The 144179-nt window shown below is 34.2% G+C and overlaps 1 protein-coding gene, 1 long non-coding RNA gene and 1 other non-coding gene across 6 annotated transcripts; 2 read left to right on the forward strand and 1 right to left on the reverse strand.

Moving 5' to 3' along the window:
* Positions 1-2997: 2997 nt before the first annotated feature.
* CNOT2 (CCR4-NOT transcription complex subunit 2) lies at positions 2998-108910 on the reverse strand. 4 transcript variants are annotated; one of them, XM_054696233.1, is made up of 17 exons: positions 108749-108787; positions 104562-104688; positions 71467-71539; positions 43860-43982; positions 34433-34499; positions 24680-24827; positions 23793-23975; positions 21472-21551; positions 18864-18989; positions 16904-17028; positions 15825-15945; positions 15578-15734; positions 13182-13243; positions 13044-13093; positions 10852-10952; positions 9050-9194; positions 2998-3087 (listed from the first exon to the last, which is right to left on the reverse strand). In XM_054696233.1, the coding sequence occupies exons 3-17, from the start codon at positions 71512-71514 to the stop codon at positions 3001-3003; spliced, it is 1623 nt and encodes a 540-aa protein (XP_054552208.1). In that variant the 5' UTR covers positions 71515-71539; positions 104562-104688; positions 108749-108787; the 3' UTR covers positions 2998-3000. The 4 variants fall into 4 exon arrangements, with proteins under 4 accessions (XP_054552208.1, XP_037369894.1, XP_037369893.1 ...); XM_037513997.2 differs by lacking the exon at positions 104562-104688 and having other exon boundaries at positions 71467-71609; positions 108749-108788; XM_037513996.2 differs by lacking the exon at positions 104562-104688 and having other exon boundaries at positions 108749-108782.
* LOC129145960 (uncharacterized) lies at positions 7493-14900 on the forward strand. The gene is made up of 3 exons (XR_008552207.1): positions 7493-7505; positions 8307-8381; positions 14767-14900. It is a non-coding gene; the product is annotated as an uncharacterized LOC129145960 (long non-coding RNA).
* On the forward strand, positions 81231-81338 carry LOC119248558 (U6 spliceosomal RNA). The gene has a single exon (XR_005125975.1). It is a non-coding gene; the product is annotated as a U6 spliceosomal RNA (small nuclear RNA).
* Positions 108911-144179: the final 35269 nt, after the last annotated feature.

Genomic DNA, 144179 nt, shown 5'->3' on the forward strand with positions numbered 1-144179 from the left:
ACATCTTATTTTTAAATTGAATTATCAATTTTTATAAAAACATTAATGTCAGACATTTATCAAAAACCTACATTGAACCATGTTCAGTGGCCAAAAAAAATTGACCAGTTAAGTGGTTTGGATTTTTATATACTGGTAAAAATTCAAATAAACTTTGTTTTTACACTTGTTAGATATACCTAAAGTGAACAACAGTGCATTAAAATATCCCTGAGGAAGGGATATATATGACTTAAGAACACCTGGATACATATATGACCTATATCATATACAGTATCACCACAAAAAAACACATAATAGTTAAAAACAAATAGCTAAAAGGACTCCATTTTGCAATGCAGTGGCTTGTTTCAATTATAGTGTAATCACAAAATTTTTTTGACACAGTACACATGCATGTATGTTAACTACATAGGGAAAAATTAACAATTAAACTTAAGAAAATGTGCAGTATTAGTTCTTCACAACATCTGTGTAACCATAAGATATAAAATCAGATGTGTTATATCAAAGGTTAATGTAGTAAAGATTTCAAACAAAATTTTGAAACTTGAAGAGCATGGTGATTTCTGACATTAACAAAAAGTTGACTTACATGCAGTTTTCTCATGTGATTCACAATAAAAAGAACTGGAACTTTATATGTGGCAGTTAAAACAAAATCCCCCAAAACTAGAGCCTAGACAACAGATCACTTGACATGAGCTATCTTCTTTTTCTGAGTCATTTATGTAGTAACAATCAGGATCATGCTTCAGTTGACATTTTATATAGTCTTGTTTGTACTCACAAGAAAAAGATCCGCTTCCATTTTTTCTTTCTCATGGTTGTGTAGGAAAAATTACACTTTGCACAATAAATTGCAAAAGAATTTTGCAAATTAATCATGAAAATGTCATTTTTAAAAAGGAAATTGACTCTTTTGTGTAAAATATGGTGCGTGTTCTGTGAAGGGATTTTGCACAAGAGTTTCAATTATAATTATGTGCCATCTTCCCCACAGAGGAGCAGCTCTGGTTTAAATCTGAAAGATTAAAAATCCTAATGTTTTCAATTTTTCCTATCTCAAAATACATAGAAAAAAGTAAAACTCGGGCCTCCCCTGGTGGCGCAGCGGTTGAGCGCTGGGTTGCAAAGCTGCCTGCAGCCTCTGCAGCACCAGTTCGATACCTGGCTGCCAGGTGAGCATCCCACATGGCACGCAGACCTCTCCTGCTGCCCGCTGCTCCCCTCAGCAGTGTACTTCGTCAGTCTGCTCCCTGCTCTGGCTCTGGTGAATTCTCTCACCCTCCCGTGCTTCTGACTGTACCCAGTGCTTGTATGAATAAATAAATCAATCTTGATAAACAGTAAAGTCATGATTTGTTTTCAAACACAATTTAGTAAATGTCAACAAACTTTCCTCTTCACAGAATAGCTAAAAATGAAAATGTAAAGCATCAAAATTCACCTTTTAAAACCTAACTCGTGCTGCTTTTGTAGCTTCAGTTTTCAGACATTTTGAAATAGTGTTTTGTGTTTAGATGGGTAAGAACCCATCAACTTCTAAATATGAAATAGCTAGGTCAGCAATTTGAATGTAACATCTATCCCACCACCACTTTTGGCTTGTTTATAACCTCCTTAGATTAAAATCTTAGAGATCAAGAAATTTTCTCACAAAAAGTATTTCCATTGGGTCCCAAGAGTGTCCAGAAAGTTTGATATCTAATGTTGCCATAATCCATTTAAATAACAGTTTTGTTTTGAAATTGGATTAAGAATGTTACATTTTAAACCTACAAGTGAAGTGGTATAAGATTCCCTTAAATTACTTGTCAAAGGCCAAAAAAGGAGACATTTTATGTTTAGTTACAGCATTCAACTGGTATTTGTAAAAGTTTGGGTTTCTTTCTCTATTTTTCATATTGAAGAAATAATTTCACAAACTCAAATCAAAGTCAACACTGCAGTGAGGAGAGCTTTTCTACTTTATTACAAAGAGAAGAAGCCTTTATGTGGTCAGAAAATACAAGATTGATCTTTATTTTTCTTCCTATGAAACGCTGCTGTTCAAACAGCCAGAGTGAATTGTCTCAGTTCACTTCTTTAAGTCCCATCACATTCACTTGGGTATGGATGTCCTTGGCTGCTGAAAATCTGGCCCTTTAGTGCACAGGGCGACAAAGTCCCCTGACCAGCAGTTCCAGAATGTCCCATTTTCATATATTGCATCCATGCACACCTCCTAAAAATGAGGTACAGCAGGGCAAACATTTTCCAAAATAGATGTCATATATATAATATATACACATTCGTACATACATACCTTTATTCATGTGATGTCCAAAAATTTAAAAAAAATGTACACATTTATTACAAAATCGTAACAAAGACTGGACAGTGTTTTGCTCATTCTGGAAAGATGAAGCTCAGTAATAACACAACCCTGGAAACCATCCAGAGATTGTGGCAATATCTTTCTTCTAAACAGTCAGATATTCTTGCGTTAAGCTTGGCGAAACTGCCTTTCAAAAACAGAAGGGGAAGTAAAATGAAGGAAGCAGACCTTGGTCATCTTTCCAAATGAAATACGAGAAGGATCTTCACATAAAAATGCACAAACATCTGTTATTTTATTACCAATAGTGCTACAATGAACAATGCAATTTTTGTGGTCTAATTTTGTTGAGTCTTTTGTGGGTTTTCTTTACATTTTAGAAACTAAATCGTAAACTTCTGTCAGTGTACTTGCTTGTCTTTACAGACCCAAGTCTGTCTGCTGGCAAAAAAAGAAAACGAAAAATCCAGACCCTGCTTGAACTAGAGTAAAACAAATTACAAATTTAGTTGTTGGGCAGCACATAATTAGTAAGGCAGGACCTCAAATGGTGACCCTTTGCGTAAGCCAATTGCCAGATCCTCAAGGAATTAAAACCAGGGTGCCTGAGCCACATCAGTTCTGCAGTTATGTTGAGTATTGTGCTGAGACAGCCATACCCCAAGAAAAGGGAAGTCTTTTTAGAAGGCTTGCTGAGCAGGGTTGTAGTTGAAGGTGGATGGCAGGTGAGGTCGTTCTTCTAATTTGTCATATTCCAGATGGAACTCCTATAAAATCAAATTTAAGAATTTAGATGATTTCCTCTCCCTCTGATCTTGTATTTTTGTCAAAATCTATTTTATTAGTTGAACAAATAAAATACCTACATGTGTGAGAATGAGCACAGATATATCAATTTTTTCTCTCTCTAGGTTAAATATAGCTTGAAGAAAGTGTCCTGGAGTTTCTGATTAAGAACAAAATACAGACTTTCTGCATAAAGTCAGATATTATTCATTGAGATCTATTTTACAGAACTGAAATTCTGTGTATTCTTTTTGCATAAAAATGTTTGAAGGAACCAATCACTGTATCACTAATAAAAAGCACTGCATATTATAGGATATTTAAAGTTAAGCCTCCTTCAGTGAATATAAAACCTAAAAATTAATCTTTCCTATGAAGAGTTTGGAAGAACTTTCCAATTTGCTGTATCATGCATTTTTTAAAAATCAAACATAAAAAGTTATTATAGCACCCTTGGAATTTACATGTTAAAATGCCATGCTACTTCAATTTTAAAAGTTATTCTAACCTCATAGAAATTTGAGGGAGACAATGAACTTACACCTGCACATCTCCAGAATTTTCAAAAACCCAATACTTTGACTTAAAGATGATGTAACTGTTACAAAAACAGGACAGTGATTTTGATTGTAGGCACATTTAAAGACTATTTATACAAATCACTTGATCAAACTTTCAAAATAACTGAGTTTTAAAATTTGAGAATGGTGAAGCAATTTTTTTCTGAATACTTCCCCAGGACCAAGGAAAGATACAGAATGTTATATTGAAAAAAAGTACATTTATAAATCCAAAGAGGTTCTAAAATTACTAATTCCAGGACCTGAATTCAATCAGCACAAACTATTTTAATAAATCTCATTGTAAGAATTATGAACCTCACTCGGTATTACGTATTTTAAAAAAAGCCAAAAGCAATGTTAGCACCAAGGGTTAACATTTTACGTTATCTGTTTTATTTCAAATCTATCCTATCATTGATGTTTCCATTATTATGTGAAAATTTTATAATGAAAACCTAGGCCACAATGATTAAATTTGGAGGTAGAAAAGCCAAGTATTTAAAAATTAAAGATATTATATTAACTGCAAGTATAATTTATCAGTTTAATATGTATCAAAACTAGAGACAGAAATTATTTTATTCTAGTATTTATACTGTAAATGTCGTATTTTCATTTTGCACTGAGAAAAAATAAGGCTCCAAGTAACTTGCCCAAGTCTTATACTAAATAGAAGATCTAGGGTTAGGACTTGGTGTGTGGAACTAAAGCCCATGTCTTTTCTTGCAGGACACATTAAATATTTTTAGCCTAAGTCTCCAAAATAGAAATACTTCATTACACCCCTATCCAGAAATGCTGAAAAAATTCAGTGTACTGACAAGTGTTTATAAAGTACACTGTGAGGACTATAGGCTAAAATGGTTCACTTTACATGACCTATAGGGTAAATAAGGCACAGTGGCGCTCAGCAGCAGAATCCAGTGAACACCAGGATCACCACAGCAGTCACAATGAATTATGTAGACATCATTCTCTTTCCCACACCCCAATGGAGACATTAAAATAATATTACTGCCTTATTGAAGATGAATATCTGTATTAGTTGGGGGAGGGGAAGAGCATCTTGTTATACCATTCTTTAGAAATTGAAATTGGCATTTTGGTTCCAAAATATGTGTATAGGCTCAAAATCTTATTTGTGAGTGTGATAAATCATACACCCTGCTATCTAAGCTATATAAAAATAAAAATTTTGTTCAATTATCCTGTCATCATTGTAAACACTGGTGAACAAACTTTTAATATTAGAATTTAAAGTAGAGTAACTTCATTGTCAATACATCTAACCTTTTCCCTACCTAGTAAAAAAAAAATCAGTTTAAAGCTAGGTATAAAAATCTCCAAGACCTTATATATCAGATTTTAGAATTTATATAGGCAAATTTTGTCTTCCATTTTTTTAAAATATTTTTTTGGTCTTCCATGTATTTTTAGTTTCCTTAAAACTGACAATATACTGCTATCTCCTTGTTTGCTTTATTAATAACATCTCTTTTAAATGTTCATGTTTACACACACTTTTGTATAATCTGTAGGGGCAAAAAGTGTGTCTTTTTTGTATACCACTAACTACTAACTGGACTAGTGCCAGGCCTAGTGCAGGTGTGTAACTAATGGCTGATTAATAAACACTAGTTGTTGTCGTTTTAGGAAAACAATTTTTAAAAGTATGCAAAAAGGTATTAGGAGGTCTATGTATAAATTTGCTATTAATGGAAGAGGGGGATTTTTTTTACATCAGTTCTATGGCTTAAAAGGCTGAAAATATTTCTAGATCTTTTATTTAAACATCTTTTTGATGTCTTAGCTTTTCTATTAATAAAACTAGGCTATATATTCTCCAAAGATTACTGGGAAGTGGAAAAATACACACTGGATTCAAACGATCAAATCATTACAAAAGCATGAACATCATCACTGATGTAATTACAGAAACACCCACCAAAGGAATGGTTCCTCAAGTACTCAAAAATGTCAGCTTTCTCTTAACAAAAATACTCAAGTTAAATTTTAGGAAAGAAATAGCAAACTACCTTAAATATAATTATTAGAAATTTTTATTATTTTGGTGAAAAGCACATATTACTTATTAAAGTATAAAGGTGTACTCCAGTAAAATCAGTGGAAAAGAAAAATCACATTTCTATCAGGTTATGATGAAATTAAAAATATCCTAAGTATTAAAAATTCTATACAGCGTTGGATCCACAGGTGAAATTGAGTTTCAAAGAACTGTTAAATTTTTGTCTTTAGTTTAAGAAAAACTATTGGTAACAGATAGATACCCATTTCATCCCCCCTCCCACCATAAAAAATGTCTATGGATGAAAATAAAAACATTAAGATTACATACACACAAAATGATCACATATACTGTCTGAATTACCTAATTTAAATTAGTAGGATATGAGTAATTCCAGCTAAATTACATTGGACAGAAAATACAGCCTTACTAACCAGATCATTTAAATAGGGAGAATGAACAAAGTGTCAAAATTTTAATGCACATAGATTATTGACACATAGGAAATATTTAAGTATGGGGTGGATCTTAGAACTCAGTCACAGAATTTTTAGGGGAAAAGAAATACTTCTGATTTAAGTCATCTAACCCTTTAATTTACAATTCTTTATGTCTCTGAATATATCAGGTGATTTGCAGGAGAATGAAAGAACTTCATATAAGATACTGTGAATGGAGACCTGATAATGGTCTAGATCAGGTTAATACTTTTCAATGATATCATATTATCATCAAACTATAATACCAATTCATACTGCTTTTCATAATAAGTTTAAGCTGTTGAATGTATATTCTTTACCTCTGACTAGTAAACCACAGCCAACTTTACAGATGTGAGGCCAATGAAGTTAATTTGGAATAGGCATTTTAATGGATTTTGTGTACACTGGAGAAATCTGTTAATAAATATACTATGAATGGAACTAAAGTTTTTATTTCCAAATCCAATTTCTGGGAAACCACTGAAAACATTCTCAAAAACAAAAACAAACAAACAAAAAAAAAACCCAAGTCATTCTGAAAAAGTTATTCTGAATTTAAAAGTTCATGCATTTGTATTTTGACATAACCAAATGAACTATATTAATAGTTGACAGAAATCAGTAATTTTGCTTGTTTTCATCAACATGAAAATAATTTTTTTTGAAAAGTGTCTGTGCACATGGCCAGCAATTTATCTCAAGAGATTTCTTAAAGAATAGTTTAGTGATGTACTTCAAATTTACAACAGAAGCTCAGGGAATTATCAGCTGAAATTATTATTTTTATATATAAACAATTTTCTTTAAAATGACATTTACCTATATAGGGAATTGGCTTTTATGGGAAAATAAAGGGGCCCTATTAATATTAACTTGTGTTTTAAGTTTATGGGGAGAACTTATTTCTGAAAAAACTGCTTTCACATAAGGTGACTTCTTCAAATACATCGAATTAAAATCTAAGTACAATTATACATCTATCTACTATAAACATTCTTTTGTGCTTATGTTTAGAATAACTTACAAAAATCTTCAAATTGGAGCAGAATAGCAGTTAATTATTAATATAGATTTCCCCTCCTGTCAAAACATTTTTTCTTTAGAATCAACTGAGAGGCTCTCAATGAATGACTCCAGACAAAGGCCAGCATCATCAATGACATCCCTTGGGAACTTGTTAACTTGTAGATATACTAATTTCCAGGTACTGTCCACAGATTTACTGAACCAGATACAATGGAGGCATGGCCCAGCAATTTGTGTTTTAACAAGGCCTTCAATAATTCTGATGCAAGCTGAAGTTTGAGAACCAATGACTTAACCTAACAGTGAGTTACAATTTTTTCATCTTTGGAAGACTATTATTAATAAGCTGTAACAACAAAGATCATAAAAACAACAGTTAACAAACTACCACCACCACTCTGTATCTCAAATAGGCAACACATGGCAAACACTACACATTCTGTGTGTATAGTGTGTATGTGTGTATCTTGATTAATCTTATATGATAATCTAGAGGCAGATATTTCAATTTCAAAGGAGGCATGGAAAAGAAACATGCACAAGGTCAAAGAATAAATAGAAATAGGAGTTAAATTCAAATCCATGATACAGACTCTGGCTTTCTATTATATACTACTACTTAAAGAATAGTTAACATATCCAATGTCTCATGTACTATGTGTAATCAACTAAAAATTAGGTCACATATATTCCTTTGGAAATCAATATGAGCATTAATTACAATTGTTAAAATAACTCAAATATAGTGTGAAGTATATGGACTTGGTCTGAGAAAAAAACTTTTATCATTGAGAAGCACTCCAAAATAATAATTAAAAAATTTAAGCTCTTGATATGTCTAGCTGTGGTGTTTGTTGTTTTCCTATGTTGTTTTATGTGATATCTTCATTTGCTATAAACTGTTTTATGATAAATATCTAGTATTTATTCTGCCCTGTCTTAAAGTAGTTTACCATTTAATCCAGTTTATTAAAGCTGATCCAACAGAATGAAAAAGCTCAAACCAACAACTAAAAAATTATGCAATGAACTGTCAAGTATTTCTCTCATTTTTAAATTTATTTAAAACAAACAAAAAAAATTTTTTACTTTTTAATCCTAAGAATCATTAATGGAAGAGGCATTCAGAAAAACCTGAAGTAAGAAAATTAGATAATGTGGGTTATAGTCTCTACTGGGTAAGTACAACATACATTAAAGTACTGAATACAGATGTTAACTATGTATTGACACTAATGAAAATTTTACACATGGGACAGTTAGAAAGATGTTTTTGTCAGGAAAATTTACAAGCTAAAACAAACCAAAACAATCAACTGTTTTCACATTTCTCTTACTTAGCATACTAATCATAGAAACGATTATAGTTAACACTTGCAATTTTTTTCCGTTTATCAATTATATATAAAAACTGAGGTATCTTTCCTGTGGTGAATGCCAATGTTTGAAGGAGTCAGTATCTACTTAAATGATGGTTTTAGGAAAAATCTCATTAATTTGCTTAATTTAAAGTAACAATAATATAAGAATACATGATTGGAATTGCAAGAGGGTGTATCTTTATTTTACAACTGAGAAGACACAAAAACATTTCAAATATGACCAAGGCTTGTGAAAAATTACAAAATCTCTTACCAAGTTCAACCATTTTCTTAATTATTGGTGAAATGAACGGTTTGTGGATATTGTCCTAGAGTTTAAATCAAGACAAGGAGGTAGAGACAAAAGACTTAGCAAAATATCTGGCACATCACTGGAATGGATGTATTGGGTACATATAAACAAAAAAGAGGACATGTCTTTTCAAAGTCTAGATTTATACATTTACACATGGAAAAAAATATACCTTAGCTACTTTCCTCCAGTTAAGACAGTCAAAGAAGTAATATGTTCCCCTCTCATATGTATTGGTTTTCATTGTTGGCTCCATGCCTGGTGCCCTGGTAATCCATACTCGTTCTTCTTTGTGGTATCTCCAATCACGGTTAAAACTTCAATTTTTAAGAGAAAAAGACAATTAATTTTTCCTGTGGCTCACATAAAACATTTTCTACATTTTGTAAAACTTTTCTCAGAAGATAATTACCCATAAAATACACAAATCTGAATGCTTCTTTATCCTGAATTTTATTGTTATGAAATACAACCCCAGTGAAATAAATATAGGAAGATAGTTTCTTAATTTGCCCACAACCACACTTTAATACACACATCTTTAATGGAAGAAACTTTTTATGCAAGCAAAATGAGATCTTAAAAGCTCTATGAGCAATGTGATAAAAAATTAAGACAAAATAAAAATACACTGTGTTTCAGAAACTTCAGTCCTTTCTTGTTCTTCTTAACATTCAATAAAAATTGAGGTATCTATTAAACAAACAAAACCCCCAACTATTTGTATTATTTTGTAAGTACTAAATATGTATTCTATTTGAATTAACTATTTCAAGTCATATAATTTTATAACTGTTGAAAACATTCATTTTGAAAATTCTTCATCGAAAGTTTTATTTTTATTCATATCTCAATGATCCTAAATTCTTCAAAGCTAAAAAGATAGCCATTAGAATTCATGCAAGAATCATTGAGGATTTATAACACTTGTAAACTGGGAAAGTAACATCCAAAGGAGGTAACGTGCCACCAAAAAAAAAAAATCTGTTAGACTGAACCTCCAGGAAACACATTCCTTCCTATTGAATACAGTGAGGTAAATTTTAGACATAAATAATATATGAAACAGAACTGCCAGTGATGGATGGATGAATGACTGAATGAATTTATTTACTTGTAATTATAAAAAGAACAGATAACAATTGCTATCTTATAAAAATGAAGAGAAAACATGGGAAAAAAACAAATTCTCAACTGAGAAATAAAAAACAATTTATTATCGTTACAGTAAGCTTTACATTTTAAAGTACCTGATTCAAGGTCATTTATAGAAATGTTATTAGGATTATGAAAATAAATAGGTAAAAAGGTCTTCCAATCATAATGTCATAAATTTTCAGTAACAATTCATTCTACAGTAAACAAGATTAATAAAATAGCCTATTGGTAACAAAATATGTTACTGACTGGACATTTGAGAAATGACATAAAACTTTTATTCTTAGAGCATCACATAAAAACAGAAATGCTCAGAAAAGAAACATCCAGTGGACCAACTTCTTATATTAATTTAAATTGGCTGATAGGCTTCTGATAATGAAAGCAGACTTTATTTTATCAACACACAACAAAAATGCACAGTGTCTTGCCCATATAATACTCAACAGATGTTTATTAAATGATGAAATTCACTGTCATTAACATATGTGGTTCCACAGGAATAAGATGAGCCACAGTTATGAAACATATCTTGTACTTCCATGTATTAGATTCACCAAACCCATAAGTAGATTTTTTACCTTACAAATTTAGGGTTAAGTTTCAAGTTCTTTTTATATATACAGTGATTATGAAGCCATGGATTCAACCTAAACTGAAAATATTTCACTAAATATAAAACAACTTAAACTTCTTGAACTATTTCCAGTTTAAAAACAAAAGCCAAAAACTACATTCATCATTTAAATAAAGACGTTTTCAGAATAAACAAGAGCCACTATCATACAAAAGTGTTTGAAAATACTTTGAACATACAGCTCTACTGCAGCTAAAAGTTGTAATACGTCTCCTCCATTCATGTAATAGAGATAGAAGAGAAGGTCTTCTCCGTATCGGCCAAGTTTTATTGCAGCCAGCTGAAAAAGAGAAATACATTATTCTGAAATGTAAAACAAGTTTTAAAGTCCTAACATATAACTGCTACCACTGAAGTAGCACACACTGCTATCAACATGATTACACAGGTACTTCTAAAGTAAATTCATCAATTAAACTACTAAAACCACTTAATAATTACTTCTGGTACACTTATATACTAACAGAGAAAAAAGCTAAAAACTTCTAAGACGATCAAATGCTAACTGTCTAACTTTAGGGATGTATTAATACCCAATGTGGCAATAATAGGGAATCCTCTGCTCAAAGGTGAAGAATTTATATTCTATAAGCCTTAGGTGCATTATTTATTAAAGTGGCCATGACCATGTTATTTAATGTCTCTGAATTTTAATTATAAAATGTGCACAGTGAAATTTATGAGGGTTAGTAAGAACATACATAAAATTAAGTCAATGTTTTTGAAGGTACCTTAGTATAGAGTGACTGAGACATAGATTTATAAGAAATGTTAATAGAATCTATATCTGACAGTGAATCATGAATTAGTTCATTAAGCCTTTTTAATAAATCACAGATGCTAAGTACAAATATCATAATGGGACAGCTCTTCATTTTGTTCAAATGAATGACTAAAAGATGACTATTCACACTTTCTTCCACAAAACATAAACATAAATACCCACCAGACTACAAAACTAGAGTTCAACAGTCTTAGATTCTCATGCTAAGATAAACTTTTATTAAAAGCTCAACAAAATAAAAAAACACTTTCATCTTTTTACCTAATCCTGTATTCTCAATGTTTATTTGACTGTTACACATTCTTTGTAATTTTTCCCTTCATTCATATTATCCCCGTCAGGCAACAGTTCCAATTTCAACAAATTCTCTTAAATTGGAATAGCTTAAATTGCCGTAAAAAATAGGTTCTAGAATACTAGGTAATTACAACAAAAGAGTTCTGTAGTGGAGGTGGCAAAAAGTCACACAATTATAAACAGAAAAAACTAGCCTGCTCTATATCTCATACTTGTTGTCTTCCGTCTACTCAAGTATTAAAAGGTTTATTGAGAAGGGTATCTTTTTATTTGCGTGTTTACAACCTCAACATCCATTTGACTACACAACTGTATGGTACAGACACAGAACATGATCATTTATATATATTTATATCATATACATTTATAAATATATGTATAATATAAACATGTATGTTGTACTAATTTTTATCCTGTCACAAGACCAAAATTTCTTACTTCTTTCCCCTAAACCTAAAAAGCATTTACCCTTTTATTTCTTAGATTAAAAAGAAAATAAGGCCCTCCCTGGTGGCGCTAAGGGTTAGGGGTCAGCACTATGAAGCAATCTGCAACTACTGCAATGGAAGTTATATCCCCGGCCACAGAGGTGATCCAAATGGCACAGCAGACCTCTCCTGTCTCGCCTGCTGTTCCCCTCAGCAGTATATTTCAGTCAATCCACCTGTTCTGTTCCCTACTTTGTCTCTGGTGAATCCTCTCACCCCCTGCACCTCTGGCCTGCACCCCAGTTCTTGTATGCATGAATAAATAAATCTTTAAAAAAAATGAAAAAGAAAATAGATAAAAGCAGCAATGTGCTAACAGTTACTTTATAACTAGAAATTCAGGTAATTCAAAAATGGAAAAAAAAAATGAAAAAAAGCTGAAGGTCTTAGTTTTTAAATACCTATATATTTATTTCCATTAAAAACACTAATGTTTGCAAAGGAAAATCTTTCTAATTGATAAGGGCATAAAAATGAGAATATCAATAGGAAATATATCAAATTATCCAAGTTAGTTTATTCCCATCAACTGTAGTTATAGTTGTACCCTTTTATCATTATCTGTCTGCCAGTCCTAACATTTTTTGTTCTGAAAATTTTAAAAATATAACCCAGGATATCATCAAAATGTTATAATTACTAACAAAAATAGAAATAAAATTGTTACATCTAGCTGAATGGACATATGAAAACATACCCAAGACCACTGATTATTATTTCAAAAATATTAACTGTCTAACTGAAACACAATACCTGAAAAATAAAGTCATGCTGACTTAATAGAATAATAAACTACACTCACCTTATCCCTAATGTGAATGTTCGTTAAGTATTCAGATGGAACATGGAAGTCTGGATAATAAAATGAAAAAAGCCTTATTAACTGATTCTCAGTTACAAATATCTTTAAAAGGGTATAAACACAAATAGATTATCCTACCTATATCTTGAGGTCGACAAGGTGAAGATGCCCAGGGCGATGCGAATTTGGGGTAGAGATTTCTAAATAATGGGGAAAAAAATACTCTGAAGTCCAAAGTAGAAAAGAGATTTCCAATTTTATTTTAAGAAATCAGAAAAAAAAAAAAAAAACAACAACCCAGCTAATTTCAAATATAAATGAAGCTTATTTACTTCTAATTTCCTTTCTTGTATCTACTATGACTTATATAGCAGGAAACTAAAACAAGGTTAAATAATATACTATTTCAACTCAGAATGCTTTATATTCATGCCCCCACACAAATTTACATTCCCAATTATATGGCCAGGAAAAAACTAGCAATTAAAAATAAAGGTTCAAATTCACCAACTATTTACTAGTGCCTATTTCATGTGTGTCACAGTTCTAGGTGATGGGGTACCTTGGGAAACAAAGGAAAGATCATCAGCAACATGAAACTTACTTTCTGGCTGAGGAAAAGTAGATTGGAGGGAGGCAGATAAAAACAATTAGCATAAAACATACAAACACATATACACACATATACATAAAAAACAAAAAATCCATGTTAGTGAAAGGGTGGGGAGGTGAAGCTGGCTGCACAATTAAATAATGGGTAGAAAATTACATCTCATTGAAGAAATGAGATGTGAATGGTGTGAAGGATATAATGATATCAATTATTTGCCAAGAGATTATTTTAGGTTGAAGGACCTACTGCAGAAACTAAGGCAGAAATAGAAGGAACATGTTTGAGGTATAGCAAGAAGGCTTGTAAAGTTGGAACAGAATTTACTATTGAGGAGAGGATAAGCGTAGACACACAGATCATGCAAGACCTTGCAGGTCTGTAAAGATTTGGGGGGGCTTTAATTATATCAAGCCTTTCATCCTTACTGGGTGTTGAGCTGAGAATTAGTTTATTCAAAAAAGATGGTCCAGGCTGCTACACACAATGAGTTTTTAAGGGACACAGGGAGAACCAGGGATATCTGGTGAATGATTAATGAAATAATTCAGGAGAGAGGATGATTCAAATGAGGGTGATCACAGATTAAAGTATTAAGAAGCAAAAAAACAATGATTCACTTATGTAAAAAGCTCCTCACTGGTCAAGGACTATGTATTTCTAGAAGTGAATAGTGACTTTAATAACAAAGAGGTCATTCAGCGATCTTGATGAGAAGTTTTACTGGAGGGGATGGGGATGTGGCAATTTCCTAACCAAAATGAGTTCAACGAAGAATGGGAAAAGACAAACTGGATACCAAGATGGCTCTTTTTTGAAGAATTTTACTTCAAAGAGAATAAAGAAATGGGAAGGGGAGTCATGATAGCAGTAACTCATAGAAGTTAGATCAAGGGAAGGTATTTTGCTAACATGGAAGAAGTCATGGCTTATTTGTATGCTAATGGAAATGATCCAACAAAGAGTAAACATATCATCAAGAGGGGGTGTTAAGTACAAAGTATTTGATTAACTATGGTAACAGGGTTTAAGTTAAGAATATGGTGGGTGCAGATGGTAGTAGGTAGCTACATTTGATGGCAGGACTACAAAGACATTCTCTTTTTGATTTAGGTCCATCTTTCTTAGCAAAGTACAAATATTTAGTAACATCATCATCTGAGAATAAGGACGGGAAAAAAGGAGTAGGCGAGGTTTGAAGAGGCAAGAGTAAAACAGTTGCACAGGATGGCAAAAGAGAGAATGGAGCAGGTATGGTAACTTGGCAGAATTAAGGGAACATATCTGAGGTTCCTATATCATGAGATCAGGCACTGAAACTGCTTTTCTCTAGCCAGGCTCAGGAGCATAGGTAAAGAATGGAACAGGCAGATATAACCAGGGTTGTGGTTTTTATTAAACAGGAATGACAAAGCAAAAGAGGGACAAAATAGTCAAAGAGACGTAAATGAGCAATTATAATTTAATAATTTAACTGTATAAGAAAGAAGTGAGTTCATCACAGGAAGAGAGGCAGGCTGAGGAACAGTGAAAAGGTACAAGAATCAATGGACTAAAAGTCTCAGTGCAGTCAAATAATTACAAGAGTTACTGGGAGAAAAATGGAAAATAGGAAGTGACATGAGTAACAGATTCAAAATTACAGAGAACTGCAGTTACTAGTAAAGGTAAGGTCAAAGGGATGACTAAAGAAGAGAGTAGCTGAGTTATGATAGAAGATGCCAAGGATCAGACATGTGTATATTAATACTACCAAATTATAAGAGGAAAAATATTAAGTGACACTGCTTCAAGAGCTAACACGAGAAATAATTCAAAGAATCAGTAGGTAACAGTAACAATGAATGGTGACACAAATTGAAAACATGAAATTAAAAACTGGTAGGTATTATACACAAATTTGGAAGGAAAGAAAAATACTTACTCAGGAGAATTCAGATTGAGGCCTAATGTTGTTAAATCACTTCCTAATGCAAGATGTACCATTCCTGGGTCTGTCTCTGCTGCTCTGATAAATGTTAATAGGCCAATCATCCCAAATTGGTCCGTCACCATCCCTTGAGGAATGTTAGTAACCCGACCTGGATAAAGGACAAAGTCATTTTTATCTTTGCGGAAAAAGTAAAGAAAATACATTTTACAACATGTTTTACATAGTCATAAAGTCCCACCATCAGGTAACACCTGGATCCCTTTCTTCTGCTGGTTATTATTTTGTGTTGTTGAACTTTTATCTCCGGGGAATTTGGGTCCATCTGTACTTGAAGTTGTCTTGCCAGATGTATTCAAATTCTAACATGAAAAAGATTAAATGTGACATTAATACTTGTTAAGTGTAAAAAATTCAAGTTCACATATTAGTACCTTTTAATTATTTTATTTGAATTGATAGTAAAGTATTACCTGTTTAAGTTCTACATGAAATTTTTGATTCCACAACTCTCCCATAGCATACAAATAAATCCTGTATTACTCACATTCGAATATTTAAAGGACAAGAAATGTATGGTATATGCTTTTATCTAGCTCAGTCTTCAGTAACAGGAAAAAAAAAAATTTGTCTGTGGGTCTCTTTCTTTCCCAGGACTTTATGCTTTGAGATACACTGAAAGTTTGACCACTTCTCAATACTTTTATTTGGAAGAGAAACTAAATACAGTACATTACCTAAAATAGCTTCATAAAAACCTCCAAGGTGAGTTAGAATATGTGAACTTTTAAAATTCAAATTTAATTCTTACCCAATAATCTTCTTCATCAATTATTTTAACAATATACAAAATCTCATCACACACACAAAAAGTTATTTTCAGTGAAATGTGGAAGAAATAAATACATTCGTTAAGGCAGAAAGAGGAAGCTGAGTTGGCTGAATCAACACAGGAATAAAAATGTGTATAAAGATTCTTCAAGGAGAAAACTTACTCAAGAAAAACACAGCTCCTTAGAAGGCTATAATATCAAACTTCATGGGATCCAGCTGACAGGGACTACAATAAAAGTCTAAATTATCTCTGAGAAGTTCAACAGAAATTTGCAAACCTATATGAAATAGGAAAAAAATAGGCTATCTTCTACGTTATAAAGGTTTTCCACATTCTTCAGAAGTTAGATTATTACAAGATATTCAAGATAAACAATTTTCTAATAGAATTTAGTAAATCCTTAATACGTCTATAAAACTGTTAATATAAGAGAAATCTGAAGGGAAAAACTACATCACTCACATACGTAATTTTCAGTTACTTACAGATTTACTGTCATCATTACTTGATGTTGGATCTTTGTAACTGGAACCAGGTAATGCTGGAAAATCTTCGTTGTGTATTGAGAAGTCCTGGGATTGCTCATTTGCTGGTTTTGTTACCATTCCAACTACGTAATGAAAATAATCCAGAGAATTGTAATTGATATTTATGATGTTTTGCTACAAACTATAGTTAACTTTTCTTACAAGACACCAAAAGGTTTTTCTTATTATGCTATGAAAGCACACTTCAAAAATTAGTATTCAGGATGACTATGAAGAACTAAATTTTACATGCTGATTAATAACTCAATATGCAAAATAATACAAGGGAAATAAGTGGTAATCCTACAATGCTAATCTAATGTCATACATAGATGCTTTAAAATATAATTTGACATTGGTAAAAATTAACATTTTTGGTTTAAAACTTGATTTAATATTTGACCAGCTAATATAAATAAATACTAGTTAATTGTCAAATACAAATGAACAAAATAAATTTTAAAAGAACATGTCAGTATTCTACTTGAAAGTGACTTACAGAGTGAGCAAATTGCAATCAATTATAAAACAACTCCATATTATTTCTGATTTTCTTGGACTCCATGTAATAGATGTAAGACATGCAAGAACTGGGAAGTAATTCTCCCACTATACTTGGCATTAGTCAGGCCCTTATTGGAGAACAATATCCAGTTTGGGGCTCCACAATTCAAGTACGATATGGAGAAACTAGAGATGGTCCAAGGAGAGCAACGGGAATGATTAAAGGGATGAAAAAATGGACCTATGAGGAAAGGTTAACAACATTAGAGTCTGAACTGAGAATCAAGTAGCTAGGTACTCAACTTCCAGGGCAGATCATTTTTTATTATTTTTGGAAGACTGATTTGGAAATTTTAGTACATGAGTAATAAATTTTTCCCTTTTCATATATTATTATTAGTATTCACATTCTGAAAGCCATGGAAAGTCCTTCTTGGTTGAAAATGGGAAAAAGTTATTTTAGATAAAGGGTGAGATGATTCTTCTATGCGCATTGTTTCTACTATTGGTCTCGACTAATTCTCCTAACAGGAAACAACTAAGTGCAAAGGATAAAAAAATTAAAATATAGCTAGGCTACATTGCTGTTACATAATTTTCATTTCTAAATTGTTACTGCATGCATTTCATGCTGCCCCTATCTTTTCACTTAGGCTCTATTAGCCAAATCTCTTAGTTATTAAAGATAGTGAACAAAAGTATTAATGGTAACCAAAAGTCTACATGAACTATGCACCACCCACAAGCAGTGGTTCTCAGCACAAGGTAATTTTTTTTCCTCTGATGGAAAAAAAGGCCAATGTTCAGAATCATTTGTGGTTGTCACAAGGGGAGCGGGGGAGTAGGATAGGGAGTACTACTGACCTCTAGCAGGCAGAGGCTGTTAAACATCGGATGTTGCTCAACATTCTATAATGCTCAGACAACACCTCCCCATACCCCCACAACCCCCGCAATTCACAAGGAATTATCTAACTCAAATGTCAGTATGGAAGTTTACTTAAAAAAAAAACAAAAAAACCCTTCACTGTATAGTCAGTCATTATTAACCCCTAGGAATGTGTTCTTTTATCAAAATGTGTGATAAATTGAGAAGAAATGGCAGAACAAAAAATACCCACTTAAGGTGTATTAAAGCAGAGATAGCCCCCCCCCCAAAAAAAAAACCAAAAAACAAAAACTTCTGCATACCACGGAAGACCTCCTTTTGAGGTTTCTGTGCAAAGTAAAATTTCTCACTTAATTTTGTTATCATGGTATTCTGGGAGAAAAAAAAAATCACTTTGCATATTATTAACTGACAAAATTATACCTATCTGATTAGAAAACACACACACATGAATGCACACACATGCATTATGTTATATCTGGAAATGGAAAGTTTCTGATGGTCATCATTATATAGCTTAATTACCATAAGGAGCTCTTCCAGCCAAGGGGTTTATTAATGGAGTTGGGTTACCACTTCCTTCCCTTCTGTTTCGGTCTGCTAATGCTGGAAAATCTGAAAGGTCCAATCCTGTCACATTTTCACTTCCATCTAAATAATAAGAAAGCATACGAGTTATTGATTCTACAAATATTTTAAAGAGATCATATAGACCAACCATGATGTAAGTTGAAATGACAGTTCATAATGCAAAGCACAGTAGTAGGTATATGTGTAAGTACTTGATAAATTCTTGTGGATTTACTTCATGTGAAAGAATTTTATGAACAGTTCAGCAAAGCAATATGTAACCAATATAATAAAAATCCAAAATTCTAAACACTACAGACTTAGGAGTAAGATGGTTTATTACATCCCCTGTGAAAGATGGTAATTTAAAGTTATAACTAATAGTTAACAAGAGGGAGATTGTTGTAAGGTAGCTGTTCTTTTCCCTGTATCAAAACACAAGATCTATATGGAATGCTTGGAGCTTCTGTTGTGTAGCTGAGGAACAGGAAAAAGAGCCCTAAAACCTGCTATCCTATGGTTTATTAGCCCCACATACAAATATGTACATGTGCATGCATGCATTTTATATTTCTTTCCGTGTTTTGTAATTGAGGGGGGTAAGTAGGACAGAATAGGTAGGGTATACATGTGGTTCCCATGTCTGGCAAATTGTTAAGTATGGGAATGTGATACAAAGCCCAAAAGTCTATATTACCTATTACATAGTAGGCGCTCAATAAGTATTTATTAAACACAATTTATTTTTGTTTATTTTAAATTTAAAAGGTAAGCTTGCTTCCTTTTAAAAGTTAAAAATAATCCTGTTTTCAACTTTGCCTATTTTAATCATTCTATTGATTTCTTCTCAACTTTTATTATTCTATTATTCTCACAACTTGTATTCTTAAATTTCGAAGAACTTCATTTTCTACCTTACTTTTAGCCTATACTAATTTTTTTAATCTTTGTTTCATCTAGTGTTTTACAACTTTTCAATTTATTTTACTTTTTTTTTACAGTTAGTTTTTCCTCTGTTTGAAGTTTCACAATGGGAAGAATCTCAAAAAGAAACTTATTAACATGTTGATAGAAAAACAATACACTCTATTAACATTCCAAGTCAGGTGACAACTGAAGTGTAAAAGATAAAATTACTAATATTCATTGTTTAAAAACATTGGTTTATGAATTTTGAATTAAACTATTATGATATAAACAAGACAGTAAAATAGAAATTAACAATTCAGTGGTTTAATTTACAAAGTAATTCAAATTATTTGATTATAATTATAAACTGAATATATGTATTAAAACACATGTTCAGAGTCCTCTATGATGGAATTTTAAATTGTCATATAATATTTGAGAATATATTTTTCCCTAAAAGTTGACAAAATCTCCACATTTATATTTTTATGAAGAGACCTAGGAACAAATTTTCCTAGTATAAAATATACTTAGTTAAAAATGAATGAAAAATAATTCTGAGTTTATGGATATGTATAAACTAAATGAAAATATAAGCTGGCATTGTCAAACTCACTGTTATTTTATGTCCCATTTAGGAAAACAACTTGCCAATTAAGATATGCAGCCTAATTTCAGAAATAAAACATGGAAAATGTGTTTTGTAGAAACAATGGAATATAGTATTCAGTTTATTTTAACTTCTTGATCACAAAACTGTAATTTTCAAATGCTGAAATTTAGAATTTCAGAATCTCATCACTCTACACTACTAAATACATATTAACATTTAAAAATTAAAAGCCCAGAGCCACAAATAACACTTTATTATTAAATCTTCTCTTCTGCTTCTACATATGCTTCATATTGCTGTTCGTTCTTTCACTTTCCACTCCCTCTACGTATATTTCTCTCTCAACAATCTTACTCATTTTTGTTCCTATGATCAAAAATCCTTTATTTCATTTTTCAAAAAGGGCCTGGAGAGAAGCAGAATAGCAACAAAGCTTCCTGTTCTCTTCTGTCTGAAGCAGTTGAAAAAAGAAATAAACCAACAGATGGCAAGGACTCTATTGTCAGTATCAAAATTGGTAGTCCGTGTTAAAACTTGAATTTTACACATAAAATCTGGATGAAAAATTCATACAGGTTAACGCCAAAATCAATTTCAAACTAGTAAGAAAAAATGGGAAATATTCCATATAAATTTAAAGATTTCTTCAATCTGGGTCTTTATAGTCAGAATGTTATACCAACTAACCTCCTTTAGAATGTAGTTCTCACAGTGAGAGGACTGAGATAGGAAAAGCTCTTGAAGCAAAAAGATTGAGGCATAAATACAGATTAAGGTAATATTTAGCCTCTCTGTACTTGTTAAAGGAAATGATCTTGATGTTTTAACACCATGCCATTACCTTGCCAAATGCAAAAAATATTTAAATATCTTTCAACTATTCACCAAATTAGTCCTACTCCTCTCAAATTTTCACTAAATCAAATTCTACCATTTAACATAAAAAAAATTTCTATATTTTAAGACCAGTAGGTTGAATTGCTTTATATTTTAAAGCTCTACTGTATTTTTAATAGGGTGCTAGCTCCAGAATAAGCTTACCTGTTCCATTAAAAATGTTACTTGATAAGGAGTTATTCATTCCAAATGCCTGATTCCTGTTCATTCCAAATCCAGACATACTGGGTACATAGAAAATAATTTTAGATATACAGTAAGAACACTAACTTACAGATGAAGAAAAACAAAAGTGTATACTTTTGATCTTCTCATACAAAACAGCAATGTTTAAAAACAAGTACTAATTTTAATTTTAATCTTTATTTTCATAAAAAAAAAAACTCCCTTAAAAGTCCTTCCATGAGCAACTGAGAACCAAAACATCTTAAACAGATTAATTAAAAAAACAAAATCAAAGAATGTATATATAAGATTAAGGGTACCTCTTCTGTACTTGGAGAGCCAACTTACTACTGAATATACTGGAAGAAGTAACTAACTTCAAAACACACAGTTTAGTGAAAGACTAGTCTTCTTGAATATTTGTTTTGCCTTGACTAATGGTGCAGTGTGCTATTATTCTTTTCACAAATAATTTTTTATGCAGAATGTGACTATCCCTACTAGAATATAAACTCTTCATGGATGAAGTCCATGTCATACTCATCTTTGCATCTTCTACCTTTAAAATCAGGAGGATACAATAGACCCTCAATATTTAGTTAACCTGAATTAAATGGTTCTTTTCTTTAAATGATGCTAAATTAAATGAATTAAGTGTTCCAAAGCATATTCCTATCTAAACACAATCTTTCAGCTAGTTAAAAGAAAAAAAAAATCTCTGTTCAGTGCCCTCGATTAAATTAATGCACAATTAGTACTGAATTCCCCACCCCCCTTTTTGTGCACAAGCCTAAACAGGGGTGGGGGCGGGTACTAGGACTGAACTTTAAAAAGACCAGGAGTAATTAAGAAAATCAAAAAGAACTGTTAATTTCAACTCTACAATTAAAGTGTACATCTTTAACATCAAATAATTTGATAAAAGTGTTATCAGTTTTATGAGTAGGATAAAACTGAAAATAGGGATTTATACCTATATCTGTTAACTAACTATGGTCAAACAATATTTTCATAAAATATGTAGCCAGTGAAACAACAATACTCTAAAGAAGAATAGGAAAGCCAAGGGAAACTTTTGCTTATTAATAGCATGTTGGAATTGCTGGTGATATAGGTGTACCCTCAAACATTAAAGAAATGCTAAGATATGAAAACATTTTATAATACAACTTGTCAACAATAATAAGCAGGAATTTAGAAACCTGTGTTTCATTGACAATTTATAAGCAAAGTATTTTTCAAAAACAATTAAAATTTGAAAAACATGGAAAGGCAAAATTTTTAATATACATTCAATGAACAATACTAGAAGAATGCAGAAAAACTGTGATAAAGCCCAAGAAGTATTATATGATTAAGAAGTTATCAAGGAGATGAGAATTTTGATGACCCTTTACAAACAACATTTAAAAAAATTTAAAAAGCGGTAGAATTATAAAAGATATGCTCATAAATCTAAACAAAAGAATAGGAGTTAATGAGATGAAGAAATGTGCTAACAGCCCATTTTAATCAGATATTACAAGTACTACATAGAAGAAAGTAATTTAAACAGGTTTGATAGTAACTAGATCAAGGTCCCTTTTCTCCCAAAGTTCCCCATTAGAAAAAAAAAAATTGGCAAAAAAGCTTAAGATTTTAATAAGAAAGTCTTTATTGTAGATAAATCTCATAAAATACCTAAACTGCTTAAAAATTCTAAAGAAGTAGATATGTATCTTCATATTGCTATTATTTGCATAGCAGTGTATGCAATGGAGTACAAAAGGAGTGAAAAAGCACAACAGTTAATTTTGTTTTAAATCCTAGGATATATCACTCTTCAAACACTGTAGATGTATTTGGATTTTAGTCGTTAAATCTCCAAAGCACAAAACTCAATTTTGGCTGAAAAGGTACCTAACCATAAGAGAAGTAACGGCAGTAATAATCAAACGTCTCCAGTCCTACTAAGTCTGGAAATCTTACCACACAGGTGACCAACCTCACTTAATATAAGAGGCAAGACATACTAACAAAATTCTGCCTGATGGCATCATAACAACAATCCTTTTCTAAGAACAATGAAAAGCTTTGATATGCTTTTAAAAATCGAAATGGTTTTCCAAAAAACGAATCTTTAGTTTAGGGATGTTCAAGTTGTGATGTGAAACAGAAAATCTTTGGTTGTAATTATATGATGAAACACGCTTATGAAACAGAAGAAGCTAAGACTCAAGAAACAGAGTGCTGAATATGAAAAAGTAAATTTTACAATACCCAAAAAAGACAATTATACACAGTATCAATAAGCATCTTACCTGTTCACAGTAAAAGGCTGTCGAGAAGGCTGCTGCTTTGGCATACATATTATGCTTGGCGAGCTTCTGTTGGGGCTACCTAACCCTGAACTGCTCATGCTATTTGTCCTGCTAGGAATTCCAATGCCCTGACCAACCTGGGAGTGGTTCATCATATTCCTAGGATTCATAGGCAAAATACCCCTGAAAGAGAAGTCCATTATACTAAATAAGCTCTCTATAATCACTCATTAAAATTCTCTATAAATAATCAATTGGTCTAATCTTAGAAATTGCTCAAGTATATTTTCAAATTGCATGGTTATTTATGTACTTCTTTTGCTTAGTCATTCTAGTTCTTTGAAAAGAAAAATTAAATCAACAAGAAAGGGCAAATTACAGTGAGACTAATATAAAGGTGATATCTAAGATGAAAGAAATAATGTGACTGGATGAAAAATACAAATTTCATACATGTATTTATATTCTCATTCCAAATGTATGTCATTGTATCTTCCTATTAATATGCATCATTTATATAATCTGTTTTCTTTTACTCTGCTAAAGCAATGGATGTGTGGGTAAGAGAGCAATGATCACAAATACCTGAGGAGTAATTTTACATTGCACACCCTCCCTTGAAGAAGGAGCTGGCTTTCAAAGAGATCCCCATGTGGTGATTAACCCTTCATACCCACCCAGCTGACAACCAGTACTAGCTGCAGGATAAACATGTCTTGCACTATACTTATCAGTTTGCAATGAAATAAGCATAGGGCGTAACTTTCTTTTCCTCAGTGAAAGGCACTGAACCAGAAAAATCAAATAATTACCTTATTGAAAAACTAAAAAGTCTGCTTATTCTACAACGATACATTCTGAAAATATTCTGGTCCATCAATAAATACCTGCTTGGAGATGGAGGCGTGTGAAGTGACATTGTTGGTACCCCTGTTGTTGGCGTGACGTGGCTCGGTAACTGAGTGCCTTGTGATAAGCTGCGATTTAACTGAGGGGTATTGTTGCTCATCCCCCTCATTGGAAGGCCTAGTGCACCTATTAAAAAAATTTAGAAGAAGGAAATTCATTGCCATCAGGAATGAAATTGTTATCCATCTTCTGGAACTGGCAATTTAAAACAGTTTTAAATGACCTGATTTTTAATATAAAAATTTTAGAGATATATTCAATTCACTTCAAAGGGAATACTGATTTTAACAAAAACATACATTAGTCTGAAATTTAATATTATGAGTATCACCTTCCTATTTCTATCTTCATATTTGTTTTACACTGTCAATGACTATAAAAAGTTAGATGAATTATTTCAATAAAATCATTGTATAAATATTATCTAAATTTATAATCTTGTATTTTTATGTTTTAAATCTTAACTGAGGTACACAGACATTTAACCCTGTTTTACTGAAATAGCTCTAATTTTTATATGATCCTTTTTTAAAATAGTTAAGAGAAAAATCTCTTTATTACTATTTATACATTCATAAACCTCAACATTAATATTTATAAATCTAACATAAAATGTCAGCAAGTACTAAAAACTCAACCTGATGTAGATCTAAAAGACAAACATTTCAAATATTTAAAAGGATTTCAAAGTACAATGACCCTCTATTTGTCTCGTACTCCTGGGGTCACATAAAGGGATAGATGTGTTTCAATAGATGCATTTTTTTAGACTACTGAGATATACCATTCTGACACAAAGCAATTAAAAAAAAATTAACCACAGGGATTAACTTACTTCAAAAATTTGACATACTTTTTGCTTTTAATTACTAACAAATATAGCATAAAACAATAAACTACTATATTTTAGATGATCCAGAATAATTGTCGTAGATAGCTAGTGTTCTAGATATTTCTTTTCCCCCCCTTTTATCCTCAAAGTAAGGATGTTCAGTTGTCACTTATATTATCATTCTATCTGCCTATGAATGTCTCTATGCCTTCAGTTTTCTTTTTTTTTTTATTTTATTTTATTTTTTTTTAATAGAAGCATGTTTTATTTATTTATTTATTTGTTTGTTTTTGGTTTATACATGCACTGGGTACAGTCAGAAGCGCGGGAGGGTGAGAGGATTCACCAGAGCCAGAGCGGGGAGCAGAGCATATGCCTTCAGTTTTCTAACCCGCAACTTCTAGCACTTTATCATCTGCTGTAGAATGGCACATCAGTCAACCAAATTTATTCTGAATTAGAGATTAAATAAAAGTGAGAACATGGAGAGCTAATGAAAAAGTAGATGACTTGAGCTAGGAATTTATGGTGACATTTCCCCTGCTTTTGGGTCTAATTTTGGATCCAAGAATTTCAAACACCTGAAAACTTTGAAACTGTAACTTTCAAAACATTGTAGTACTGTAAGTGCTATGTATGTTTTCCTTTACATATCTTTGCAAAATTTACCTTTTGGCATGTCATTGTAATACCTTCAAACCTAGGGATACCAGTGAATCACAAAGAGTACACTGATATGTAACTACTACAATCTAGCATACTCACTACTCAGTCTAGATTTCCTTCTCAATTGAATAAAGCCAAGGAACCCAGTTGAAATTTAGATAGCTACTATATTCCAAGTGTACTCTTCATTTTTCATAAAGATCTGAGCTTGGTTCCGCTTTTCTTTAAGTCACTCAAAGGGAACTGGCATAGACTATATGTTGTCATGTTTTGACACAACATTAATGTATATTCTAGTTATTACAAGTATTGTGACCATGAGCTTGCCCCTTAGCTGTGGCCACTTTCATTGAATGTGGGACAAAATAAGGAAGAACAAGAGATTATGTATCAGCTCATTTTTAAGATTTCTTCAGAAGAAATCTGTTTTTTCCTTCTCTCTTTTTCTACAGGCCATCTAGGTGCTCCCCTAATAAACGACCAAAGTGACACTTTTAACAACACTCATTCAACAATCATTTACTGAGTGCCTACTATGTGTTAAAGCACTGTGCTAGCTGCTGGGAACACAGTAGTGAAAAACAGACAAAAATGGATCTAACCCAAGGGAGCTTACATCCGTCCTTCTCCCAAAACACGCTGTCCTAAAGTAAGCTATAACTGCAAATTTCTCCACAGAAATGTGTTTCTTATCATTACTGACCACCAAGAAATACTACACAATTTGAGTTGAAAAGGATCTTAAAGATCACCTAATTCAATGTTTGCATTTTACAGATGAGGAATCTGTGTCTCAGATAAGTTAACTGATTTTTCCAAGGTGATATATAAAGAAACAAGACTAGACTTTAGATCTCTTAACTTCTAGTGTCTTAACAGTAGCACAATGGGACTCCAACATAACAATTAGTACCCATGTGAGTGCCTACTGAATTATAACAATTCTTTATTCTATTTTCTTTCTCGCTATTTCTCTTTCGAAGATGTTTACTTTTCTTCACTTTTCTTAAACCTCCACCTCTTGTTCTCTTCCATTTTCTTTCTCTTTCTCTATATTGTCAAGTTTTTATTCTTCTAGATCTATTTTCCCTTTCCTCTGCACTCTTTCTACATCTTCACCATTATAGACAAACATTTCCAAAAATCTTGTATCTTTGGCTCCTTTCTAATAATCTATAAATACTACAAAAGACTCATTGCAAGACATTTACTTCATAAACATATATATATATATAACACATAATACTGTGCTATCTTACAAAAAAATTGTAATTTCAGAAATACTTTAGAAATTGGAGATTCTCTGAATATTGGCACAAAAATTTTTGGAGAAGAAAACAAGAACAAGGAAGGCTATTTATTTGGTCAATTACGGATTGGCATATTTGAACTAATTACAGTCCAGAGAGTAGAGGAAGACAGCATGAAGAACAAAGGTTTTGTATTTATTTTCCTTCAACATTATTTACTTCATAAAAACAGCTAATAAATTCAGAAGATTTGAGTTGCACTTTGTTAAAATAGTAGGTATTGAAAGACAAGATTGGAGAGTAGTACATGAATTTCGAAGTGGATGACTGGCCTCGGAATACTTAATAATAATCATCAAGTTATTTTAAATGTAATTTACAAACTAATTCTTTTAGAACATAAAGATTATTACTGAATAGGAAAATATGCAGATTTATTCTTCAGAAAACAAAATACACTGGAGTCATTAAATGTGTTATTTTAATCAAACTAGTACAATTGCATAGGATCAGAAGGAGAAATTTATTCTTTTTATTTTTTTTTAAAGAATCATTTATTTATTTATACAAGCACTGGGTACAGTCAGAAGCACAGGAAGGTGCGAGAATTCACCAGAGCCAGAGCGGGGAGCAGAGCAGGCAGAAGGACCGAAGTACACTGCTGAGGGGAGCAGTGGGCGGCAGGAGAGGTCTGCGCACCATGCGGGATCCTCCGCCAGTGGCCGGGGAGCAGCCGGGGATCCTCCAGTGGCCGGGGAGCAGCCGGGGATTGAACCGGCGCTGCAGAGGCTGCGGGCAGCTTCGCAACCCAGCGCTCAACCGCTGCGCCACCAGGGAGGCCCGAGAACTTTATTCTTCACTAGTATAATTAGAAACAATCATAGGAAAAGATTTCCAATATATTGGAAAATGCAAAGAAATGCTTTAATGAATTATTTCCACCACACAACTGATTTAATAGCACATTCTTTAAACACCTGTGGCAAAATATGCCCTTCAATCTTTCAGTAAATATAAGTATTAATAAGAAAATTTTAAGAAAAAATTTAATCACAGCAACCAAATCCCTGAATACTCATACTTAAATCTCCTAAAATCTTTTCTAAGAAAGAAAATCTTTAACTGATGCAACAGTGTTTAAAGTGTCCCCCTTTTCATTCCCAAAGCAACTAGTTTCCCCTAGGAATTCACTATCCTGCCCACACCAACAAAGAATAAATCATCTTACCTCCAATCTGTCCTGTACTTGCTGGTTAATCTTCCCTGTAACATTATTTCACTATGCAATTTCCTTCACTACAATCAAAGGATTTTGGAAATACAAAAATCTCCAGAGATCATCCAACTAAGTTACCAATGGAAGGTCATACAATTAAATTACAGAGGAAGACTTAACATCAGGCATTAAATAACAATTACTGAAAAATAAAAATAATGATCCAATTTCTTGACTTCTATTTCTATTTTTTTTCCCCAACCAATCACTTTCTACTTCTTACTAGTTGCTAACTTTTGTGTCATTTGGGGAACTGTAATATTTGGGCCCCATATGCAGAATTATGACTTCCTTTGTATCTGAGTAATTCATGGGCAGTGAGATTTTTAAAAACTCTCCAGGTATTCCCAGAGCTGAAGTTTTCCAGAGTCAGGAATGAAAGCCACTATCCTACAGCATTAAAATCCAACTCCAATTTAGTCCATAATGTTTTCTGTCAGGACCCCAAAGTGTCTGATAATCTTTATTTTATTTTTCCCCATCTTTATTAAGACATAATTGGTATCTGAATCTTCTAATCTTAATATTTCACCCACCCCAACACACTGTTTTTACATATTACATATTTTACTTAAAATCTTCCTTTTTTCTCCCTCCCCCAATCTGCCTCTGCACCTTTACTCATAACCTTCAGTCCACCTAGAATACTTTTTTCTACAAAAGATATATATGTGTGTATATATGTATACACACACTCTCTCTCTCTCTCCCCCTCTACACACACACACACCCACCCACACTCACACCCACACCCTATATATATATTGAACTCAGACATGAAAGTAGATGGCCTTGGGGCCAGAAAAGGTTTCCTGGAGGAGAAAGAACATGAAATAAACAATGAAAGATATTTAGCCAGGTATTCAATAGTGGTGATGAGCTTGGTGGGCAAAAAAAATTTCTGACCAGTTTAGTCAGGAAAAAAACCCCAGCAAAAAAAACCCCTCATTTCATAAATTTCATGAAATGAGGTCACTGGAGGAGCAGACTTGCTTCTGGGTATGAGGTAAGAAGCATGGATAGCGCTAACTATCTTCAAAATTATGAATTGTAAGAAGCTGCTACGCTAAAACCAGCTGAATGTCCCATATAGTATTTCACTGACCTCTGCAAGAATTGCAAATCTAGCTGTGGAGCAGCTGTGTCAATCACCTACATAAACTTTGTACATCTTCAACCTAAATTTCCTCCATTATAAGGGGAGGGTTATAAATAACCAAATAAATAAAATAAATTTCCTCCATTATAGATTAGTGTACCCATTCACAAGGAAATGCAGGCCTCAAACCTTAAAAAAAAAAAAACACAAAATCCTTGCTCCCTCTCTTTCTTTCATGTCCTGCACATCACCAAAAATATTAGCTCTATTTCCAAACTATCCCAAATGTCTTAGATCTTGGAATAATACGTTACTCATGGGTAGGTACTTGAAACTGCTTTTCTCAATTCAAAATTCACAGATTTATTGTATGCTTGCTATAGCTATGTTCCTGAACTTGGAAAAATATCTAAGATTATGAGATACATTATTCTTCAGAATTCTGCAGAATTCTTGGCTGAAACCAGCAATATCCTAGTAGGTTTCCTTCGCCCTGATGAGCTGAACCACTCCCAAAACCTATTCCATGCTGTGAATGTTGTTCCCCCTACTAAAACAAACTTACCATAGTCTCTTGAAGGCCAATGTCAAAAATAACCTCATGTAAATCCTCCAAGACATGTAACATAGCCTTGCCTTTGAAATACCCAGACAATTCTGTACTACTTCACCTATGCCTTGTGTATCTTATCCTACTACACTACATGTATTTTACTTATCATATAGTCAATAAACATTTACTGAGTGCCTATCATGAACAGAGTACTGAGGTTACAAAGGCAATGAAAGACATGCAATAAAAGCAAGAGCAGTAACATAACAGTAGAATTTACACTGTACCAAGGTGGCATGAGAGTGAGTGATGTCTTCTAGAACATATCTACAATATCTACCTTGTTATACTATGTATAGAAGGCACTCAGTAGCTGTTAAATTCCACTTCTACTTCTTTTTTGAAGCTTTATTTTACCATAATAGCTTACCATGTGTTTCTCTCTAGAGTATAAAAGTTTGCCTGTACTATTCAACATTCAACCTTTTGATCTATGCACTAGCAATGTAGAGTGTTATTTAATATTTTATATATAAAAATGTCTTGATCTCCCTAACTACAATGTGTGCTTCTTGAGAGCAACATCTCCCAGAGTATTCAATATTAATTCATGCATTTGTAAGATGGTCCTACAATTTCCTGACACTGCCAAATTGAGCCATATGGATAACTACACCATCACTAGTATCACTTCTGAACTACCCACCTTTGCTCAGGTATACCACCAAACAAATAGTCTTCACAAAGTTGTTCTTAAAACAGGACACTAAGGGATGCTGCTGAAAGGATGAGACTCTGACACTGCTCTCACCAAGGAGTTTGGATCCCAGAAAGGTAAGTATATTTCCTTTCCCAGGCAGAGACTTAACTCCTCTGAGAATTTCTGATACAAATATGAACGGATTAATCCAGACAACTATTTAGCTTATGTGACTATAAAATACTAAGCACATAGAAAGCACCCAATAATTATATTTTCCTTTTCCTCCTCCAAGACACTATATTTGTTGGTAAGTAAGAAAAAGTAATTACAACTACACACCCACTTAATTTCAATGCACTGACTATTCAACAGAAATTAATTCCTGGTTCCCTGTTCATTCCAACTTATAGACAGCTTCTGGATCCCAGGGGTCTATATACCTGTAAAGTATACCTTTACAGTTATGCACATATTCAAGCCATACAAGTAAAGAATATCAGGTAACTTGAATACAAAATTCCATTCACTGGTTTTTATAGTTTTCACCTGGTGCATCTTATACAGATGAACCCTTGAGTGAAAAGTTACTTATGTATTTGGATACAATCATACTATACTAGAATCTGTGATCTTACAAAACAGCACCAGTCCAGTATTTTCTGGGTACCCTTATGAAAACCCCATCACTTCTATTCAAACCTGGCAAAATGTAGGTTTAAGCAGCTCTGTATCCAGTCCAAGAGGAATTCCCTCCCTTGTTTAATCTCAGTTGAGTCTCAGTTTTGGAGAAGGCACTCTTTCCTTCTCCACCTCTCACCTCTCTAAGTCATCAAGAACACAACAGATAGTACACATCCATTCTAATGGTACAAATTCTTATTGAACTTTCAAACACAATGCACAATTAAAAACAGCTGCCATAAGAATATTATCACTAATCTACTCCCATCTTATTTTATCTCCCCATTCTTTATTAAAGTGAGCTCTTCAAGTTTTATCAATATAACTTATTCCACACAGCAGCTGGTGTTCTCTCTGACAGGGTGAGTGTTCAGACTACTTATAGCTAAATAAACTACCTGGCCCTCTCAGATCTATTCTAACACAGAAAAACTGGGAATCCAATCTCTTTTTTCACTAACTGTAGGCTTCTAGTTTGTATCCTGGAAAGGAAATATTGTACCCAGTCTTGAGATATTTCAGTTCCAGTTGCTCTAAGGTTCAGTTTTTCTGTAGTCTAATACTACAATGTCAATTGAAAGAGTGAGCCATACATAAAAGGACTGGTTCACCAATGCTGCAGGAATATAGCCATTTTATATGCTGAACTCAAAAGGAAATATTTATCATGGTTTTTTTTTAAACTAATAAGTACTTTAAAATACTTTTTCTAATGAAAATAACTTTGCTCATTTTTTTTTATCATCACTTTTTTTTTTTATAGAGGCATGCTTTTATTTATTTGTTTGTTTTGTTTATACATGCACTGGGTACAGTCAGAAGCGCGGGAGGGTGAGAGAATTCACCAGAGCCAGAGCAGGGAGCAGAGCAGGCAGAAGGACCGAAGTACACTGCTGAGGGGAGCAGCGGGCGGCAGGAGAGGTCTACGCGCCATGTGGGACCCTCCTCCGGTGGCAGGGAGCAGCCGGCCGGTGGCAGGGAGCAGCCGGGGATCGAACCGGCGCCGCGGAGGCCGTGGGCAGCTTCGCAACCCAGCGCTCAACCACTGCGCCACCGGGGAGGCCCACTTTGCTCATTTATTTTTGTATTTATCTTTGTATGATCTTAATCAGCACACTCACTTATAAAATTAAAAGGTCAAAAAATGTCTATCATATTAATAAAATAACTATTTCAAACCCATTCCATTTCTTATCTTAGACCAATACAATTTCACATTTGGGACTAAAAAAAATTAGGTCAGATTTTAAAAATCCATACAGCTAATTATGTTGTAAGATAACTGTCATTCTTTTTCATCAAATAACCTTACCTTCTCAAGTACAATTTCCCTTCATTCTATATCTACTTTCCTCTGTGATAAATTGTGTGTTTTAAAAGATAAACTCTTTGCAGTTATGCTATAGAAGTAAAAGGTAGCTTTAAAATAATTAATATTTCCATGGGAAGGGCTTATCAGAAAGGTAAAAGCTAGCTAATAAAATTTACTCAACAAGTAGTATGAACATTGTGGATAAAATATAACACCTTTATGTAATAAAAATGGTTTTAAAAGGTTTTTGACTTAACTAGAGGAAAACTGCTAATATCCATAGGCATTTAATAATTTACTAATTACATATTAACAAAATTGTGTTCCATATCAAAAGAGGAAGGCCACATACAAAAGATGGAGAGAAAAAAGTAGATGGAAATTATGTCTTTCTAACAAATTAAGTTTCTTCCCTCTACGAAATTTCAAAATTATTTTGAAGAGTAAAATGGTATGACAAACTAGTCTGATACCTGCCAAAACTTTGCCTTTTATTATACTGGTAAAGCATTTCAAATCAAATAAGTGATTTTCATTTGAAGCTGGTTAAGACAATCATTAAAGTTGTCATCTCCAGTTTACCCAATTATTCTGTAATCTTTAATGGGAATTTACATCCCTTTTAACACTCCCCTTCCCATTAATAGAGATGAGAGATCAGCAGTCTCTGACATTAACAGAGATGATAAAATCTTATATAATTGGGAAAATTAATTTGACAAAAATAGCAAGATTTTATAATTTAGTTTTATAAAAATTTTATGATAGTGGGTAACATTTATTGAGCGCTTACTATGCGCCAGGCACTGTGCTAAGCGCTATAAAAGTATTTCAATACTTTAAAAGAAATGAATCTTTCATATAGAAAAAGCTTTGATCTGTGAGTCAAAACAAATTTTGTGCCAGGATTGAGCTAAGGGAAAGGAAGAAATATTTGCTAAACAAAGAATGTTTCACAAACTGCTAAGTAATGAGCTTTACAATAAAAAAGGCCAAGAAACAAAAATAGACAACTTAATCAATCGGTTCCCCCCCAACAAAAAAACCTGTAACTTCCTCTTGCAAGGATGTCTATTTTTAATTTGTTTAGCAAATTCTTCTTCAAGAATACTGCAAATGAACATAAGATGCAGAAACAAATTTCAATCGATCCTATATCCAAATAACAACAAATGATAAATTAGAAAGGACTGAAATAATGAGGTTTTGTTATGGCAAGTGAAATAAAGAAAACTGAAAATTTAATTATCTTTCCTTTTAAATCCTAGGATATACCCACAAGGGCGGCACTATTTTTTCTTTATTTGGTAGTTTTTTTTCTTTAAATAAAGTATTCCAGAATAAATACAAAATTCTTACTTTGTTGCCCGTATAAACTTGCCCCAAACTGAGACAGCTGACCTGATGTAGATGGTGATGCCAGCATCTAGAAACAAATTAATTATATTAGAGCATAAAAGAAAGTACATAGAACATTGCATTTACACTTTACAAATCTGTACATACCATGTGAGTCAAACCTACACTTCTCATTGTTCAGAAAAACATAAAACAAACATATAATAAAGTCGCTATTTCCTAATACCAAGATTGAATGAAAGTATCTGTGTGGATTGGAATGAACTTTTAATTACTACAGAAGTTTTTTCATATTACTATAAATGAAACTACAGGAACACTATTACTTCTGTGAAAAAATAAAATGAGGCTAACAAAAACAAGAAGACAGTATCTTAAAAAGCCAGTCTATATAAATACATAAGTGACTTGTTTCTAAGATAATACATTAAAATTCTAGTCATTTTATTAAACTAAAAATAAAATCACCTAGATAGAAAGTTCTGTATTTTATAAGAACAGATGTGTATCAAATGGGTAGATATATCTCTTAATCATATTCATAACCATGCAATAAATGGAAAGAAAATACAATACCAAAGAAAAAGTCAAAAATACTGACAAAAATATACATTACTATTTATACTATTTATCAGATAATTTTACAGCAATTGCTTTTAAACTTAATGCATCAATATCATTTTTTCCTACTAGAACATAAATTGTTTGAAGGCATGTAACATTCCTGGAATAAGCTATATTCATATTTCCTCATAGAGACTAGCATGGAATGTGGTAGTATATGCACATAGTAGATATTTAAGGTGAGTAAATGGAACTCTGTGAATACTGGTACGTGTTTGTATATTCTGTGTCTTATAATAATCATCGAAACACCTTAAATACAGCATGGACCATGTATGTCATAAAGAGAGTTATAATGTAAGTGGAAGGCTATTGTGGAATAACAGAATGAGTTATGTACCTAATTCATTCTAAGATGCAATACAGTACATGCTCTATAGAAAACAGAAAACATCACGGGATGAAGACAATTCTAAATAAGGGAGAGGTAACAGAAGTACTCTGTAGGGCAGTAATATCTGATGTAGGTACAGATAACGAGTATTTCAGGCTGAAAAAACACAGTTCAAGTGTGATTTAAGTTAGTGATATAATCAGAACACAAATAAAATAAGATATATGAGTGACTAGGTAATAGGATAATTGGGGAAAAGAGATAAGGCTCACTTCACTGCAGACTGGGGCATAGAAGAATGGAAAATAAAGAGAGTATACTGAGGTTGGATGGTAAAGGGTCTTTTTAAATGCCATACAAAGATGGCTACCAACTATGATAATGAAGAGGAAAAAAAAGTTAAGCAAGAAAATGACATTATCAAACTGCTTTGAAAAGGCAATTTCAAAAGCAGAAAAGATGGAAATGGTTAGATACTAATCTAGAACAGTACAAGTGAAATTACTGAGGAAAGGCACTCTGGTGGTAGAGCAACAGTATTTGTTGTCCTGCTGAAATGGAAAAGAACAGGGAAAAAGGAGGTGGGTGGAGAAGTACCAGGCAGGGAACTATCTATCAGAGGCTAATCTGCAGTTTCCAGAGAAGAACTATGCTAACAACGACCACATCAAACCATGAGGAAAAATATTTAAACATTAGAGATTTCATACAACACTAATTTTAGCTGTTTTGAAGTCAAAATTTTGAGTGGTTTTAATTATTCTAAAATTCACCAAAAAATTGTATAAAACAGTAGTTAGAAACTAATGATATACTTCAGACTCTTCTAAGATAGGGCTCAGTTACACCCTACCTAAAAACAGCAGCATTTAAATATAGTAACAAATTCTAATTTTTAAAAAAAAGCATCAAAATTCAAAAATACTCCTTTTCAAATGCAGAGGGTGTGCAATCTAAAATTAACCTGAATATGCATTTTATACCTGATCAAATTCTTTTGCTAGGTGTAGTCATCCTTACCGTTACCACATAACTGGAAATATTTAAAACACATTAAAGGTTCATTTCCAAATTGCAAGATCAAAGGAAATGTGTAATATATAATGAACTTTAACTGGTGATAGCAGGTAAAAGGTTTACGTAAAATTCTTAAGAATCACGATTACCTATTGTTAGTACAAACTACAAATGAAAGCAAATGATTATAGCTGTTTCTAAGGCCAGCAATGATTTAGAATGATCCATAATGTGATCATTTTAGAATGGACCACTTAAACTTAGTTTTCACAGAAATTTATGTTTATTTAATACATAACTCCAAAGAACAGAACCTTTAGTCTATTTTTTCACAAAGGTTACACAGTCATTAATGAATTATAGGTGTGTCAAGATACCAGCCCTTTCAATACTGGAAGGCACAGCATGACCACAGAGGGGCTTGAGGCCTAGGGCCAAGTACTTGAGACCAAAAGCACTGGGGTCATCCATTTACCATTATGACATACTAAATATTATCATTTTCTCTAGATGTGGGTACATGAAGATTAGTAAACACCGAATTAAAGGAATATGAAAGTAGTTTATAATATTAAGTTTAATAGACTATAACTTTCAAAACATCTATGTAAACAAAGCATTGGTCAGTTATACAAACATGCTAAAATGACTGCTTAAAATGTGTCCAAAATGCAAATATATAATTTCTTATCAAATCAATCCCTAACACTGTGTAATTTTAAACTCCAAAAGCATGCCTCATGAACTACATCAGTGTTAAAAATGGATTTAACACACAATAAAGTGAGGGAAATGTTATTTATGAAGGCAAAGAAATACCCAAGAAATGCATGCTGGTACAACTACAATTAATAGACAATAAAAATATTTTTTTTTAAATGCTGAAATGTAATAACCAAAAGGTAAATTTCTTAGAAAAACAGAGAACTTTAGATCAACAGATACATTAAGGAAGGGAATGCAGCTTAATAAGAAATAACCCAGCTTGAGAGTAAGGAAAAAAATGTGGGTTTGAATCCTGATTCTGCCACATAAATATAGGACAGTCTAGCCTCTGTTTCCTTCCTATTAGATGGAAATATCACTACCTACCTCAGAGCTAAAGTGAAGATTAAATGAAGTAAAATATGACACCCAGTAAGCTTAAGTGTTTAACAAATGGTAGCAGCAGTTGCTAATAAGCCAATCTTCCTCCCAATGCAGATCTGGCTCTTATTAACAGCAGTCATAGAGGGTTATTCAACTTTTGGGGAATTTATTGACGAGTACCCTAAAATTAAATAAATTTTTGCATAAGGAGTTAAAGAAAGTTCATCATCACAAATTGAGGTAAAATAAAGAGAATTTATGTTCTTGGGGGGTACTGGTAGGAAAACACTAAGTATTACATAATCAGGAGAATGTTAAAACCTATTTATCATGACTTCAGTCTAAAAAATCATAACTATACTTTTCCTCATTTCTCAGCCTATAACATGCACTTCAGTAAAACAATAAAAACCAAGAAATAATTAAAAGAAATAGTAAGGTGAATCAAGTTATTTCCTTGAAGCAACAAAGAACCCTTTTATTTTTTGTTTAATGTATATATAAGATATCAAAGAAATCAAATTAGAAACTGTTTTTAAAATTACTTCTATTTTTACTAGATTCAAGTCTGAAATCCAGGATTATAAAAAGCTAAGATCTTTGTTTAGAATTTGTCTATTTTAAAAGCTTATAAAAGGCAAATCTGGCTCCTGTTAGCAAGCCATAACACAAGTTTTAAATATTCAATACTGCTCCTGCTAATAGTGATACCTTTCTTAATTACTCCCTCCCATAAATACACCTGCAATGACAAAACCTTTTTTAAGAAACATTAAAATCAACTACATTTTCTACATAAAGATAAATGATTTCAAAATGCAACAGAGTTTTATTAAGTAAAGATTCAAAAGTCACAAAAGTCATTTAAAAATGAAACAAAGGGCCTCCCCGGTGGCGCAGAGGGTTGAGCACAGCACTGTGAAGCTGTCCACAGGCTCTGCAGTGCGGGTTTGATTCCCAGCCAGCCACAGAGATTCCCACATGACGCAGCAGACTTCTCCTGTCTCGCCCGCTGCTCCTCTCAGGAGTACTTTTGGTCTGTTTGCCTGTTCTGCTCCCCACTCCCCACTTTTGCCTGTTCTGTCTCTAGTGAATCCTCTCACCCTCCCATGCCTCTGGCCTGTTCCCCAGCTTTGTATAAATAAAAAATAAATCTTAAAAAAATAAAATAAAAATGAAATAAATTTTCAAATGTTCTTTAAAATTTCATTGTATAATATACTTAAATGTATGGCTATGATATAATTGCTAGCATTCTATTATTATTCCAGAACAAGTATGATTGACTATACCATATCTACAAATTTGAAAAAGAGACAAAGGGAGAGAAAATGCTAAATTTGGATAGAATCTGAAGAACATCTTAAAATTAAAAACAGTAAAAAATAAAGTCACTGAATTCAGCAAACAGGCACAAAAGAAAAGACTATGAGAAGATTAATATATTTAAATGTCCAAAAGAAGAGACAAGTAGCAGAAAAACAGTGACTAAGTCACAGAACCTATAAATCAGATAGCAAATTATAAGTTTACAAGATATTTCAAGTAATTTTGATTAAAACATTGTTTTCAAGATCATTTTCAAAAAGTGTAGTATAAGCTGAAATAGTTAATAATGATGTCCTAGTAAACATTTAACATTCAAATTCCTTTTTTTTTTTTTAAGATTTATTTATTTATTTATACAAGCACTGGATACAGTCAGAAGCGCGGGAGGGCGAGAGAATTCACCAGAGCCAGAGCAGGGAGCAGAACAGGCAGAAGGACCGAAGTACACTGCTGAGGGGAGCAGCGGGCTGCAGGAGAGGTCTGCGCGCCATGTGGGACCCTCGCCCGGCGGCCAGGGACCGAAGAAAAGTATAGTAATGAGCACTGTATTACAGTGTCTGAATTTTAGATCAAAGAACAAATTTATAGAAAGGCTTATGCCTAAACAATAAATATGTACTTTCACATAGAGGTAGGTGTTAGGATTGCTAAAATGCAAGAAAGAATTTAGAATGATAGTGGGACTAGTACTGACAGTATATATACAAGGATACTTAGGAAAAGTGATATTAGAGAGAAGCCTACTTAGGTAAGATATTGTAGTAGATTTAGTGAGAGAGAACCATTTATAGATCTGAAAACAGAAAGTGCCAATGTCCTGTGACAGAACAAATTCAATGAGCTGCAGTCAGTCAGCATAACTGCAGTATACTAGTCATGAGTATGACAATGACAGTAGTAATCAAAAATATCCTTATTTTATACTAGATTTTAATACAGTATTTTACTAATTGGTCTGAGAGAAATCCTAGTTGCCATAACTGCTGCAGGTTGACATAAGCATGAAAGCTAGGTATAAGTTCAAAATGGTTGCTGTTTTATCAAAATAAGGAAATAGTCTGTGTTCACTACTTTTAAGACTTTTCTAGAAAGTATAGTGTCACACTTCCATGTCTTTACAGCCTGTATTAAAACAAGGGAAAAGAAGCTCCCATAAGGCTGCTTCTAAAATGATAATGCTTAAGAACCATGAAGTATACAAAGACTCATAAAACTAGAAATAGAAAATGTTAGCAATTAAAATACCATTTAAAAAAACTAAAACTGTCTATGATTTATTCAATCACATGAATACATTTAAGTAACAGATAATACTTACAAATTACTTTTATACTTCAAAATAGAAATGTCAGCAAAATTAGTGAATTCCAAAGAAGACATATACATGTCAATTTAACTAGTAAACGTCTCAAATAAACCAGTTTCCCAAATATTTATACAGCCATGCATAAGATAAAGAAACTACATTTTATGTTCTATGAACAGGAGAAATCGGGAAACTGATTTTTTTGGTTTATTTTTTTAACAGGGGGCTTCAAGATTCAATCAACTACTGGTCAGTTGTGCTTTACCATAAATTACAATTTAAGATTATTTTCTAATTTTGCAGACAGACAAAAATATAAAATTACCCCAAATATATTTAAATTTTTTCTCTTCAAAAATATTATAAAGGACAAAAAGATAATTATTTGCATGTGATATATATAAAAAAGTTGAAGAAAATCAATGGAATAATAATGTTGCACTTTATTTTCACATTAATAACAACATTTATTTATATTTGCTTTCTGAGCTTCTGAAAGTTTTGCAGTTATTCCTTCAATCCATCCAATAACCCATGAGTCATATACTATTATTTATTTTTGTCACATGGAAGTGTGATGCTATACTTTTTAAAAAAGTCTTAAAAGTAGTGAACACAGACTACTTCCTTATTTTGATAAAACAGCAACCATTTTGAATTTATACCTAGCTTTCATGCTTGTGTTAACCTGCAGCAGTTATTTATGGCAACTAGGATTGTTCTCAGATGAGAACACTGAGACACATACTAAAAATCTTGCCCAGGACAACAGAGCTAGTAAATCATGTAGCTAAGATATAAGTTCATAAAGTAGGATTCCTAGAGCCCACATTCCAAATTTAAAAAACTAATAAAAATTCAGTAAGGAAGTTGGTTATAAAATACACAAACACACACACATTCTACATATCCATACAAAACCAATCAGAAAAATATAACAAAAATGACAGCTATAAAACCCTACATATTAAAAGGCATTACCTGATCCTTTACAGAAAAGTTTTCTGACTTGTGATCTTAAGAACTGGATAACCTCATGGAAAGAAGGAAGGGCATAATAAATTCATTCCTTAAACCAAAATACATTTCTAATGGACACAAGTTATATATCAAGAATGAAGTACAAAAGTGCTAGAAGAAAGTAGTTGGGAAAAGTTCAAGTATGATCTCAAAAACAGATACCATTAAAAAAAAAGACTGATAATTCAAATTCAATACAAAGATAAAAAGGTAATACATGAAGGAAGAAATAACAAATGTCCAATAACTACATGGATAAGACCTACCACTTCTGTATGTTTACGTGTGGCTTATAAATTTAGCAAAAATTTCTTCTGTCTATTTACAAAGACAAAGACATTAATTGGTATTCTTGAGAGCACGGAGAGAGCTGATAAGAGTAAAAATTAGTACTTTCTAGGAGAAAATCTTATTATGCCCCAGAGATTTATTTATTTTTAAAGATTTATTTTTTTATTTATACAAGCACTGGGTATAGTCAGAGGCGCGGGAGGGTGAAAGAATTCACCAGAGCCAGAGTGGAGAGTAGAAAAGGCAGAGCAACGAAGTACACTGCTGAGCACAGCAGCGGGCAACAGGAGAGGTCTGCACTGTGTGGGATCCTCGCCTGGCAGCCGGGGATAGAAACGGCACTACAGAAGCTGCGGGCAGCTTTGCAACCCAGCGCTCAACTGCTGCGACACCGGGGAGGCCCACCCCAGAGTTTTTTTAAAATAAAATAAAATAAAATATTTTTTAAAATAAAATATTTAAAAAAAAATAAAATATTTAAGACTAAAACCAATATCTTAGAAACAGTGTAAATAATAATTATTATTTTTGGTTGACAACACTAGGGCTATTTTACTCTTTTCACACATATTTTCTAAAATTGTATAATATCCCTGTGCTATTTTGCAATAAAAAAGTATAGCAACAGCATAAATTTGTAAGTTACTACTATATAATTCTAATCCATAGATGAGAAAATTAAGTCTTCTTGCTATCTGAAGTTCTAACTATCTGAAGTGCTAACATGCAAAGTCAAGACCCAAAAACGTAACTATACTCATTTAGAGTCCCATTTCTTAATATCTAGGCCTCATTACCTTCTTCATTTTTAAAAAAGGTTTTGTGAAGCAAACTATTCTGAATTATTTGTGTAACAAACAACAAAACTGGAATGATAACATGTATGTGTGTGAGCATTTGTAATAATGCTGACTAAAAGTCACTAATACGTAGTATTCCTGCTCTCTAGAAGACAGTATCTGACTAAAATCTCTGTACATAGTTTACTCCAGATTTCAGTGTGAAAGCTTCGTATTTCCTGAATAAGAATGCTTTTTCATCAGTAAGCAACATTCCACCACCATTTCTTCTTCAAACTTAATTAACACTACAGAATCACAGTAATACATAGATTAGTTTGATAGTTGATGTACCATTACTAGTTTCTGCAGTGAGGTACTGGAAAGACACCCTAAATTCTTTAACTATAAGATCAATATCTAAGCATTTATATTATGTAAGGAATAATTCACTTATGATTTATATCAAATAGCAAACAGTTAGAAGAGCAGTAAAACAACAGAAAATTATACAATATTCAATGAACTATTCAACTGCATTTTAATTGTAAAAAAAAAAGCCATCATACACGTAATTTAAAGAGTCCAAATGATGCAACTGACATAATCTTCAAGTAAAAATAAATGATACTGACACTAATATAGAAAATAATAGGAATAGGAAGGGAAAGCCTAGCCCACCAAAATCCTAACTTAAACCTTGTTAAGTCAATTTGCTATGAAAATAATAATAAAATTCTAAAAGGACACAGAAAGTGATTTACTAATAATCAACTTTGATGGAAAAAAATGAGGGTGTTTGTTATATATCTTAGGATTGGATAAGTATTTTAAACATCAGCAAAAATCTCATTACGTTAATAACTAGAATATATTGCCATATAGATAGAGAAATTACAAACAGTGTATCTGTAAAGGCTGGAGAGAGGAAAAAGGCTGGGCAAGTATAAAGTGCAAGAATGCAACTGGTTTAACTATAATATATAGTGCATTATTTGAAAGTAGCTTACCACGTTTAAAATAACTGAAGTTATTTAAAAATATTTTATCAACTTATTATGACTTGACTAGATCCTAAATACCTTTCATTCTAATAGGATTATAGAACTAGCCTTCCAAAGCACTGATTCATGCTTCTATAATATATCACTTTCCATTATTTTGTATATAGTTGTTGAATAATTTGTCTATTGTAGCATCCCTATGGTTGAAGAGAAAAATGTTCTTTCTACCTGAGGTCTAGGATTACAGTTAGGTTACAAAACAAAATTAAAAGTTCATTTATATGTGCCATTGTATCTTTACATCTGTATAAGTCTGTTTTCTATACTATGTGTACATTTTGTTTTAAATTAAAAACAACAAATTACTAAACAAATTAAAAAACAATGAATGCTTTAAAAGTAATACCATGTTTACTTCATGTCTTTGAGGACTTCCTACCCTACAGGATTTCCATATCCCAACTTGTGAATCATGGGGTTTTTGTGTCCAATTAGAATATAAGCTCATCATCTTTGTTTACACAGTCATTAAACTAAAGATGGGACACTCAGCAGTTCACATACTGCATTTCAGAAAACCCAAAGGAAATAAACATAAACTGCTGAGTAAATACAATGCAACTGATTAACTTACATCTTTTTCTGACCGATGTGGAAACATAGAAGACTGGCTGTAGTACATGTTTTCATCATGGTAGTCACCGTCGACCCCCTCTACAAACTTCTTTCTTGAAGCACCAAACATGCTGTTTGTCACCTAAACAAAAACATTACATTTATCAAACGTAACATTTTGGGAAACGTGAGACTTTACCTTACTTCTGTGTGAAATAGAGAAAATAAAGGCAGTATTTCTGTGATAAAGAATCAACTAAGGGCTGATGGGGCACATGAGAAAGCTGTAATTCTCACTTTTACAGAACTGTATTATATGTTTTTTCCAGGTTCTAAAAGAGGAGAAAGTTAAAGCCTGTCTCATGCAATAATTCCACTTACTTTAAAAAAAAACCGAAAGTCGCTTTTAAAAAACAGCAAATATAATTTCAAATATAATTTCAAATATAACTTCTCCAAGCAAAGATTTTTTTCCTCAGATTAATTATGCAAAATGCATAATTAATTCACATGCATCTTCAACATTAGTGCTTTTGTTATCACTATATCTACTTTTTAAATTATCTCTTTTTCTAAGTTTACTGAGATAAAGCACTATTAGAGTTGCTGCAAAATGCCATACTGGAAATTTTCACATGTTCCCACTCATGAAACAAAAGGATAAAGGTGTAAATTTATGACCTCCCTTGTGTATATAACCTGCTTACACTTGTTTATTAAGTTTTTTTCATATGTAACACTAGTAATTTTGAGCAATCACCAAGATAAATACTAAATCTGTGCTAATTTTTATTTTTATTTTTTTAAGGTGACCTCTACAGTTTCCAAAACTATGTACCGACTGAAGTTGTTGAAGATCATTGTGTTTTCCCCCTAAAAGATTTGTAAAGACTTGAATACACACACAATTTTGGGAGGAAACTCACATCAAGTTTAACATCAATCTGGTACACTCATAAATGACGAAAGGTATTTTCTTTGATTATAAATACAATATTTGTTTTACTTCTCATTTTAAAATGAAACACTGTAGTGACCACTGTTTATCAGCAGATTTGATGAACTGATTTTGAAAGCTTTAAAGGCCAAATTTTATGTGCAAGTCTGTTTTAGGCTATTTTAATTACTCTATCTTAAGGCCTCTGTTAAATTTATAGGAAATGCAAACTATGCTTCCTATTGAGGTCTGAGAAGAAGCCATTCAGTTAAATCGGAACAATGGTCTGAGGACATCTTAACCACAACTTTGCTAAGTTTTGAAGATATTAGTTTCTTTAGGTATGAAATATTTTTTTGAAGGGTCTATTAATTGGTAAGAACACAATTTTCTTTGGGCAGTGGCCTCCCTAGAGAATCTCATGAAGTTATTCTATAATTCTGAATGCAATCACAGGATTAGCATTCCACATCCCTATCCATCAAGGCCCCTAAAAAGTTCCTACTAGGGAAGAAAGTATTTTTAGTGAGTTTTATTTCACAAAAGGGTGCGAAAAAGCACTTTCTGGCCTGCAAGTTAAGACTCTATATCTGAGATTTTTAAAGTTTGTTTTGCAAAAGTTAAGGATTCATTTAAATTGTCTTTGACTACTGAGTTCTAATTCTAAACTAGACAGACATGAGAAAACTAGCATGAAACTTAAAGAATGTAATAAAATTTCAAGAGAATACCAGGGTATTTCTCATTAAATTTTGTACACATAAATTAACTCAAATGGATACAAAGTACACTTCTCTTTTGACAGTTCTTGTATAACATTTATCATCAAAACCAATTAATAACTCATAGAATTCCAAAACTGAAACTGCATAGAATAAAAAAGTTCTTGCTAATACTGTACAAAGAAGATTTTACTGTTTTGAAAGCAAAACTAAACATAAGAAATGCCTGAAAGGAAAACAGAAATGTTACTCTTCCATCAATACCAGATTTTCCCAGATTCACTGTTTTGTGTCAGAGAGAATACAAATATGCAGAATTTTGTTTTTGTTTTGTGTGCTTCAACACAGAAATTAGACATCAGTGAAAATGCTAATTCTTATGTGACTTCAGAAGAGAAAAAACCCCACAACACCCCAAAGAACTAAATATGCTGCTATCCAAATGAAAGAGCATCAAGGGATGGATACTGGAATGAAACAGAATTCTCTGACACATGGCAGAATCTGAAAGAAAAACAGATAACATAATCAGTTTTTTACAAAAGCTAGTTTTAAATGGGCTGTCCTTCATTCCATATAGATTGATGGAACAGGACAGGAAAATATTTTAGAATAGTCAGAAGGGGTGAAAGTAGGAAGTAACAATCAAGCAAAGAAGAAAGAGGACCAACCATGCAAAGGCCTGTGTAGGAAGAAAATTCAGTAGAGAGAGAACAGCAAGATCCTGGGTAGTATGGTTAAAGCAACATGAACTTAGTAGAGAATGGTAGGAACTGAAGTCAGAGATAGTGGTGGGGCCCAAGTCCTATGGTGCCTTGAGTGGCCTTGAGTGGTGCCTTGAGTGGCTTTGGACTTTATTCTATGTGAAATGGAAAATAGAGGGTTTGAGGCAGTTTAAAAGTGACAGTTTGGCATACACACACACACACACACACACATGCATATTTTAATGACTATAGTTACTCTGTGAGGAATGGACAAAACAGGTAAGAGAGGAAAAGGTTGATGAGAGATGACCATGGATCAGACTACCCTGTGGTAATGACAGGAGTAAAAGATGTATTTGAAGGACAGCTGACACAAATGAATGCTTGATATGAAAGGGCAAGGTATTCAAATTGCCTCCTGGATAAGAGAAAGAATCAAAGAAACGGAGAAATCAATTTTTATCATTTCAAAGAGGGTATGTAAACACTATATCAAAATTTACTGATATGTTGTATATATTAAAGTCAATTTGGTAAATGGAAATTTAAAAAATGAATTTAAAAATAAAAGTATTTCACAATTACAAACAAAACTCACTGAATTCTTTGGTATGTACAATTTGTCAGGTATACATATCAAATGTATAGATCAACTTTGTTAACTATTTTATCTCTAAACAATTATACCAGATGATTGCACTGAGATTGTAATGATTGTAATGATTATAATGAGAAATAAAAACTGAGATTATACCACAAAGGAATATGAACAGGCATGTACCAAAAGCAATGTTTCTTAAGCCTTTTTTGAGTAAGATCTAAATAATTTAATCAACGCCCTTCATCTTTCCATTGATTCCACAAAACAAAGCAGAAAATATACATATATAGGTTAGCTTACACTAATAATCTTTTCAATCAATCTGACCCTAAAAAGAGTTGGCCTCAAAATAAAGTAGTATACGCTGACAAGCAAAATGGAGGGACTAATTTTGCTGAATTTTCTCAGCATAATTCTTCATTGTTTAATTTGAACAGGCTAGGAATTCCTAAGGCATGATACTCTCAATATTTATAGTATTTCCAAGTTAAATGCAGTAAATAATAATTATCAGAGACAAAGCATTTGCAGAATTTCAACTTGAGATCATCATAGCAAACAACTTCAGAGAAGTCCAGGTGGTATTGAAAACAGAAGGGATAAGGAAGGCTTGGTGCTTTATAAATGGTCTGGGAAAGAAAATGACAACAGTTTATAACTGGTGCTTGAAAATATGTATGTATACCTGAAAAGATAAATAGGGAAAGGTTAAAAATAAACTAAGATCATATTCAAACTATTTAATTTTTCACAAATTTCCTTCAGCAAGGCCATATATTGTCTATAATGTTAGTAAATGCTAGGCCAGGCATGAAGTCCTATTTCCCAGGGAAAAAAAACACATCCCAGGGCAGAGTGATAGTTTTCCTGTTTGTAAACAAATGTAGGTTAATTTAAAAATCTATCTCCAATCTTAAGTCAAGGTTCTAAATGATCCATGGTCATCTCTCATCAACCTTTTCCTCTCTTACCTGTTTTGTCCATTCCTCACAGAGTAACTATAGTCATTAAAATATGTGTGTGTGTGTGCGTGTATGCCAAACTGTCACTTTTAAACCGCCTCAAACCCTCTATTTTCCATTTACACAGAATAAAGTCCAAAGCCACTCAAGGCACCACTCAAGGTTCTAATATTTCTACTTGAGAGGCACAAATGAATAAACTAATCCGTAATATTTAAAAATTATTTCCTGAGTTACTTCTCTTTCTTTGTTCTATCCCTCACAGTGGCTTTCACAACTGCTTTTTCAATACCTTCTATCATCTAAGTTCTAGCCTAGATTTTTTTTGTCTACTAACTAGTCTCTCTTCATATTTTAATGAACATAGTAAGAGTATAATCTATGAATTATGCCAAAAGTTGTACTAATAAAGACAAAGGCTGAAGAAGTATTAGTCTCAAGTTTAAAAAAAAAAACAAAAAACAACTCAGTATACCTTAGGAAAAACCTGTAAAAAAAACAATGACAATACAAAAGTCTATACAGATGCTCTGGGAATACAAATAAGGGAATACCTAACTTAGAGGGGGGAAGACTGAAAGATTTTATTATAAAAGAAATGTTTGAAAAAAGCCTTGATAAAAAAGAAAGTGTGTGGGATGGGAAGAGGAAGCAAATTTTGACTTAAGAGACAGCATGTACAAGGGCTTAGAAGTGAGGAAGTACAGTAAACAATATAACTTTTAATATAGCTAATATGGAGAATGTCCAATAGGTGGTAGTGATAAGACAAAGGAGGCTAAGCTAGCAATGTCAGATTATGAGAGCAAGAGTAGGGAGTGAAAGCAGTACAAAATCTAGGTGAAGAACTAACTAGACTTCAACTAACACTTTTATTGCGGTGTCATATTAACCACCACTATATTGACTTTGTCAATCTCTTATTTTCAGATCTTTTGTTAATTTGCTCTACCTAGAGGATATAGACCAAGACACCAGAGATTGTGACTTTACATAACCTTGAAGCAATAATTATCTCAAAATCTAACACAAACCTTATGCCTCCGCTTAGTTTGTGTTGTTCATATTGCCTTATGCCTCAGCTTAGTTTGTGTTGTTCATATTGCTCATAATCATGATAATCTCTGAAAAATACCACTCATAACCCCTGTGATCTTAAGCAATTAAAACTCAGACTGATCAAACTAACGCTAAATATTTATTAAAATCATATTTTCCCATCTGTCATTATTCAGCAAAAGAATTTCCAGTATCCTTGAAACAGGAATCAATCTACTCTTATTCCTCTTAAATCTACTCTCCCACATCAGCCAGAGTAAATTTATAAAACAAAAATTTCATCATGGCACTAGTGACTGAAATGCTTGCAAACAGGGTACAATTACAAGGCCTTAAGTATTTCTCTGACCATGACTCTCTCCACAAGTACCCAGACATTGTAATGCTCATAATTTACTTAATAATAATTACATAATTTACTGAATGTAATACTCATTTTCAGATGAGAAAACTGACAACCAAAGATACTAGGTTGCTTGCCCAAGTTCATATACCTATTGATAATTTGCCCAAGATTATGTATCTGTAAGTGACAGAGATGGGCTCTGAATGCAGATAACCTACTAGAGTTTCCCCTTTTACCCCCTGTATTATCTTATCACACATATATACTAATAGTTTAATGTCTATGTTCTCCCCAAACGGTAAGCTTCATAAAGGAGCAGTAGTAAGGGGTAAAAAGAGCTCTTCAGCAGAATTATGGGAAGGGGTTGAGCAGAGGTGTAAGAAACGAAAGTCAGTCTTTAGCAGATGGACAGTAGTTGTTTTAGATAAAATTATGTTAAATAGAACAGTTATGCCACTTAAAAAGTAGTTATCAAGGGAATACTTTAGAGAAGTAGAAATAAATATTTAAAAATTATATACATCTTATTTTTAAGTTCTTTTTAAATTTAGTGAACATAATGTAGTCATTCAAAGAATTTGGATGATTGTAACAAAACTCTGACTTTCTTTATAAGCTACTGAAGCAGACACTGCAGTATTAAATATGTAGATAAATCTAGAGACTGGGTTAAAATTCTTATGGATTTTCTCTCTAAAGTAGCAAGGAGTTTTACTGCTAACATGCTTGAAACATGTTTTCTCATTATAAAATCAACAATTCCACATCAACAACCTAGAAATATTTATAACCCAAGGAATTTCTGTTTTAGCTGCCTTTTTTGGTAACAGGAATCTGAGCTCCAAACCTGCATCACAACTGTTACAAACAATCCTAATTTTATTTCACTCCTGGAAAACACATAAATAAGGAGGCTTAAATAAAGGAGAAAACTGCACATGTAATGAACACAACAACAAAACCAAAACCAAACCTAGTTTCTCAAAACAAACAAAAAACCTTAATACCTGGAAACCCTTAGGAGAACAAATAATCTTCATTTTCTCAAATAAGAAACATGTAACTTGGCGCAAGGGGTTAAGTCTCAGCACTATGAAGCTAACTGATGCCCGGCCAGGGAGGTAATCTTACATGGCACAGCAGACTTCTCCTCTCTCTCCTGCTACTCCCCTCAGCAGTGTATTTCAGTCAATCTGCCTGTTCTATTCCCCACTGTCTCTGCAACCCCCCACACCTCTGGCCTACACCCCAGTTCTTGTATGCATAAATAAATCTTTGAAAAAAAAAAGACCTCTCTGGTGGCGCAGGTGGTTGAGCGCTGCGCTGTGAAGCTGTCTGCAGCCTCTGCAGCACCGGTTCAATCCCGGCCAGCTGGGAGAGTCCCACATGGTGAGGCAGACCTCTCCTGTCTCGTCCGCTACTCCCCTCAGCAGTGAATTTCGTCAGTCTGCCTGTTCTGTTCCCCACTCTGTCTCTGGTGAATCCTCTCACCCTCCCGTGCATCTGGCCTGTACCCTGGTTCTTGTATAAATAAATCTTAAAAAAAAAAACAAAAAAAAAAACATAACTCCTGAAGTCCTATAGTTCTAGAAGAGACAGTGGCTTAATTTTTTTTTTTTAAGATTTTATTTTTGCATAGAACTGGGGTGTGCAGGACAGAGGGGTGTGTGTGTGGGTGCTAGAGAGAGAGACGGGGGTGGGGGGAAGGATTCACCAGAGAAAGAGTGGAGAGCAGTGGGTGAGACAGGACAGGTCTCCTGTGCCATGTGGGGTAGCTCCCTGGCCAGGGATTGAACTCAGGCCTTCTCTGTGGTAGCGCTGAGACTTAACCTTTAGGCAACCAGGGAGGCCTACTGGCTTGATATTTTTAATATGATAAATGTATATTGAATAGTTCATGAATCTACTTAGGAGGATTCTAAGAAATAGAGGGTTTAGATAAATTTTGAAGGTAGAATTTCTAATTCATCCACTTGAATTGATAGCATGAAACTAAAAAGTAATTGATTTCATATTTTTAGCCAGTGTATAATGTCTGATAAACAAGTAATAAAATCCTTCGTGAATACTGAAAACAGTTAACAGGTAAACAAAAGCTCAGAAAACATGTGTTCCTGTGAAATGTGATTCAGGAGAAAACTATTAATAGAAGCCTATATGAACATATCCACAGGCAGTGTTTTGCAGAGCAGATAAATGTTCTGGCCAAGTCTTTTCAGTGGCTACAGGAATATTTTTAAAACAGTATTATTAAACAAACAAACAAACAAATAGGATAACCTACAGCTCAGAAAATGAAGAAGAACACAGAGAAGACCAAATCACTCAGCCTAATCCAAAAACCTTTCACTAAAATCTGGTTCCTGCAGCTGCTTTACTCAGATGATATCCCCAAAACCATCCCTTTATATGAGACCCAAGAAAACCTATGAGTTCTCTGAGTGTTACCATAGCCTCTAAATGCCCCTATCACTTTACTCTGATCTAGTGAGAGTACGTCAGGTATGCTGCAGCCTGAAGAAACAGACTTTGTGGTTTTCCAAAATCTAAAAATCACCTTATCAATATGCTTTATATATTAAAATCTAAACCACCAACATATAAACTTTAAAAAGTGTAGTGTCATATAATTAAAACTCATAATCATTCAGAATGTGCTAATCCATTTTAGAAAAAAGCACACATACAATCATATACCCAACTAAAGAACCAACCAGAGTTGGTATGCCTTATGAGCAATAATCTAAAGTTAAGAATTCATCCAATAGGGTCTAAAATTAAAATAAGCAGCATTTTATCTTCAAATATTAAGATGCAAATTTATAAAACACAAGTGAAAGGACATTTAATAGTAAAAAGCTTTAAGTTTAGATAAAATACAAAACAAATCCTCCAGTCACAAAGGAAATTTAAAAATAAGGGTGAAATAAAACCAATCCTTAAAGGTGGGGGAGGATAAAAAGTTAACCCATCTAATAAAGAGGGAGGAAGGAACTACAGAATAAACTGGATTACGGCTGGGGGCTATCTATAGAGTTATCAGTAAATTAAAAACAAAAACAAAACAAAATTTGAGAGAGGAAAGATAAATTGCTGAGGATTCTATATTTTAAGAACCTATTTTAAGACCCCAAATAACAGGGACTTGGTGTTCCAATCGCTCTAAGCCTAACACACATTCTCTGATGAAATGATAGCATCATATGTCATATTAGTTTATTTTTCCTGGGTATAATTCTGAGTATCATTTATGTGCAAAAGAATCTAGAAATCATGAATAAGAACTATGCAAGATAGATTAGGGAGAGCTAAATTTTTAAAGCTGAGAAATGACAGTGTAAGAGGATAATATTAATAAGCAAAGTAGCGCAGACCCAGGGCTATTCTGCTAACAATTATTTTTAAAAATAATGAATTAAGGAAAAAAAACATAATGTTTGATCATATTTAGGCAGTAAGAAGACAGGCAGAAAATGCCAGAAATGTTGAAATTTTACACACAAACACACACACACACTCTCTCTCTCTCTCTCTCTCTCTCTCTCTCTCACTCAACTCTCCCCTGTTACTCATATACACATAAGAATTTGGTGAACTTATTAATTCAACAAATATTTGATGAACTTCGTATAAGATACTGTGCCTTCTACACTTTATTTAAAAAAAAACTTTCATTTATTTATTAAGATTTATTTATTTTTGCAAACAAGAGCTGGGGTACAGGCCAGAGATGTGGGGGGTGAGAGGATTCACCAGAGACAGAGTGGGGAACAGAACAGGCAGACTGACAGAAATACACTACACTGCTGAGGGGAGCAGAAGGCGAGATAGGAGAGGTCTGCTGCACCATGTGGGCTGATCCCTGGCCAGCTGGGGATCGAATTCATGGTGCAGAGGCTGCGGATTGCTTCATAGTGCGGTGCTTAACCCCTTGTGCCACCAGGGAGGCCCTTCTACACTGCTTCTATACTTACTTCTGTTAACTTCAAATCTAGATATTGGTAGAAATGTTCCAGTCTTTCTTGTTATACTTCACAGAAAGAGATGTTTGAAATTTTTATTCCTGCAGAAATTAAAAACATAGGTACTTCCCTAAAATGTTGGGAAAGAGAAAAATGGCAGATCTAAAGCTAGTGAGGGAAACTAAAACATGTCTCCTTCTAAGAGAAGTCACACAAGTCAAAATTTTAGTCTATGATATAATGTTTCTTTTTCTAAGCTTCTTCTGAAAATGAATTTTCTGATCCTACTAAATACTGTAGTAGTACCACACGAAGTTAAAAATAAAACTTAACAACGTTCTTCCGCATTAAAATATTAATGGTTTATTTAGTTTAAGGTATTCCCTGTTTCATATCTTACGAGAAGCAAAATCATTTCTTAGAGCACGGACTCCTTTACTTAATAACGAGATAGCTTAGGAGAAAAAGAATTTATAAGAAATTTATTTTTTAACAAACAAAATCACTCGCTGGTAAATGGCCCAACATCTGCCTCTGAAATACTAATGACAGTAGCATTTGTTCCTCAGCCTTTCCCACCAAACTTACCTGTACAACTTTCAACATTTGCTACTCTGGGGGTTAGAAAAATCAGAGCTGGAGGCTGAAGTTAAGAAGGAAAGGTTGGAGGTTGAGCCATGGTACCAGCCCCACACTAGGAGTTCCCCTGAGATACTACAGCAGGGTTGATAACCATAGCTCTGAAGTTCAAACTCCAGCAAACAATAAGAAAGGAGTCCAACCAGAACACGAAAAACAACGGGATTCTTCTGCTCTTTGAAAAATGAGGAAATCATGCTATAAAGATACGAATGTCCATTTTCAACATTACGACTCCCTGCTTACATCCCGATTATTTCTCAGCCCCACAATCTTCTCTCTCAGACTGATTCAAAATACTAATCAAGAAAGTAGTTGGGGAGGGACAGAGCTTTTTATAAACTTACATACTTTTCTAGAAAATGTACAAATAGGGCTAACCTGGCCACACAAAAATATCTAAGACAATGTTAAAATTCTTTGCCTGGCCACTTCTGTTTTCTTTGTTCTCCTAAGAATTCAACATTTCATGTAAGGTTCTTGTACATATTGATAACATCAAATAGCAGAATGACTACTGGACTACATGGATATTTAAATTTCTAAAAGTGGAACGGTGAGTCTGTAAAAAATCAGGGATACCTTTTGGCATAGGTGTATTTCACCGGGAGGAAATTAATTTTTTAAAAGCATTTTACTCTGATAAAAACAAAGAGTCCTCAATTAAAATAATTTTAACCATACTAGATAACAGTATTTTAAACAAATCAATCCAGTTATAGGACTTAAATAATGTGAGTTCTTGTTTTATAATATATAAAGTTACTGATTCAGAAAAACTAGATTATGACTATAAGGAATACTAAAGCAAATAAAAATAGATGCTTAAGTTATTTTATGATAATGTCTATCCAATAACATAAATATTATTGAAGGTGGCAAATGTTTTATAGAGGACTGTTAGAATTCTGAACTAAGTTATATGAAGCAGTTAAAAATGAAAAATATTCCTCAGTAAGGAAACACAGGACCTTCAAATACTAATAAACACCTTGCCATATAATTTAATTCAATAAAAACATTCAGTGACCATCTTCTATGTAATGTGCTAGATACTGCATTTCAAACACTTACATTCTTTATATACTTTGTCCATTTGATGCTCAAAATAAAGGAACATCACAAATCATAGTAGGCAGAATCACATTTACATAGCGGCTCCCCATACCATTATTATGGTCTTCAAGGCCTAAGAGAACTTACCCTTACCTCTAATCTCCTAGCATTTGCCTCTTCCCTGTGTTCCTGTCACACTAACCCCTTGCTCCTCAAACTTATAAGGAATACAATACACTCCTGCCTTCAGACCTTTGTACTTACTCCTGCTTACAGGATATCTATACAGCTTCCTACCTCACCTTACCTCAGGCAATGAGGTATGTTAGTGAGGATTTCCCTGTCTATTCTATTTAAAATAACACATTTTCCCCCTATCCATTAGGTGCTCCCTGCTTTTTATTTTCTCCACACAGCACTTATCAATATATAATGCATAATTCATTTTATTTTGTTTAATGTCTTCCTATGTTCTAAAATGTTAATTCCATGAGAATATAATTTTTGTTTGTCTTTTTGTTTACTTCTTTCTCCATAGGACCTGGAACTGTGCCTGGCACAGTTCAGACCCACAGCATGAATGTGTTTTCCTCTTACTCCATGCATGCTGTTAACTGAGTGTTATCTGACACTAACTGACCAATACAACACAAGTAGCATATGCAAAAAAAAAAGAAAAAATGAGCATAACAATTATTTTAAAAAGTAATGGAATTATGTAAAAAAATGTTAAAATTTTGTATTTCCGAAACATGAGTAATACTGTTTTATGTCTTTTCCCACTGAAGTTAAAAACCACTTCCAAAATATCAAAAAGAATACCAGAAACCTTTAGTGGTTAGCACGCTATACTATGAAAGTACCAGATAAAAACAAAAAGATTTAGAGATTAAAATTGTTTTTATTTCCCAATTTTTTCTCAAGTTAGATTATAACTAAAATAAAAAATCTTGTTTCCAGAGTATTTCAAATGTACAATTTTGTAAGAAAAGATAATACACGTCTCTTTTCTGTAACAAAATCCCACTAGAAGTATACTACTCAAAGCCACTGGGTTGCAGTGTAGTCTACAGGAATATGTACTCCTTAGTTAAATTCTTTGTTTAGGCAGTACACTGTTCAATAGTGGACAAGCCAGTTTTCAGTACAAATAAGCATTAATATATATTGGGTGCTTACCTCATAAGTACTGCTCAAAGAACTCTGTATACACCTCACTTAATCATAACAAAATTTAAGGTTGTTACTATGAAAGTGAGGTCCTCCCCATGAAATAGCTACCTCAACTATATATTATCAAGTTCTGTCCATAAACACTGTTACCATTTTTTTAAAAAGCAAACAAATTTGTTATTTGGAAATAATTTTAGACTTAGAAAAGAGTTGCAAAAATAGTATTGCTCCCATAATTCCACTTTTCCCTAAAGGTAACACAGCAATGATCAATCTAAGAAATTAAGATAATAACTAAACAACTTTATATAGATTTTACCAGTTTTTCCATTAATGTCTTTTTGCTATTCCAATATCCATATTACATTTAGTTTTATCTTTCCTTAATCTTTTCCAACATCTAACTTTACCTCAGCTCTCCTTTGCCATTCCCAACAACAATGTCATGCTAACTACACTGAAGATTGTCCTGCAATTTGCATATGCCTGATGCTATTTTCATGACAAGATTAAGGGTAGGCATTTTTAAAGCTAAACACCAGAAGTGCATAGTACATGACAGAAACATTCCAATACGTGATTGCAGATGTTAATGTCTTATTATACAGGTGATATTAACCTTTATTGGGTTAAGGAAGTTTACTTGACAGTTTTCTCCACTTTAAATTATTATTTTTCTTTTTAAATTATAAATATTTTGAAAAAAGTACTTTGAGGGCATGCAATACCTATGTGTCCTTAAATTCTTGCTCACCAATTATAGCACTTATCCATATATAGTACCTGCAGCAACTATTATTGTGAGGTTCTAATGGTGATTTTCTATTATTATTTCTTTCATACCCGTTAAGTGAATTACTCCTCTAAGTAAACCAATCATCTTTTAATTTTAGAGCTAACTCAAATATGAATACCTAACTGGCCCAAAGTGATATAAAGCAGAGAATAATGTTTCAAAAATCAGGGTTCTGCGCTCTACCACATTCTGTCGGCTTTATTACACTGTCTTTATCCTACTGGAAAAGAAGAGGTTTAAATTTTCATACCCACTAAGAAATATGTTACTACTTTCATTAAAACATGTACTATAATGTCTTTAAATTTACTGATCCAGATTAAACAAGAGATAATATACTATTCTCTGCTACTGAATAGATTTTTTTAACTAAGGAATATTAATTAATAAAATTATTACCTTAACTGAGAAGATAAATGGCTACACTGTTTGTGGGTCCATTAGATTCTAGGGAATCTTAAGTTAGTGAATTCAAGGGAGTTCAAGGGAAAAAGTCCAATGTTTTGGTTCCCATAAAATAGATTCTAGGCTATGATGATTTTATATATGATATATATGAATTCATTTGCTGATTTGTACTATTTTATATTTCTTTCCAAAAGATATTAAGTGCTGAGATCAGGTCTTAATATTTCTGTATAATAAACATAACAGAAAATACTTAAGCCTTGGCTAAATACTGGCACAAAGTCTTTTCTCTTTGACAGGAATGATTTTTCATCCATTGTCTCAACCAAAATGTAAGTTAAAAGAAATAAATTTTAAGAAATCTACTTCCAGTCAAGATGCAGGGAATCAGGCCTCTCCCTGCACCAGTCTTGCTTAAAACTTAAAAATGGATAAAATATAGTAAACAATCATTTTTAGACATCAGCAGTACAAGACCACTATGCCTGAGAGAGCCCGACAACTGTCTTTACTTATACTGAAGGAGCTTCCAAGCTGCAAGGCAGGGATAGGGCGCTTTAGTGGAGTCCAGCAAACTTTGTGATAGTGGAAGTGGAGCTGAGAGTCTAGGTAGGACAAAGCAGTTAAAGTGAACAGGAGAGTGTACCAGACAAAAGAGATGAGGGGGGAAAAGCACTCTAGAGACCTAGAAAGACTCTTGAGACTTAGCTAAGTATTGACCAGGGTATGCATTTAAGGAAATTACCAGATGCTTGGAAAAGAGACAGTAAAAACAATCTCTGACTCACAAAGGGCTATTCCAAGAAACCAGAGTAAAAAAATACTATAAATTAGGGGGTACTGGGAAGAGTACTAAGAAGAATACAGTCTCAATAGTTGGGAAAAATTTGCCCTAGACTAAAGCCTACTGTGGTTCTATGTAACAAAGTTTTAAATTAAAAAGAAAAGTTTTCCCCAAAATCTCAAAACAGATTTTAAATAACAATACTCCAAGAAAGCTCAAAAGTATTAACAGAAATATAAAAAAATATATAGCACTGAATAAGCAAAATTTCCAAGTACTAGCACCCAAGCAAAACTACCAGGCAGGCAATGAAGCAGTAAAATAAAACACATAATGGGTAAGAAATCAAAAACCAAACAATCAGTAGGAAAAAAGATCCAGAAATGACACAGATTATAGATGAGACAATATTACAAATTATAACTACATTTGTATGTAACTATATACATAATTGTATGTAAGAAAAAATAGTGAACTTGAAAATAATGCAATAAAAAGTATTCAAAATAGAGAAAAAATAGTAAAAAAAAAAAAATGCAGCAACAGCAAACCATGGGACTTCAGGTTACCTAATATAAGTGTAACGACAGATCCCAAAGGAAAACTGGGCCAAAATAAATGAAGAAATAATGGATGAAATTTTCTAAATTTGATTCAAGCTATAAACATAAATTCAAAATGCTCCATAAATCTCAAGTATAAAAGTCATAAAGAAAATTACACAAAAAGGTCTTAAAAGTAGCCATAGATTATATATTATGTAAAGAGGACCAAAGATAAAATGACATAAAACGAAGACTTTTCCAGGCATATAAACCTTAAAAGAACTCATCACCTTCAGAAATACATTATAAAACTATTTTGTAGTTGAGATCTATACTGATGGGTCTTTTTCGGTAGGACCCATATCATTGGAAAAGATTTATACTCTTCTAAAGTGTGAAAGGTTAAATAGTGAAAATTATTTTAACTTATTCATGTTTAGAAGATGTCTGAATTTGAATAGAATATCCATCTACTCTGACCCAAAAGCAGCTGTAAAGAAAAATGCTTGAAAGAAATTGGATCCCAATGTTATAAGTGCAGATATTTTGAAACAGTGATTAGTATGTCCATATTCAAGTAATGATCAAAGAAGACCAACTGAAAGAATTATGGACTGAATGACATGATAAATGTGAAAAGGTAGAAGTTCTTTTTAAAAGGGCTATCTTAAAAATATGACTAAAACTTTGGAGGAACTATGGTGAAAAGCAGTGAAAGGAATTAGAACATGTGAAATTCCTTAAGTAAAAATTTACTGACTTTTAATAATTTTGTGTATGGTTACATATACACTTTTAAAATCCTTTCAAAATTTTTTTCTAAAAGTCCTTCAGGTAGAAGAATAATATATACTATAAACAATAAATGATACTATAAAGAAACAAGGGGAAGAAATGTGAGAGGAGGAAGCAAGCAAGAGAGAAAAAAAGGGAAGAACTGGGATGGAAAGAGAAAATAAAAGAACGGGAAGGAAAAGAATCATTTAATTATAGGTGTAATAACTGCATTCAGTAAAAAAAAACAGAAATAACACTACCCACCATTACCGCCACCACTCAGTCAAATTACAATAACCAATGAGAATATATAGCATATATCTAAGTTGGAAATGCTTCCCTTACGTGAAATTTCATCCACTCCTACTCAACACAGTATTGGAAGTCCTAGCTAGAGCAATTAGACAAGAGGAAGACATAAAAGGACTCAATTAGAAAAGAAGTAAAATTATCACATGACATACTACATATAGAGAGCTCTCAAGATTTCACATAAAAATTAAATGAAACCATCAGTTTAGCAAAGTGACAGGGTATAAAATCAATACACAAAAATCAGTTGCCTTCCTATATACAAACAATAAGATAGAAGAGAAGGAAATTAAGAAAGTGATCCCATTTACAATCACACCAAAAAAAAAAATTAAAAAAAGTAAGTACCTTGGAATAAATCTAACAAAAGAGTTAAAAGATCTATACAAATAAAACCACAAGACACTGTTAAAAGAAAACAGAAGATACAAAATAGAAATATATTCTCTGCTCATGGTTTGGAAGAACCAACATTGTCAAAATCAACATTGTCTTATCCAAAGCAACATACAGACTCAAATGCAATCCAAATAAATTTATATCAATGGCATTTTTGAAAGAATTGGAACAAACACTATTAAAATTCATATGGAATCATGAAAGACTCTGAACAGGAGATGCAATACTGACAAAATGAAAGGGAATGGCAGTATCATGACTGCAGACTTCAAACTATATTATAAAGCCATAAAGTCTGGTACTGGAACAAAAACAGACATACAGGCCAATGGAATAGAACTGACAACCCAAAAATAAACCCCAGCTATATGGACAGTTAATCTATGACAAAGCAACAAGAACACACACTTAAACAAGGATAGCCTCTTCAAAAAATGATACTAGGAAAACTGGACAGCCACATGTAATGGTGAAACCTGACCACTATCTCATACTACACACAAAAATAAATTCAAAATGGACAGAAGACTTGGATGTGAGTTCTGCAACCATAAAATACATGAAAGAAAACATGGGTAAAACACTTTACAACCTAAGCGCCAGTGATGTCTTTAGGGATTCATCCTAACAACAAGGAAAACAACAGAGAACATAAACTGGGGCTACACCAAACTAAAAAGTTTTGGCACAGTGAAAGAAACTGTAACTTGGAAAGATATCTTACCGAGGGGAAGAAAATATTTGCACACCATATATCAGACAAGGGACTGATGTCGAAGATTTATAAAGAACCCACACAACTCAAGAAAAAAACAACCAATGATCCAATCCAAAAAATGGGCAGGAGAACAAAACAGTTATTTCCCAAAAGACATACACACTGCAAAAAAGCACATGAAAAAAATGTTCATTATCATTTATCAGGGAAATGCAAATCAAGACCACAAGAAGATACCATCTCACACCAGTGAGAAAGGCCCTTATCAAAAAGACCAGACACAAGTGTTGGAAGAATGTGGAGTTAAAGCGAAGTCTCCTGCTCTGCTGCTGAGAATACAGACTGGCCTGGCCTTTATGGAAAGCAGGATGGCGTTGTTTCAAAATATTAAAAATGGATCTACCATATAACCCAGTAATTCTACTCCTAGGCATCTACAGGAAAAACTCAAAAACTAATTCAAAGGGGAACTTGCATTCCTATGTTCACTGCAGTTCTATTTCCAATATTCAGATGATGGAAACCACCTAAATGCCCAAAAATAGATGAGTGGATGAAAATGTGGTATACATGCACAATGGAATATTACTCAGTGATCAAAAAAGATGAAATGCATGTTTTTTGGTGGCAGCATATTGAAGCTGGAAGGGATAATGCTAAGTGAAGTAAGTCAGAAACATAAATACCAGATGATGTCACAATATATGGAATATATAGAAACTGAACTAAGGGTCAGATAAATACAAGCTTAAAAAGCAACCCTTGAAAGCTGACTATATTAACTGAAGCATCCAGAAAGGGGAAGGGGATGGGAGTGGCATTAAGAACAAAGAGGAAAAGAAGCAAAATGGACTATGGCGGGAAATGAGTGATTTTGGTGGTATGTGCACTACGGTGGCAATTCCTGATGGGGGAATCCTAATATCACCTCATTTAAAAAAAAGACAAGGGCCTCCCTGATGGCACAAGGGGTTAAGCACACACTATGAAGCAATCCAGCAACCCACATGGCACAGCAGACCTCTCCTGTCTTGCTTTCTGCTCCCCTCAGCAGCCTATTTCAGTCAGTCTGCCTGTTCTGTTCCCTGCTCTGTCTCTGTTGAATCCTCTCACCCCGCCACATCTCTGACCTGTACCCCAGCTCTTGTATGCATATATAAATAAATCTATAAAAAAAAGAAAGGAAGAGGATGGGAGGGAAGGAAACATGAAACAACATACACACAAGGAAGCAAGGTACCACACAAAAGAACTAGCAGAAACAAAAAAAACAATAGGATGATCTACAGCAATATGCAATTGTTGGATCTATCACACATTAAATGTCAGAATGCATACATGATTAAAGAAATAAGTAAGAATATATTGAAACCCAGATCTAAACGAAGTAATCAATAATGGTAATATGTAAATAGAGGTAAACATGCAGGTATAGGAAGATAGAAACACGATCAACAAACTTGATCTAGTGAACAGAAACAAAGCAACATACCCAATGTGCATTTTGTTCAAATACATAAACAAATCATTGGTATATACAGACCATATTCTCTAGCTACAGTAAAATTACATCAGCAACAAAAAGATAACTAGAAAAATCTCATTAAGTTTAAAGAAATTAAACACTTAGGATTAAATAGCAAAACAAACCCCAAAAGTAAAAAGGGAGAAGGATATGTAAGTTGAAGAATATAAAACAAAATACATTTTACTAATTTTTAATAGAATTTTTTCATGATACAGCCGTAAGTTTATTAAATTGAGAGAACACTACTTTACAAGTTGTTTGTGTTTTTTGAGGTGTAGGATCTCTCAAAACAGGAGATCTACCACAATATAAACTAAAAAACAAAAACATAAAAAACCCACACTACATGAAGCTGAAAGCTGATTCCTTGTAAATTGTATAAAACTGGCCGTCTCTTAACAAGACTGATAAATAGGGGAAAGACACAGTAAACAAACCTTAAAAATCAAAATAATGCTTCAATAACAAAAAAAGTAACATGACAAACCTTAACAATCAAAATAATGCTTCAATAAAAAAAAATACATGAATAATTTTTTATTCTGATGTAGTACATCTACAAAAAAGATCCCACACCAAACATTTAATGGTGACAACTTAAAACTTATAAACAAGTAAGGAGAAATACTCTACTACTAACACTTTTTCTTGACATTGTATCAGAGGTGTAAGTGAGTTCAGAAAAGAAATGCAAGTTACAAAAATTACAGAAAAGTATCAAATCTATGATGGTAAGCTTATTTACATGAAACCCTCGAAGAATCTACAAATTTTAAATATTAAAAAGTTTAGCAACATCAATGGATACAAACTCAATTTAAAAAGTCAACTGTATTTCCATATAACACTAACAGCTATAAAATATAATCTTAAAAATACCATTTACCAAGAAAAGAACAAAGTACTTATGCATAAACTTAACAAAAGATTTTTAAGTTCATTATAAAAAAACACAAAACTTTATTGAGAAAAAAAGAGAAAAACTCCATATATGAATTCAAAGAGGAAGAATATCATGAACTTATTATGCATTAAATGAAAATAAAATCAAAGCAATTCCTGTATAAAATCAATACTTTTTCAATATTCTAAATTTATCACTGAATAAAAAGCCAAGAAAGTCAGGATTCATAAAGAATAAGGTGCACAGACAGGCATGAAGATTTAATGAAAAGCTACAGTAGTTAAGAAATAAGTATGCCTACTACAAACACATCACAGTAACACAATGGAAACAGATACAACAATATAAGGAAACTTGATTTACAACAAAACTAGCACTGCTGATTAGTTGAGGAAGGCAAAACAAATCAATACAAGATGCTAATATAATTATTTTTAGAAAAAAAGAAATTGGGATGCTGAACTCATACTAATCTCAGTGGCACAGGGGTTAAAGTCTCAGCACTACCAAGCTAACACCAGTTACTGTGGCAGGAGTTCAATTACCTGCTAGAGAGCGATTACCTGCTAGAGAGCTAACCCACATGGCTCAGCAGACCTCTCCTGTCTCACCAGCTGCTCCCCTCAGCAGTGTATTTCAGTAGATCTGCCTGTTCTACTCCTCACTCTGTCTCTGGTGAATCATGTCACCCCCAACAACTCTGGCCTACAACCCAGTTCTTGTATGCATAAATAAATAAAAATATATATTAAAAAAATCAATTTCAGATAAGCTTAACTATGAAAAAAATTAAAAACTTTTAAAAGGTAAAGAATACATTCATTTGCATAATTTCAATAAGGAAATAAGCCTCTCAATAAATTTGAAAATAATTAAATTTATTGCAATCTCAATAAATTTGAAAATAATTAAAAATTTGGCATCATCAAATGTCAGCAATATGAACTTGTTGAGGGAAGTAGAAATTGGTACAATCATTCCTAAAAATATATTTCTCAAAGACCTTTGATGAACTTAATTTTCCCTAAATTTTTAAAATAAGACTTGGTTCAGAATGCTTTCTTAACTTCACAAAGCTCCCTTTTGTGTTGCTTTCATGTAATGTTTAAAAATATTCCTCTCATGTTTATCTGGACCATCTCTTTTCTCTTTAACTGCATCCTGCTCAATTTTTATTTCACTAGCAGAAACTTCTTGGCAGGATCCTTGAAGGGGGAACCTGATCAGTTTTGAGAGTTCAACAGAACAAGGCTGCTCAAGTCAATTTGGGTCTCAAGTCTCTTACATTGATCAAATAAAGTGGGAAAACCTCTCCCAACTTCAAATTGGCTATTCACCACTTTGGGAAGCTTCCATTCTCAGGTCCAGACACCTCAATGCTTCTCTCTACTTCCTTATGCAGAAGCCTAATAAATGTGGGGTTTTTGTTAGTTCTATCTGCTCATATTTTGGAATCCACAAGATAATCATCATCAAACTTTGGTAAAAATGTTTTCATGGGTGTGGTTTTGCTTCTACCTGTCCTATTTTCATGTAGGAATTCAGAAAGACCAAAAATATCTATATATAGTGATCCATCAGTGCAATCATCTCAGAATCTAAGCAAGACCTAAGATTTTATTTTAAAAGGTAACTTTACTTTTATATTTTCCTTGATTCAAAGAAATATCTGCACTAATGTTTTAAACTCATATTTAGTGTTGAATAAGTTCCATATTCATGAATAAGACAAATTACATAAATGTGAAATATTTTTATGAAACAGAACACATTTCACATGGAAAACCCTAGGGTCTAAGTCCTCAAAAGAAGAACCATAGTGAACACACAGGAATGCAAACAATTATTTATTTTTGTGTATGATGGTCTATTTTTAATGTATTTTCAAACAAGGAAATTTATTATTTTTCTTTTTTTTCTTTATTGAGGTAACACTGGCTTGCCACACTATATAATTTAAGGGAACAGGTTCATACCTTCTCAGATATATGTTACTCCCACCATCAAAGCACCCACAGTCCTTTAGCCTGGACCAGTGAGCCCCTCCCCACTTTGTTCCAGTCCTTTCCCTCCTCCCTCTCCCACTCTAGCAGCCTCAATTCCCAAAAGATATTTTATTGTTTTATTTGTTAAGGATTTATTTATTTATGCATAGAAGAACTGGGAGAGAGTGGGGAGCAGTGCATGAGGCAGGAGAGGTCTGCTGTGCCATGTGGGTTGCTCCTGGCTGGCCAGGGATCAAACTTGTGCTGCAGTGGCTGGCAATAGCTTGAGAGAGCTGTCTTTAACCCCTGCGCCACCAGGCAGGCTCACCAACAGATGTTTTAAAGCTTGGGGAAACAGCAGTATCAGTCAAATATCATGTCAAACAGTATTACAGGTAGCTCAGGCCTAATTATATAACAGAGTTGTTAGCATTACTTTAGGCCTAGGGGCATGTGAAAAGAAAAATTGCCAAGGTACTAACAAGAGATTAACCAAGTATCTTAGTAAAACGTCCTTTCTGGAAACCAAATGTTACCTCATTTGATGATTTTAGATAGGGAAATAAAGTATCAGAACATATAATGCATCCAAAGCATTATATAAAGACTAACATTGTTAGCATCATGAAATAGAGTCAACCAATGAAGGACCTGGGAGTTGATTTAACATGATGCTCTTGGTTGTCCAGACAAAAGAGAAGTCATAAATGATAAATTAATGACCAAATTTGCTAAAAAAAAAAAAAAAAAAAAAAAAAAAAAAAAAGGTCAGAGTCAAAATTACTTCTGGTGCTAATAATGTGTTCATGACATAAGCCAAAGAAGAATCACATTCAAAAGTGTAATTATAAGAGAAATCTCATTTTAGCAGGAGCTGTATTAAACTACAGAAGGAAACTTAAGTCATCTACTTTGAGTTTTTTCTATTCCTTTGCTTCATCTCTGGCTACAGACAATAAGTCATAGCCATTTATTTCTAAGAATTTCAAGAACAAAGAAAAGTAAACAGTGAACACTGGATTCAGGCATTTATTCTTTCAAGTAATTTCTTCTTCCACTCACATTTGTTTCACCTCAACCTGACACCAAACAGCAACAGTGACTAAAATCCTCTTTCTTTCTTATCTAGGGACCAGATCTACTCTTACAACTCTAGAACTGCTAATAATGATTATAAAAAAGTCTTTGCTCATTTTATTGTTTCCTCATTATAGTTTAACACACATGAACAGATTAATACATTTTAAGATTCTTTGATACCTGTATTTTTTTTAATACTAGAAGGTTTCAACAGGTTACAAGCTATATTACAACTAAGATTAAGATAATTCTTTTTAAGACGAATCCTAATAGTAAAAAGACAAAAATTCTCAGTAATGTATAACTTACAAGATGGGAACATTCCATTGCTCATTTATGTTTAATTTTATTGAAGCATAAAAGAAAAATGTAATTTGCATACAGAACTGTGTGACATCCATGTATACTAAATGGAAACATATTGACCGATGTATTTATTAAATAATTAGGTAACTCGTGCTTTTTAAATACTTTCTTTTATGCAGAAATCTTTGGTAAATTGTCAAGTAGGTGTTGAGTACATTACCAATAACTGGCAAATTGTTTATAGTTTTGGATAGAATGGAAATTATTTTTTCTACTATATTAAATAACTAAGTAACTGAATGGGTACCACTTTACCAAAAGTTAACCACACATAAAGAAAGATATCTCTGTATATATTGAAATTCACATAGGTAAAAAAAAAAAAATATTAAAAAAAATGAAACAAAAGTAAGCTAGGGATCGCTTCTCAGGAAGAAAAAAAGTGAAAGGATAGGACTTGGAAACATCTCCATTAATTATAATACACAAGCTGCAGAAAAATGCATGTTTACTAAAAACAAAAGCATATCACATTTTCACCTACATAATCACATGAAAAGATGATATACACTAAACTGTTGTGAAGTGTTTCCTATTCTTTATTTTTCTTAAATTTTGCAATGCCTATCTATAACTTCTGTGATTTAAAAAAAATAAATAAAAATGAAATAAAAATCTTAATGACAGGGCCTCCCCAGTGGCACAGCAGGTTGAGCGTAGTGCTGTGAGGCTGTCCGCAGCCTCCACATCGCCAGTTTGATTCCAGGCCTGCCAAGGAGATTCCCACATTGCTTGGCAGACTTCTGTTGCGCCCGCTGCTCCCCTCAGCAGTGTATTTCAGTCCTTCTGCCTGTTCTGCTCCCTGCTCTGTCTCTGGTGGATTCTCTCACCCTCCTGAGCCTCTGGCTTGTACCCCAGTGCTTGTATAAATAAATAAACCTTTAAAAAAAAAATCTTAATGATAAAGACAGGAAGGAGGAAATGGCAATACAATCACTGCTACAGTTCTCTGACATTCATTGTTCCACAAAGTTAAAGGCATTTGAGATTGTGAGGTATGCTTTAGGATCCCAGAATGGGGTACATTAGAACCAGTTCTTAGATATTGAACTAGCAGCACATGATGTGATCAATGACCTCATAAATGAGTTTCATTCAGAGTAACATCTAAAAATCTTGGGAAATATCAGTAACCTATAAGCCAGCACAGTGTAATTTCTTCTTTTCACGTCTTTCATCTTATTTAGCTTACTGAAAAAACATGCAATGAATACCTACTATGTACCTGACCATTCTAGATACTGGCAGTACCAAAATAAACAAACATGGCTCCACTTTTCACAAATCTTGTAACATACAGTACCAATGACCAATTTTCTGAGATGATAGAAACATTCTATATGTGCACTGCTCGCAACAGTAGCATTAACAGCATTTAGCTGTGTTAACATTTGAAATGTTGCTAACATGGCTGAGTAAAATTTTTGTGCAATTTAAATGAACTCAAATTTAAATAGCAACTATGGTAGTGCCCACAGTACTGGACAACTAAGGTCTATAGGAAGATAAGGACAAATAGACTACAATGTATTACAGTAAACACTGAACTAGAAGAAGCACTAATCCCATTGGAGAATGGCTTCTGAAAAAAACTGATACCAAATTTTTGAAGCATGTGAAGATGAGGCATTACATGAAGGTAAAACAAGTAAAGGTTTGACAGTGTAAATGAAAGTGCAAGGTAGAGATGAAAGACAATTTTTGTATTCATTCAATTTTTGAATGAAAGAAATGAGCAGAGTGAGTCACAGGAGAGACTGGAAAGGTAAAAGTCACAATATGGGTAACACTATGTTTAGGAGCTTGGCTTTATTATGTAAGAGAGGGGAAATCAGTTAAATTGGTAATTAACACATATAAACATTAAGTTAGAGGAAGATAGGAAAAGTCTAGCAAAATATTAGAGTTATTACATTCTTTGGAAAAAGTCTGACAATCTTTCCATACAAGAATGAACTAAATAAATTATCTTACCTGAACATAAATGTATCAGTCTCTCTATGCAAATAACTTTCAACTACTCTATTCAAACTCCAAAATTTTAATCGGGCTTAAATTTATAGTTAAGAAATAATACAAAGTAGATATGAGTAAACAATCAATACTTTTCCCTAAATACCCATTTGAAGGCCCTTAGTTTTTAGCACAAAATTGAGGGAAAGTACCATGCTAAACTAAATTCCTAAGGCTTTGGCGGGCAAACGGAAATAAGAATAGGAGAAACTTTATCATTCTTAATAAACTCTGGAATTTATTAGTCTGCCTATTAAGATATTTAAATATCACTGGAAGACATCAAGTACCTTCCATAAAAGTCTTCACAAAGAAAAATGAAAATGAGTATGAACATGGGTACAAAGAAATCCCACTTTACCCATGCAAAACAATAAATAAAATTTCTCCAACATGGAATCTTTAAAAATCCAAACATCTTCATCTCAGCATAGAACCTCTTATCTCTACCGAAATAATTATGACTTATTTACTATTACTCTGAATTTCCCCTATGCTCATAATATAGTCTTCATAATACCACACAGGAAATTAAATTTTTAAATGTGTATTTTTCAGAAGAGGCTTCAAAAATAAAATGTCACAACGGAGATTTAAACAACTGTTTCCAAGAATATTTCACTAATAACAAAATGGGAAACAGAAAATATTTTCAGGCAGAAAAACCTTAGCCAAGAGCGCATTTTCCAGGTAGGCTCAAAAATCCAGAGTGTAAATAATGTGGCTAAAACAAGCAATATTTTTAGAGTACAATGAGCAAAAATTGGATATCTCTTCATGTGTAAGATATAATCTTACTTTATTCCTTTCTCAAGGGCAAATCTTGGAATTCTCTATTATGATTCCATGAAATTAGCTTTACTGCATAATCAAAGTTCCATATGTAATACTTTGCAAACTGGATTCCCAGCACTGAAAAGTCACATCACTAGAATCACAATGTTCTTAAAATAATTTAGCAGAAACTATTAAAAGATGCAACAGTGTAAATAGTGTGATTAATTAAAATTTTATGAGTCAAGGTAGCTGGAAGTGGTTGTAAAGCAGGAAGAGCTATCGAGCAACTATAAATAATTAGCAAAGGCCATATTGGTCACACCTATGAGAACAACTCATAACAGAAAGAGTAAAGGTAGAATTAGTTTAGCACAGCCATTCTGTCAATTTAAAATCATAAAGATCTGGCAAAAAACTTCACACACCCAGTTAGGTGAAATCTAGAAAGGTTAAATATGACACTGTATTTATTAGGGACAGTGCCCAAAGTAGAACCTAAGTCTTATAATCAAAGGCTCTTTGCTATTATCACCATGAGGACCTACTGATAATTTTCTCTACTGTTCACTTTTTCAAGTTGAGGGGAACAAATTAACTGGGCTAAAAAAAAACGACCAGTAAATAAACTGTTGTTATCACACTAGATGTCTGCACATTCTAGAGGAAATGAAATTGGTGGGTGGAAGGGGTAGAGGGAGGTTGGGGAAATATCTGTGTAAGAAATGTACAACTCATTCTTTTTTTTTTTAAAGATTTATTTTTTTATTTATGCATACAAGAACTGGGGTACAGGCCAGAGGTGTGGGGGGTGAGAGGATTCACCAGAGACAGAGTGGGGAACAGAACAGGTAGATTGACTGAAGTACACTGCTGAGGGGAGCAGCGGGCAAGTCAGGAGAGGTCTGCTGCGCCATGTGGGTTGCTCCCTGGCTAGCCAGGCATCAAACTTGTGCTGCAGTGGCTGCAGATTGCTTCATAGGTTGCTTCTTAACCCTTGCGCCTCCAGGGAGACCCTACAACTTATTCTTATTTGAGCTTTGAACTATTCTGTATAATGAAACACTATAAAATTTGACAATGGATAGTATCAAAAGAATAAAGCTGATTTTATTTTGAAAAAAATAAACTAACAGGTTATATTTTAAAAATCAGATTTTAAAAATCACTGTTTAACAGATTTTAAAAATCACTGTTTTATGATACTATCTTTAAAATTCACTTATTTTAAAAGCTTAGAAAGAATAGTATACTTCAACCACCCTTTCGGTATCCCTGCACACTACAAAGAGGGTGGAATATTATTAACCAACTTAATAAATGAAAAAACAATCTAGCATTATAAGGTCAGCAAACAAATTCAAAAGAATTGGGATGTCTGGGATTTTCATTTCTTTCTTTTTTTTTTAAAGATTTATTTATTTATACAAGCACTGGGTACAGTCAGAAGTGCAAGAGGGTGAGAGAATTCACCAGAGCCAGAGCGGGGAACAGAACAGGCAGACTGACGAAATAACACTGCTGAGGGGAGCAGCGGGCATAGCAGGAGAAGTCTGTCGTGCCATGCAGGACCCTCGCCAGCAGCCAGGGATCGAACCGGTGCTGCAGAGGCTGCGGGCAGCTTTGCAGCCCAACGCTCAACCACTGCGCCACCAGGGGAGACCCTGGGATTTTTATTTCTATTTCTTCTATACTCTATCCAATTTTGCCTACATTTCTATGATGTTCTATTACCCTGAATATAGTCTGAAAAACTTAGGGTTAATATTCCAGGACTCATATGTATTAAAGTAACCAAAACTTTGTTGTACAGACTCCTAGCTCTGAATCCAACCATGAAGTCATAAATTTATGTTTTGACACTAAAAGAGTATGTGTTATAAACATTTCAAATTTCGAAAAATATTCCCCATTTTTCAAATGTTCAACCCAATACATGAATTAAAATTATACTCAAAATTTTCAAACTGAGCTGTATCCAATCTGCTAATTCCAGTTAAACCCAACTTATCAAATGGCTGAATGTAGTTGTATGACTAATAGAGGAAAAAAGGGGAAAAAAATGAATCTTACCTGGTAGTTTCTTTTCTCAGATAATGTATGTCCATCAGTCCTCACCATAGAGTCGTGTCCTTTCCTCACAGTACTGGAGGCAATCAAATAGAACTGTCACTCAAGGGTCGTGTCACAGGAAGGACCGCCCACCAGTTCTCCCTCTAGATGGAATTATCCAAAAGCCATCAAAATTACTAACATGTAAATAAATGAACAACAGCAAAAATATCCAATATGATACATATAGAAAATAAAAATAACTTATATTGCTAAGTGATCTCCCTCTTAACCATCTAGGAAGAGCTAGGCCAGCAGACACACTTCATGTGAGATATAGAAATTATTAAATATTAAAAACTCTTTCTTCCCACACTTCTATTCTTTCCAATTAAGAACGTCACCCAGACCTCATACACAAGGAAGAGATGTAAACTGAATAAAAATTGAGCGGGCAAAAAAGTTCAACCCTCAATGGACGTATTTTTTTAAAACAATATTCTTCTGTTACTCTCAAGAATAACGGTATTAGTTCAGATTCAATCACGCGCTTCCAAATGCTTGTTTTTTCACCCTGTTTATGAGGTTTATTCCTATACCATAAGATGAAACAGCACATATTTTAGCAAATCTAATTCAATATGCTATTAAAATTTACTCCAGTAAAGAGCAACAAAGGTCAATATTCCAGATGCCTTGTCTATCTTCTAATTTCATGTATGCTCTAATGGAATTTTCCATTTTCCATTAGGGCAAAAATAGAAGTTCAAAAAGTGACTAGGCACCATGCACAAAAACATCATTGAAGCAGAGGTGATAGTCACCAAACAAGTTGACTCAAAAATTAAAGTAAAAAACTACAGTTCGGGCCTCCCCGGTGGCGCAGCGGTTGAGCGCTGGGTTGCGAAGCTGTCCGCAGCCTCGGCGGCGCCGGTTTGATCCCCGGCTGCTCCCCGGCCACCGAAGGAGGGTCCCACATGGCGCGCAGACCTCTCCTGCCGCCCGCTGCTCCCCTCAGCAGTGTACTTCGGTCCTTCTGCCTGCTCTGCTCCCCGCTCTGGCTCTGGTGAATTCTCTCACCCTCCCGCGCTTCTGACTGTGCCCAGTGCTTGTATAAATAAATAAATAAATAAATCTTTTAAAAAAAAAAAAAAAAAAAAAAAACTACAGTTCAAAAATTCAAAATTGCTATCTACAAAGAATTTGTAAGTACACATTTTCAAGAATAAGGTCTCTCATCTAAGTTTAAGCAAAAATATTTACCCAAGGGAAGTAGTAAGATACACATTAATAGTTGCTAACCACTAAAAATTACATTCAACTACAACAATTATTCAACATATGAAATCTGCTTTGGAAGAATAAAAACATCTAGTTCAAATCATAAAACATATAAATCAATTTTATTAAAACTAACAAGCACAGACTTACACATACTATATGGATTATCGCTAAAAAAGCAACCTAATAAAGGCAGAAAACATTTTCAGGGACACAAATAATTAAAAATTAATTATTATTAGATTTAAGTTTTAAAAACCTACATGATGAAAACCAATATTCTGGTTCTTGTTTTATGTTTGATCACAAAATAAGTGGGTGCTATTTAACTGATTAAAATTTGACCATCTTACATTGTATATATTTAGCTGACATATTTCAAAATGTCTGGCTCTACATCAAAAATGTAAGTACTCTTTACCATATGTAAGTGCACCATTGGAAATAAATTCTCTCTTGAAAATAACAAAGGAAAAGGGTCTTTAATTATACATATATTTACTGCTATAAATATAATCATTACCATCTACCAAGGAATTAGGTTATTGATAAGGAAAAATTACCAAGCAAATGAGAAGTCCAAGAATAGTTAAGTGACACACATTCAGCTCCAACTTAAATTTTCATTGCCACAAAATGAGAGCAAAACTATTTTATTATGCATCCCCCAAATACTATCCCTGTTCCTGTATGATATTTGATAATATTAACAGGTTTTAAAAGAACACTGTGCTTATTGTGAATGTATTATGGTAGTTTGAATTCAAAGGATAATAGTACAAAATTTCAGTTTCTTTTTATAAAGTAAATGTTTTCCTTTTTAAATAAGGTATGTTTGAATTAAAGTCCACGCAGTACCTTCAAATTATACTAGTTTTGTTAAAAGATATAATAGAAACCTAAAACAGGTAAGGCAATTTTCAATAGCATACTCTAATTATACAAGTAATTAGGACTTTATATCCTAACTACTTTAATTAAAGATAAAAATTAACAATTCAATCTGCAAATTTACCAAATAGAAGAAAAATATTAACTTTTGGAGCACTATGGAGAAACTAACATTTGTTGGGTTGTTTTGTTTCTCTCTTGAGATAACTTCACATATTTCATGGCTTGGGGTTTAAATTAATAGCCACTATCCACATTAATAATATAGGAACCAATATTCTTTTTTTTTTTTTAAAGATTTTGTTTATTTATGCATACAAGAGCTGGGGTACAGGCCAGAGGTGTGGGTGGTGAGAAAATTCACCAGAAACAGAGTGGGGAACAGAACAGGCAGATTGACCAAAGTGCACTGTTGAGGGGAGCAGCGGGCGAGACAGGAGAGTTCTGCTGTGCCATGTGGGTTGCTCCCTAGCCGGCTGGGGGATCAAATTCGTGCTGCAGAGGCTGTGGACAGCTTCATAGGTTGTGTCTTAACCCCTTGCGCCACCAGGGAGGTGCCTAGGAACCAATATTCTATTCTGAACAATTACTGAGACTCATTATCTCCTTAGTAAACAAAAGTTTAAAAAGACTGCTAGCACTATTTTCTCCTGAGTATACAGGAAAATCTAGTATTTGTCACCACTATTGAGTATTTTTCAAAAGCTCAGTAATAAATTGTGCTGATTATTTGTTATATCAATTAAACAATGCACAACAGATGAAAATAAGTTTGAGTGTATATGTGAGACAGAGTATGTGAAAAGGAGCAAGTATGAAAGAGAACACCTACTTGAGTTCCCTAAATTCACCATTGGTTAGAAACTGGTTTTCTCATAAAAATCCTACAAATTTCAAAATGTGAAAAGGAACATGCAAAACTACAATGAAATTTTCTATACGGTAGGGAGGTTTTATGTTTTCCACAATGGAAAAAGAGACTAAGTTTACTCTCCTACTTTATTTAAATAACCAGAAAAACAGATAAATTTCGTGAAACAATGATTTTCAGACACTGGATGTCATCTCAGAATAAAGAAAAAGAGAACAATGAAGTAAGTCCAGTTGCCTGCCTGGTAATGAAGGTAAAACATCAGGGTTGGAGGGCACACAGGAAAAGTTCAAAGTTAGGGGCTAGTTCAAGGCTGCTAGAAATTGAAAGGCAAATGGAAAGAAGGAAGCTACCACAGACAGAGTGATCTGAAGCAAGATACAGTGATCTGAAGCAAGATTCCCCTCAGAGTTTTCGCTGAATAATGATCCATGCATGCATGTGAAAAAACTAATAGTCTGGAGGAAAAGTCTGTGAAAAGTAGAACAGTCTCTACAGCTCATGTTCCCATCAACTAAAGGAGGACTTCTGAATACATGGGGCACTGATTAGAGTTCAGAAGGTAACGAATGCCTTGATAACAAAATCAAATAAGCTTTAGAATAAAGGATGTTCTAGACCAGCACTATAACAAAGCTTAAAATCAAATGTCAAAAGAATCAAGTTGATTTGAAAACAACTGTATCCTAAAAAAAGCCCCGCAATGTTTAAAATAATACAACAAATTCCAGCATTAAAAATGTAAAATTAAAAATCAATATCCAATTAAAAAATAACAGCCATGCTATGGAGAAAATACAACCAATAATAAGGTAAAATGTAATAAATAAAAACAGACCCTGCCATGATAAAGAGATGACAGAATTAGTAGACTTAGATGACAGAATTAGTAGAATTAGCAGGGATTAAAACAGGTATTGCAAATAAATACATATTCAAGAACATAAAGAAAAATATGAGCATGATAACAAATGCAAAGCATTGAAAAGAATGCTACAATGGCAGCACAAAGAAATTTCTTTATGGTGACAGAAAAATTTTTTCTTGTGTGTGGTGGTAGTTATGTGACTCTATCTTATACACGATAAACTATCACAGAATGATAAAGATACAAAAAGGTGAATGTATGCAAAAATTATGAAATATGAATTCAATTTGTAGTGTAACTAGTTACAGTATGGCAATTTGTCATGTTGATAATGCAGCAAAGTTAAAGATGAGATCATTAGAAGATGACAGGTCATAGGCACTTGGGACCTCCCTGGATTACTTCAGCATCTTCCTACGAGTTTCTAATCTTAAAAGTGGAAAGTTTTTTTTAAAGGCTCAAATTCATCTTCTAGATATAAAAATTCAATACACGTAACTAAACAGGCATTGGAGAGGATGAGCAGCAAATTAAATGCTTCAAAAGTTTAGTGAGCTTGAAGACATAAGGAAAAAAAAAATCCAGAATTAAAAAGTGAGAAACAGGATTAGCCAAAAAATAAGTGTTGTGGGGGAACTGTGAGGCATTATCAAGCAGCCTTACAGAAAGAGTGGAAGAGAGTGGAGAACAGAAAACAATAGTCAATTTGTCCCTAAATCTGATCAGAACTATAAATTCACAGATCCAAGAACTACAACAACCTGTAAGGAGAACAAAAAATACACCACATGGTAGCATTTTCTGAAAAACACTGATAGAAAAACCTTAAAGCACTTGGGAGTGGGGGTGGGGAGATATAGAGAAACACAGGACTGACAGACGACTTCTCATTCGAAACAATGCAAATAAGAGGACAGTGGATCAACATTTTTAAACTAAAGGAAGAAAAAAATAGCAAAAAATTCAGCAAAAAATTCTAAGCCCAGCAAATTTATCTTTAAAAATGGAAAGCAAATACAGCTACTATGGAAGGGTTTGGCAGTTTCTTATAAAGTTAAACAGAGATTTAACATACAATCCAGTAACTGTGACCCTACGTATTTATCAAAATGAACTAAAAACGTACGCTTATACCAATACCAAAACTTGAATGTTTACACCAATGAAGATGTCCTGTAATAGGTGAATAGATAAAAACAGCGGTACATCTATTCAACAATAAATAAAGAGTATAAGCTACTATTTCATACAACATGGATGAATCTTAAGTGCACTTTGCTAAGGGAGTATATCCAGACCAAAAAGGCTATATTCATTGAATGATTCCATTCAGATGACATTCTGCAAAGGCAAAACTACAGGGATATAAAGTAGAGACTGGAGAGGGGGTAGAGAAAGTACTTGACTATAAAGGGAGCACACAGGGAAACTTTTAAAGCAATAGAATTATTCCATATGATACTGGAGTGGTGGAAACATGACACTATCCATATGTTAAGATCCACAGAACTAGGTAATATAAGTAAATCTGATCGCATGCATCTTTGGAAAAATAAACCAGGTTAGAAATGCAGACCTGATAAAAGAATGTAGCCACACTGAAGGAGGTTGGGGAAATGGTGCTGACCTAAGTAACTTTGGAAAATGGTACTTTCACAGGAAACTGTTAAGAGAAAAAACTACACAAATACTGCATTCTAGCTGGTAAAGTGATTCCTCATAGGGCTATGGCTGAAAAGTTGTGAAACTGGAGAGAAATAATGAAGTAAAACAGACAGCTGTTAGTAGGAAGCAGGTTTTCACTTTCAGAGAGGAAGTTCCAAATAAGCAAAGCAGGCAGGCTAGACTGAATTATAAAGTACTAGATTAGAGTAACAGACATCACTATTGGTATTTACTCAATTATAAAACACTTTAAATACAGTAATCATGCAGGTTGTTAAAGAATAAGTCATTTGACTGATGAGTTATATGTCGCCTGAAAATAAATTAAGTCAATAAAATACTAAGTGATTAACAAGTACATCAAAATTCTATTTTAAGAGATGTAGGCAAAATTAATCTTGAAGTCTCCAGATTTTAATGAATATTTGCAAATAATTAAATATGCTTATTTTTAATCTTTTAAACTGATACAGAATTAAATTTCAAGAATGCAAAGTAACTCATATATTATTAGGATCTACTCATGTGCAGTAATTTCTCAAACTTAACATACTTTTGGAATAAATTACTGCATACACTGTACAAATGATAAAGAATACACATTTCACACCTTTTTTTATGGGTTAAAAAACCCTTAAATTTATCAGGTTTTCAGTTTAAAAGACAATAGGACGTCAGTAAGAGGAAAATACAAACCAAATCTTCATATAAGAAAAAAGCTAGTAAGATTATCCACCTTAGGTGTTTCCCTGAGTCAAAACCTAAGAAAAATTAGTGCATAATATTACCTAGAACAAATGCTAACTCAACCCCAACTTTACTCCTTTCACAAAGTATTTCATTGGGTAGGGGAAATAACTTCTCTCTCCAAATTCTAATAAATTTTGAATGTCACATTGTCACACACAAAAAAAGTACCTTGAATGGAATAAGAATAGAATATCTGAATTCTAGTATTGGCTTGATCAATTTCTCCCCCCTGTTTCCTAATCTGTACAATAAAGTGACTAATTTAGATGAATTTTTTAAAAATTTGTGCAGCTCCAAAATTTTGTATCTTCAATATTCTATGTCAAGACACGCCACTCCTTCTAGGAAAGCAAACAATTACAGTTGTTTTTTCCATCTTTTCTTTTTTCTTCCACTTTATTATTTAATAGTACTTTAACAATGCCCCAATATTTTGGAGTTCAGGAATGGTATCTAAAGTATCTATAATATGTTAATCACTACCACACTGAACTAAAATGTGAATTTGGTCAAGTTAAGGCAGTTAAGGCAATTGAGCCTGGGCCTCCCTGGTGGCGCAAGGGGTTAAGCACCGCACTATGAAGCAATTGCAGCCTCTGCAGCAGGAGTTCAATCCCCAGCCAGGGAGCAACCCACATGGCGCAGCAGACCTCTCCTGACTCGCCCGCTGCTCCCCTCAGAAGTGTGTGTTTCAGTCTATCTGCCTGTTCTGTTCCCCACTCTGTCTCTGGTGAATCCTCTCACCCCCCACATCTGTGGCCTGTACCCCAGCTCTTGTATGCATAAATAAGTAAATCTTTAAAAAAAGAAGACGACGACGACAGTTAAGCCAGTTGGAAAAGTTTTATTTTTCAGTACAGAGGACATTATAATCCAGGATGATTAATAAGAACAGATTATCAGATGTGACCAATAAAAGCTGAATTGCACTTAGCCATTATCTTTAAAATTTTGTGTTTCTTACCTAGAACTACGTCAAGCAAGTTTTCTTATTAAAAGGAAGACTATTTCCAAAAATGTCTTTAAGAACTTATCTCTTGAACTTTTAATTTGATCACATAGAAAAATGTTTTCAAATTTCTGAGTTGATGACATGATACATATTAAGAAATGAAGGCAAATGAAGCAAACAAGTAAAACTCAAGAATTTCAATGTCATAGCACACTCAAACTGGGAAAACAAAAAACAGTTTTTGGGAATATATTTAAAATATAGGTTTCATGGCTCCATAATTAACATGGCAAAATTGAAAGTTGCCTAGATTTACAAAGAAAATTTTAAAAAATCAACTCTATCCTCTTGAAATCAATTTGCTCTCATTATGATTTAATGTTTTGTTAACCATGTTAAGTTTTCTATACTGGCAGTCCTATTGATGCACTGATTCTAACATAGTTACAAGTGTAGTTCTTTCACATAAATTTCAAGGCTTCTAAGCATTTGATACATAGAACTTATAATAAGTAGAAAATCAGTAAAACTATCAGTCTAAAAGACCAACAACAGGACAGGAATTTTCTACTGCTGAAGCTTAAAAGTGCCAAATAAAATGAAATGTTAAAAGTCCTATTAAACCTAAATGACAGGGCTTCCCTGGTGTCAGAAGGGGTTAAAACTCAGCACTATGAAGATATCCACAGCCACAGCATCCCCGGCCAGGGAGGTGACCCACATGATTTAGCAGACCTCTCCTGTCTTGTCTGCTGCTCCCCTCAGCAGTGTATTTCAGTGTATCTGCCTGTTCTGCACCCCATTCTGTCTTTGGTGAATCCCTCACTCCCTTCCCCCGTACCTCTGGATTGCACCCCAGCTCTTGTATGCATAAATAAATAAATCTTAAAAAAAAACCTAAATGACAAAATTCAGTAATTTCTGAAGCAGAGGCTTGAAAAATCAAAAGTTCCTCCATTGTTTGAGGCTTCAATGAAACAGGTCCAAAATTAAGACAACTGGGGTGCTTTCTAATCTTCCTGTTGCATGAAAATGACACTCATAAGGTGCTTAACCTCTTTGTGACAGTTTCCTCATATGAAGAAAATAACATCTACACAGTCTAGTTAATAGCTATGATGGAACGTTATGAATTAGATTCATAATACATAAATTCTTACTTAAATAAAAAGCTGAGGGCCTCCTTGTGGCGCAAGGGGATAAGCACAGCACTGTGAAGCTACCTGCAGCCCCTGCCGCACAAGTTCAATCCCCGGCCGGCCAGGGGGCTACCCACATGGTGGCCAGAGAGCTACTCACATGGTACAGCAGATCTCTCCTGTCTCTTCCGCTGCTCCCCTCAGCAGTCTGCCTGTTCTGTTCCCCACTGTCTCTGATGAATCCTTTCACCCCCTGCACCATTGGCCTGTACCCCAGTTCTTGTATGCATAAATAAATAAATCTTCAAAAAAATAAATTAAGTTGACTTGGTATTAATTACAACAGACCGTAAGATGTGAATGCAGAAATATAAAACGAAGTATTTACTAATTTTCTGCAAGTTTACTGTTAAAGTATTAGAATAATGAAATGCTCTAGGACCTTTCATAACAATTCACTAAAAATCTACAAGGGTTTGGAAATATCTAAGCAGTTACTGCTAAAATAAGAGCTAGTACTATTATCTCGCAATTTACTGTGGAAAGGACACACTGGCTCCATTAAATCAACAAGGGAATTTAAGTTATAATCTATGTGTAAAACTCCTTAAAATATGTAATAGTTCTCTTCTTTGTCTCATGCAGTGGATGTAAGGTTATTATTATATATTACATTTTATATGAGCAACTGACATACTGCATGCAAAGAAAAATATGAAAATTGTAGTTTTAACACTAACAATTTCATAAGTAATATATTTTTTCCTAATACTAATTATATAAGTTGCTGACTCTACTGACAGGTGATAGCAAAAACTGATTAGTTTATATCATCTGCTTAGACTTAACAAATGCATAACAACTAATTAGGATAACCAAATTATCTCAGAAAAAAAGATAATGGGGAAAATTATGTGACTTATTATAATTAAAAAATGTACTTTAAACACAAATCTAATATATCAATTATATATTAAAGTGTATTTTTAAACCTGAAAACGGTTTTCCTAGTTTTCATAACAAAAAATATTAAAGCTTAAAAAGCACAAAAGCATACTTATAGCTATCCATAAAAATGAGGTAACATACCAGTTGATAAATACAAAGTAGACATTATCCCAACCCCTAAAATGTATATAAAACAAAAGGAGTAAACAGTACTCTTTCTTGTGCAATGAACAAGGGAATATAGCCAGAGATACTTTGCAAAACACTTCACATGACAGCCTATGGCAGGATGATAGAGAAGAGGAAGAAGGCAAATTTACAGAGAACAGGAACTGGCTAAAGGATTTACCTTAGTATTATCACAAGCTGCACATCAGAATCACCTAGGGGTTTTTTGTTTGCTTTTTAAATAAACCAGTGGTGCTCACTTCAGAAACACATATACTAAAGTTAAACTGAGTCAAAGAAGATTAGCATGGCCCCTTGTGTAAGGATGACAAGCAACTTCATGAATTTTCCATAATTTTCAGGAAGAACTAGAAAACCTGAACAAACCAGTAACAGGAAATTAAAACCATAACCAAGTCTCCCAAAAAACAAAAGCCCAGGCCTAGATGGTTTCACTATTGAGTTCTACCAAACTTCCAAAGAAGAATACCTATCCTTCTCAAACTCTTCCAAAGGGGTGTATCCAAACAAATTCTTTGAGGCCAAGATAACGCTTATATTAAAACATGACAAAGAATTAACAAAGGAAAAAAAATTGCAGACCAAGATCCCTGGTAAACATTGGATGCAAAAATCAACAAAATCTTAGCAAACTTTATTCAACAATACATCAAAAGGGCCATACATCATAACCAAGAGAGATTTAGTCAAGGGACACAGGGATGGTTCAACCTCCAAAAAAAATCAGTGTAATTCACCACACATCATAAAAGATAAAAATCATATGATCATATCAATAGACATAGAGAAAGCTTTTGACAGATTTCAGCATCCATTTATTATAATGCTCAAAAAACAGGGGATTTGGGGTTGGATGCAATATACCCCAATATAATAAAGGCCATCCATAACAAACCCACAGGCAAAATGTCTCAATGGTGAAAGATAGAAAAAGTGTTTGCTCTAAGATTAGTCCAAGATAAGGATGACCATTTTCACCACTACTGTTCAATATAGCATTGAAGTCTTTGCTAAAGCAGTCAGGTAAGAGAAAAGTATAAAAAGGAACCCAAATTGGATAAGAAGTAAAACTATCACTATTTGCAGTAAAACTATCACGATCTGTACATGGCATATTATATATTGAAAACCCTAAAGAATCCACTAAAAACAAATTGAAATAATATATCACTACACTAATGTGGCAGAATACAAAACCAATTTACAAAATCGAACATATGCAAACAATGAGCTACAAGATCAAAAAATCAAGGAAAGAACCTCACTCGTAACTGCAACAAAAAGAATACTTACTAGTATAACTTTAAAAAAATAAAAAACCTAAAATATTGTAGAAAAAAAATATAAGACACAAAAAAATACAAAGATATTCTCCACTTAGGAATTTTGAGAATTAACATTACTAAAATAGCCATCTTATACAAAGACTAGATGCAATCCCTATCAAAGCACCAATGGCATTCTTCAGAGAAGTAAAACATACATTACTGAAATTCACATAGAAGCACAAAAGATCCCCAAAAACAAAAAAAAAAATTTTAATTTCTTACATCATTGTTCATTTTTGTATGATATTTGATTTCTCCCTTCAGCTGTAATCCCCATAAATCTCGCACTACCACCTCACCATCATGATAGTCCCTTGTACCCTTCCCTTCCCTGTCCAAAATAATCTTAACAAAAAAAGAATAAATATGGTGACATCACATGCCTAGACTTCAAACTATACTACAAAGCTATATTAATCAAAACAGTATAGCACCAAAACTAGACACACAAACCAAAAGAATTAAGTAGCCTAGAAATAAACCTGCATCTCTGTGAACAGTTAACCTATGCTAAAGAGTGAAGAGCATGCATTGGAGAAAGGAGTGTCTTCAAGAAATGGTGTTGGCAAAACTGGATGGCAACAGGCAAGAAAATGAAATTAGATCACTATCTCAAAACCTACACAAAAATTAACTCAATATGGATTAAAAATGTGAACCAAAGACCCCACATCACAAAATACATTAAAGAAAACCAGCAAAACACTCCATGACATTGGCTTCAGGGATCTTTGTGGACTCGTCTCCAACAGGAAGAGAAACAAAAGTAAATATAAACAAATGGGACTAAATCAAACTAAAGTTTCTGTAGGGCTAAATAAACTCAGCAAAACAAAGACAATCTACTGAATGGGAGAAAATATTGACACATCATACATCTAACAAAAAGCTGATAGTCAAGATATATTAAAAAAATTCATGCAACTAACAATAAGAATAATAACCAATCAAAACACAGACAGAAGAGTTAAACACTCCTCCCATGGTCAACAAGCACATGAAAAAAATACTCATCACCGCGTATCATCAGAGAAATGTAAATCAAAACCACAAGGAAATACCATCACATACTGGTGAGAATGGCACTTATCAAAAAGTCTGGGGAAAAACAGGTACTGGAGAGGATGTGGAGAAAAAGAACCCTCATACATTGTTGGTGATAATGTAGACAGATAATGCCCCTAATGCAAGACACGAAGATTTCTCAAAATATTAAAAATAGATCTATCTTATGATTCAGCAATTCCACTCCTACTTATCTACCCAAAGAATGCAAAAGCACTAATTTGAAGGGGTATATGTACTCCCATGTTCACTGTAGCACTATTTACAGTAGCCAAGTTATGGAGACAACCTAAGTGCCCAAGGACAGAGGAGTGATTACAGAAATGTGTAGCAACAGAATAATACTCAGCTATAAAAAAAGATGAACTCTTGCCATCTGCAACTACATGGATGGAGCCAGAGTGGATATTAAGTAAAATAAGTTCGATGAGAAAGACAAATACTGGATGGTGTCATTTATATATGGAATGTGAAAAATAAAAGATCAGACAAAGCCAAATCAATAACAAACCCTAGAAATCTGACTGTGGAATTGAGGCTATAACATGGAAAGGATGAGCTGGGAAAACAAAGTGTGGAGGATTCATAGTGGACTTTGGTGTAGGGCTGAACGTGCCATTATGGTAGAAGCAGCGACATGTTATTCTTCCAGGTATGTGAGAGAATTTTCCTTATTGTTTACTCAGTTGAACCTAAAGTTCTAAAACCTTCAGGCTTACTCAAAAAACATAACCATTAAATGGGAATCTCTGTAGCACTTTGTGTGAAGATTTTCCAAATAATTCACCAGGCTTTTCATTTCAACCTTGCAATTCTTTCTATATACACTCATATTTCATTAGTTTAGGTCATAATTAAACTAAAAGTTACATTAGCAATGGCATAAAAACAAGATGCTCTTATTAGGCATTTTAACTAAACCAGTGGGGTAGAGGGGTGGAGATACAAGAGTAAATTAAAGAGTAGTTCACTAGCTTTAAGGATTCAGAATACTCCAGACTACAGCAATTGAAGGCAATTTTAAAAGAGCATGCCAGTTAACTGGAGGTTCGTCAAGAACATGTCACAAACACATTTCAGAATATCATAGACTCTGTATATAACAAAGAGACATATACCTATTACCAGAATCAAAGATGTAAGGGTATTAGTCTATTTAGTCTCAACTCCAGTCAACTCCAATCACAATGGTAAGAGACTATGGAAATTATAAAGAACCCCTACTTAACTGTCATTTTTTACACTAATAAATTGAGAATACTGACAAAGCTTTGAATTCAATTTTTCAGGTAATACAGACAAAATGTATTATTGAGTTCCAGTTTATTGTATACTATAATAACTGTAGCAGTTGTATTCCCTTTTAAGAAGCAGGCAAATTATTTCAAACACAAATTTATCAGAAACTTTGAAACAATTATTCAATATTAAAACAAAGATCCTTGATAGAATTCATCATACACATCTAATTTTCTTCCAAAAATACTTAATGACCTCTACTATCTGTCAGGTAATAAAGACAACTCAATGGAAATGTCCATAAGAAGAATAAACTCAGAGAATGTATTTATGGATTAATAATTCCAATTGTAAAAGAATCATATTTTCAAATTGTTTCCTACGGCATTATAAAGCACCAAAGAAAGCAAAATTACAAATGGTACTAATATTCATGTTTTAATGGTAAAATTTGTTCACTATGAAATGTATTTAATATTCATTATATATAATTTATGTTTACCTAACACATAGGTAAATCAAATGTCTTGGTAGACTGCTAAGAACAGGAATTCTTTTTTTTTTTTAAATAAACACTTTATTTTTTTTTATTTTTTTATATAGAGGCATGTTTTATTTATTTATTTGTTTGTTTGTTTGTTTGTTTATACATGCACTGGGTACAGTCAGAAGCGCGGGAGGGTGAGAGAATTCACCAGAGCCAGAGTGGGGAACAGAACAGGCAGAGTGATGAAATACACTGCTGAGGGGAGCAGCGGGCGGCAGGAGAGGTCTGTGTGCCATGTGGGACCCTCCTCTGGTGGCCGGGGAGCAGCCGGGGATTGAACCGGCGCTGCAGAGGCCGCGGGCAGCTTCGCAACCCAGCGCTCAACCGCTGCGCCACCAGGGAGGCCCCAGAACAGGAATTCTTAATCTCGCGCCTACAAATCAGTGGATCAAATGAGGAGAATACATGAACTTAAAATGGGAACAAAATTTCATCTTTATTTTGCCAACTTTGAAGTTTAGTATTTCCATAATTAAAAAATGTAGGCAACAAGTCACAGTGACATTGCCTTCTACCTATCATTGTTACTATTAGAAACCACAGATACTTTTAATATCACTTTAGTTGCTCCAAATCTAATTATTATTTATGCTCACTAGTAATTTAAAAATTACTACATACCACTAGACTTTATTAATATGCACATTACTGAATTGATTATTTTAAAAACTATTTTAATATAACATGCTTTCATAAGCATTTCTACTTAATTTTGAACAATTAAAATATTATTTTAAGAAGGGATTCACATGAGTTGCCAGAGAGTCAAAGGACTGCAAAAAAGAGTAAGAAACCCTGAGTAGTCTGTTTGCTAAGAGTAAAAACTAAAAAATGTCTCAAAGCAAATTTACTTGAAATTCCTTATTTTAAAGATAAGAAACGGTTACCTGGTGGAATAAGTACCTTGTTCAAGGTCACAAACATAGCTAATTAATAACAGAACCAGAAAAATAGAATCCATGTTTTCTGGCTCACAATTCAAGGTTAAATCAACTATGATGTGACTTGGCTGTAAGAATTCAAGACAGGGCAAAGACAACTCTGCATATACATGCCAAAAATTTATTAGGGAAAAAAAAATTATACAATGGAAGAGTTACTTTGAAAAATCAAATGACGGGATGAGGTGTTAAATCATTATGAAAATAAAATTCTACAGCATGACATGCCAATTCAAATGTTCAGAGTAATCAAAAGACAAATAGGTCACCCTGTTTTCATGATGAACATGCAGAAATATTCTGAATATCCCAAAAGATACTAAAATATATTGCCTCTTCTACTTCTACTGAAATATGTACTTCTGGGTCTGTTTTCCCACTTGGAGACATGGGCAAAGCGAAAATTTCACTTCCCTCCTGGATCTACAATAAGTACAAAAGCATAGACACAATGGTAAATATCAAATGACAGTTGGCACCAATTTCAAGAAAACAACAGAAAGCAGAGACAGACAAGCTGGAGAGTTTATGAATCGGCTAAAAAAGGCAATTACTATTAGTCAACTTAGCTAAATGCTGTCAAGAACTGTCAACCCAGACGTCTATGCAGAACAAAAGAATACTTCAAAAATGGAAGGTAAAACAAATACACTTCTAGATTAAAGTAAACTAAGATAACTCCTCATGAGCAGACCTGCTTTAAAAATATGAAATTTCTCTGAATAAAGGGAAATAATAACAGGAGGAAACTAACACCATTTCATGAACGAAAAATAACAAAAATGGTAATAAATAAGTATAACAGAGGGGTGGCAAACCTTTTCTGTAAAGGACCAGCCAGATAGCAAACATTTTAGGCTTGGCAGGCCAGACTCTACTGCAACTAATCAATTCTGCATTGTAGCATAAGAGAAGTCATGGATAATACATAAACCAAACTGAGGCTGTATTCCAATAAAACTTTATTTACCAAAGCAAGTGGCAGGCTGGATGGATTCTGCCTACAGTGGTAATCTGCCAATCTCTGTGATAAACTTTTCTTTTTAAATTCTTTAAAATAAGCATAATAATTTAAAGCTAACTTTGCGTTATTGTCTGAAGGAGTATTGGAACCATTTTGATATAATAATACAGCTATAATAAAAATGGATTAGGAAGAGCAATTATAGGTTGACAAGATTTGCATATTGCACTTTAAGTGGTAAAATACAAATTGGAGGTAATTTGGGTTGAATTGTGTATCCCAAGAAAGATATATTCAAGTCCTAACCCCTGGTACCTTTGAATTAACCATATTTGGAAACAGTCTTTCCAGATGCAATCAAGTTAAGAAAAGGTCACTGCAGATTTGGATGGGGCCTAAATCTGATGACTAGTGTAAGAATAAGAGGAAGACACAGACACACAGACAAAGGAAAGACAGGCAATTCAGAGGGAGACAGAAGTGGGGCGTTATAGCTATAACCAAGGAACACCAAGAATCTAGAAGATGAAATCAAGAATTCTTACCAAGAACCATTAGGAGGAAGTTCCTACTAATACTATGATCTGACATCTAACCTCCAGAACCAAGAGAAAAAAATAATAGTTTTATATGTAACTAAAAATTTAAATTCAAATAAAAACCTCGAGGCCCAGAGTTTTACCAATGAATTTACCAAACATTTAAAAAAGAAATCATACCTATTTGACATAATGGCTACTAGAAAACAGAACATGGAGGATTACTGCCTTAAGTCATTTTTATGAGGCTGATACTACATTGATTAACAAAACCAAACACAATACAAGATAAAAAAAACCTTATAGGCCAATATTCCTCACAACACAGATGTAAAATTTCTTATGAAAGTGTTAACACATCAAATTCAACAAAATACCCAATGTTTGATAAATAATGAACAAGTAAGGTTTATTCTGGGAATATACTTGCTCTTTCTTCTCTCAGTTTAACACAAAATCATACGAAGTTGTGTTTATAAAAATTTAGTTTCAATATGTACAACTACCATAGCACAACAGGGGAAGCAGGAATAGAGCCATATAGGAGTAAGATATCTAGATCTCAGTGGAATTAAATTAGTATAACTCTAAAGTAGATCCTGATAAAGTAAGCTATATATAGCAAACACTAGCCCAAGAACTAATAATGTAAGAGAATGCTGCGAAAATATCATTTATGTAATTGAATGGTACACAAAAATAACACCACTTAATTCAAAAAAACCTATAAAGGAGGAATCGAACAAAGGACATGAAAACAGAAATTAAAGCAAATGGCACACATCTGCAGCTACCTCAATATTAAATATAAATGATTTCAACAATCCAATCAAAAGGCAGACAGCATAAACAAACACAAACTACATGCGGTCTATAGGAAACAAACTTTGCCTTTAAAAATGCGAACAAACTGTAAATGGTGGGAAAGGTATGTCACAAAAAAACAAACAGTGAAGCGGGAATGGCTAAACAAAACAGACTAAAAAATATTAAAGGTAAAAAAACTTTATTATGATAAATGTATCAATCATAGAAAAAATAACAATTATAAACATGAGCCTAACAATGGAGCCCCAAAATAATTAAAAATTTAAAGAACAGAAGAGAAGTGTTCAATTCAACAACAACAGCTGTGAGACTAATAAGTAACTTTCAATAAGAGGCAACAATTAGACACAAGGTCAATAAGAGACTTGCAAACCAACATAAAAACTGATCTGACAGAGCACATGCAATAACAGTAAAATACAAGTTCTTCTCAAGTACTAATGAGACATTTTATAGAACAAGCACAGGCTAGTCCAAAGACAGGTCAAAATAAAATTTAAAAGATTGAAATCATACAAAGTATTATTTCCCAACCAAAACTGATGAAACTGGAAATAATGACAACTTTAAATTTGGGAAATTTACAGTTATGTGGATATAAAAATTAAACTGATGAATAATGAAATGGGTGAAGGTAAAAAAAAAATCACAATGGAAACTAGAAAATACTTGGAGAATGAAAACAAAAATAGAGATATCAAAACTAACAGGGTACAAGGAAAGCAATACTTAAGGAGACATTTATAGCTGTAATATAAAACACTAACATTTAAAAATATGAGAGTTCAATAACTTCCACCTTAAGAAATTAGAAAAAGCTGAGCAAACTAACCAAAAGCAAACAGAAGGGAGTAAAAGAGCAGAAAGAAGTGAAATAGAGAAGAGTAAGACAAAAGGGGGGAAAAAAGCAAAAGAACTAAAGCTTATCTGATAATCTAATAAAAATGAACAAGAAAGTAAAACTCAAAATACCAAAATCAAGAAGAACACATTACTACCAACCTCATAGATATACAAAGGGTTATAAATGAATAATGTGAACAATGGTAATAAATTAAATAACTGGATGAAATTGATAAATTCCTAGGAAGTCACAACATAAACTGACTCAAGAAACAATCTGAATAGACAAATAACAAGAGACTGAAATTAGTAATTTGAAAAAAACTTCCTACAGCATAAATCCCAGGCCCAGATAGTTTCACCAATGAATTTTACCAAACATCCAAAGAACAATTAATATCAACCTCTTTACAGATTCTTCCAAAACATAAAGACACCTACAGCACTTCCTAACTCATTCTGAGGCCATTATTACTGTTACATCAAAGACATCACAAGAAACACAAATTACAGACTAGCATCATTTATGAAAAGACACAAAACCCCTACCTCCAAAGTTGTAAGAAATGAAATCCTGAAACTTACAAAGGAATTATACACCATGACCAAAAGGAATTTATCCCTGGAATTTAAGACTTGTTCAACAACCAAACATCAAATCTTGCAAAGCATTGTATAAATAGAAGTTAAAATTAACACGATCACTTCAAAAGATACAGAAAAAGAACTTGAAAGACTCCAACAGCACTTCATCATAAAAACTACGAAGAGAAAGGCACTTCCCCAAACTGATAAAGGGCACCCAGGGGAAAAAAACACAAGACTATACACTCTCTGACTACTTCTATTGCACTTCCTAAAGGTTCAGGCTAAGAACAATAACTGAAGCTAAGAACCTTACTGAAGTTGTCCAGAACAATTTAGGCAAGATAATAAAATACAAAGTATCCCACACTGGAAAAGAATGGAAACTATCTCTATACACAGGCAACACAACCTTGTATATAGAATGTCTGAAGAAGCTATTAGAAAAAGACTTGGTTTTAAAGTATTTTAATAACATTTAATTTTAAATATTAACAAATTCTGTAACAGTTTAAGAAGAGTTCAGCAAGATTGCAGGATATGAAATAAGTTTGCAAACTTCAAGTTTTCATTTCTATATACTCACAAAGAACAATCCAAAAATGAAAACATGCCCACAAAAACTTGTATATAAATACAGCAGTATTATTCATAATAGCCCCAAAATAGAAAAAAACCCAAATGTCCACCAATGGATATATACATAAATAAAATGGGACATATCCATACAATGGAAGAGTCTTCATCAATGAAAAGGAGTCTGATAAATGCTTTTATGATCTTTAAAAACATATGCTAAAATTGGGGCCTCCTTGGTGGTACAAGGGGTTAATATGCCACACTACGAAGCTATCCGCAGCCATGGCAGCAGGAGTTCGATGCCCGGCCAGGGAGGTGACCTACATGGTGCAGCAGACCTCTCCTGTCTCTCCTGCTGTTCCCCTCAGCAGTGTATTTCAGCAGACACACCTGTTCTGCTCCCCACTCTGTCTCTGGTGAATCCTCTCACCCTCCCCACATATCTGGCCTGCACCCCAGCTCTTGTATGCATAAATAAATATTTAAAAAAAAAAACATATGTTAAAATACAAGCAGTCATGAAAAACCACATATTCCACTTATATGAAAATGTACATGACTGACAAGTATACAGACACAGAATGTAAATCTGTGGTTGCTGAGGGATGGGTTGCATGTGAATGAGTGCTGAGACAAATGGGGAGGAACTACTGAAGAGTACAAGATTTCTTCGGGGGGGGAGGTGATAAAAATATTCTGAAATTAAATGTGATGGTTGAAAAGATCTGTGAATAGAGTAAAAATGATAGAAATAAACACCCTAAGTTATTACGTGGTATGTGGGGGCCTGCCCTTGTGGTGCAACGGTTGAGCTGCCCACAGCCTCTGCAGCGCCGGTTCGATACCCGGCCGCTGGTGAGGGTCCCTCAAGGCATGCAGACCTCTCCTGCTGCGCCCACTGCTCCCCTCAGCAGTGTACTTCGTCAGTCTGCCTGTTCTGCTCCCCGCTCTGGCTCTGGTGAATTCTCTCACCCTCCTGCGCTTCTGACTGTACCCAGTGCTTGTATAAATAAATAAATAAATCTTTAAAAAAAAAAAAATGTGGTATGTGGGTTAGAACTCAATAAAGCTGTTATATGAAAGTTCCCATCAGTGTAATGCACCGTGTTAGACAAAAGAAGAACCTAGTGATAACAACTGACACACAAATTATTTGGCCAAATTCAACATCCCTCTATCATGCAAGCTTTCTGTGAACGAGGAATAGACAAAAATGCCCTTAATTTGACAAACTTTTATCTATCGTCATATAATGGTAAAAGACTGGATTTTTCACTTTGAAATTGCAAATAAGGAAAGGATGTCCCAGGCAATGCAATAATGCAAGAAAAAGGGAGAAAAGACAGATCGATTAGAAAAACAGAAAGAAGTTTTCCTATTTGCAGATGATAAGAATTGGCTAAGCCAAACAAATTATCAAAATAATTCCTAGAACTTACTAACTTACTAAACTATATAAATAGTTTCATCAAAATGGGATATTAATGTAGAAATCTGAGATATGTAATTGTAAATCTAACAAACCCCACAGGGAACCTGTATGCCTAAACAAAAAAAGTGATTAATGAAACCGAAGAACCAATAAATGGCCAGACACACGATGTCTGTGAACTGAAAAACTCAATAGAATTAAGGTGACAGCTCTCCCCTAACTGATCTATAGGTCAATAAATGCAATACTTATCAAAATCCCAAAGGGATTTTTTTTTTTACAGCTAATGAGACGCAGATTTCCATCGGTTAATGGGGAAATTCAAAATTAAAATGACAATGCAAAATTACTAGAACAGTTATGTTCACAAAAACAGACAAAAAAAAGTGTCAGAGAGAAAGTGGGAAAACATCATACATTGCTGGAACAAGATACTAAGTAAAAACAAGGCAGGCAAGGTACCTGCTCTCATAGAATTTTCATTTCATTAACTAAAAATCAACAGAAATGATTTTGGATAGAGATAAATGCTAAAACAGACAGAGAGCATTATGATATTCTGGTGAGAAACGGCAAGAGGTACATTAGATGAAAGTAATTAGGAATGACTTTCTCACATTACAACTCAAAGGATGAGCTGGCTACATTCACTACATATGTAGAAAGACTCACTCATTCAGTAAGGAGTCAAATATATGTAACTACCAACAAAGGATTCTAATCTACAGAAGATGACCACTATTATCATAAACTGATACATTTTTTATGAAGTCAAGAACACTAATTTCAATCAGTCTGTTCAATCTAAATGAAAGTAATAATCTTCATTAGGAGTGATATTTTGAAATAAAGATTCCACCCCTATCTTCAATGACACCTTTGGGATTATCACCTATAACCCCATTCAATATCCCATTTGCACATGTTCACTAATTTCTTTTTTTAATCTTTTTTCTTCTACATTTTTTTTTCCTGCCTTCATCTAATAACTTTTCCTACTGAATATGCTGTTATACTAAGTTTGGCTTAACCAGTTACTAATAAACAATAAACCAGTTATACTTATTCTGAAAATGTGATATACTGGCAAACTAAAATTTTAGATTGGGGGAAAAACACCAAAAGACAGCCTTCAAAATTTACTTTGCTTATTCTAAATTTTCTATGTACCATACATAGATGCCAAAACCTATTATCCTCCTCCCCCCCCCATTTTTTCTTCACAAAGGTCAAATCTAATTCAATAAATGCATAAATAGGAGTCACTTAAACCATATCAATGCTTATGTTTAAAATTTAAACTTTTAATAACCTGTTGGCTACTTAGGCAAGTGAAAAACTACCTTTAGGACATACTACTGATTTAATCTGCTAAAAACCACATTAACTTTCCTCAGTTCAAAGCCAAATAAAAATAGTAATACATTAAACATATAAACATAATATAGTGGGATTTAAGTGCCAGGCCTGAAACTGAACAAGGGATTAAATACATACAAACACACACACACACACACACACACACACACACACACACACATATACACAATCTCAAAAGCCATAGAGAGACCTGCCCTAGAAAAGGATCTAGTACCTAGTTAAGTATTAAAATAAAATTTACTGAATGAATAAATGATTGGGAAAAGCACTACTACAGAACCTGTTTCAAATAAATGTTATTTTCCTGTTGGCTTGCTCACTACTGGCATATTACTCTTTGAAAGAATCATCCACCAGTAAAGAAGACTCAAGGATACTATTAGTTTTTACTTTTTATACCTCACCAATCCCTTCAAGGTATTAAAAAGTTCAATGAATTATAATTTTAACCATGATTTAAATTAGCAGAAACCTACAATTTTGTGCCCTGAAAGTAAACTAATCAAGACTTAAAAATAATCACTTTTGATAGATGAAACCTTAAATAAGCATAAGCATGTGTTTCTTCAAAGTACTACCGAAAACTAATGAAAAATACAAAATATCAACTCTGAATGGGTACAATTTTGTAAGTAGATAAAAAAGCAAGATACCAGCACCCAAAATCACCACTGAATTAAATTACTGATTTTTACAAGTCTAATATGTTTGTTGTACATATAATTACCTCCACTTTAGAAAAGAGGAAACGAAGTCAGAAGCTAAGCCATTGGCCTGTAGATACATAAGGTGGTAGAACAAGGATTCATGCCAAGATTATTTAGCTGTAAACCTTGTACATTTTTCACTGCTAAATCATTCCTTCACATAACCTCTAGGCAAATTTTAAGTCTAACAAAATACACAATATAGAAAAGGTTTTTAGCATCCTCATGAGAGAGAAAGAAATGCCCTAAAATTGTGGGGAAAGGGATATTTACATATCAAATACAAATTCATTGGCCAAACATGTTTCAAGTACCAGTTAGAATAGTAAAACAAAATACTATCTGGAGAAAATGACTGATACATTAACAAAAAATTATGTTGACCAAAAGATGTCAGACACTAAAGAATATATACTGTACACTTCCATTTGCTCAAACTTCTTTTTTTTTAAAAAGAAAAAGTCTAATCTATAGTGACAGAAGGCAGGTCAGTGCTTGCTGGGAGGTCATAAATGAGAACTGCCTGAATAGTGAACTTTGGAGGGTGATGGGAATGTTTCTCTTTAAATCACAGTGACTATTACACAAGAGTATAAATTTGTCAAAACTCACTGTAAAGGACACTTAGGTGGGTGCCTTGTTTTATATGCAAACTTCCCCGACAAAATTATTGAAAATAAAAATGGTACTAATTGTACAGACATGAAAATGAAAACAGGCTTTGCTTTGAGAAAGAGCAAGATCTTGAGATATACACACACACACACATACATACATACATAAAATTTTACAATCCATTGTTTCAACTTAGTACAGATGTTCAAGAAAGAATGGTTAGCATGGCATGCTGGTATGTACATATTTTTTAAAACTTCCTGAAAATATGTAAGTAGGAGATTAATGTGCTTTATAAGTGACAAAAATCAGAAGTAGCAACAGCAACATTAACTAGCTTGGTCTTAATTACCCTGTCCTTTCTCTATAAGATTTAATTCAGCCATCGAAGTTTCCTTGCTGTAAAAGTTGCAGTTTTCCTGCAAGGAATTTAAATCACAGATGAACTTGCAAATATCATACTGATTTCTATCTCTTAACTGCACTGTTTTCTCAACCTAACAGCTAGTTTTATAGATATAAGAATTTACTTTTAAGTAGACAAAGCAGCCATACTGTAGCATCATAATTCGAGTCAAATTTGGAAATTGCAGCATTTCAAAATAAACAACTTGCTGTGATCTTCAAATTATGGTCTCCAACAGTGGGCCCCAAAATCAATTCATTAGGTCAAAACTAGCATATTTAAAAACGATACATAACAGAAAGCATTTGACCGTATCTTGCAGGAAGGGAACTATTTTCTAAGCTCTTTTGTTTCCCAGTCACACGCATGTGCATGGAAATGCACACTAGATCCACACTATGGACGCTGCTTTGGGGGGGGGGGGGACTAAAATCTCCACAAGTATGCTAGATCAAGAAGTGTGATAGTGTAATAAAAACATTAAGTCTTCTAAGTTCTTTGTTCATGACCTTGGATAAACACTCCACTATACTATAGAACATTTATTCAACTGTAAAATGGGAAGAATTTGACTAGTTTTGTATAATACATACATGTCATGACTTTTTCTCCATACCTGTACCATGTTATACTAACAGTTAATTTTCTTATTGTGTACATTCTATACTCCTAGGACCATGGTTATCACATAATAAGAATTAAATGTCAAATGACCATATAAATGAGTAACAAAATATCTAATACAGTACCTAAATGTTATTTTGCCTACTCCCTCAGTAGCAGACTACTTATTTTTTTCAAATATGTCCAGAAATAAGGTGAAAAAAAAAATACAACCTGAGGTTTATATTAAAAATGCCTTGACTGCATTTTTAGTGGTGATACAATAAATTAAATTAAGCAAAAATCCTTAAACTTTTATACTATTTATCCAATTTCAAGTACTTTGTGATCAATTTTGGTACAGTACCTTCATATGTTAATCTCAATTTGCATTTGTGTGGTATTAAATATTATTTAAATTTCCCCCTAGGAAATAAGAAATATGGAATGATGCTTGGGAGGGAACAAAGGACCAGATTATAACACTTTATTAGTACTCATTTTTATTCTTTTAACTACTGAGAATGAAGGCTATGTATAGAAAATATCTAACATACAAATTACATAAAAAAGATTCACCCTTTCAAAAAAAAAAGTACAAATTTTAAGTATAACTTTCACTTTAAAGTTTAGAACATTTTTACAAGACCATATTCAGTTTATCATTGACCAAAAACCTGAAAAAAGCAATTCACATATAGATGGCGTGGATGTAAAGTTGCGCAGCCTTTCTGTAAGGGAAAAAGGAAGTACTATAAATATTGCAAGTTTTGGAAAATAACCTTTCATACAGTATTCAATGAATACTTTGTCAGTTTCTATATATAAGATTTCAAATATACACTGGTAAATAAGATTGACTCAATCCCCACTGATGATCTAGTGGTGGAATGCAAGACAAAATTGTTAAAATATGACAGATGTTATGGGAAGAATGGTCTATTTAACAATTAGATGGATGCAGCCTCTTTGAAAGGTATCCTGTATGGGGCCTCCCCTGGTAGCTCAGCGGTTGAGCGCTGGGCTGCGAAGCTGCCCACAGCCTCTGCAGCGCCGGTTAGATCCCCGGCCAGCCGCTGGCCTGGCGAGGGTCCCACATGGTAAGACAGACCTTTCCTGCCATGCCCACTGCTCCCCTCAGCAGTGTATTTCGTCGGTCTGCCTGTTCTGTTCCCCACTCTGGCTCTGGTGAATTCTCTCACCCTCCCATGCTTCTGACTGTACCCAGTGCTTGTATAAATAAATAAATAAATCTTAAAAAAAAAAGGTATCCTGTATATACTATAGTCTGAACTAAATGCTGTATATACACACACACTTATTTACTCTAACAGTCCTATGAAGTACATTATTAGACCTTTTAAATGGAAAGAACACTAAAGCTTAAAAAGTAATTTGACTAAGGACACAAGGGTATTATTTCCAATATTTTTCTAATTATTACAAAAATGTTTTCTAATAATCAAAAGTGCAAACAAAAATTCAGGTACAAGAAGGTTCACCTAGTGTGTTATAAAAGTGAAAAATCAAAATAAAATTAAATGCTCAATAATAAATAATTGTTAAGTCAGTTTGCTTTGACCATAAGAATCATGTTTTGGGGGCCTCCCTGATGGCGCAGCGGGTTGACCTGCAGCGCTGTGAAGCTGTCCGCAGTCTCTGCAGCATCGGTTCGATTCCCAGCTGACAGGGAGACTCCCACATGGTGATGCAGACCTCTCCTGCCTCACCTGATGCTTCTTCACTCAGCAGGGTACTTCAGTCCCTCTGCCTGTTTTGCTCCTTACTCTGTCTCTGGTGAATTCTCTCACCCTCCCGCACTTCTGGCCTGTACCCCAGTGCTTGCATAAATAAATCTTTAAGAAAAAATTAACAAAAAATCATGTTTTGGATAAATATTAAGAGACACTGGAAAGTGATTGTGATGTAAGTTTTTGTAAAAAGTACAGGTTACAAAATAGTAAATATAGTTCAACTCTCAAGGGCAAACAGCGGTTGTGTTTATGGATGTTTTTCCTATTTTGTGCATTTTCTTAATTTTTCACATCCCATTGTGTTACTTTAATAATCAGGAAGAGGGCCTCCCCAGGTGGCGCAATGGTTGAGCACTGGGCTGTGAAGCTACCTGCAGCCTCTGCAGGGCCTGTTCGATCCTCGGCCACAGGCGAGGGTCCCACATGGCGTGCAGACCTCTCCTGCTGCCCGCTGCTCCCCTCAGCAGTGTATTTCGTCAGTCTGTCTGTTCTGTTCCCAGCTGTAGTGAATCCTCTCACCCTCCCATGCTTCTGACTGTACCCAGTGCTTGTATAAATAAATAAATAAATCTTTTAAAAAAAAAATAATCAGGAAGAAAAACAAAAGCAACCTTTCAAACAGAGAGACAACAACAAACAGTGTTTAGACAGGCTAACAGTTCTCTGTGAGGAATTGTAAAGTCATTTTGATTTTCTTCTTTTCCTCATCTTTATTTCCACTTTTTCTATATGCACATGCCATCATTACTACTTTTATCATAGGCTCCTCAACTGACCTCACATAACTTCAATTACTTGCTTCATAATTTTTTTAAAATAATAGTACTATTTCCTTGCTACACTGCAATAATACACGTGTATATTCAAGAACCCAAATGACAAAAATAGATAACTTACAGAGATCATTTCTATTACAGAAGTTATCCCTATCAAAAAAAACCTCAATGTCTCAAATCATTAATTTGAGAATTAGAAACTAAAACTTAACTGTCTTTTTCTGTGTCAAATGATTAAACAGTCTAATTTTCTAAGCACAAAAATACTTATCTTGCTTTTTCTTGAGATTTTTATTATGTACATTTGCCCATACAAATAGTATGGCATATGCAACTAAAAATAAAAGTTGTTTAACTATGCAATTTAGGGTACAGACTATTCTGAAGAACTATCCAATTACCTCTAGTTAATTCCAGCAAATTAAGCAAAAGTCTTTGGTAATGAAAACTTTTCTAAAAGGTGTAAATTGCCCTTTTCTTTGAAAAGCAAACATAATAAATATACGTATGTGATGCCACACAAACTGCTATACGTAATAACCATTATTAAAAAACCATGAAAAATTATGAAGGGGCATATCTTGAGCAAGATCTTCAGATTTCCAGAAGTTTGTAAGTTTTACATTATAAAAAGGTTTTACAAGTAAGTCTTAGATATGAGTGAGTTGTTTTTGCTCCAATTAAAATCATTTGCTTTAGTTAATATGAAAAAAATTGAGGCGTCACCTAAGAATTTGGGGTAGCAAGATTTAAGTTTATAAAGTTTTTGTGCATGTTTTAGAAAGAAGGTATTTAAAATTGAAAGCAGCTTTTGTAATATAATAGTATGAGATTAAATGATCAGGAGACTTTATAAGCACATAATCAATAACTAGATTTTATACCAATAATACTAAAAGCAATACCTTTTAGTAGGTATTGTTTGGTTAATAATGATCAAGAGAAAGCATTAAAAAAAAAATGGGAACAATCTAAGACTATTCAAGCTCTTTCATGCATAATGAATAGAGAATAAAAATGAGGTAAATTTTCTGGTATATATACTCATTTATACACATCTAAGTATTAACTGGCCTGCTGTGATGAACACAGCAGAATCACCTTTCCCCCCACATGCCAACTCCTGCCCCCAAATGTCCAATAAACCAGATATTTTGGTATACAGCAGTACAAGGGAAAAGTAATGAATATATGGATGAATGAGTGACTCAATCACTCACTCACTCAATAAACTGATAATTTTATTATAATTCCTACAGGGCAGGATGAGGGGCATCCCAACCCCAGCACCCTCAAACCTGCCTGCTCTAAATAGGTTCTGCCATCTGCCACATCAAAATGAAACATACTTTAGTGCATAAGACCTTTAATGGAAAGGAACATTAATACAATTAGTGTGCAACAAAGACAAGAAAAAGAATAAAGTTTTTAAATCAAGCATCCAAAGTCACCCATCCCCTCATGGGTAAATGTCCAGTCAAACAGAGTTGGCCCAAAGTAAGGCCACAGAGCCCCAAAAGCCTGTCACAAGTCTAAGGCACCTTCTGGCAGGGATCCATAGGAAACGGGCAGAAGGGGCCAGCAGGTCTGGGACAGAAGGAACAAAATCAAAATCAAGATAAAAGCTGCCACAGTTAACCTGTGGCATCTAACACAATGTCATCTAAACAAAATCCCTGGCAGAAAAAAAATGTGTCTAGACTGTAAGAGTAAAATTGTATCTTTCTTGTTCACATTTTTTCTGTTACAAGAGAGCAGTGCACTGTGAAATAAATTGTGGCTTATTCTCATTTGCTCAGAAGCTCATCTTTAAGTAGCAAGTCCTACTCATAAACAAAAAAACAATGCCCCCCAAGAGCCTTTACTCCTTAAATCAACACTATGAGGTATCATTTATCCATACTTTGAGATTGAAAAAAACTGAAGGACAAGTTTAGGAAGGCCAAGTCATATAACTTATAAAAAAAGTCAGACTGGCAGTTCCAATTCAGGCTGGCTCTAGTACCTGAGACTTTAATGACATGTAAAGTTCTGGCACAACTCTTCAACAGGAAATAGTTATAATCAGCTCCATTTTATCAGCCAAAAATTAGGCAATTTGGGCAGTTCTAAGTCATCATGGTAGAAATAATAATTTTTGCTATGAAAAAAAATGGTACACAGCATACCACCAAAGCAGTAATTATGTCAAATTGTACTTTTAAGGAATCGATTCTTTTTATTAAAAACATTTAGGCTTTCTTCTTTTGCATGTCAGAATAAATGCTAACAACCTAAAATAAACACAAAACTGTTATGTGTGTGAGTAACATATATTATCTTAGCATAATAAAATAAGCACATCAGATAAGACAGGTATATCAATTCCTTTGAAAAATACTGCTAATTTTTTGTATTATTCTAATGTATTCAAACAATGTTAAGCCTAATGCCTGCAAATAATGTCAAACAACATTCAAATTCTGCCTGCTCTAAAACTTATGCAACACATTCCATCCATTAATGTAAAACTTTAAACTACTAGCATTGGTTTATATGTAGAAAAGTTCTTTGGGAGATACAAACTATAGTTTCCAAGTCATGCAGTTCCTAATAAAACCTCCTGCCAATAGGAATACAAACTACTCAATTTGTGTAATGCAGAGAAAATAATTCTTAAAAACTTTTACAAATATAATAATTACCATGCTTATAACTTTAACTATAAATCAACTGCAGGAGTTAAAATTTCCTATGAAGCACAATCTGGTCCATGCTCAGTGTTTAAAAATACTGGTTACTCCTCATTATGTAAAAAACTCCCTCACACTATGGCCAGCTCTTTCCTACAGCCAACTTCTCACAAGGTCCCAGAACTTCATTAAGTGGGGGAGGAGGAGGGAGCAGGTTCAAAACAAGAGGGGGGTGGGAATTGTATGGGGACCATAACCAAGATGAAAATACATACTTTGTGCAAAAATGAAAAATGATGTAAAAAATTATGAAATTAAAAAAGTAATAATAAATGGAATCACATAAGAAAAAAAAGAGACCTATAGCAGATTACTTTGCTCTTCTCCAATTCAGCATATTCTCTCAGGTTTTGTGTATCTGGATTACTGATTCTGTACACTCCTCCACAAAATTATCCTTCAAAATCCAGCTCATTAACTCACGTAAACAAAATTACTCTATTCTAGTATTATATCCAAAGCATGCACCACAAAAAATTAACTTAATTATTCAGCACACTTTTAACAGTGAATGGCACACAATAATATTCATAGAACTTTACAAATCTGGTAAAGTATGAAAGTCACTGATTTCTAAGAAAAATCTACCAAAACTTTGCAAAGCTAAAAAACTCCTACACGCTTTGATTAGTCTATACAAGCACCAAGAAAGTTTTAAGTTTGCTATCCCTTATAATTTCCCACTAATAAAGATTGACACCTTAACTCCATCTGATTTGAAAACATTATCACAGTCTCCTAAGGAAAAATAACCCCTCCTCCCTCTCTATATTGAAAGACAGAGATTACGTCTGAATTATCTCTTCCTCTTTAAAGTTGACCCTTATTTACGTAGGAAGTACTAAATGCTTATGAAACTTTTTCTACCACCAAACATATAAAACTTGACCCCATCTTGTGTTAAGTATTCTTTCTGCCTGCAAAACCATACTCCCAGATTTTTATATGGTTTCCTCCCTTTTTGACTTCTGCTCAAATGCCACCTCCAATTGCTGTGTCCTGATCCCTTTATTTTCTTTATGACAATTACCACTACCTGAAATTATTTGTTTACTTATTTATTTTTCTCTACTTCTTTAAGGACATTAACTCTATAAAAGGAGAAATTTGTCTTGTTCACATATATATATATAGCCACTACATATAGCAATATCTAAAAAAGATATTCACTCAAATTACTGAAGGATATCGTTGAACATGCCGAGAATGCTAGCATCCAGCCAGTAGAGCCTAAATTTCAATTAAACAATTTCTATCTAAACATCACTCAAAAAAAACCTAAGTTCTATAAATTATGTCTTTGCAAAAGGAAAAAAAAAATTTAAAAACAGAATTTTATATTAGATGTGACCTTAAAGGCATCAAGAGATCAATATTTTCAAACTATACTCTAAAACATCTTAATGCTGTCTACAGATAAAATTCCCTGACACACTGGATGACCAATGTTTGTTTTTTTTTTTTGTATACATCTATTTTAGAATGTGTGATTCATCTGCAACGCATGGAAATATTTTATATATCTGATTTAAACACTTTGAAGTCTTATCTTTGTTGCCAGATTAGTTTTGCTATAAATCTCAAATAAACATGATTATATCCATAATTTCTCCTAAGAGTACATACATTTAGAAAGGTTACCATTGTAACTTTTTTCTTATCTAAGGCCAGACACATTGCCTCACATAAAAATCACAAAAACTAGACCCTTCATCACCCCTACAGCATTATTTTGTTCACTAAATCAAGGTAAAATTTAAGGAACACCTACTGAGTACATGGATATTGCAGAATTAAGTGTGCAGTAATAAGTAAACTTGTAAAATGTGGCATGTGATAAATTATCACCTACTTTCATTTGGGTTTTTCTGATAAATGTTCACAATTTTTAAAAATATAAGAGCATCTGATGAATACTACCAGAAAGTCAAACTTGAAACAAAATTTTCAACTACTTATTTCAACTGTCTACATTAATTTTACTTTCGTGAATCTGCAAGATGACCAGATGAAAGCTAAACAAAACTTTTGCTTTGCTTACACCTTCTTAATTTGATATATCAGGATTTTCCTAATAGAATAACATTAAAATAAGTGAAGAAGAATAGATGCTGAGCCCAGTTTAACGAAAAATTGGCCCTCATAAATTACAATTACTAATTTTCATACTAATTGAAGGTTTGATCATTCTATCTGTTAATGTTAAAATTTAGCCTGATTTTAAAAGTTAACTTCAACATGGCTACCATATAAAGTTGAGATAATGCATATGAAAGTGCTTTGTAAGCTGTAAAACATTGTTCAAATATTTAGAAAAATAAAGTCAAAAGGAATCAGGTCCTTTGAATAGCACTTCAAACTTATTGAATATTACTTATTGAATATTACTTATTGAATACTGAATATTACTATTTTACCAACTGATGAAAAATTCTTATACAAGTTGAAAATTACATACAAAATTTGTATGAAGAATAAGCATGATTTACAAAGTAAAAGTAACATTAAAAACACATTTCTGCCAAATATGACACAAAACCAAATGTTCCTCTCCCAAACACATTGTATTACATAATCAGTCATTACATTTTGTCCAGATGCTGATACAAAATGGAGCTATGTTTCAACATCCAAATACATAAATGGAAAATGATTTATGATATGTTTGAAAAAATGCACGCATACTATTACCTAAATTACCAGGACATATAATTTTCTCTGGTTTATTTTATCATTCCTTGGCAAAGTAAAAATTTACTAAATATGCATTCTCATCCACTTTTACATAAGGAAAGATATTTCAATTCAGTAAAAGCAGAGACTGGTATCTTGAGTACTGGATCAAAATATCTTGTAAAACAATACTCTGTATGTTTAGCAGTTTTTAATTTAAATGGAAAACATATCACATGAAAATGATCATGTGAAAAGATTTCTAAAATCTCAAGTGACAGATTATTAACATCTCCACTAAAAACAATTATGGGACTCATTTACCCTGTTTTGATTTCTGCATTTCTAAAAGACTTCTGATACAAAAAATTGGTGTATTGGCGTTTGAATTTTATTCAAACCCTTAAGCTTAGCTAGATGTTTCTGAGAACTGACTTTTTTAGAAGGTGAAATAGTATATAAATGATGTCTGAACTCACACCTCCTGGAATGACCTAGGAAGCACCTGTAATCAAGCACATTAATATTTCTGCATCAAGATATTGTAAAATTAGGCAAAGACTATAATTAGGCTACCAATTTCAGGTGGAATATGCCAGCACAGCACACTTTCTTAAAAAAAAATAATCAGTTTTTAGGGATTTTTGGATTTTAGGCTACCAATAGAGAGGTATTAAATCATCTCACACAATTTTCATAAGAAGAGTTATAGTAGAACTAGAGAATTCCTACTTCACTGTATTGGGCCAGGCATTAAAGAATCAAAAGGTAAAAAACAAAGCAAACAAACATACAAACACACAAACCTATTCCAACTTCAAAAAGTCCAACTGAACAGGAGTTCCTGGTTAAACAATGGTAAATATATATCATCATCTAAATACATACACAAGCTCTCTTCTTCAATCAATGACTTTACCATACAAAATATGGCAAGCAATGCAGACCAAAATATTCTATAAGAAGCATTTTTTTTTAAAACTAACATTCTTCCCTTATTTCTGCACTCAATCTACATGCATTTACCTAAGATGCTGGTTACCTAGTTTACCATACGTAGGTCATTAAGAAGCAAAACTGTAAGAAAGGACTCAAGGAAGTGATGGATATATGTCTTTTTCACCATCCTCTTTTCCAATCTGTTGTTTCTTATCTGTGGATTGGGAAACAAAGCACTCTGATAGCATTAAGTGTCAAGTGACAGTCAAGCACCTGTTCAGTTCACTGCCTATTTATTGATAAAGTCTAAGTATTATACACAACAGAAGGTACTTAAAATGTAAATATAAATAAAACAAAGTCCTACCTCTAAGGGGCTCATAGTACAGAGGTTATGATGGGTGGTGGGGCCAGACAGGGAAATACAATACAATACGACACAGAAGTTTGAATACAGCAGTACAGAAGGAGTTGGGAAGTCAGGTAAGTTTCATTAAGAAAGCAATGCTAGCGTAAAGTTTCAAAGAAGAAGTATGCTAAGTAACAGGGAAATGATAGTAAAAATACCTCCCCACCACACCTACAGGTGTAAAAATACACATGAAAGCAAAAACAAACAAAAAAACAAATAAACAAAAAAAAACCAAAAAAAAAAACCAAAAGCAACTAATAGAATAAGTGGCAAATATGTACAAAATACCTACCCATGACCAAATAGAGTCAAGTTGAGTCTAAAAATTTCTAAAACCTTATAGTCCATTCAGGCAAGGGAAACTTTATTTTTCTAGACAATTCACTTTGCATTTCCATATTATATAAGCTAAGAGGTCTTACCAAAATATAGACATTATGTGCCATTTTATTACTTCATAATGCAGCATACATCCAAGAGGTCTGCACTTAAATTTCAGTGCACAAGCTGTCAGGAAAATATTTAGGGATAGCTTCCCAGGTCATCCCTAACAATATAGACAAAGTAAATAAATAAATAAGCCATGTCAGCATGACTTGTCATGAGAGGCGTTTTAAGAGTTTTACAAAGGATGTCAAACAAAAACCAAAACAAGGAAAACATATACAGTAAATTGGAGGAAGAAAGGTTCAAAGAACAGAACTAAGGTAAAAGTTGTAATTTTAAAAACTTAAAATTCTAATTTTCGCTTTCTTTTCAAAGCAGACTTTTAGATAGTAGCCTAACTTTTCAAAATATCTAGTGAGTCACAATAAAATCCAATTCCTTTAAGTATCACAGGTAGAAATCATCCTTAGTTAAGTATGAAAAACCTCTATCATCAACCAGAATGACACCTATCATAACACTAGATCCCTTGATATCCATACTGTAATTCTATGCAAATATTACAGTACAACTCAGATTAACTCTGCCTCTAAAACTGCCTGATACCTAGGTTTCTTTTGCTTCTCTGTGTTACAAAATCCACTAGAAGATCAGGAAACAAATTAAAATATTATTTAGTAGCATCTTTTCCTAAGACTGTATCACTATTTGCTGATCTCAAATACCTACCAATCCAAGGAGGCACATGGGAAATTTGCTTTCATATATGTGAACATAACAGAATGAAATTTCTACAGTTAAAAATTTTAAGACAATTTAAAAAGGCTATTAACACTGCTTTTAACAAACAAAAAGAAAAAAAAAACCCTGTTTAACAAAATTATATTTACCAATCTATTGTCAATTATTTCACCCATAGATGCGAAGCATAATTTTCTGTATTTTTCTGTATCAGAAAATCTCATGAAGCAAATTTACTACTAAAATGGGTAAAACTGGAACTTCCCACAGGTGGTGAAAAATTCTCAATCTTTCAAAATACAAATACTTTTAATACCTATACTTATCATGGAGATGAAAACCAAAAACAACTAAGTTAGAAGCATTCCAATGAAACCTACACATAAAAGTATTTATATACTTTTGAACAAAGGAATTTTTAGGTTACAGCTAACTGTAAAGTAACTCTGAAAAATCAAAATATAAATGAAACATCCAAAATAAAAAAAATAGCTAATTAGTTCTCTTGGAGAAGAACACTGTTGAATTTTATCTTCAAGCAAGCACTTCTCAAAGAAGACCATTACATAATTTACTCATGCATTATGCCTTCACTTTCCACGGTATGAATTTACTTTCAAGTGAAGTATAATTAAAAAAAAAAATTTTAAGGCTGTTTTTGTAGCTTGGTTAAGCATAAAGGCATTTCTCATTTCTCAAAAGTATCAAATTAAGTTACAGATATCTCTATACAGAAAAATTACAATAAAAGAGTTCTGCCAGCAAATGATGGATAAATTTATATTGATGCAGCATTAGTCAGGATGCAAAAAACATGAAATACAGTTACTCAATTTCATCTAAAACACAAAGAATTCAAAGAAGACACTACAGTTCAGGTCCTCAGAAAAAACTGAGAAGAGTACCTTCTTAAAATTATATAAGGATCCTGTAGAGTCAAAAAAAAAGTGTCACAGTAGTTACGTTTTTTATGGTACTTCTCCTATAGATTTAATATTACAAAAAAGAACTTCAAACAAAAGAGCAGTTCACATACAGAGCTTACTAATCGTCTTGATGCTTTAAGAAGAATATCAATAAAAAGAAATCTGAATGTAAACATCTATAATCACTTGAACACAGACATTTAACTATTTCAGTTCACTGTGATTCTTAACCAACCCTATAAATGTGTGAAGTTATCTTCCCAAAGTGCATGAGACGTGTCACTGATGTCTGAGAAATAACTGTTGTCAAATATACCAAATATTTCCAAACAACATATACATGGTAAATTTCCATCCCCTCCCCATACCTTATATTTTCACCTATGCTGTTTTAAAATCCAAATAAAAAGGTGCACTTACAATTCTAGAGCTCTAGATATTCCAATCATCAAGCAAGACGACTGAAATGTGTTCAACTTTTAACTCTAAATGCAAGTATGGCCTCCACTGTGAACAGATTTTGGTCACTGAGTACTTTCTACCATATTGCCAAGAATCTAGGGGTTGGTATCAATTATTAGAAACTTTCCCGAAGATCAAGAAAGAAGTAAGGTTTCTGAGTAGGAGTTTTATGAAAATGAAAGACATTGTGTTGCATTCGGGCTTCTGGATACAGAAAAGTGAAGGCATCTCCTAAGATTCCAAGGAAGTTGACGTTCAGTTTCCTTCCGAGAGGATGGTACCCGTATGTACGACTTTTGTGGCGGTAATACAGTACCCACAAGGCCTGGAATAAGTGCAAATTCTATAACCCCAGAAAGGCTTTCTACGAGAAAACTACCACCCGCATTCGCTAAAGATAGCTGCCAAAAGTTACCGAGGCGCTCTCGTCTAGATGGAGCAGAGACTTAAGAACTACAAAGGTCTCTTTTAACCCCACTCATTTTCTTCCGTGAAACTTTTACATTAGACCCGAGGCTGTAAAAGGTAGAGAGGCGCTAGCGGAAGTAGAAACCCAGGGTTCGCAACTTCACAGACACAAGAGTATCGGGTTCCTCCGCCGGCCCAACACCATCGAGCACTCAGTCTCTCCATCACGGAAGCTGCACCCTCCCCGTCCGCTGGCAGCAGCATCACAGCTGCACTCCTCTCATCCACAGCCTTCGGTGTCCCAGGGTCTGGAGACTCAGGAGTCCCGTTAGCCAGTCCAGTGTCCCCCATCTTACACTTGCACGCACACACACACACACACACACACACACACTGTAAGTCGCAAGTGATGTGCGTGTACTGAGAGAATGTGAACCGTCAGCTCCCGCAGCAGCTGTTGGGAAGGCGGCAGCGCGGTCTAACCAGGCCTGGGCTCCTTAGCCACCGCCGCTGCCGCCTTCTCTTTTCCCCAGGAAGCAGCGCGGCGGAGGCTCCTCGACACTGGCGGGAGCCCGGGGGAGCGGAGTCCGGGGAAAGCCCCATCGCCCGCCGAAGGGACCAGGCCTACGATCCGGAGCTGCAGCTGCAGCGACCCAAGTACAGCGACGCTTTACGTCCCGTCCACCACCCTCCTCATACACACCCCCTCCCTCCCTCCCTCCACCGCCGCCACCCCCCTCCCCGCCCGCTCCGCTCTCCCTCTCTCGATTGGAGCCGAGACAAAAGCAACGGGAAGCGGAGGGCCGGGACGCTGCCCGCGGACCCCGGGCGCGACCGGCCCGGCCCCGAGGCATTCCCCCGCCTTGCGGGGGCCCCGAATCCGCCGCCCCCGCCGCGCGCCCCGCTGCCAGACTTCCGAAAATTTGCCAAAAACTCACCGCATGAATTTTCTTGTCCCGCGGATCCAAGATGGCGACGTATCCACCGCGGAGGCTGCTGGGAGCAAGACCTTTACCCTCTGACCCCCGCCGTGACCCCCGTGGTTCCGGCTTCTCTCGTGGCGGCGGCGACCGCAGCGGCGGAAGGTGGGAGCGGCGATTGCGGACGGGACGGAGCTGGGGGTGGTAGCTCGCTTCCCGCGCGGCCGAGATGGCGGTGGGGAGAGGCGCGTCCCTCCCTCAGCGTCCTCTCCGCGGCCGCCGCCGTCTCCCACTGACTCACGGAGGAGGCTCGTAGCTGCTCCGCGGCCGTTATGTAGAGCGGGGCCTCTGCGGCCGCTTCGGTCCCCTGAGGCCGGTGGCTGCGCGCCGGGCCCGGGGCGCTGGTCCTTGGGGCGCCGCGGGGTCCAGGGCCCGGGAGTGCTGAGGTGGCGTCGGTGCGCCCTCCCCGGGGACGCGGAGCGTGCTTGTGTTTGTGTCGGACACCCCGCCCCCTTCCCGGGTCGGCCTCAAACGTCCCTCCTCCGCGCTCACCCCCAATCCCACCACCTGAAGCGAGTCTGACTGTCCCTTTTTCCTCCTGCAGCCCCGCCGGCCCGGGTGTTGGTGCAGCGCTTCCAGGACCCCGCAGCGCGTCAGCATCACCTCCAGAGAAGTGAGTTCCCCTCTGCGTGACCGCTGGTGTTTTCTACTCACCGCCCTTCCTTTCTTTTTTTTTTTTTTTTAAATGGTTAAGTTTCATGGGAGGGAGCTGATGGGGGAGCAGGTTTTTTCAGCAGTTAGATGAACCTGCGCCTGCCGAGTTAGAGCCCCGTGTTTAGCTCCTGCTCGGCAGCGTCCACTCGGTTTGAATGACCCACTGGGAGGTGTATCGGCCAGACGGCCTGAAATTTTGATGGTTTTGGTGGACACTTAAGTGAAGTGTCTGCTTTCCCGAAAAATAATCGTCAATCAAAGTGAAAATAAAATGTGTTTCCTTTGAACTTTTTATTCCTTTGTATATCGATCGACTCTTCCCCTTTTGTATTACTCGACATTTTTATTTTTGGACTTGAACACCTCTGAATATATATATGCGAGTTTGGAATTTTGTGCTTTCATAAAGTGAAAACTGGCATTCCTTTCTGTTTGAGTGATAGCATTTATTCATGTAAAATAATTCATTTGGAGTAAATGAAATTTCTGCTTTCTTTTTTTGTTGTTTTATAAAATCACCTTTTCTTTCCAAGAAAACTACTGTAAATTTATCATGGAAGGTCAAAGGGCATATGTAGGTTATTAATAGTAAGAACAGTAAGCATACTTTAAAGGTGACTGTTGTACGGAATGCAAGGTATTTTGACATACTGGTAAACGTGAGTTTATTTAAACTTGAATGGTAGTGATGTAACTTGTGGGAAATGTTTTGCCTGATATTTCACTGCATTAATCTTTCTGCTTTACTGTGTTTTTTACTTAAGGAAAATTCAAGGAGGAACAACATTTCTTTTATGACCCTAAGTCCCCTTTTCCTCCTCTTGACAGCTCCGTCTGCTTTTCAGCTTTTACTGATATGTAAGATAGTGTATTAAAAGTCTAAATATGCTTCAAAGTATATTTAATACATATAGGTATTTGAAGATATATACATGTCTTTATGTATTGCTGAGAACTTTAATCTAGCTTAATAATTTGAAAGAGTAACTTAACATTTGGAATCCTAAGATGAAATAATAAAAATGGGATAACCTTATTTTGTTTTGCACATGTAAAGTAGCATCATATATTACTTAACATTTTAATCTATTATTTAAAACTTTAAGGCCAAGGAATAGGCTTTATTCTTAACATCTCTGTATTTACTCAAAAAAGCATGGAATTTTAATAGCATAAACATTGAAAAATTTGGACAAATATCTCCAAAAGAGGACAGGTCTAATTTAAGGGCTTTCCTCTTTTGGAAGACTATTTTACTGAATGAGATGGAGCATATATTTTCACAATAAATTTGTAGGATGTGAGTGTTAGAAAAAAATACGCTGATACTATTTTCTTGGGGACACTTTGTTTAGGATAAATATACTGTGAGCTTTATTGAAAACAAGTTTTTGATTGTCCTCTTACTGATGCCCAATCTATTATTAATTTCTAAAACTTGTTTAAGAAATAACTACAACTCACTTTAGAGATGAGTTGGTTATAAATGAAGAAAGAGCTTATATGTATGATTTCTAGTAAGCACTCTAAGTGGTATATCTTTTTAACATTGTTCTTTAACATTGTTCTTTTTGCATCAAAAAGTTCATCTTTATTGCCAGCTTTTTTCCTCTCAGATTTGTTAGGTTTTTGGTTTTTGTAACTAGTCACATTAATAAATTTTCTTTTACTTGAAAAAGTCCACTCATTGCTTATTTTATGTGTTTGTATGTTTTTGAAGCATAAGTGAGGTAAATTCCAGATGCACTTTTAATAGTTACTGATTTAGATTAAAGAAAAAATTCCTTAATCTAGAAAGAATGAATTTGTTTATAAGTAGTTATAGGAAAGGGGGGAGGGGACCTCCAGTTTGCAAAAGGTTTGGACAATACTGAAAAATCTTACAGTGGCAGGGAATTAAAAGCACAGGCATCTCAAATTTAACATGTTGAAACAGAACATTTGAATCCAAACTGTCTTCCCATAGTCTTACTGATTTCCATAAACCAGCTGTGCACTCATTTGCTCAAGTGTAATCTAGGACTCTCCTGTGATTCCTCATACCCTAGGTCCAGCTCATCATCAGTATCATCTGCTTTTCCTTTTTTTTTTTTCTTTTCTGAATTTAGCCACTTCTCATCACTTCTAATGCTACCACCCTGTCCAAGTCATGCAGCAGGATCCACTGTCCCTCAGCTTTCACTTTTCCCTGCACCCCTTCAAACCATTCTCTACATATTAACCATAGTACTCATTTAAGAAATTTCATTAGGTTACATCACTCCCTTGTTTAAAACTGTCCAGAGGCTTCCCTAGGGATAGAATAAAATCCGTTTTCTTTCCATGGCTTTTAGAACTGCAAATCTGGCTTTTGTCATCCTCTTCATTTTGTTCTCACCCCTTCTCATTGCTTCCTGTTTCTGTTACGTGCCAAACCAGTTATGGTAGACACAATTAGTTGTCCTCTTAAAATTTCTCCATTTTTTTTCATACTGTTAGATGTGGACACATGGCCCCCTGTAAGCCATGTGGTAGTTCTAGCCAATGGAATATAAGCAGATATATCATGTGGGGCCTTATCAGAAACATCCTTAGAAGATAATTGATGTGTACCTTCACTGTGCTGCTTCCCCTTATATTGCTATACCCTGGAATACAGATGTGATGACCTGGAACTCTAGCTGTCAGTTTGGGCCACATTCAAGAACCTTCATTCTAGGAAATACAAAACTTTTAAGTTGATGGAAACATGGATTCTTGACATCTTGGTGGAGCACCTTACTACCCAGCTTGCCTTAGGCTTAAATTTTTATGTGAGAAAAGATAAAATTTCTGTCTTATTAAAGCTGCTATTTAGGGTCTCTTGTTCTCAGTCTAATTTAATCTTAACTGACATTTCTTAGTGCCTTTGCATAGCTGTTTTTTTTTATGCCTGGAACGTGTCTTTATGTGGCTCATTCAGTCTCATCCTCTGACCACCATTTTATTCCTTTGACCCTCTATTTTCTTAAAAGTATTTCTAATTTATCATTATCATCTAAATTCATTATCTGTTGTATGTTTTCCTTTACCCCGCTGGAAATATAAGCTCCAGGAGAGCAGGGACTACATCTATTTTATTCACTGCTGTGACCCCCCTACATCATAGACATTAGACAGTAGACATAGACCTTTGAGTGAATGAGACAGTAAATAAATGAACCATGGAATGAATGAAATAGATCCTTATCAATAAGATTAGGTCGTTCCCTTTTTTAAATAAATGTTTTGAAAGATTTCTTTGAACTTAATGTGTAAAATCCAAACAAGGAAACAGCTGGGGGAAAAAAGTGGTAATTAAGATACATACATTTTCCTGGGAAGTCTGTGAAATCTATAAAGTTGTTATAGAAAATAAACAATTGGGAAGGCAGCCAAGCAAATACTATATCTGAAACAAAAATATCATGTGCTACAAATTTATTATGAAAATTTATGTTCCATCTCATTCACTTATTAGATCTCATATTATCTAAAATAGATACAAGAAAAACTACACAAAGTAACTTCAAGAAAATTTAACAACTGACTTTAATAAGTGAAAGAAAATTAATAACTGACTTGATTTGGTCATTATTATCTTAAATTATTATTAATATTGGCAAACATTCAGAGAAATAGGGTTTATATTGCTGAGAGTATAAATTGACACTTTTCTGGAATACAGTTTGGCAATATGTATCAAAAGCCTTGAGCATGTACTTTTGACACAAGGAATCCTCTTGTAGAAATGTATCAGAAATAAATAAGGACATGTATGCAATTTAATTGCAAAAGTATTCATTATTGCTGTTTTGTTTTCTTTTTTAGGCTTCCCAAGAACTTTATTTGCACAGAGCCAGAAGGGGAGCACCCTGAATATAAACGAAGGTGTTGGGCCTCTTGGTGGTGAAGTGTAGTTTGTACTGGTGACATAGGACCCAGTCAGGCAGTGGGAACTTGATCTTGGAATCATGGTCCTTTTTATTAGGATATTACTTAATTAAACTACATTCAAATTGCAGAATAGTATTCAGTCTTTAAAAATGTTGCGAATTTTATTGACATGATATATTAAGTGAAAGAGAGAATTTTTAAATACAATTCCAATTTTGTAAAAATTCGAAAGTCTCAATGAAGTCTGAAAGGGTATATACAAAGTATTAATTCACTCTGATAAGTAGCTTATAGTTATTTTTCATAGTTTTTAATTTTTCAGAGAATAATTTTTATAATGCAAAGAGGCTACCTTTATCTTTAAAGAAACAAGTGAATAACTGGGAAATGGTAGCACTATTCATCTGCCAAAGCTGAATTTTTTAATCCTTATTTCTTCCCTGTACCCCACAATTAATTACCAATTCTTATATATTTTATCTTTTAAAAAATGTCAAAGATAAGGATCCACCCTTATCTCTCATTCCTTCAGCCATCCTCTTAATCATTGCCTCGTAATCTTCATTTGAACTTTGGAAAAAGTTTTTTTTAATGGAGAGTTTAAACTCTGTCCATTCTTCCAAACTACCTCCAGATTTTACAGTGCACATCTCTGAAGACTTTCCTGCCTGGAATCTTTGATGTTTTATAACCTACTGAATAAAAGTACAAAACCCTTTCTATGAGGTTTAATGCCCCTCCTACATTTGCAGCTTCTGATACTACTTGTGGTTATATCCCAGTATTTCAGGCTGCTTCATATTTCATGCCCTTGCAGTTTTCTTACCTCTGCCTTGAGTGACTTCCTTCCCCCCCAAATATCTTTAAAAATTTCTATTTAGTCTTTTATACTGGTTTTAAAATTATGCCCACAAATTGTTTAATATCTCATTTTTCAGGAGATGGAAATTAATTCACCTCTCTCTCAGTATGGATTGAGTTTTGTCACTTCTTACAGAATAAGGTGAAAGTGAAGTCTTCAGGACTCCTCATACATAATGATTTGTTGAATCATTCTGAGAGAAGCCAGCTGCCATGTCAAACAGCCTAGAGAAAAGCCTGTGTGCCAAGGAAGTGAAGTCTGACCACCAATGAAGAACCAGAGCCTGCCAACAACCACGTGACTAAGCTTAGAAGCAAATTCTTGGCCCCCTTAATAAAATAACAACCTCAGTCAGCAGCTTAGCTGCAACCTCATGAGAGACCCTGAGCCAGAATCACTGAGGTAAGACTCTCCTTAATCTAAGATAATAAATATTTGTTACACAACAGTAGATTACTAATATACCTCCAGGACTCAATTTTGGTGAAATTTTTTTCTTCACTTAACCTTCCTATAAATTGGGTTATCCCTTACGTAGGACAATAAACTTCTTAAGGGCAAAGACTATGTTCCATTTACCTTTTTTCCCCAAGTTCTATCATAGTACTTAAAAATTTTTGATAAGTTCTCAAAAATATTTTGCCAGAAGAAAGTGAAAAATTCTTTGATAATTATAAGCAATTTGAGGGTAGAAACTATGTATTTTTATTCTTCATACTTTCTGAGTACAGTATATATATATATATATATATATATATACAAAACAGATACACACATGCTTCAGAGATGCCTTTGTAGTGAATAAGGGGAAACCTAAATATTTTGTACATAAACATGCTCTTAGTACTTAAATGCCCACTATTACACTAAAACTAGTAATACCATGATTTGATTAAAGAAAAATAAAATTAGAAATGGTAGTAGCAGCAAAAGAGGTAACAAACACTCAGACTCCATACTAGGCACTGGTTAATCTTACCTTCGTTAACTCACGAAATCCTTACATCAGCCTTATGTACCAGGAATTGCTAAAATATGTGATACAAACTATACATTCTCAGCTAAGTCAGAAAAAGAAAGTGGACTGGCATTTTCGGGATAAGTAACTTCACCAAGTGACTATTTTAAGTTCCATGTTGGATAGATATGAATGATAGGAAGGGACATTTTCAATGAAGCAAAAAACATGAGCAAAGGCAGATTATATTAATTTGCAAAAGCTGCCATAACAAATTGCCACTGACTGGGCAACTTAAACAACAAATTTATTTCCTTGCAGTGCTCGAGTAGAGACTGCAAGTTCAACAGGATTGGTTTCTTCCAGGGAATCTACCCTTGGCTTGTAGATGACCACGTTCACATGGTATTTTCCTTGTATGTAAGTCTTCAGGCTTCCCCATTTTTTAAAAGACTTCAGTCGTGTTGGATTAGGTCATACCCATATTACCTCATTGAGCCTAATTACCTCTTTAGAGATCCTGTGTCCAAATACAGTCACGTTCTGAGGTATTAGAATTAGTACCTCATAAATTTTGGATGACACAATTCAGGCCAACTCAGCAGAAATGATCATGGGCCAGTGTCTACAATCAATGTAAGGAGCCAGTGGGATTTATAGAGAATAAAGTGGCAGGATTTTGGAGTGTTTTAAATGCCAGGCAGAAAAGTTGATATGGGTGGCATTCAATAAGTAGCTGCTAATCAATCCATTCCCAAGAGCTAGTCAGCACCAAAAAGGAAACAAAAGAAACAAAAAAATTAGCAAGTTAAGTAGAATAGTTTGTAGAACATGTTTGATCACATCCACTTTTATCACCTAACATCTCTGCTTTCATCTTTCCAAGATAATTACCCTAAATTATCTATGAATCATCACAAGAATAATGTGAAGTTTTGCCCATTTAAATAATTTCATACAATAAAAGTTTTTTCTCCCATATCATGCAAAGAATCAAGAAAATAATTTTTACTCTGCTTTTTCAACTATATCAATATTGTTGAATGTTTAAGTACATGGCTTAGCTGTCTCAATAAAAATCTCAATTACTCTGTATGAATTAAGTTCTCTTCCACTTAAAGTAAAATTACTTTCCAAAAAAGTCTCAGATCCAATGACTGTATAGTAGCTGTAGTTAAAAATGACATAATCAATCAGCCAATACATTTTTTCAGCTGCCAATGAAAAATTAACAAATCTGTTAAAAGTGAAACATGGGTTACTACTAAATTGAAAGAATGAATGAAACTAATTCTTATATACACAATAGGTCAATAAATCTGTGTTTACTGTTGACTATTTGGGTTCTAAGTGCTAACCTGTTTTAAATGAGGAACTTAATATACATTCAGTATAAAAAACATGACGATAAAGAGACAATAAAGATTATGAGGTATATTGGTCCCAAGAAAACCTTGGGTCTAGAATAAACAGTCTAAATACCATCTGCTTCAAACTGATTCCATCCTATTTAGTAATTCTTTCCTCAGAAATTTATATATAACCTAGATCTTTTGCTCTACTTTTTATTTTTTTTATTCCTCGAAACTGCCCATATTGACATTGTTATGGATGAAATATAAAACTGAGCAGAACTTTTCCTACAAAATTTTGGTATATACTTACTCAATTTTCTGATTGCTTATAAGTCTTTTACCACAGTTTGTAAAATAAACCCTGTACGGAGTGAGTATATAGAGCCTGCTGCAAGGTATAAAAAGTAGGCTAAATATGAGCATATAAATTTATTACTGTGATGTAGTACTGAATGTTTGCAAACATTTTAATGGGAAATTTTTTTCAAACAGATAACAGTTTATGGAGACTCCCTGGTGACCTAGGTTGTAAGTCTCAGTGCTATCACCATTGTGGCCTGAGTTAGATCCCCAGCCAGGGATCTAACCCACATGGCACAGCAGACCTCTCTTGTCTGGCCTGCTGCTCCCCTCAGCAGTGTATTTCAGTACATCTGAATCAGCCTGTTTGGCTCCCTACTCTTGTCTCTGGTAAATCCTCTCACCCCTCCCCTACACCTCTGGCTTACACCCCAGTTCTTCTATGCACATATAAAAATAAATCTTAAAAAAAAAAGATACAGGTCAAACCTGAAAGGGTTAAGTAGAACCTTACTGTATTATTTCTAACCATCTCACATTACAATTCTCAAGAAAACTGTTGTAGATTTAATAGTCTAATCTTCCCCATTTTTAATATGGCATATATATGAGGCAGATGTCCAATTTGAACTTATGAATCGTATTTTGCCCTTCATATATCCTCCTTAGATTGAATTTATTTTTTATTCATTACCTTTGGAATTGATCACAGCAATATTAAAGCCCCTTATTCTAAACCAAACAGTAAAGACTCTCTGGTGCTTTCATGAGTCACTATCATGTAAAAGTAGCCTGAAAAAGGAAAGGCTAAATAAATGAGGTAATCAGTGGGGAGTATGTAAGATCCTTAGACACCAGGAAGTGGCTTGCAGTGAACCAATCTGCATAAGAAAAATTCAGACAACGGTAATTAGAAATCAAATGGGAGGTCAATATTGGTCTCATAATTATATTTGACACTACTAAATTGCACCCACCATAATTACATGATATCACTCAATCTACATAAAATGAGATGGTATTTGAATTTTAGAGGTGAGGAAGGGAGACTTAAAAGACGTCTTAGATTACAGTTTATTTCTAACTTCAGTGCCTGTTCTATATATTTTTTTTAATGTATGTGATGTTTAAATATCTTACAAAAAATCCACTTTTCTGGGGAGGGTGCATAGTGAGAAAAAAAGGCTTAGCCACCAAAACTCACTGTGAGGCCAATGCATTTATTATGAATAAGAAAACTGGTATAGTTTAGCTGAATCAATCAAATGAATAAATATGGAGAACCTAAGTATAGAAGTAAAATTCTGATTCAGCTAACATTTATCAAGTTCTCAGCTCAAGTAACCCAGCTTTACTGATTATATAGTACTATTTCTCAATCTAGTACACCTTGTAAGAATTGTTATGTATATCCAGTGTGACAAATTATTTTATCATGAAGTTATCCTAATATGTGCTACATAGAAATCAAAGACTTGGTGTAAACTAATGTTGATAGCTTTTTTAACTATTAAATTGGAAAAAATAGGAATTAAAATGAAATGTTTTACATAATAACATTTTTATGAAACTGTTAGGAGGAACAGGATGTCCTAAAGCTAGGTGAGGACCTACAGCCAGGAACCCGTTCAATATCAGGGCTGCTCTATAACAAAACTAAATCATCATTGGAAATTAATACATCACAGATTTAATTTGGAATACCTATATTGTTATAATAGCCCAATTTCCCACCAGTTTTCTCGATCACAACTTTTTAAAAATCGTTACAGAAGTTGTCACAATATTTGACCTTTACTATCATGTATTTGTTTTCTTTCTATACTGTAGCCCAGTACAATTTAAATTTTACAGCTTGGCTCTAACTCAGTTATAAACACAAAAACAGACTCAAAACAGGTGAAAATATATAGTGGTTTTCTTTTGTTCCAAAGTATAATTACATTAATATTCTTTTTAAATATTTACTAGTTCCTCAGACTAGTACCATGAGATACTGGTAAGTGTTGTGTGGGGGGGGAAAGAATACCATTGTAGAGTAAGCATAAGAAACGGTTAAACTAAGTAAAAGAAGTTTCATTATCACAACATTTGCTGCAATTTTTAATATGCTTTTATATAGCCTTGTGTGCGTTAGTTTTTTTAAATTAAAGGCTTTAATTAATACTTCACTAAAATATAAACTAACTACATTTAAGAAAATACTATACTTGAAAGCCTGAATTAGGTTCCTGTAGTCAGAGATTCAGGATTCTCTACCATCGACTTTATTATGTGGAATTGACATGGGATGTGAATTGGATACCACAGGATATTTGAATAGAACCAAATAAGAAATTTTTATAATTCTCTTAAAACTAAGGTTTACCAATACATTAAACAAGAACTGACTGACATTTACTATTGCAACACAGTAGTTCTAGATGACTAGTTTTGTGCATATTTTTAATATATTGAGTAGCAATTTTCCCATTTTGCCCTACAGTTATGCACCAAAGCTGAAAATAAATGTATCAAATGTTCCACATTGTAAATAGCTCTAGTAAATTAAAATAGCTCTGAATATGTGCACAATCTTAACTGAGTAGTGTCACAGTCAGCTCTACCACCACGAATCCTATCCACTCTTAATAAAAAATGAGATATAAAAAGAGACCTTTGGGGTAAAGCAATGTTTGTGGACAAGCGTTGTTCCCAAAATGTGTTTGGGGTAGATGGTGCTCAAAGAGAACCACTTCTAAAGATTGGATTATAAAAGGGAGACATTTCTTTTCTCTGCTGAATGTTTGGCCACAAGACTTGTTGATCTTTTGGAGCTGAGTGGAAGAAAGAATTTGAATGATGATAGACTGAGAGAAGCCAGACAGCAGGAAAGTAGTCTCCATAGCCATAATTTAATGTGGCAAGAATGATGGAGTTTCCTATAAGTGGTATGAATACCAGAGAAGGTAGGTGAGCTTGAGCCATTTTGTTGCTATGAGAACTGACCACAGCAAGAAGGAACTGCTACAGCAAGCAGAATGAAAAAGGCCCAATAAGCTGGAGCCAGATAACCATCATCAGGAAACTAGGTAGCTAACTCATAGGCTTCCTCAAATTAGTCTCACTGGAGATCCAACTTGGAACACTGTCACATAGAGATTATTAGTACCTAACCAATGAAAATTGCATCCTCACCCAGTCAAGTAAGGAAACCTTTGCTCTTTTTCAAGAAATATTTGCCCGGTTTACTCTGCCACAACCCAAGGTCACTAAACCTAGGAGGAAGTAGGTGTCTGAGAGCCAGATTTCCCCCCACTACATCTAAATTCCTCCAGCTTGACCTGCAGTGAGAGTAGGTGGGTGGAAGGAGAACGAAGAGCTTTGAATTGAGCTAGAGATTGAAGTATTCACATTAACAATTCTTTAATCTTAGACTGTGACTGTTCTATTAACCTCAAGTAGCTGACAATCATAGGATATATGTAAGACATCATTAAAGGAACCATCACTGAAAATAGGGTCATTCTACCTGGTATTCTTTAAAATTTATTTTGAAAAAGGACATTTATGAACTCAGCAGTTTTTTGCTTAAATCATACAGGTATAACTTGTGTTAACTTAGAGTTATATTTTGTTGGTAAGAAATGTCTATTTGGCCTTCATTCCCATTCCTGGAATCCTTGGTGATAAGAGAAATAAAGGTGTCTTCTTATGCATAACAAGTCCTTGTCAACCACACCTGAATTTATGACTGCCTTTTGGAAAGTCCCTAAAGATGTGGGTGGTTGCCAGGGGGAACCAATCATATATAGATATACATTAGAGGATTGGAACTTTCAGCCCCACATCACCCCAGTCTCCAGGGGCCAGAGGTGGAATCAATCACCATTCACCAATAATTTAATCAATCGTGACTGCTGTAACGAAGCCTTCTTAAAAACTGAAAAGGACGGATCAGAGAGCCTTCGGGTTGATAAACATGTGGAGGTATTGGGAAGACAGTGAATTGGAAGGGGCCTGGAAGCTTCCCCTGTACTGTGTCTTGATGGCTCTCTTCCATCTGGCTGTTCCTGAGTTGTATATCCTTTTATAATAAACCAATAGCTTATTGAGTAAATTGTTTTCCTGACTTCTGTGAGCCATTTTAGCAAATTAATTGAACACAAGGAAAGGACTGTAAAAAACTGCTTTGGGCCTCTCTGGTGGCTCCAGGGGTTAAGCATAGCTCTGTGAAGCTGTCCGTAGCCACTGCAGCACGAGTTCGATCCTCTGCCATCCAGGGCTACCCACATGGCACAGCAAACTTCTCCTGTATTGCCCGCTGCTCCCCTCAGCAGTGTCTGTCAGTCAGTCTGCCTGTTCTGTTCCCCACTCTTGCCTATACCCCAGTTCTTGTATGCATAAATAATTCTTAAAAAAAAAAAAACTGCTTTATAGCCAGTTGGTCAGAAGCACAGGTTGCAAGCACCCAGACTTGCATTTGGCATCTTAAGTGTGAGGAATCTCTTGAACCCTTAACCTATGGGATCTAGTGATATCTCCTGGCAGGTAGTGCTAGAATTGAATTGAATCGTAAAACACCTAGGTGGTATCTGCAGAGAATTGAAGAATTGTTTGATGGGGGTCGGGAGGTGGGGGAGGGGGAATGTATATTTGGTAACTAAAAGAATCAGAAGTGAAGTGTGTTTTGAGAAGGAAAACAAATTTTTTTCTTTTACATATATATATACACACATTAAAACATAAATATATTTGATCTATACGTATCATGCTATAGTTTACAAAGTTATATAGTACTATACTCAAATTGGAGTCTCTTCGAGTTTGAAAGTGTTTATGTAGCATGTGTCCCTCAGCTAGGGAAAAGAACAGTTGGGTTTTCCACCATTCATTCTTTCTCTGTGGCAGAGGCAGTTGGGATTCTATTACCTGAAAAATTGTTCAGCCAAACTGGCTGTCTCCAGGTTTTAGGTATAAAAAGTTGGTTATGAGGAGTACTAGGTAGAAATAAAGTCTAGCCCCCAATTGGTTTTGTTTTATTGTCAATTAAAATGTTACTTCTTTTGGGCCTCCCTGGTGGCACAGCAGGTTGGGCGCAGCAGGTTGAGCACAGCCTGTGAAGCTGTCCACAGCCTCTGTAGCGCTGGTTCAATTCCCAGCCCGCAAGGGAGATACCCACATGGTGCAGCAGACCTCTCCTGTCTCGCCCACTGCTCCCCTCGGCAGTGTTTTTGGTCTGTCTGCCTGTTCTGCTCCCCGCTCTGTCTCTGATGGATTCTCTCATCCACCTGCCTCTCTGGCCTGTACCCCAGTTCTTGTACAAATAAATAAATCTTTAAAAAAAATTAATTTCTTTTATATCAACTCAGTCTGAGGATTCAAAAGATAAGCTAATGAAAGGGCACCATTCTAATATTGTCCCTTCTAATCTGCACAAATACAATAGAAATATAACTGTAGTCATTTGGTATTAAAATATGAACACTATGAAAAGAACTGAAGCTTCGTGTGAACTTTTAAATTCGTGACTGTGGGTAGTGCAGATTAAATGACCCATGCCAACTTCCATTTTGCCAGAGCTTTTTACTGTCATATTTCTTTTCATCCTACTTTCAGCCTATGTTCACATTCTCCCTGGAACTAACATTAAATATGATCTCAAAGTTAAGTGATCCCTACTTTAAAAAGGGTATCAAATAGTCTGATAATAAAATCAGGCACAGAGCACAGTGCTCCTGCACACGTTTCATGTACAAGAAGCTGCCCCTATATAAAGTTATTTTTCAGTTTTTATAAAAAGATACATTTTAGTAAGCAGTCTCAGACCTTACTTTCTGGAAATTAATGGCATCAGTTTAACTTACCATAGTTTTAGTAAAACATTCTTTTGGCTTCATTAATAAAAAGTAGGCTTAGTAAAGGAACCCTAGTATTATGCCAAAAAAGCTGTTTCATCGACCTAATCATTAATAGTCACTAGGCAAATAACTAGAGGGAAAAAAAAAATTTCACATTTGTCAGACAAACTATAACTTTAGAACCTAAAAAATATATCAGTTAAGTTGCAATGTGCTTAATCAAGCTTGTTTAGTTTACATATTCTTATAATGTGGAAAATGGAATTTGACCAAGAACCTTTCAACCTAATAGCCCTCTCCTTAAAAACTTTGTAACAGTGAAGAAAGACAAACCTACTTGATTTTTTTTTTCCTTCTAGTTTGAATTTTTAGGTTGGCTACCTGATTAGTGGATTAAATGGATATACTGGCATTATAATCCCCACTGTGACAGTTTTTAGTAAAACAAATTAATGGTTATATAAATAGAGAACTTTTAACCCTCCTAAATTGCTTTCTTGGATTTTACAATTTACTCTTGGCCTTCAAAAATGAACCACAGAATAAAAGTTCTCACACTACCCTCTCTAGATAGAAATTTAGTACCTCAGTTGGCAAAGGACACCAAAAGACCTGTCTTGTAGAATTTAAACTCTAGAGAGAATGAGACAGGTAATAGACAAAAATACATATGTAAAATTTTGTTATGTTAGATGTGCTTAAGTACCAAAGAATATAGGGAGTCCAGGGTAGGTGGGGAAGGATTATAATACTGATTATTATAAGGAAGATTTTGCTGAAAAAACAGTTGACTAAATGGAAATCTGGAGAAAGAAAGAGTATGATCCATGTATATTTGGGCGGGGTGGGGAACATTCCAGGCAAGAGGAAAATGCAAAGGCAAAACCCTGGTATGCTCAAGGTCCAGCAAGAAGACCACTAAGACAGGAAAAGAGTGAGCAAGTGGGTGAGAACTCAATATGCTGTAAGATAAGAGAGGTAAAGGGGTGAGATTTGAGAGTCCTTTGGACAAGGATACAGAATTTCAATAACAGTCACTGCGAGCTATTTTGGTAACTTTGTCTTTTACCCTCCCAGAGATAACAAGCCATTGGAGGATTTGGAGCAGAGGGGTGACACACTATGTTCATTAATATCTGACTGAAGTGGGAGCAAGAAGCGGAAGCAGGAAGGCCAGTGAGGATGCTATAGCAAAAATCCAGGTAAAAGAAGATGATGACTCAGACCCCAGCAAGAACACAGGAGGTGATATGAAATCATAAGATTTGGAATATAGAGTTAAGAGCTTCTAAATCTACTTAGTTTATCATTGATCGAAATATTCGTATTATAGTCAATTGTATTATACATTTTCATGGCAAAATAGTATGATCGTTACCCTTTTATTTAAGTATTCTATCATTATAGTATTAGTGATTGCACAGTTTAGTTTGCATATAGCATAATTTAGCCACTGTATAGATAGAACAATTGAATAACAAGTTCTCTGTTATTATCTATGTAGGCATTTTCTCTTTTTTCTCTTATAAATACCATCAAAATTAACATCCTCGTTGTTATTGCTTCACAAATATAACTGCTACATTACAAGTCCCTTTTCTCTTTAGGGATGAGTGCCGAATTTGAACTAGAAAGGCACCAACTAGAAAAGCAGAAGTACTACTCTAAACTGACAACTTAGATTGGTATTTTTTTCGGCCATAATCCTAGAAAGATGATTATCTACATCAGATGCACAATGATAGAGTTTAAAGAGTATCAAAAATATATTTCAGAATTTGTTTTCTATTTCTGATAGACTTCATTAGTGGGAACAGATGACCAATTTTAAGAACTGTCACCATTTTAACATTCTACATGAACTGTGACCATGCTGGATTTCTGGCACCTGATCTTTCACATCCATCTGCTTATAGGGCACTATGCCCACTCATAAGGTTTATGCCAATGTCAAAAAGTCACGTGTAAATCAAAATAGGGGACATACATACTTTGAGATATAAAGCATCCATTATTTAATCTCCTGAAAAGTATTATTTTAGAAAAGTCTTTAGCCACTTACTAATTTGAGATAACTTTCAATTAGATATATAAACAAAATATAAGCAAAAATTTAACCCTAAGTAACAAATAGAGTAAAAGGCTTTAACATGAGAAAGTTGAAATTAGGAAAAGTCTCTTAACATAACCTTTAAAAGAGTTTTGAATATACTATATGAGGGGAAGAAACTAATATTTATTTAGCACTTGCTATGTGCAAGGTTCTTTTTTTAATATTTTTTTAACATCCTTGCTTATGTGTTGCATGTTTCCTTTATGTGATTTGTTTACATAATTCTCATAATAATTCTGTGAAATAAGTATCCCAATTTTTCAGCTAAGAAACTAAAAATATGACTAACCCAGAATCACTCATAAGAGATAACCAAGACAATTTCAAGTCCAGTTCCAAACTGCTAACCTCATGCTTTTAGCTACGTGACACTACTTAAATGACTGGGATCCAAATGTTAGAACAAATTGGCAAATACGTAATATTAATTTAAAGTTAATTTAAGGAGTTAAAATTGGAATAAATAATCAGCCAAACTAGTGATTATTTTACTCTTAAAATTCCACTAAATAGGGCCTCCCCGGTGGCGCCGCAGTTGAGCGCTGGGTTGCAAAGCTGCCCGCAGCCTCTGCAGTGCCAGTTTGATCTCCAGGCGAGGGTCTCACATGGCGCACAGACCTCTCCTGCCGCCCGCTGCTCCCCTCAGCAGTGTACTTCGTTCCTTCTGCCTGTTCTGCTCCCTGCTCTGCCTCTGGTGAATTCTCACACCCTCCCATGCTTCTGACTGTACCCAGTGCTTGTATAAATAAATAAATATATATATATATTTTTAAAGTAACCTGTTTTTTTTTTTTTTTTAAGATTTATTTATTTATTTTACAAGCACTGGGTACAGTCAGAAGTGCGGGAGGGTGAGAGAATCCACCAGAGCCAGAGTGGGGAGCAGAGCAGGCAGAAGGACCGAAGTGCACTGCTGAGGGGAGCAGCGGGCGGCAGGAGAGGTCTGTGCGCCATGTGGGACCCTCCTCTGGGTGGCCGGGGAGCAGCCGGGGATCGAACCGGCGCTGCAGAGGCTGCGGGCAGCTTCGCAATCCAGCGCTCAACCCAGCGCTCAACTGTGCCACTGGGTAGGCCCAAATAAATAAATCTTTAAAAAAAAAAATTCCACTAAACATTTCAAGGTAAGTGTGAGGATGCAAATTAGCTTCATTACCAGGAAGGCAATACTAAGTAGCAATTAATTCGTTTTACTGTAAGAAAATGTCTACTGAGGCAAAATGTTTATGAAAAAATTCTGATGAGCTGTTGGCTTGTCTGTAGAGCAGTGATATTAAGACTATTAAAAAAAAGTAATTTATTTTCACCAAACAAAACTACAAAAGACAAATGAGAATAGTTGAAGTGAGGATGCAGATGGGAGGTAGAGGTCATTACTCAGCTCCCTACCCAATTTCTCCCCCAAGGACCCTTGTAACCTCAAAGGAATACTTGCAAATCCCAGGACTCAGAACATCTTTTAAAGTTTATGTTGTGGCTGAAATACTTGGTTGGGTTTATTTTTTCAGTTGTTGATTCATTTTGGGTTATCAATTAATCACAATAAAAAATGTGATTTGAAAGTGGTGGAAAATTTTCTGGGACTGTGGCTAAGAACTCTTTATTTTATACTGAATTATCTTTATATATCACAGTCAGAAATCCATTAGTTCATTCATCTATCAAATGTTTTTTGAACCTCAACTGAATGCCAGGCACTATTCTGATTCCTTATTTCAGTACACTTGGATTCTATGGAAGAGATGGGTAATAAAAGAAGTAAAAAAATAAATGTGTGCTATAAAAAATATGTTTTTAATAAAGAATGGTTATGTGTGTTGAACTATTGTTTTTTGGTCTTATTGGCATAAGTTACTTGTATTAGATTGATCATGGCCCCCAAAAGTTCAGAATGCGCCCTTAGAAATAGGGTTTTTGCAGATGTACTTAGTTAAGAAGTGATATTTGACTCGGGCAACCTTAGTGACCAATGTCTTTTATAAAAAAGAGTAAATGGAGACAAATATAGGGGAGAACATCATATGAAGAAGGCAAAGACTGAAGTAATAATATGTAAGTCAAACAACAGCAAGGAGTGTCAGTAACTACCAGTAGCTAAAAGAAGGATTCTTAGACAGATACGGGAAAGACAAGGTCCTTCCCATGACTTAATTTTTTTTTTTTTTTAAAGATTTATTTATTTATTTATACAAGCACTGGATAAAGTCAGAAGCGCGGGAGGGCGAGAGAATTCACCAGAGCCAGAGCAGGGAACAGAACAGCCAGAGTGACGAAATACACTGCTGAGGGGAGCAGCGGGCGGCAGGAGAGGTCTGTCGCACCATGTGGGACCCTCGCCCAGTGGCCGGGGATTGAACCCCCACTGCAGAGGCTGCGGGCAGCTTCGCAGCCCACCGCTCAACCGCTGCGCCACCCAGGAGGCCCCCATGACTTAATTTTGCGTTTCCAGCTTCCAGAACTGTGAGAGAGTAAATTTATATTGTTTTAAGTCACCCAGTTTGTGTTAATTTGTTATAAAAATAACACAAAATTAATATACTACAAAACTAATACATTTCTTCAGATAGAATACTTAGGAATACTTGGTCTATGGTTTTCAAACAGAGCATAAACGATAAACTTACTATTATTTCACCTTAAGGGTAAATATTCTGTAGATATTTAAATTACTAGTTCTAAAGCAACGTCATCCCCCCCCCCACTCCAAATGCCTTTTCTTTGCAGAAACATATGAAGTAGAGTTTAATATCTCCACTTTTCATACAGAGGTTAAGGAACTTGGACCACTGATCTACATTCAAACTCAGGTAATCTGACTTCAAGAGCCCAGATTTAGCAGATTTTCCTGCATTCTTTCTCAAGCTTTAGAACCCGTGCTTTCATTCTGTCCACAGACTTCCGCAATTGTCCTTTGCAATCTTCTACTTCATCTATCCTTGTATGTGGATTGTAGCTTCTCTCTCATCTGCTTTTCATCCTCTCCTTTATAATAAGAGTAGTAATGATGATAATCACTACTGCTAAATTTATCAAGCACTAAATGTGTTAGTTCTCTTAATCCAAGCAACTACCCCATGAGGTAAATATCCTTATTGTCCACATGAGGTTTCTATAGCTTACAGAGGTAACATGCAGGATCTTAACACTGGTAAATGGCAGACACTCTCTAACTTAAAATCTCTCACTTAAAAAAAAATTACTTTTTTATGCCAAGATGTAACTTACATATATAGTAAAGTGCACAATGTTAAATATATAGTTGTATAAATTCTAATAAATTAATATACCTGTGTAATATTAACTACCAAAAATATTCTCAGCTCGAAAGTCTCCCTTCCAGCAGCTATTCCTACAAAGGTAAATACTCTTGTTATCTTTCTCTGTGGATTATCACCTATTCTCAAACTTCCTAAAAGTGGAATCATACAGTATATACTTTTTGGTGTCATGTTTCTTACCATGTCCTCTGTCCTGTTTCACTAGGCTCTTGCTAAGTTAACAGATGTTGATGATATAATAAACATTCTTCCTAAAATTTTTTTTTTTTTAAGATTTATGTATTTATACAAGAACTGGGGTACAGGCCAGAAGCGCGGGAGGGTGAGAGAACTCACCAGAGACAGAGCAGGGAGCAGAACAGGCAGACAGACCGAAAACACTGCTGAGGGGAGCAGCGGGCAAGACAGGAGAGGTCTGCTGTGCCATGTGGGTAATTCCCTGGCTGGCCTGGACTTGAACCGGCGCTGCAGAGGCTGCGGACAGCTTCACAGCGCTGCTGTGCTCAACCCGCTGCGCCACCGGGGAGGTGCCCTTCCTAAAATTTTAGTGGGCAAAGTAGTGTGTTACCTTTTATAAAATAATTTATTATAACTCACCTTAAACTAGAAGAATGACTGTTATAGAAAGTCTAAGCAGCATCTGAGAGACATTTTAGAGGAAGAATAGAGAAATGTTTGTTTTTTTTTTTAAGAATGAATATATAATTTTTAAATTAGTAGACTAGTTGGGGTTGGGTACCTTTAAAATTTCTTTCTAAAATGTAAATGTTATATCTATGACTGCAATTGAAATACTATAGGTGATATTCTAGATGCATAAAAAGAAAGGCCATTTTGATATAGAAAAATAAGCATTGAAGTTGGGGGTTTTGTTTTCTGCTGTGCAACTTACTTAAATCACTTGTCAGAATTAGTGTGGAGATCAAATATGAAATAAGCTAACATATATTAAATTGCTACACAAAATCTCATATGTGATGTTATGACATTTGGCATGAGATTACCTAGATAGATAACTTTATAATCACACTTTCATAAAAACAGTTAATATAAGCAGTTAATAAATTAATGGATATATGTGAAAACTGAATATAACCATATTAGTGAAATTATTTTTGAAGAACTTTAATAACATGGATTGCTAATCTCTTGATTCAAATTTCCCAAATCTCTGAATGAGTTGATTTGGGAAGACAGAACAGAAATTTTCTTTTCCACTCTCTTTGACCTTGTTTTTATGTTTTACCTCTCTTCAGTTCTAAGTTTTGTTGCAGCATGTAATTTTTACTTTTACTTTTTTCTTAGGATTTCTTTAATGTCAAAAATGAGCTTATCTAGAGATTTTTCTATACAATTATCTATATGCCATATAAAATTGTGAACAATTTATTGGAAATAAAAATGTGAAAGGCTATTTTTTCACTGATAACCTCTTACTCATTAATCTATAACCAATGAAAAAAGGGTGGGGATGAACAGGAGAGTGGGTAGTTACACTATTTCAGATTTACTTTGGAGCGCCACCTGCTGGTAGAATAAGTCCACTAGTGTGGCGAACAACGATAAGAATTGCGCTGGGAGACTAAACAATCATTCATATTTTGTTGTTGTTGTTTGACTTAAAAATTTAAATTTTATGTGTCCCAGTATATCAAATACCATAAATTCAATGTCAGCTGCAAACAAGGAAAGTATTTACAGCATACAAAAAAGAGAAATAGTGAATTTCCTTAATAGGAAAAGTGCTCTTACAGACTATTAAAGAAACAATACTCAAAAGAAAAATGGACAAAACATTTTTTTAAATAAAGCATCATTATTTTACATCCTTGTTAGCCCTCCTCCCCCCAACAATATGACATTTCTCCCCTCAGGTATGGTCACCATAGTTTTTCCCACCACCAAAGCACAGGTAGTCCTCCACCATAGTTTGCTGTGCTCTGTCCTGACCCTTTTCCTTCCCTCTCCCCTCCTGAATGTTTCATATCTAGGGGCCACTTTCAAGGTCTGTTGTAAAGTTTACCTAATCCTTTGTTTGGTTTGTCTATATTTCACCTAAAGTGAAACCATAGGTATTTATCTTTCTCCTTCTGGCTTGTTTCACTTAGCATAATCCCTTTTAGTTCCATCCATGTTGCCACAAATGACATGAGTTTATCTTTTTTTGATCACTATGTAGTATTCACTGTGTATATATACCACATTTTCTTGATCATCTCATCTGTTCTGTGACATTTAGGTTGTTCCAATATCATGGCTATTATAAATAGTGCTGCTATAAACAACAATCATACATACTTTGTATGTACTTTATACACAGTACATAATAGCTACTAGAATCATAGGAAATGCTAATTTTATTCATTGACTCAGTGATTAAATTATTAAAGATATTTTTTGCAAGGCATTTTTTTTTTTTTGAGGTTTCTTCATTCTAAGTTCTGAATTCTGATCAGGAAAACCACTAATCACTAATACATGTTGAGGGTCCACTAGGTTAGTCAAATATGTAAATGTTTATGTACCACACAGTTCTAGACACTAGGCTAGGCAATGGTGTCTCATGGAACTAAGAGTTAAGACCAGAAAAGAAATAAAATGATACATTGCTAAGAGATGATATGAATAAAACAAGAATCAGAGAATACTGAGTGGTTGAGGGTAACTACTTTGCATGAGACTTTCAGGAAAGGCATCTAGGGTTTTTTCCTCCTTTTTTTTTTTAAGATTTATTTTTATTTCTTTATGCATACAAGAACTGGGTGCAGGGGGTGAGAGGATTCAGCAGAGACAAAGTAGGAAGCAGAACAGATGGATCTGCTGAAATACACTGCTGAGGGGAGGAGTGGGCAACACAGGAGAGGTCTACGGAGCCATGTGGGTTAGCTTCCTGGTTGGAGATCGAACTTATGCTGCAGTGACTGGCAATAGCTTGAAAGCACTGAACCTTTAACCCCTGTTCCACCAAGCAGGCCCCCAAAAGCATTTCTGCTAAAACCTTTAAACACTGGTTCTTTGCTATATTTCTAGTGTTCAGCACGGTGCCTTGTACATAGACAATGGTCAATGAATATTTGTTGAATGAAAAGATGAATGTCAGTGGGTTATAACCTTGAATAGAGGCATTGAACAGAGCTGAAGCATCACTAGCTTTTCTTCTCGTTCTGGTCATATGTACATTGGTCAGGCTAGCCTAATGAAAATGTTATGGGGAAAATAATGCAGGACAATGCTGGAAAATGTATACATTATAGTCTTTTTGCCTTGCAGCTGGGCCTTCTTGTAAAATCTAAGCCGGGTTCAAAGATTGGTTGAGAATGATGACTCAGTTCCAGGCTTTCACTTTAGTTTACTTTCACTTTAGTTGACCACTAAACTACCAAACAAACAGTCCTGAGAATCTGTATACCAAATAAGGATGCAAATGAGCAGATGCAGCTCCCTAATGCCTTCCTTGTACTTGACAAATACCCAAGTTCAGTCATCAAGGTAGTCCACGAGGACATATCAAAAATCTTCAGAAATGCAGGTTGATAACACCAGGCTTTTGAGGAGTCATACAAAGGATTTGTTCTATTATTACATAAAAAAGTACTGCAGTCACACCTCTCTGCAATTTGTTTCTTCTGCCCTCAGTATACCTCTAGGTCTACCAAAACCTTTAGTTAAGCTAAATCTATTTGGAGAGCTAAAAGCAAGACACAAACTTAGATGGCATAATTAATTGTTAGCTTATAACTATAACAGGAATTTATGAAAAAGAAAGGAAATGTCTTTTTGTGTGATCTGTTAGTTCTTGTGAAACTTGCTCCCACTGACAGCAAGTTTCCAATACACCTATCACATATATCACATGTATCCTGTCTCCATACATAAACTTTATTTGTATAAATAACACACCCACAAATACAACCTATCAGTGTTATTAAGTCTCCTTCAATAAGAGAAAACTGGTTTTCAGTTGGGCAAGTTCTTATCCAACCAAGACATTTCTGAACCTTCAGTTCTTCTAGGAGTGACTGTGTGATGAGTTCTTGCAAATGAAAGTTAAGAAAAGTATTGTGTGGTGTCTCTGGAAGATCTTGAAAGAAGAGTGTGTAACTATCTTTCCCTTCTTTCATCATCTTGCTTGAAATTTGGCTGCCGTGACTGGCGCTCCAAAATTCGTACTGACAGGAGGACAAAGACTCTCTCTACCTGAGGCAGAGCAGTAGAAAGTGAAAGGCTCTTGATATGGTGAGTCACCACACCTGACCTGACTATCTCTTGATTTCTCTTAAATGAGGGGGAAAAAGCATTTGTTCTGTTTATGACATTGCTCTTTGGAGTTTCTATTACTCCCTTTTGAACTTTATCCTAATCAATTTCATGAGCAATATCAATTTTGCTAGTGTTTTTCCTCACATTTGGAGGGGAAGGCAGCATTTTACACCACACAACAAACCAAGCCTTTTCATTATTCAAGTCCTCTCCTGGTCTCTCCCCAGATCCAAATTCCCTTCAGACCCTCCCTTCTCCCCCAACCACCTGTGACATCTTTGTCCTCTCTGGAATCTTACTCCCATGTCTTGGATCCTACAGTGACACTGGGGTAGACATTCATCTTGCCTCGGCCCTTCTTCAGGGATTCTTTCCCCTGTAAAGCAAGATAGTTACTTTAGCTGAGCTTTTGCTCAGTGAATATTTTGAATAAGTGTGGCTGGTCACAAGATGATAGTAACAACAGTATCAGTGACCACCCACAAGATGAAGTATTTACATTGGGCAGTCATTTAATTCTCACAACAACCCTGTAAAAAATTTCCTGTTTTACAGACAGGGTATGTAATCTGCTTGTAGCATAAAATTCATCCTCCTCCTTTGTTAGAATGAAATATTCTCTTTAAATTTTTAAAAAATTTTCTTATGGCCTCCCTTGTGGCTCAGGGGTTAAAGTCTCAGTGCTATCAAGCTACTGCCAGCCATTGCAGTACGAGTTCAATCCTGGCCAGGGAGCTGACCCACATGGCGCAGCAGACCTCTCCTATCTTGTCTGCTGCTCCCCTCAGCAGTGTATTTCAGTACACTGCTCCCCACTCTGTCTCTGGTGAATCCTCTCACCCTCCAACTCTGGCCTATACCCTGGTTCTTGTATGCATAAATAAATAAAATAAATCTTAAAAAATTCTTATATATATCATTGTTCATTTTTGTATTTTGATTTCTCCCCTGTCAGGTGTAGTCCCCATAAACCTCCCACCACATCACCCATGAACCATCACCATAGTCTGTTGTGCTCTTCCCTCCCCTGTTTTGAGCCATCTCCCTCCTCCTCCCCTGCTGTATGCCTCAGATCTATAGTTTGCCTATAAGTTTTGTCTTTTTCCTGACCCTTTGTTTGGTTTCCCTATATTCTACCCATAAGTGAAATCATCTGGCATTTTTCTTTTTCCTTCTGGCTTATTAAACTTAGCATAATCCCTTCCAGCTCCATCCATATTGCTGGAAATGGCATTTTTATCTTTTTTGCTTATTAAGTAGTATTCCATTGTGTATATATACCACATCTTCTTGATCCATACAATGGAAATTTCATTGGCAACTCATCACCTGCTATAGCTAATAATAATATAACCAATAGGAATGGCAACAATTGGAGATAGGAGTAATTTTTTTTATAATTATGTTTTTCTCACCTTTTTTAAAAAAGTAGATTATGTAAACTACACAAAATAATGTTTCCTCCAAAAATTGTTATACACAAGAAGGGAATATAGGTTACTGTTTGTTTGGGCCTTGAGACACTTTTTGATATGAAACGATATATATCATTTGAAATCTGTCTTCAAGGGATATGGACAATACTTTTGAGCCATAGATAAAGAATGAGTCTGTTGTGTCAGAAGCCTGTTGGAGTGCCATCAGAGTCAGAATAAGATTATGTTTATTCTATTGGATGTTTTATTCCTTATCTGGACTTTAAGAAGGCAAATGACATTATAAGGAAGTCTATTGGTGATTTAAATTAGGAGGCATTGTCAATGTGAATTAGGACAAAGATGTAGAATAAATAAATTTAGATTTACATGCTAGGGAAGATTCAGTGGGATTTCACTTCAAAAGAAACCTAACAGCTTGGAATGGCAATGGGTTCCAGAAATTCTCGGAATAGGAAACTCATAGAAAATGATAACAACTAAAAAAAGAGAATGGAACTTCAAAATGATATAAAATATGGTATGATATAAAGATAAAATACCCCACACCAAAAGGTATCACTATGCCCTTATATACATAAATCTTCCATCTCAAAACCTATGAATAGAAAGACTTTTGTTAGTGTACTGACAATATAAACATTTTTTGATGGGGAATTGAAGATGGTATCAAAATAACTAACAAATGGATAAATCCCATATAAAAATATAAATACAATGTGAGGGTATTGGTGTTAGCCTCAGGATCCATTTTGAAAGGCAAAAGAGGAAAAATTGAAAAGAGCAATAGAAGGAAATTGCTATTTCTGTCCTCTATTGTATATTATGTTTTTTCTCTCTGCTGTTTCATTGAAAAAAAAAAAAAAGCATGTGTTTTCTTAATAAACCCTTACCTATCTATATGTCTTGGAAAGGGCAGTCAGGTGGGGAAGCTGAAGCTTGCTCTGTAATCCTATGAGCATTCTTGGTATCTCGAGGGACCAGCACTGGTATTGTTCAATTTTTATCATCCACTCACATTTTTGGAATTGGTAGGACTAGGATTCTTTCAGAGTATCATTTTCAGGGCATATAATAGTCTGTCCCCTCCTATTTAATGTCATGATGAAATTCAATATGTGACTGCTAAGCAGTGCGGTCCTTTCAGAATCACATGCAGATGGTACTGCATCTGATGTTAGAAGAATTCCACCAAAGATTCTTCTACTGATGGTAGAAGAATTCCACTAAAGATCGCAAGAGCTATTTAAATTAAAAGCTGAAATCCTCAGAACTAGTAAAGGAGCTAATACATTCTTACTAGGCCACAGGTAAGTAGGAACAAATTGTTCTGCAAAATATAATAGAAATGTTAAGTGCTGTATGTTAGTAAATGGAACAGAATTATAAGGAAAAAAAGACATAGACATACTTCTTAGTATGATTTTTAGTAAATATCCTTTCAACCTCTAGTTTTAAGAAAATGTTTAGCCTTCCAAGGAAGCAGTCGACATTTACCAATGAGGACTTTAAAGAGTTTAAAAGCAACAACTTCAGATCATCACCCAGGAAAAGAATTAGAAATGATTTGGACACCAGATTTTCCCTTTCTCTACTTGAAGTTCTGGCTGTTTAAAAAATTCAGATGTAACATAGCCATCTGGAATGCTCTGCTCTTTCCCAACCAGCACATATGCTGCTTGTGATCATTTTCTTAGACCAGCAGGCTATTTTGATAGAGGGCACTGTGTCAGCATTAATTTCCTCACTCTATCCTTTCATGAACCAATCCAGGGAATCCTAAGCCACATCCTCTTCCCTTTGCCCACTCAGTTCAGTCTATTTGAGAGATTTGGCTTAAAAAGAAACTCAATGAAAGCCCACGACTCTTCCAATTTATAGAACAACAATGTGGATTGTACTGTCAGATCACCAGGATCTGTGGAGGCACAGTGGTAATTAAAAATAATTTATTGAAGGCATCAGATAAAAGTCATTATTGAAAGAATTGATTTAATATTCAAAGACCTTCAAATAAGTGTTTTATAATTGAGGGAAATCTGTTTCTGATTCAACTAATATTTATGGGGTTTATTGATAGGTACCGGCTACATGATCTGGGTGTTATTTATTTAATTTCAGTCTTAGTAAATACCAAGTATTGTACAAGTGCTGAGGCTACAAAGATAAATAAAACCTAATCACTAACTTCAGTAGGCTCACAGTCTAGTTGGGGAAAGAGTCTAAATATATAATTAAATTTCATAACAGTGTGGTAAGTGTAATGAGAGCCCTGCATGGAACACCAGTTATGGAAACACCTCAGAGGTGTTAGGGAAAGTTTTCTGCAGGAGGTAACTTTTGAAATAGGTCTGTAAGATAGAAGGAAGAAGTTGCAGCTTGAGTGAGGACCATGGGCTGAGAAACAACATTTCAGCAGTACCAGGAAACAGAGTCGGACAAAGGAAAAGGGAGAAATGATGGTGACAAATCAGGCAGAATCTCTTGGAAACTTAAATATACTAGTATGCATTGTGACTGCAAATCGAGGAGATATATATATATATAGTTTCTGACCATGAACTACTATGAAAGATCATCTTTTAGCACTAAAGTTCTGAGAAGCACACTTTTGGAAACAATGCACAAATTTCTAGGGGAATTATTTAAGGTTTCAAATAGATTGATGATACAGGCAGTTTTGCATTTTAGAACACACTAGTTGCATTTCAGAACTCTCTAGCAGTAGTGGAGGAGACAATTGTAGGGGGACAAAATTGATGATAGAGGGATCAGTTTGAGACCATTGCTCCTAGGTAATAGAAGGAAGATAAGCATTTGAAAAATACTTAGAAGGTGACACTGACAAACTTGTTCATTGATTGAAGGTAGGGAGAATGAGGGATAGACAAGATCCATTTTCTAACATAGGTGATAAGTAAATGGGGTTTCAATAATTGGGAAATTAGAAGAGGAGGGGTAGCTTTAGGGAGTATACCATGAGTTCAGTTTGGATAAGTTGAGATTGAGGATATCTACATCATATCTGGTGGTCGTTTCAGGAAATATTTGGATGTGAGTATGAAGCTTCTGTTAAATACCTAAATTTGGTAGCCAACAGTATATATTATGCATATATTATGCTGTTGGCTATGGCAATGTTAAAAATCATCCACAAAGAGCATTACAAGAATATAGGTCAAGAATAAAAGCCAGGAAAATTTGAACATTACGTACATAACTTCAAAACCTTAATCAACCTGACTTAAACACAGTTGCTATTTAAAAACAACACAATTTTTGATGTATATCAAGGATTACTTTATATTAAGTCTATGTCTTTCCTTACTTAGACTTTATATTGGTCTATGTCAAATATTTTAACAAGCATTCTCCACTCTCTCCTATTAAATTACCAGAATTTTAATTTTTTGACTTCAAAGAGCTTTCCTTCTTTTTAATTACTCTGTGATAACAGAGAGTTTCAGCAGCAAATGGAGATTTGAACTGAGACTGTCAAATTCAAACCTATGATTTTGCTGATTGCTAGTGGTGACTCCACGCTTTCAACAGAAGAAGGGCTTGAGCAGTCAATGTGGTTGAAAGAAATTGCTAAGGCAAGGTTTATATGCAAAATGTTTTTGCTAAGACTGAATATTTCTTTAAGGAGATTCAGGATTGATGAAGATTAAAAAGGGAGCTAAGTTTTCCATCGAGTCTCCACTTGGACCCATGACTACTTTTTCACATAATTAAATTGACTATCTAGTTATCAATGTTTCCAGTTGATAGTAAAATTTACCCTTGGTATCTTTTGTTTTAGTGGAATTTTTCTTCGCTTTACTAAAGCTTCTTATTTATTTATTTTTATTGCGTTAACATTGGTTTATATCATTATTTGTATTTTAGAGGTTAAAAAATACAAATAAACCAGTCAAAAAATGGACAGAAGAGTAAAATAGACACTTTTCTAAAGAAAATGTACAGATGGCCAACAGGTAGAGAAGATTTTTAATCTGATGTGTTCCCGCTTGTTTTTTTATTTTGTTTTCTTGTTTTAGTTGAGTCCCCAAAGGCATCTCTGAAGCCATTATCTCTGGGTATTTTGCTTGTGTTTTCTTCACAAGGGTATTTTGCTTGTGTTTTCTTCTGTGTGTTTTGTGGGTTCAGGCTTGACATCAAAGTCTTTTCTCCATTTTGAGTTAACTTTTGTGTATGGCGTAAGAGAATGGTCTAGTTTCATTTTTTTCATGTTGCTGTCCAATTTTCCCAACACTATTTATTGAATAAGCTCTCCTTTCTCCATTGTCTATTCTTGGATCTTTTGTCACAAATTAACTGTCCATATAAGTGTGAGTGTATTTCTGGGCACTCAATTCTATTCCATGATCTGTGTCTATTTTTATTCTAATACTATACTATTTTAACTATTCAGGAATAGTTAATAATTAAGGAGCTCAAAGGTGGCACTTAAAAAATGATTATTTGTAAAAAAAAATCATAGTAAGGACAGGAAATAATGAAAGAAAAATAAGAATAGGCAATATCAGGTTTGCAGAAAAGATACTCCATATCTTTTATTCTTTGTTATAAAAAAACAAAACAAAACAGAGTTCAGGCCCTGAAGCTGAGATTTCAATTAATGGGATTGTGAGGTATATTAGTTGCTATTTCTTAAAGAAAATTTAACTGGTATTTCTTAGTAATATCTTGAGAAATTCTCATAAAGTCTCTTGTTATGGATGCATAATGCAACACTTATGGGACCCTATCACTCTTATAGAGAAATGTCAAGGCTTTCATTGATCTGAATTCTCTGGTTTTAAATGGAAAAGGAATCTCAGAAAGTGTGACTCGAAAGCAGAAGGATGGCTGAAAAAGAAAAGTCAGAGTAGACAGGCTAAAGAGAATGCCAAGCTTCTGAGGTGCTGGTTCCACTCGCCCTCCCCAACATTCCCTATTCATTCTCAGAACATAAACAATCCAAAAGAGACATTAGTAGGGTAAGGAACTAAAAATTTCATTCAGATGTATGTAATAATTTTATTATGAGCATTCATCAGAGATAAAGGTTTTATTTGGGTCATTTTATGAAAACCAGATCACATAATTGGCAAACAAATCCAAACAAATGTTTGTGAAACAATTTTGATAGATTTCTTTATGTTTAAATATGTGTATTCATTTAATCCACTTTATAGTAATATTTAGTTATTCTACAGTAAATTATAGATTCAGTATTGGTTGATTTTTCAGGTAACATTCATATATCTGTGTTATTTCGTTTCTTTTTTTTTGGTAAAGATTTATTTATTTATACATACAAGAGCTGGGGTACAGGCCAGAATGCAGGGTGGTGAGAGGATACACCAGAGACAAAGTAGGGAACAGAACAGGTAGACTGACTGAAAAATACTGCTGTGGGTTTCTCCCTGGCTGGCTGGGGATTGAACTTGTGCTGCAGAGGCTGTGGATTGCTTCATAGTGCAGTGCTTAACCCCTTGCACCACCAGGGAGGCCCTGTCTTATTTCTAACAGTATTTTCAATTTTAAGTAATGGCTGTTTTTGGTGATAATGTGGTTTGCTTTCTATTTTTTATATATGTGTAAATGTAATTATTTATTATTTATGTCTCGATTATATAAATAATTTTTATATTCATATTGTTTGTTCTTATTATAAAATGGACTTGAAGCTGTCAAGTTTTAAAATGTTAGTCTGATTTTGCATATAAACACAGATTACTTAGTTGCATATAAACACAGATTACTTAGTTAATATCTAAATGCATATGATAGTTCTTCCATCTCTATTTTATCTTTTCCAATTATCCCTGTAGCCATCTCTTCCAGTTGCTACTTTCAGTCTATACTATGTCTCCTTACTCTTGCTAACTCAGGTTGGAATGGCCTTGCCTAGGAAATTGTGAATTCAGACATAGTAAATTTAGATTTTCCAAAGCTATGGATAATATTTCTATTACAAATAATAATAATCTTGAGAATAATTTAGAAAAATATTCTCTAAAGTGAAACTTCAGGACACAGGGCATGTGCAAGGTGTTCCATGGGGTATGTGATAAAGCTATCAGTGAGTGTGTTTCTCTCTGTTTCCTTATCGTCTTAAAATTTTAATCTCCGCATGTTTTATAATAAATATACAATATAACATTTATATAATATATGAGCATGTATATACCAGTAAACATTTTTTACTGTTAGGGTGTAAGGTCAAAGAAGTTAGAAAATCAGGAGTGTGAATATTAAGAACATTTGTTTAGTAGTCTGATAGATTTAGATTTCAATGACTTCTAACACTTACTAGCTGTGTGACCTTAGGCAAGTTTCAAAATCTGTGCTTCAGTACCCTCAAATATAGAATGGTAATAATGATATAATACATAACTCATGGAGTTGTTGAAGAGTAAAGTGAATGATGAATGAAAAGTATTGGTACTTAGTTTATGCTAAAATATATAAAATAATTATAAGACTCTAAAAGGTCTAAGTTGAAGGTTTTCTTTCTCTTTAAGTCACTGATTAAAGTTTTATTATGGTTTGAGAAGTTTCAATTATCACATGTTATCCAGAAAGATCATTCATATTTTAAAGAACATTGACCACAAAATCACTTTTCAGAGACCATTGAACTAATACTTGGTAGTCTGAATTGTACACAGTGTTCATTTTAGTCCCATTAAAAAAACACTACTCACTCAATATACATAGAAATTGAGTGCCTAAGTACATAATTCTAGGTGCCCTGGAGGCAACAAATTGTTTTTTTATATTTGAGGTTTGTTGATGTTCAACATAGTTGCAAAACTCACTCTATTGCAGAGAATCTTTAATTTTTGTAAAAAGGTAAAATGAAGTAATTGGTAACTATTTATCTACTCAGGAATTATTATGCATTAGCACTATTTACAATAGCTAAGCTATGGAAACAGCCTAAATGCCTAAGAATAGATGAGTGGATCAAGAAGATGTGGTACATATATACAATGGAATACTACTCAGTGATCAAAAAAGATAAACTAATGCCATTCGTAACAACATGGATGGAGCTGGAAGGGACTATGCTCAGTGAAATTAGTCAGAAGGAGCCTCCCTGGTGGCACAAGGGGTTAAGCACCAACATTATGAAGCTATCTGCAACTGCTGCAGCAAGAGTTCGATCCCCAACCAGGGAGGTGACCCACATGGTGCAGCAGACCTCTCCTGTCTTGACCGTTGCTCCCCTCAAGAGTGGATTTCAATAGATCTGTCTATTCTTCTCCCCACTCTGTCTCTGGTGAATCCACTCACCCCCTATACCTCTGTACCCCAGTTCTTGTATGCATAAATAAATCTTTATTTAAAAAAAGAAAAATATCAGATGGTTTCACTTATTGGAGGAATATAGGGAAACTAAAAAAGGGTCAGGGAATAAGAGATGAAACTTGCAGGCAAACTATAGATCTGAGGCATACAGCAGGGTAGGAGGAGGGAGATGGGTCAAAACAGGGTAAAGAGGTAAAATAAAGTAATAGACAACTTACTGGGGGAGGGAATAGCACAAGGGACTATAGTAATGGTTCACAGATTGTGGTAGTGGGAGACTTAGAGGGATTGCACCTGAGAGGAGAAATCAAATATTGCACAAAAACATGAGAAAACAATGAAGTTTAATAATAAAAAATAGTAAGCATTAACATTGTATATGTGTGTATAAAAAAGCTTGTTAATAATAATAAGTACTGGAGTCCTGCAAATCGTCCTCAAAGAAGTGATCTGTTGATAAACTTACTCCAGAATTAAAGACTCAGCAGTGTAATTTTTAAAAAAATCAGTAAGAAAATAAGCTTTTATTCTCAGGAATGTAGTCTTATCTCTAGGATTTAGGAGTCTTTTTCGGTCTGTTATAGTAGAGCAGGGATTCTTTTTCCTCCTACCGCTTTGGTAAAGATCAAAATACATCTTAAAAGGTTTATTTTGTCTTGTTTTGTTTAGTTAAGGCTGTGTTGACCCAGTGCTCAGTCACTTGTTTCAGAAAAACCTCCTGGAACCGGTGTAGCAAGATGCCTTGATAATAGTTTTGTTATATGCTCACTGTGGAATTCTAAGAGGAAAGAATGAAACAAACAGTAAAGGTAGAAAATGGAGACTGAATACTTAAGACAATTGACCAGACATCAGACATCAGACTTTCATCTAAGTTAATATGTGACTGAGCAGATATGTGTGTTAAAGAAATGTCTAATGAAAAGTCAGATGTGATGAAATATTCAGAAGGGGCCCAACATGCTCAACAAAATATACAACAAGTACCTATTACATGTCAGATATTGCCAGATTCTGAGAGTGATTCCGGGAGAGGAAAACAGAATATACAGATGACTAAGATATGTTTCTCCCTTAGGAACTTCTGGTCTGGCAAGGGAGATGCATTTGTACAAGATAAGCATGGAAAGTATAAAATAAAATTGTGGGGTGGTAAAAGGATAAGTCAGGATGGATTGTAGGATTGAATTCAAAATGAGTTCTTATTTACTGGTCCAGGCTAAGTTGCCACATAAAATACAGAACACTCAGTTTAATTTGAATTTTAAGTAAACAATGAATAATTTTTTTACACATATACCCCAGTGTATATATACCACATCTTCTTAATCCACTCTTGTCATCGAGCCCTTAGGTTGCTTCCATAACTTGGCTACTGTATATAGTGCTGCAGGGAACTTAGTGTTTTTGCAGTCTTAGGTAGATAGGTAGGTTAGGGATTGCTAGATTATAAAGTAGATCTAGTTTAATATTTTGTGAAACCTCCATATTGATTTACGTAGGGGCCAGACCAGTCTACATTCCCAATAACAGCGTATGAGCATTCCTTTTTCTCAACATACTCACCAACAACAATTATTTCTGGGTTTTTTTATATGGGCCATCCTCACAGATATGAGGAGGTATCTCACTGTGGGTTTGATTTGATAAGCATTTTTTTCATGTGCTTGTTGACCATCTGTACCTCCTCTTTGAGAAGTCAGATAAGATGTTAAGGCATCTATTGTAACTAAGTTCAAGGATATAAATAAAACTATTATAATGAATGAAAGTTAAATCTCAGCAGATAAATATAAACTATGATGAAATTCTAATCAACAGAATAAAAAATAAGCAAGTGGGACTACATTACCTAAAAATCTTTTGTGCAGCAAAAGAAACAATCAACAATATTAAATGGCAACCTGCAAATGGAAGCAAATATTTGCAAATCATATATCTGCTAAGTGGTTAATATCCAAAATATGAAAGGAACTGATACAACTCAATAGAAGAAAATAATCTAATTAAAAAATGAGCTAAGTTTTTTTTTTCAAAGATTTTCACATTACCAACAGGTTTCAAAGATGCTTGATATCATTAATCACCAGGGAAATGCTTATTAAAACTACCTCTCACGTATTAGAATGGCTATCATCAACAAAAGAAGAAATAATGAATGCTCGCAAGGATGTGGAGAAAAGGGTACTCTTGTGCACTGTTGGTGGAGATGTAAATTAGTATAGTCACTGTGGACACTGGTGGTTCTTCAAAAAATTAAAATTAGAACAACCATACCATTCAGCAATCCTACTTCTGAATATTTATCTGAAGGAGATTTCTGCATCATGCTCAGTGTACAGCTCACAGTAGTCAAGACATGAAAACAATGTAAGTGCTCATCAACAGATGAATGGATAAATAAAATATCACTCACACACACAGACACAAACACAAAGGAATATTATTCAGCCAATAAAAAGAAGGAAATTCTGTCATTGCCACAAAATAGATGGGCCTGGGAGGTATCTTACTAAGTGAAATAAGCCAGAGAAAGACAAATACTGAATGGTATCACTTACTGTGGAATATAAAATTCTTCAAAAGCTAGCAAGTAAATAGGCAAATAAAAATTCATACTCAGAGAACAGATGTTGGTTGCTAGAAGTTGGGGGTGGTATAGGCAAAATGGGTTAAAGAGATCAAAGAGTAAAACTTCCAGTTATAAGATTAAAATAAAACCAAACTTATAGAAAAAGAAATCAAATTTGTGCTTACCAAAAGTGATAAGAAAGAATTGCATGAAAGCAGTTAAAAGGTACAAATTTCCAGTGAGTAAATTCTGGGAAGGTGGATAATGTACAACATGATGATGATAGCGAATATTGCTGTATGGTTTATTTCAAAGTTGCTAAGACAGTAGATCTTAGAAGTTCTCATGATATGGAATAAAACATTTTTTTTTTCTTTTTGGTGATGATAGATATGATAGAGTTTACTAAAGTTACTATGGTAATCATTTCACAGTATATATGTCAACTCATAATATTGAATTCCTTAAACTCACACAGTGTTGTGTGTTAATTATATCTCAATAAAACTGAAAGAAAAATGTACTAGAACTGAAATATATAATATCTGAAATAAACACATCTGAACGA

This window comes from Talpa occidentalis, unplaced genomic scaffold, assembly GCF_014898055.3.
Source record: "Talpa occidentalis isolate TD23 unplaced genomic scaffold, MPIMG_talOcc4v2.1 talOcc4.16, whole genome shotgun sequence".
Lineage (NCBI taxonomy): Eukaryota > Metazoa > Chordata > Mammalia > Eulipotyphla > Talpidae > Talpa > Talpa occidentalis.

Excerpts from the sequence above, each read along its gene's own strand:
- CNOT2 (XM_037513996.2), bottom strand. Across the intron at positions 17,029-18,863 it reads GGCTGGAAGAGCTCCTTATG|TTGGAATGGTAACAAAACCA; the intron begins GTAATTAAGCTA and ends TTCATTACGTAG. Across the intron at positions 9,195-10,851 it reads CTTTTAGCTGCAGTAGAGCT|TTTTAACCGTGATTGGAGAT; the intron begins GTATGTTCAAAG and ends TAAAAATTGAAG.